Source organism: Marmota monax, unplaced genomic scaffold (genome assembly GCF_021218885.2).
Source record: "Marmota monax isolate L192 unplaced genomic scaffold, Marmota_monax_Labrador192_F-V1.1 WCK01_AAM20220418_F8-fsc00523, whole genome shotgun sequence".
NCBI lineage: Eukaryota > Metazoa > Chordata > Mammalia > Rodentia > Sciuridae > Marmota > Marmota monax.
In genome coordinates, this window is record NW_026694161.1 from 140,838 (window position 1) to 259,754 (window position 118,917).

Below are 118,917 nucleotides of genomic sequence, written 5' to 3' on the forward strand. Positions count from 1 at the left end.
TCTCCTTCTCTCCTTCCCAACTCTGAAGGACAAGTGAGAGAAGTTGCCTGGTGAGAGCCACTCACAGAACCACATAAACAAGGTGTGATCCTTGTGTTTCTACCTGAGAGGGGACAGCTGACTTACAAGAGAAGGTTCCTCCTGAGGAGGTAGGGAGGCATCAGGGGCTTAGACTTTCTCAGCAGTAAGTGAGCACCTCAGAGCCCCTAACACCTCTGTTGGGTGAAACCAGATACGCCCCCCCCTCGATGCCCAGGCAGCCTTCCCAGTGGCTCTTCTCCCACCAAACCTTTCAGGGGTGTGTGAGGCTTGAGGGGAGAACAGGCAGAACAAGGGGGTGGGGGCAGGCCTTACAGCGGTGAAGGGAACCCAGTGAAAGATCTGCAAGCAGCCCAGGGAGGACAGACTCCAGGACACACAGTCTCAGCGACTGGGAAGCAATGAGGAAGGGTGTCTCCAGGGACAATGCCAGAATCAGACCGAGGTCACCATGATCTGGAGAACTTTCCCGAAGGAACTGCAGCCCTCGGCAGCTCTGAAGGTTTCCAGATAACCATGGAGCTTTATCTGAACTCTCTGGCTCTGGAGGTTGGCTGGGCTCCCAGCCTTGGCGATCTGAGCCCCTCCTTAGGGCTCCTGGTGGCCCCAAGCTGGTCCTGCTGGCCATCTTCCAGGGGCCGTGCTTGATCTCAGACTCTTCCCTTATCTCCTGCTACCAGCATCTTCATCCACCTTCAGGACTCTTGGCCACACCCCTGCCTGTTGGAATCTGTTGTAGCTGCCAAAAAGGCACAGTTGATTATTTTTGCGAAAAGTAATAAGGGCTCTGCAGAAGCTCTGGAGCTTGGCGCTTCCTCGGGATCTCCAGGCTCTCTCTCTGATCACTACTTGGAGACATTGTCCCTGCCTGGGATTTGCCAAGAACCAGGCTGATCCCCTCAAAGTCACCAAGATGTCCCCAGGAAGCAGGGCAGCTGCATCAGAGCAAGGTGAGTGTCCTCTGTGTAAGGCCCTCCTGGAGTCTTTGCCTCCTCACTCTCTCCCCATGCTCGGGGGGGCACAGAGCCCCATGGGCTTTCCTCCAAGGCAAGAGCCAAACTTCGCAGGCCTCCCTGTTCATCCAGACATAAGAGCAGACCCCGTGAGGCTGTGTCAGAATCCGCCCAGGATGACAGAAGGCTTCCACACCCCTGCTCTCCCAGTCAGTTCAGGACAGCCAGCAACAGTGGCTGAACTCCTGTCAGGAGGGACCATGTCCTGCACCCAGCTGTGGAAGTCCTGTAGGACAACAGGCGAAGGGGCTTGGGGGTGGGGGGGCTGTTGTCATCCATCTGACCTCAGATTTGCCTGGTGGGAATTTGGGTTTTTCCACATACCTTCTGGTGATTGGTGGGTGTAAAGAGCTACTTACTGGGTGAAAACCCTCACACGAGCAGGAGAATAAGGCCTGGGATATCTCCATGGCATTCTGCAGGGGGCGCACACAAGAGGAAGGTGATCTCGAGAAGGCGACATGAGAGAAAGGGTCGTTGGCCTGCTTGCTGGCTACATGTGGACCTGATGGACCACCTCTCTCTGCCAGGGCAATTTCCCCTTCTTTCCTATGAGAAGGGGGCTTCTCTCCCTCCACGTTCAATGCACGTCCCGCCTCATGTGTCTCTGTCCCCAACAGGGATGGCAAAGACACGCTGTGGACGTGCATCTCTACTGCGCTGCACTGTTGCCTTCCTCTTCCTGCAGCTCCCACCTCCTGGAAATGGTAGGAAGTCTCCCTTGCCAGCTCTGGAGGGCACCAGGAGGGACATTCCCAGGTGGGGACGAGCTGAGGTCTCACTGAGACCCAGGGTGGAGGGACAGGCCAGCTGAGGCCTTGCTGCAGCGCAGGGTTTAGAGGACACTTGCACCCTCAAAGGCCTTGTGGGGTAGGGAGCACCATCTCCCTACACGAGGCCTGACCCCATCCTCGTGGATCTGTCTCCCTAAGGAAGAGCTGATTTCCAAGTCCAAGGGCCTCATGCCCCCGTGCTGGCCCTGGTGGGGGAAGATGCAGAGTTGTCATGTCGACTGGTCCCTAGCATCAGCACTGAAGGCATGGAGCTGAGGTGGTACAGGAACCAGTCCAGCCCAGCTGTACTCGTGCACAGGAATGGGGAGGACGTGCATCAAGAGCAGATGGTGGAGTATCAGGGAAGGACGAGCTTTGTGAGTGACCATGTAGCCAGGGGCGAGGCCACACTGAGGATACATAACGTCACTCTGTTTGACAACGGCACCTATCACTGCCTCTTCAAGGAGGGCACTTCCTCCGACCAGGCCACACTCTGGCTGACGGTGGCAGGTAAGGGCAGCATGTGGCCATCTGCCCTGCTGGGGAGCTTCCTCACACCTGGCCCCAATCCTGGCGGTGTGACCAGAGTCCTACAGCTTGAGAACCTGCTGGACACACAGTCCCAAGCAAGGCCACCCGAGGGTCTGCACATCACTGCGCTTCTCAGGGAACATAGTTCTGGAAGCACAGCTGTTTTCTGATCTTTCCCTTTACTATATTATTGCACTGATAAGAAGGAAAGACGGGGGAGCTGAGGCAGGCTGAGAAGGAGGGCATGGAGGGACAAAGGCATTTGGGGTACAGTTTTCCTGGGTGGCTCAGGGCTGTTCTTTGGAGGCAGGCCAGCAAGCTCCTTCTTGTTCCCTGCACTCACTCACCTGTGTGACACGGGAACCCCTTCTGTCTTGCTGAACTTTCCCTGCCCCACTCTGCTATTTTATCTAGGACAAAGGCGTACCTGTTAGGGATGTGCTTACTTCAGGGAGTGATGGCTTGTGAACAGTTGGTAATACACACTAAAGTCTTCAAGATGTGTTTTAATGGAGCAGCTGTGGTGGCAACGTCCCAACTGATGTTTCTCCTCCAGGGCTGGGCTCAAAGCCCAGACTGCAAGTGGTGGATGACCAGGGCACAGGTATCCAAGTGAAATGCACCTCAGCGGGCTGGTACCCAGAGCCCTTGGTGGAGTGGAGAGACCTCAGAGGACAGCCAGTGCCTGCTGTGACCAACTTCTCACTGTCGGCCACCACGGGCCTCGTGGCTGTGGTATCCAGGGTGACCGTCCAGAATGGGGCTGTGCAGGGTCTGTCCTGCTCCATTTCCAACCCCCTCCTCCCCAAGAGGAAGGGGGCTGAGAGCTGGCTACCTGGTGAGTGTCTGTTCAGCCCTGACAGCACAGTACTGAGACCTGTGCCAGGACTCCAGGGTTCCAAGTAAGATCTGGTGGGAACTGGTCCCTGTGCACAGCCTGGCAGAACTCTGGGGATGCAGATTTAAGTAATTGCTGAGGATGGGGCAGAGATGGGGTACAGGGAGAGTACCAGGGGAGCTTTGCATTTATGTGGAAACAAGAAGTTTCACCCCCATGTTGTTTTTGTAATTCTTAACTCTTTACAAAATGGGCTATTTTTAGAGCAGTTTTAGCTCACAGCAAAGGTGAGCAGAAAGTGCATAGCTCTTCCATATACCCCCAACATGTGTAGCTTTCTCAATACAAAAGTCCTGCCCCAGAGCAGATTTCATTACCACCCGGCACCCACAATTTACATCTGGGATCACTCATGGAGAGCCCCCCCCATTCTGACCTCAGCACCATGTACGCTAATACAGAACTTCTGTTCTCAGTTCCTATGTCCTCAGCTCCCCTCTCCAGGTCTCCTCTCACAGAGTGGCAACTAGCTCTGTCTCTGGCCCTCGCTGCTCTGGGATTCCTGGTCTCTGGAGTACTCTGCTGTTTAGGGAAGCAGCAAAAGAAAAGTTCCCAGACACTGCTAGAAGAAACAGCACAGAGGTCACAAGCCAGCAGTACCAAGGCTGAGCTATCCCACGGTGAGTAGGAGGCTTAGCAGGACACTCGATGCCCCTCAAGCACGGGGCCTCAACACGCAGCCCAGAGCAGAGGCTGTCTGTCCTCAAACCCAGCAGGAACAGAATGATCAGTAGGGATCCCAACTCCAGAGCTACCCATATGATCCACACAGTGGAAACCCTTATCTCTGAAGGAGTCTTCACTACATAATCCGGGCAGCCTGGTTGGTCTTCCCAAATACCCAAGGCTGGGTGATATATGAAGAAAAGAGGTTTCCTTAGCTCCCAGTTCTGGAAGCTGAAAGCTCACTCGGGGCCTGGGGAACCTGTCCCTAGCCTCAGGCTCCTGTGTTGGAAGTAGAGATTGTCCCCTTGCTGGCTGTCAAGGCTGTGTCATGACAGACTGGGGAAGGCTGAAGGGAGGCTGTGGACAGTGGTCCTTGGCAGTGAATGCCTCCCTGTCGTGTCACTAGGCACCAGGCACAGTCTCCAGCTCTCATCTCCAGTGACACTCTGAGAGGAGCCCTGTGAGGCAGACTAGAGGCTGCAGTACACAAGTTCAGCCCCATTTCATAAGCAGGGCCCCACAGTATAGGGTCTTTTTGTTTCCCTGTGGGTTAGAGAGTGTGACTTCAGGTACAGCCTCCAAACCTCATGCATTTGTAGACCAAAGATCCACCCCTGACCAGCTCCCCACAGGGAGAAGACCCAGAAGCACAGACCTGAGCCCATCTGGCAGGGATGAAAAATGACTAGTGACACCAGGAGACCCTGAAATCAGAGCTAGTCTCAAAGAAAAAGAAAAGGGTAGGATTCTTAGTAGCTTATGGGTCTTGTTTTCTGACCCTCACCCACTCTCACACGACAGAAATAAGAAATTCCAAGGGGGTGGTGAGAGAGGGACACACATGAGGACATCTCTGGCTTCTGTCTGCTTTCTGATGTTCATCCCCACATGTATACACAGACCACCATGTCTGTGCATGAGTGTATACATATATGTGTGTCCACACATGTGTGTATATGCATGTGTACAAGCATTAGTGCCTGTGTGTGCAGTTTTCATGTGTGCTTGTGTGTTTGTGCACACATATGTGCATGCAGGCGAGTGTGTTCATGTGTGATGCATGTCTTTGGTTGGTGTGTTTGCACATATGTGTTCACATTGGTACCTGCATGAGTGGGTCATGCATGTGAGTGCATGCCTTTGCAATCATGTGTGCATGCATGTGTTATGAAGGTGCACATATGTACGTGTGAATGCACGACATGTCCATGCATGTGCATCCAATTTCATCTGTGTGCCTGTGTGCACTGTCTTGATGTGTCAGTGTATATTCATGTGTGTGTACATTTGTGTGGTATGTGTATGTGTGTTGTGTATGCATGTGCATGTGTGTATGTATCTGTGAGGTGCATGCTTATGTCTGTGAATGTATTTCTGGATGTTTGTGTGTGTGTGTATGTGTGTGCATTCATGTGTCTATAAGAGATGCTTACGTCTGTTCCAGAGAGCAGAAGCACTGTGTCAACTGCTGATGCCACATCCTTATAAGTCAGACTTTAGCTGCCCCAGGAGACCTTAGTTCCTTTCTGAGCTCCTGGGAGAGGGAGGTGTGCTGACAAAGGCATCCTGCATGTGGCAGATGCTGGGAGGAGGCTGTTTTTTTAAGACTGGGCACCCAGGGGAGGCCATTACCATGACAGTGGAGAAACAGTGACCTTCCATCTCCAGGCACAATCTCCTTAGTGAGGACTGAAGAGCAGAGAGGTGGGAAGGGAGAGCCAAGGCTGCTGGGCATCAGAGAGTGATTGGAGGACTGGAGACATCTGGGAACTGAGGATGTCCCGCAGATTTCATGATGGCGTTTAATAATATTGTATCCATGTTAGTATTCAGGTTTTGGTGTATTGCATTCTCTCTCACTTCTCTGCATTGCTGTCTCTGTCTCTGCATTACCATCTCTGTCTCTCTCACTATCTCTGCATTGCCGTCTCTGTCCCTCTCACTATCTCTGCATTCCTGTCTCTCTCTCCATCTCTGTCATTCACACACAGACACTAGCCACAAAGGAAGCCCAGGGCACATGTTGGGAACTAGCAGGGCCACACTGGGTGTAGTCGTGCCCACAGCTCCCAGGAACCCTTCGGCTCTGCCTCCCAGTCTGGTGTGCTCCTCTGCCAGGGAACAGGCTGTTTGGACAGGCTTTTGGCACAGGACTGGGACAGTAGTGGGATTCTAGAGCAGGGGACACCCTGATGTAGGAAACAACCCTGGGAGCCCTGGTCTGCAAGGAACATAGGGTGCAGACCCACTGACCCTCTCCTCTTTCCACAGTGAGCCCCTCACTGGACCCTGACACAGCAAGTCCCAAACTCATGGTGTCAGAGGATCAGAAAAGTGTGAAGAGGCTGATCTTTGACCAGTACCTGCTCCCCAACTCCAAGAGATTTGACCAGGACCCCTGTGTCCTGGCCCAAGAGCGGTTCTCGGCTGGGAGATACTACTGGGAAGTTGAGGTGGGAGACAGACAGGCCTGGATTCTGGGGGTTTGCCTGGAGAACTTAGGTCGAGAAGGCTGGATTCCCAAATCCCCCCAGCATGGCCTCTGGGCAGTGGAGTTATATAAGAAGAGATTCTGGGCTCTCTCCTATCCAAGGACTCGCCTCTCTCCTTCCCAGCCCCTCCGACAGCTGGGCATCCTCCTAGACTGGGACGCAGGGGAGATTTCCTTCTACAATGCCACCAAGGGGTCCCTGGTCTACAGGTTCTCTGGACTATCTTTTTCTGCCCCCCTGCAGCCATTCTTCTGCCTCTGGACCCATGATCCTAGACCCCTGACCATCTACTCAGTGGCCAGAGAGACCCAGGAAGACACAAGCCCCCCCTGGAAGCCTGTCCTTTCCCCCAGAGGTCCCGGAGACTTCTGCTGAGGGAGAACAGCACCCATGAGCCCTGGCTTCTGCCTCCTGGTGACATCAGTCAGATTCTGTGTGCATGAGGGCAGTGTCAGGGCTGGCTTGCTGCCTTTCCCAAATCCCTATGCTTAACTCCTAAGCCCAGGACCTCAGAATGTGACTGCCCTTGCAGATGGGCCTTCAAGAGGAAATCAGTGCCTTCATGTGAGTGGCCCTGATGTCACAGATCTGATGTTCCTGTGAGAAGAGATCGGGACCCAGGCACACGCAGGGGAAAGCCTGTGAGGACTCAGACAGGCGCTCTCACAAGCCACAGATCTGGCCTCAGAAGGAACCAAGCTGCCCACACCCGGTCTCAGACCTCAGCCTCTGGAAGTGAGAGGAAAGGGCTTTCTGCTGTGTAAATCACTCCATCTGCAAACTTTGTGATGGCAGCTCTGCTGTGATAAAACCACACCATTATCAGCTCAGCATTGTCTACTTCTGCCACGTACCCGGGGGCATATGTAAAATATCCAGCTCGTGTTGGACAGGTAGTAGTCACACAGTAACTGCCAGCCTTCCCCTCCTGTCCTCCCCCTCCTCCTTCTTCATCATCTTGGCCATTCTTCTCTCCTTCTCCTCCTCTCCTCTCTTCCACCTCTCCCTCCTCACCTCTGCTCCCTACAGCAATCACTCAGACATCTGGTCTACCTCAAGTCCCTTCCTCCCTCTCTGTGAGAAGTCAGAACAAGCCAAAGATTCCTGGGCATTGGTCAGCATTCAGCCAGGACTGGAACCACATAAGCCATTTGGCAGAGAGAGTAGACTAGAAGCAAGTGTCAATGAGGCACTGAAGAACCCAGGAGATCAGAAACAAGGAAACATGGGAGGAACGAGCTGCCAACTACCATGGCTGAGGGCAGAGGGGAGAGAGAACAAAGGAAGGCACAGAGGTGCTGCTCAGGACACCCAGGCCAGTGGGAATGCAGTCTGGCCAGGTGCCATGCTGCTGGGTGGCCCTGAGAGGGACAGGCTCGACTGTGTCTAGCCATGACCCTCCTCCTGCTGCCAGTGGCAAAGCCCACCAGGCAGCAGTGGGGGGTGAGTTTTTGGAGCCCAGCCCACTGTAGGAGGCCTGCCGTGTGCCCTGGGGCTGCTGCAGAGCCAGACACGGGGCTCAAAACAGGGTCTGTTCTTCCCAGTTCTGAAGCCCAGCTTTGAAATCAAGGGTCAACAGAGCTGGTTTCCCCTGGAGGCTATGAAGAGAATCCAGGCTGGGCTCATTTGCAGCTTCTGGGGCTGCCAGTCTTCCTTGCCTCATAGAACTGCTGCCCCGAGCGCTGCCTCTTTCGTCACACCACTGACTTCTCCCTGTGTTTCAAATCCCCTGGCCTTTCTCTCAAAAGGACATGTGTTGTTGGCATTAGGACTCACCTCATGCAGGGTCATCTCTTGTTGAGGTTCCTGCCTTCATTACTTCTGCAAAGACGTTTGCAGATGAAGTCCTGTTCTCAGAAGCCAGGGGTCAGGACCTGGACATGTTTGGGGGTCCTGAGTCCACCCAGAGTTCTGGCCAGATGATTGGCACACCGTTCCACGTGTTGGCACCTCCTCAGAATGGCAGGGACGTGTAGTGAGCAAGGGCCCTGAAGGGATCTGTAGATGTTTTGAGACACAAGTTCTTCACACACAAAAAAGGAACTCCTAGTGCTCTAGGTTTGTAATCCAGAGCACAGACGTGGATTACCAGTGGAGAGGCCAGACAGTCCAGGGAAGCAGGGGTCCAGACTCAGCCTTTGGGAGAGGCCAGGATTTGTATGGACAGGAATAGGAAGGGTGACATAAAAGTCCATCTCCCTGCCCTCCTCATAGCCCTCTCACTCGACCTCAGGGTAAAGCCTTTCTTAACAATGTTCTTCTCTTATGAGTGTGATGCTTGTATGCAGTGAGTGTGCTGGTTCTAAGGGCACATGCTAGTGGATTTGGTCACAGCATACACTGATGCTATGGCACCATCAAGAGACTAGACATTTCCTCAAGTCTGGTAGAAATGGAGCCCCTCTTCCACTCCCACCCCTGCCAGTCCTGATCTGCCCTCCACAGCTCTAGTTGTCTTTTAATTATCTTTGGTCTCACTTTGGAATATCCATTACATTTAGTGACATCATTCATCCACCAGTTTTCCTGATTTTTCTGACACAGCTACGTGGTGTTCCCTTCACCCCATGCTGGAATTTCAGGGAAGCAGACCCTGCATTTGTCCATTGGACTCCCATGGAAGTCCACTGTCCCCTATCATACAAGACACCTGTGGCTGCGAGACTTGTAAATAAGAGGCTCCTGAAGCTCTCAGTGCAGAGACGGAGGTCCACACAGCATGGTGCTGGCTCTGGGGGACTCTCTGGCCTCATTCTATCTTGGTGGGTGGCATTGAGACAGAAAGAAAGACCACCCACAGGCAGCCAGGAAAAAGGTCTTGGAGAAGAAAAGGGGGAAGAGAGAATTGGGAAGTTGAGCTTCTGACTCCAGCTACTTGTAGCCTCAAGGATAGCTCCTTAGCCCCTAGACAGGACCAGCCATCAATGGTACTTTCTCCTGCAACAGAGCCTCACTCCAATTCATGTGCTGATTAAGGCTTAGAGATCACTTTTCTCCAGATTTGCTGAAGAAGGCAAAATAGAGTTGATTGCCCCCTTTCTGAATCCTCTATTCCACCAATCATCTATAAGGACAGACCAGCCCAGAAAACCAGCCCAGGTAGCCGACATCTGTGGACACCCCTCTCTTGGGACCCCTCCCCTTTTGGAGCCCTGCTTGCTTCCTATTTCCCTAATAAATCCTGTTAATTTTCTCTCACCCTTGTGTCTGTGGATTTCATTCTTTGAATTCATGAGACAAAGAACACACCTGACATCCATGTTCCATGTTACAGCATCATACCAGGAGCCATGTGAGAGGAGAGAGGCTCCTGAGACAGGAACCCTGTGGGAAGGGCAGGCTGGCCGCTCTCCAATGGCAACTTGCTCTTGTGGGGCTAGGTCAGTGCAAGCACCCATTTTCCCTTCTGAGGGCTTAGCCCAAGGACCTCAGCATCTTCCACCAGGCCCCACCTCTCCAAGGACCTCTCACCTCCTGGCTCCCACCCTGGAGCCAAGCTTCTAGCACGTGACCCCTGGAGTCACATTCAAACCCTGTCCACAACATAACAACTTCCCTCCCTCAACATAGCCCTTGAGATTCACCCATGCTGTTGCCTGTTGCAGAATAAAATCCATCACATTCATCACTGAGTAGTTTTTTGAGTTGCCATCAGCCATTGGGTATGGTAAGTAACAGCGTCACAGGTCCACATACAGGTTTCTATGCAGATTCATGCTTCACTTCTCTCAAATACTCAGGAGATGACAGTTGACATTTAATTTGACAGGAGATGGCCACGCTGTTTTCCAGCATGGGTGCAGGGCCTTACCTTTTCACTAGCAGGCACCAGAGTCCTGCGTGCTCTGATTCCTGCCTGCACTGCAGTCATGGTGGCCCGGATCTCGACCCTAACTTTACCTGAGACGCTGCATGTGTGATTTGGTCCTCAGTGGGAATGTGGTTTGTTTCCTCTATTGACATCAGGTCTGAGGGCTTGTTCCTGTGCTTATGAAGATCCATATATCCTCTCAGCAGGATGTCTGCTTCCATTATCTGCCCATGGCTTAGCACTGGGTTCTGTTTCTGCATGACCAGATTATAAGAACTCCTCATGTGTTCTGCATACGAGCCCTTCACTGAATCTGTGTTCTGTAAAATGTTCTGGCACACTGTGGCTTGTCTTTTTGTTTCCTTAATTATTCATCTAGAAAGGTGGGCTGGGGAGGGAAAGGGAAGGTGTTGGTGCAAGAGTATAAACTTTCAGTTATAAAATGCAGAAGCTCTTATCATGGTCTGGACTGGGACTGTCCCCCAAAGTCCCTGTGTGGAAGGCTGCTCCCCTGTGGCAGTGTGCAAGGTGGGCCATGAGGCCTGGGGTGGGCCTGTGCATGGCCTCCTGACAGTGGACTACTGGGAGGTGTGGCACCACAGGAGATGGCCTCGCGGATGGAGCAGATCACGGGGTGTGCCTGGAAGGCTGCCTCTTGTCCCCATGCTGCCACTCTCTCTCCGTCCTGATCCAAGCTCAGCAGTCTTGCTCCACCATGTCCTCTGGCCATGATGTGCTGCCTCACCACAAGCCACATGATGGAGCCGGTGACCATGACAAAGACCTCTGACACCATTTCAGTTGTCTATCTCAGGTATTTTGTTAAAGCAATGAAAACTGACCACTGCTCTGGTGGCCTAACATAATGCTGCACAATGACCCTGGTTAATAACAATGTATTGTGTCCTCAAAATTTGCCAAGAAAGTATATCTTAGAACTGTGTGATGTGATAGGTATGTTAATTAGTTTGTGATAATCATTTCATAATTATACATATAAATATATACATATACATCAAATCATTAGTGTGTGTGTCTTAAATATATACAATCTTTTTTATTTTTTAATTTGTTCTAATTAATTATAGATGACAGCAGAATGCATTTCAACTCATTGTACACAAATGGAGCACAACTTTTCATTTCTCTCGTTGTAGAGTCATTCCATTCGTGCAGTGATACCCATACATAGGGTAATAATGTCTGTCTCATTCCACGTCTTTCCCACCCCCATACTCTGTCCCCTCCCCTCACACCCCTTTGCCCAATCCAAAGTTCCTCCATTCTTCCCTTGATTCCCCCCATATATAATCTTTCCTTGCCAATTGTACCTAAATACATCTGGAAAAATAAAATAAAATTGTACCATATACTGAAAAAAAATGGCAAAAGCCCTTTTGTTACCAAACTCACCTTGGAGGTTCATCTCACATTAAAATCAATGTCTCAGACACTAGCATTGGAGAACAGGAAGGGCGTTAGCGGCCAGAGAGTGGAGAAGAAAGTGCTCTGCTAACCAATTAGCTGCTCAGCTGCAGGTGTGGAAGGCCACAGATGCAGGAAGGGAGGGACTGGCTAATGGCTCCAGGTGCCCAGGACCACAGGTGCAGGAATGGCAGGAAAAGGTAGGCTGATGGCTCCAGGTCTCAAGGGGCACAGGTCCAGGACAGGAATGGCAGGCAGCAGCAGGCTGGAAAAGGGAGAATTGTGTCTCTTTTCTGGAACTCTTTCTCACTCTCATGGATTGATGATTTCACTCATGGTGCTGGGGTGTCTTTAGCCTTGAAGTTTAGGGAGAGAGAGCCTGGGCAAGTCTAGGGCAGAACATTTCTGGACAACAGGTCTACATGCAGAGCAGAGCAGAGCAGAGCAGAATCTAACATAAAGGTGACCAAGCACAGGATATGAAGACAGAGAGGCCATGCCCTTTCCTCCCACCTATCAGACAGCACCATACCATGAGGGGTTAGGGTTTTAGCAAAAGAGGCCTCAGGTCCCAAGTAACCACAGCAACCATTATCATTTGAACCCACACTCCAGAGGTGTGGCCTACAGCAAAGCCAGCAGGAGGCCCATGGTGTGCTGCCCAGCAATTCCAGGTCAGCTGAGAGGAGTGACCTGAGATCGTTTGTTCAGGTTTTTCCTTGGCAATACCACCCACCCCCCTTTCTTCTGTTGAGTTACCTGCTTTTGGTGTACTCTTTAAAACTTATTTAATCTGATGTCACAAAGATTTATCCCTGTGTTTTCTTCAAGATATGTTATAGTTTGGGATCTTACATTTAGGCCTGTGGTGAAAGGAAAGTGACTATGACACTCAAAGCGACCAAGAGATCTTTATTGTGGCATTGTCTGATCGACAGGAGAAGGAAGAGAGAGAGAGAGAGAGAGAGAGAGAGAGAGAGAGAGAGCGAGCAGTGCGCTCGCAAAGTGAGTGGGGGAAGGGCCCAGCAGGAGGGAGTTTTTATAGCCAAAATCTAATGGGGTCTCTGGGTCTGCAAGCTGCCTTATGGTACAGTGATTGGATCATACAATAGTTGCTAAGGGTGTCATCTTCTGCCTTCAGCCAAACCAGGCAAAGGCCTGATGTAGGTTTCCGTTGCACCAGACAGGTGGAGGTCAAGTGTTCAGCCTTAAGTGGGGTTGAGTGTTCAGCAGCCCACCCAAGCAATAAGAAACCAGATGGGTGGAGGTCGAGTGTTCAGCCCACCCTGCAGCTAACATGTGGTTCATTGTGATTTGATTTTTCCATATACAGTGTGAGGTAAACACCAAAATACGTTTTTTAAAATACAGCTGTGTACTTCTTCTTTGTTGGAAAGATTGTGGGTTTTGCCACTGCAGCCAGAGGAGACTTTTAAAACTAAACTCTGTATTTTGAGGTAATTAAAAATTGACTTGCAGTTGTAGGAAATAATACAGAGACCCCCTGTGTCCTTTAGCATCTTGCAGAACTATACAACAATACCCCAACTGAAGGTGTCAACATTCCCACCATCATCAAGATACCTCACATTTCTCATTTCCTAAGATCTTCAGAGCAGTTTTAGGTTTGCAGCAAGGTGAGGAAAAGGTACAGAGAGCCCTATGCACCCCTTGTCCCTACGTGTGCATAGCCTCCTCCATGGTTCAGCTCCCAGCAGAGTGTCCTTCTGTCAGGGTCAGTAAGCCTGCACTGCACATGGTCCATAGTTGGCCACAGAGCTCCTTCCAAGAGCTGGGCACTCTGTGACCTTGCAGCACGCAGTGCCATGCAGCACCATGCACTCCACCCACTCATCTCTCCCACTCTGTCAGCCCCTGGCAACCACTAATCTTCCCACGACCCGCTGGCTCTTGACCAACACTGGCCCTGGCAGTTTGCAGCCTCTCCAGCAGCTTTCTCCCTTAGCCATGCCTTGGGTGCCCCACCCATCTTCTTATGCTCCAAGGCCACCACTCTGAGTGCTGAAAGAATGCTCCATTATCAGATGCACCCAGCTTTTCCATTCACCTACCAAAGGACATCCTGGTTGCTTTGGAACTTTGACATTATTAAGAAAGTTTCTGTGAACATCTGTGTGCAGGTATCCGTGTGGGTAAGTTTTCAGGTCATCTGGTAATCACCAAGGAGCATGGTGCTTGGCTCTCTAAGAAATGGCCAAATTGCCCCCCACAGTGGCTACACCATTTTGAATCCTTCCACCAGTGAATGAGAGTTCCTACTGTCCCCATCCTCCCCAGTACTGGGTGGTGTCAGAGTTCTGGATTTGGGCCATTCTAACACGGATGCAATGCTCTCCCACTGTCCTTTCAATATGCACTTCCCAGGAAGTGATGTTTGAACTTACAAATCCAGCAACGTTCTTCATCTGCCCCTGGCCACTTCTTCCTGCCCCAGGGTGCCCAGAGTCTTCTCAAGGCCTGTGTCCACCACCACACACCTGCTCCACCTCTGAGGACTCTCCTCTCCTTCCCACCTCAGGACATATCTAGGGGCTGCACATGGGGAAGGTCTGACCTCAGTCCACAGCATCCCTCCCATGTCCCTCAGGGAGCCCTCTGGGCTATGTGCTGTCCCAGTGGGCTGCTGTCTCCTTGTGTCCTGGAGTAACCCTGGTGACACTCATCTGTGCAAACACTGACAGGGATCCCCCATTGTGAGAAGATTTGCCTGTGCTGACAGAAACCTGCAGTGTCACAAAGACTTGGGAGGGGTGGGGTGCTGCTGCTATGTGAGCTACAGAATTCTCCACTGTGAGATGGATCCAAACAACGCTCCATCAAGCAGATGGTTACTCTTCCTCGTCCTTTGCCACGACTGCTCGTTCTTCTTCTGCACACCTCTCTCTTCAGTTGTGTGGGCAGGGTGGGTGTGCTGGATGCAACCAGGCCTTGCTCCTGGTAGGAAAGTGCTCTAACTCTGGACACACAGCCCTTGCTGTGTAGTGCTCCCGTGAATGTCCATACGGGGGCAGCAGCGTCCTGGAAAGCCATGGGAATGGTCCTGCTACCTGAGTCAGTCCGCCCTACCTATCACTCCAGACCCTCAGCATCAACCACATGCCCATTCTGCAGAGTTGGGTGCAACTCAGCTCTTGTTGGGACAGTCAGGCATCTGGGACCTAAGAATCAGAACACAGAAGATCTTTCTGTAGGTAGCGCCACCGCTACAAGTTAGAAACAGCTGATCACTGAGGTGGAGTTTCTGCTTCAGAGATGTGCCTAGGTTTCTTCAGCAGTCATAAATGGCTCCCAAGAGGAGAACAGTCCAATGAGGCATCTCCAGCCCCTAAGCCCAGGAGTGCCAAGGACAGCTCCCTGCCCCTGGCTACTTAGTGACCTCAGCTCAACTTCCTGGGGCCCTACCTAGAGGCCTCGTTGCCACTCCCAGCATCCCAGCCCCATGCAGTGACCCAACCCAGCTGGCTCTCCCAGACCAGGCAAAGACAGGTCCCCTGACTGGTGAGGAATCTAATCTCAGCCCTGGCTCCACATATAGCTCCCGACTGAAATGCACAATCTCTTGCACCCTTATATTTTCCAACCTGGTCATCGAACAAATCATTCAGAACAACAAGCACAAACTACCAAAATCTGCCTCTTAGAGTTCTGTGCATTCATCCCTGACAACTCACAAAATGATAAAATTTCCTATTCTTTATTCTTATTTTTATTTAAAACACTTTATTGAGACATGATTGACAGTTTATTGAGATATGGTATGACAGTTGTGTATATTTAATGCACACAGCTTGCTGTGATTGGGTGGGGATAAGTAAGCACCAATGGAATCATCCCCACCATCAGAGCCATATGCATGTCCCTCTCCTCCAGAAGTGTCCTCCAGAAGTGCCTTCTTAATCATTATTATTGGGGCTTTGTCTGGGTTTTGTTTTCTTTTTTGTAGGAACTGAATGTAAGATCTACTGTGTTCGAAATTGTAAGCTTGCAGTATAGTATATAGCTATCAGCAGTGTGCTCTACAGTGATTTCAGAACTGACTTGTCCGTACTACTGAAACAGATCCCATTGGTCATCACCTCCCCACTTCCCCAGCCCTCAGCACTGGAAGCCACCATTCTAGTCCACTCTTCTTTAGTCCATGTATAAATGAAATAAAGCATTGGTTTTTCTGTGCCTGGCTTATTCCAGGTTCGTCAGTGCTGACAGGATTCCCTTTTTTGTCTTCAGGACATGTCTGGGGCACCCTGTGCCTACTGGGAGTAACCAGGAGGAGACTTCTCCAGTGGGTAGGGGGCTCTTTCACAGGTTCCCATCCATGGGAAGGTCTTGGGACATGTGGAATCCAGTGGAGGCTACCCTTTAGCCCCACACCCTCTTCTGGGTTATGTCTTGGAGTCTCTCCTGTTTGGGTTCAAATTTCCATGGGAAGAGAGGCTGCCAACCTCTAGACACTCAGGGATGTGTGCCTGAGGCAAGACAGACCCCAATGGTCACTTTGGCATCTCCAGGTCCTGACCAACTCTGGCATAGTTGTCAGACCCCAGCCTGTCAGCAAGGCCCGCTCCATGACAGTCACTGGGCTGAACTATGCCCCCAAATTCCTATGATGAAGTCTCAACCACCCTTGAGAGCAAACAAAGCCTGAACACACACAGCAAGAATTCCTGAAATACCAGAGTGCTCAAGAAGTCTTTGAGGAAAAGCCTTCAGCACCCACTCAGAGATGAACTCAAGAATGAATAGGCACAGAAGCCTTTGGACATCACAAACTCACAATTCCCAGTGCAGAACATGCTACCTGTCCCCAAAACATACATGTGGACAGAAGAAACGAGCAACGAGCAAGAGAACCTGAAACAACCTCCCTTTCTGGCCACCAGGCCACAAGCAGCTCCACACCCCCTTCCTATAAATTCCCCAGCTACCACCTGATAGGAGAGGCAGATCAGTTGAGCTTTTTGCTCCTGGTCTCTCTGCCAGTCAATCTTGCAATGAAGTCCTTCTTTCTGCAAGAACCAGTGCCATGGTAGGAGCCTATGTGCACATTGTGCTAAGCCCTTGTTCAGTGTCACCAGTACCTGAGAGACTGGCTCTTTGGAGACAGTGCTCCTGGAGTGTCAGCATAGAAACAGAACCAGCAGGACATATATGAGGATATTTTTTTATGACAATGTGCTCAGATAGTTATGGAGGCAGATAGATCTTACCACCTGCTGGCTGCAAGCCAGAGACTAGGACAACAGGTGATACCTCTGAACCAGGAGGTCTGCTGGAGTAAGACCCCAGAGTACAAATGTAGCACAGGATATAGAACAGGAGCTTGGGTGTCCCAGGTTACCAGATGGTTAAAATATCAAGTAAAGAGAGCTTTGCCTTCCCACTGTCCTGGGTTCTATTAAGCCTTTAGCAAATTGGATGGGTGTCTGCCACATTGGTGAGGAAGGATGTCTACTCTGTTTCTGATACTTCTGTCCAAAACACTTTCACAGACACCCAGCAATAGTGCTTCACCAGCTGGCTGGGTACCTGGCCTCCAGACAAGTTGACACAAAAAGTTAACCACAGCAGGCCTGGGAGGGTAGGGGATTACATCAGTAACTGCCAGCAAGCAAGCTAGAGGGGGTCCAGAGGACCCCCCTCCCCTTTTTGCTTCTGGCAACATTTCACTTCCCTGTCTCTATGGAGCCTTTCTGGCCCCCTCCCATTCTCTCATTCTGGGTTAAAATATCCAGTGACCTCTGTACACACCTAAGTCAAGTCCAGTTCACATGCGACTCTTTACCACGGCAATAGTATGTTCCTGATGAAACTCTGTCCTGACCACTTCTGTGTGTGGCTTTATCTTCAACAGGGACATCAACCCACCACACCTTAGCAGGCACTCATTCTGAAGAGTCCTCTGATTTCTCGCCCCTCAGATGTTGAGGGTATCTTGTGTCCCCATGACTACTGCAGTCCATCTCACAGGATTCTGAAGCGGGCCATGGCACTGGGCTCTTGCAATCTTGGGAGCGAAGAGCTGTTCATGAGAGAAAGGGTGGTGCTGGTGCTAGCCTGGAAAGTGCACCTGTAAGAAATGCAGGATGGTCCAGTTGCCTGCCCAGATCCTGGTGGAGCTTTAGAAACCTCTGGGTTAATGAAAGATGTGTGTGACAGGAGGAAGAGTATCATCTACGTTAATAAAAAGAGTGAAACTACACTATGCTCACGGTTATGTCATTTTCATTCTCAAAAACAATTATCCCGGTTTTCCCCAGAAACATAAAATGGGCAGTTTGGTATTAATAACATCTGTGAGGACTTTAGAAAGTCCCCCAGGCATGGGCACAAACTCAGCAAGGGGCAGCTACCGTTGAAAACACCAGAACGTCTACCTTCAAAAAGGCTCGCCAAGTCTTCCCGCAAGCTTGCAAGAAAGGTCAGAAAAGGGACTGCAGTTCAGAAACCCTCGGAGAAGATGAGGGTCGGTGTGAACAAGCCCAGCGAGGGCCGCCGGTTTCCCAGTTTTGTTTTGTTTTGGTGTTTTGTTTTGTTTTGTTTTGTTTTGTTTTTTGTCAACGAAAAAGCGCTGCAGTGCCCGCGCCCTCCAGGGAGGGCGCTAAATACCAAGGGTGCAGTTGGGGCGGCGATCGGACCTCGAGAGGGTGGCTTTCAATCTGGTCCGCTAGTTGCTTATAAAAGGAGGTAAGCACGCCGGACTCCACCGTCATACTTTTCTGTGCATTCTTCGTGAACTGGACTTGGCTGTCTTTAACAGGCCGCAGCCGCAGCTTCCACGTGGAAATGTCCAGGGGACCTTGACGCAGCGCAGAGACTGGCCCAGAGCTTCTTGGCGCAGGACAGCACCCATCCGTGGCCTCCTAGCTGTGTCTTCCGTCCGTAGTAGTCCAGAGTTGGGACGCTAGACTTTGAGGGTTTCTATATATTCAAACTGTGGATTCTGCTATAGGACTTTGAAGTTAACATACCAAAACTATGTGGCTTGGCTTAGAGTGGTTTTTAAGCTGTGTATGCTAAGCACCAGAGTGAATTTCTCGAAGTAGGAGCTGTGGCTAGAGTAGGCGTAGGCAGTTCTCCTTCTCTGGCCATTGTCTGATCATGCGGGTTAAGCCATGGTTGGGCCTGTTTGGAGGTTTTGCAATCCAAAGGAAAAGTGTTCACTACATATGTCATGTAATCAGATGGGTGGAGACTTTTGCACTTAAGTGGAGTTGACTTCAGTCACCTGAGGCCACCCACAGGTAGAGATGATCCCTCTGGAATCATCTCACATGTAGGTCTTGAAGATTGAGTCAAAGTCAAAAGCTCTGGCTGGAGCTGGAGCTCTGGGGCAGAGTGCTTGCCTCGCATGAGGCACTGGATTCAGTCCTCTGCACCACATAAAAATGAAGGCATGATGTCCATCTACAACTACAAAAATAAATAAATACATAGATAAATAAATAAACAGTCAAAGGCTCTAAATTAGAGCTATCTGAAAGTTTTGAAATATGCATTTCAGAATCCTACAATTAACAGATTTGAAAACTTCCTGAGCCAGTAAGAGTGTTATTGGGTGTGTACCTGAAGGGGATTTGTGAAGGTGCAAGACTCAAGTGAAATCTGCATACAGTTTGACATGTAACCTTATTGTGCAAAATAAACTAGGTAACTAATGATTTTTATTCCAATAACCAGGAAATCAAGTCATTTCAGACTGGTCAATCAATGTCTGAACAAAAACCACAACTTACTGAAATGTTTATCAACCAAATGTGAACCTTACAAGGAGGTCCTGGGCTGATCTTGACTGTTAAAACAACTGTCTCTTGGTCAGGTGTATGGGAAGTCAGAACCTCGGGTGTGGGATTCACTGAGCTAAGCAGGGGGAGAAGATGTGCCTTCTCCAACTGCCAGCAAGCAGGAGGGGAGAAGCAAGCCACATGTTCTGGTTATATGTGACCTTAATCAGTCATAGAAAAGGGCACTGTGATGATATTTCTCTCTTCTGAAACACTCTTACAGTCTCTCTGAGCTGAGAACCTAGGTGTTTCCCTGATTGCACAACACCCCTAGGAAGGCTAGAATAGCAGACTTCTGGGGTCAAGAGGTAATATGTGGGGACACCATGTCTCAGTAAGAAACCAGGAAGAAATTACAATGTGGGGAAAACAGGAATGCACAGCCTGGGTGATGAATGGCAAGCACATTGTGCAGATATTTCCAGACCACCAGGAATGAGGGTGACCCAAGGATTCAGGAAATTGAGGAGACATTCACAGCTAAAATAGGGCAAATACTTGGAAACTTGCCTGTGCTGTTCTTTATAATTGGAACATCCTCTCCCCATTTCCTCTCACTGTTCTTTTTCTTCATTGAAATTTTTCCCGATATTTCTACATGAGCCAGATGCCTCTTTATATTTCTAGATGTGAGCCAGCTGGCTCTGAAGATTTTGTGCTCTGCTGGGAACCACAGAGTGGATATTAACTGATTTTAAGTTTTGCCTGTTGCTGAGTAACTGTTTGCACCCTACTCTCCCATTTGGACTGAAATTATCACAGTATAGATAATGGTTTGCTGAATGGTTTTTACCCATAGTGCTGAGCACCCTTTTGGGCATAGAGCCAAGATGCCCAATATTGATAATTCAGAATGGAGGCAGGCAGGGCTAGAGAGCACTTCTACATTTCCTGGCATCAGTGCTCCTGCCTTCTCACCCTGTGCCCATGCAAGAACCCGACAGATATCCAAGGGTCCTGACAGCAATTACCAGCTTTTAAAGACTCCAAGTCAATTCCCTTAATAATGTAGGGTTCTTGCCTTGTAGTTAGCGATAGTGCTGATTTGCGTAACTATTCCTCCCTCTAGGCAGCAAATCAAAAGATTCATCTCTTTTCTAGCTATTTAGAGTGAAGCACTGAAACAAGTACCAAAATTGATGGTATTTTTTGTTTCTAGATTCCCACCATTTCTTGATCTCTCAAACACACAGTAAAGTATGAACTGATTTTTTTGGCTCCTGTGTTGAATGGACCTATCAGGGGCTCCGCCTTTTTTGAAACTGTCTTTCTGACATTGTCTTTTGTTCTTCACTAATTATTCCAGACTTTAATTTCTTAGATGGCTTATACCCTCCTTGGCAAGAGAGATTGGAGATGAAGCTATAATCATAGTGCACATTATAATTGTATATACATGGGACAAAAGTTGTAAGGTTGAATATCAGCTTTCCTCTTAATGTGTGGTATTGCTAATTTGCTAGTATAAAAACAAAATTCCTTGGGCTGGGGATGTAACTTAGTGGTAGACTGCATGTGCCTACCATGCGTGAGGCCCCAGGTTCAATCCTCAAAAATGGGGAAAAAAAACCCACACCAATCAAAGCCTATGGAACAGAGACTGTGGTAGTGTCAAAGCAACCAGAAATATTAAAATGTTTCTTTCAGTGAGAGAGGGTATGGCATTGAGGGGTGATAGAATTGGGAAGCTAAATGTTTATAAGAGCTGCTAATTGAAAAGAGAGGCAACAGCAAATCAGATGGAGATGGCAGGGTTTCACATGGTGAATTTAAAATATGCTTGTCTTTCTCAGTTGAGAGGAAACCTAGAGCAAGTTGTTCTGAGAAGTTGAGCATGTTGGTCCTCCACCAAGAAAATAATTACACATATAAATATAAGATGAACATATTGAGTCAGTGCTCACTATCCTTGGGGGATGAGTCCCAGAACCCCATAGATACTTGGATGCTAACTCCTTCTATAAAATGGCATAGTATTCATCTCCAATCAGTGTAAGAGGTGCACCTTCCAACCTCTAATGGACCAGCCCTTGGGTATAGGGAGGGGCCAGCCCTTCATTAGGGGGGTTCTTCTTCCTTCCATATAAACCACCTAAGAAATTAAAGTCTAGAATAATTAGTGAAGGACAAAAGACAATGTCAGAAAGACAGTTTCAAAAAGGTAGAGCCCCTGATAGGTCCAGTCCACACAGGAGCTGGAGCTAGACAATTATAAAATGTGCCCCATGGTTGACTTAAGGGGGACACATCAAAGGGAGGGATAAGGTTTCAGGGGTGGAGTCTTGCTTCTTGATATCTTACAGTCAGCAGGTTGATTGGCATCTTGGCAGTTCACACCTATCTCAGAGGGGCTGTGCGGCTACAGCAGGTCACCCCATCTCCAGTGCTATGTGGGACTTTTGGCAGAGCTGAGGGGGAAGTTCACCTGCACCAGGCAGTCTATCCCTGTGGGGGTGCCATGGGACATTCCAGTGCCAGACCCATCCCCTCACTGGTTGTGATGTTGATATTCCACATATAACCCACATATGGCTCTTGACACTTAGGGTGTTGTGATACCTTGGGGGAGCCTGATATAAAGCCACCAGCTGCAAATATGCTTCACATAATTCTCTCTGCCATATGACAACCCAGTGGGATTGGTAACTTTATCCCATTTTTACTAAGGCCTGGAAATCTGGTGGAGAGGGGCTGGGGTATGATGGCCATGGGTAAAGAGAACCTAATCTTGGGCCGGGGATGTGGCTCAAGTGGTAACGTGCTGCTTGCCTGGCATGCGTGGGGCGCTGGGTTCGATCCTCAGCACCACATAAAATAAAATAAAGATGTTGTGTCCACTGAAAACTGAAAAATAAATATTAAAAAAATTCTCTCTCTCTCTCTCTTTCTCTCTTTTTAAAGAGAGAGAGAGAGAACCTAATCTTGAGTGACTGTCTTCAGGCCTTGTGCAAGACCAAAGGGTGAAGCCATCATAGGGTAGCATCCCCTGAAACATATATAGGAGTTCCCTATTTCATCATGACAGCTATGGGTTAGTCAAATGAAGTCCCAATCTTAAATTATTTGAGTGTTAAATCCCTTCGAGTTGATTTTTATACAGGGTGAAAGGTAAGGGTCAAGTTTCCATTTTCCCAGCTTATTGAAAGACTGTACTTTCTATAATACTTTTTTGGCAGCTTTGTCAAGAATCAGTTGGCTATAGATATGTGGGTTGATGACTAGGCTCTTTATTTTGTTCCCATTTGGTCTGTTTTTATTATAACACTATTCTGCTTTGCTTATTTTAGCTTTTTCATATATTTTGAAGTCAGATAGCGTAATGCTTCCTACTCTGTTCTTCTTATTCAGGATTGTTTTTGCTATTAGGTTTTTTTTTTAACAATTCCATATGAATATTAAGATTGCACAATCTCATTCATATGGAATCTAAAAAAAGTTAATCTCAGAGAAGTTGTGAATAGAATAATGGCTAACAGAGACCAGAAAGAGTAGTGGAGAGGGAGGGATAGGGCAAAGTTGATCAAAGGGTACTAAGTTACAGTTAGGTAGGAGCAGCAAGGATGCACAGTGGGTAACTATTGGTAACCACAAGTACTGTATATTTCAAAAAAAAAGCCAGAAGGATTTTCAATGCTTTTAAATCGCAAATTATGTGTTTGAGGAGATACATATACTTACCCTGACCTGAACACAATGTATACATGGATCAAAACATTACAGGATACCCCAGAAATATATACAATTTTGTCAATTAAAAATAAATAATTTTTAAAATGAGTCCTGAATTGCCCTTGAGCAAATCTTTAAGAAATTTTTCCATCTTTCTTGAGTCTTCCCTTCCTTATCTATAAACTATGAGGATTTTGTCAGTATCACCTCCAAGACCCCTGGAATTTCATTTATTCAGGCATGAATAAGCATCTTCTACATGCCAAGTGTTATTCTGGCACCAAGGATAGAGCAGAAACAAAATATGCCAAAAAAAAAAAAAAAAACAGAGTCCTGTTCTTATTCCATAGGTGGAAATGCTAATAATCAAATCAAACCTGTTTATAAAAGAAGGTGGTATTGCTTATAGCCATGCTCTGGGGAAGGACAGACTTCAAGTTGGTGGTCTAGGAAGATGGCGGATGGCACCTGGCCACCCCACTGCAGGAGATGATGGCAAAGTAAGCCAGGGCAGGAAAGACAGAAGTGAATTGGGGAGGCTTGGGATTCCATAGGATTTCGGGCCTATGGGAGCTGCCCCAAGTGCTCATGGCTAAGAAAAACATTTGTGCCTCCCACCACCTTCACCACTTATAATAAGCCTTGCCCTTCTGGAATCCATCGCAGTCTTTCTGGGCCTTCTTGCTGTCTCTGGCATATTAACACACTGTGCCCTCCTTTTCTCAGGCTCACTCAATTGCTCTCTGTTCTTAAGGTTTATGAGCTAATTCCCAGGACCAGCTAATAGGTATCTAGAGACTTCTCAGCCACTGTACCTGTTCTGAGCTCGTCAACAGGCTTCCTAGAGGAAGGGAACATTCTGGAAGACTTCAGAGATTTGCTTGGCCAGAGATCAGAGGTCAGCTACAAAGAAGGAGGTTGCCTGAACAGCAATTTCTGTGTCCTGCTAAAAACACTGACCCTTTTGTTCTCATGTGTGCACGTGAACACACCATACACACACACACACACCCTGGAAACTGGCAAATTTTCATTTTCCCTTTCTCTTCCCAGATTGTGCCCCACTCCTCATAACCAGAACAGACTGTAACAATCCTCAACTGAAATCTGAGAGCGTATCCATGACTGCTAAGACACTGGGGTCAGTTGTGCCAGACTTCACTAGGTCACAGCATTTGAAGGACTGAAAGCTCCAACTATTTAGGATTCCTAGTCATGTAGTTCACAACACATGGGGAAAGGAGGCCAGTTAATCAAAGTTTATGTTCCAGTAGGATCAGGGAACCACAGCAGAATTAAGAGGTTCCATACAGAGGCCTAAGTGAAGCAGGGGGATCCAGCCCCACAGCATCTGGCACTGAGCCCTGTTTGCCGAGTGGCTCCTTTCCCCATGTGCCTGTTTCCCTGCACAGGCTAACATACCACAGACTCTCACATGTGCCTTCCCCTGGGGATGACTTCTGCTCGGAAAAGGATTCCCTCAGCAGGGAAGTGCTGGTGGCCATCCCTGGGCTGCCAGGTCACCTGGGGAAAGGCATTCTACCTACTACATAGCACCATCCATGCCTGCGGGCACCATAAGGGAAAGGACTGGTTAAGGCACGCAGCTCACAGCTGTGGACTGTTTGGAAAAACAGTTTGGAAAACCTGCTTAGGCCAACAGAGTTTCCCATCTTGCACCTCTCAGGTGCCGACCTCCACGCAAGGACTTCAGAGGAACAATGACCCAAATGGGGTTAAGAGAAACGACATATCAGTGACCCCCCCTTGAAGAGTGTTTCTGAAAAGAGACTCTAGAGTCCGTCAAGGAGTTCAAGAGGGCGGCACGACCGCAGCGGCCCTGTGGTGGCTCTCCGTGTTCTCTCACAGCCGAGATGTCAGACAGCACAGGACGGCAACCTGCGCGATGGTCACGCGCCCTGCAGCTGGAGGCAGGGGCGACAAGATGTCTTTGCGGCCGCTGGGTCCTCGGTTGCTGGAGCGCCAGCGCCCTCACGCTTTAAGCCGCAACAGATGCTGAAGGCCCCGCAGGGAATTAAGCGTGCGCGCGAGGACCACGCCCTTCCGGTGGCGCGCTAAGACCCTAGAGCGAAGAGGCAGAAGGAAACCAGCGTAGCAGAAACTGACCAGGAGCAGCAACTGGCTGCTTACACTGTCAAAAGCGTCGCCACCCAACCGTTATACAGGGCTGTGGATGCTGTACCCACCAATGGGCTGAAGAGGCTCTGCAGCCCTAGAGTCCCATTGGCTGCTCCGTGGAGTTCTTTGTCCAATCAGACAAGACCTGGCAAGTCGCCTCTTTTGCATACAGCCCTGAAGGCCTCAGCTCGGGGCCAGCTCGGTCCGCTGGGCGCCTCCTTGCCTTGGAAGCCTGCGGCTCTTGGGATAGCTAGCTCCCAGCGCTCGAATCTCCGTGCCGCCTGTGCTGGTTGGAAGGCGGAGGAGCCGGCGTTTCGCCTCAGCGCGCTCTTTAGGTGCTACCCGCCGAGGTTGGGTAATTGGAACGGGAAGAGTCTGGGGAAAAGGTACACAGAGGCGCGTGCCAGCGTCTTACGGGGGGAAAAGTGAATGCTCCCCCTAAAAGCGAGATCTAGGCGCTTGTGTTCCATCTTAGGGGAAAGCAGAGGGGCCGACCAGGGCAGAGTAAAGAACTTTCAGGAAATGGTAAGCAGGAATAACCAGAATAGTTCCTGACACTGGAGTTAATACGGCTTCGAATTCTGGTCTCTGTGGTCTGAGTTCACCTTCGCCGAAAATCTGGAGAGGCCTACTGCTTTGATGCCAAGTTCCCCCGGGAGATATGGGGAGTTTGGGGAAAGCTTCTGCCTGCATTTGCGGTTTTCCAAGTGCCTTTTAGCTCAAAGCCGTCACCTTCCCAAGGTGGAGTATGTGGGGAGGGGCATACTGGACTACTCCTGGCTCGAACTCCAAGTTTTGTTTTTTTTGTTTTGTTTTGTTATTACCGGGAATTGAACTCAGGTGAGCTTAACCACTGAGCCACATTCCCATCCTTTTTTAAAATTTTATTTAGAGACAGGGTCTCACTGAGTTGCTGAGGCTGACTTTGAATTGCGATCCTCCTGCCTTTGCCTTTTGAGCCACTGGGATTACAGGTGTGCACCACCACACCTGCTCACACTCCCAAGTTTTATGAGGTATGTCAAGCCTCAGTTTGGCCACATCTCTTTAGGGTTACAGGTGGGTGCTGACTCTACCAGTCGCAATCCTTTGGGTGGGAGACCTGGGCCTAGGTAAGAGGTTCTAAGGGCCAGGGGCTTGAGAGGGTGCAACCGGGGAGGCCAGGCTGCTCTGGTGACTGCAAAAGGACAGCACCCTGCAGCCCACCCAGTCTAATGACCAAGGACTCCAAAGCCTAGTACAGAGAGTATCAACCTTATAATTAAGAAAAGAAAGAAATCTTTGAAAGTACCCAGAAGTTGCTTATGCACAGGGAAACATACTGGTCCTAGTCACAAGACAAATTCAGTGGCAGATCCGCATAGAATTGAACTCTTAACAAGACATGCTGTTCTGCAAACAGGAGCCATGAGGCATGTGTCTATTACTAACATGTTACGCTTCCTGACAGTGTTTTTAAAACTTGTCTACTCTTGTTTGTACCAGCAAGGGTCCTATAAAAAGTACTTCAGCATCCTCCTTTGTCCGTTGAGTTTAATTCTGACTGGCTGACTTAATCTCTTAGGCTGTGTCAGTGGCAGCATTTTTAGTTGACATTTCTTCATTTACAAATGGAATACTTATAAATTCAATACTTATTTGCCAAATAGAAGTGTCTTAATAGCACATCCCTCTTAATGAATGAAAATTTAATTATAAACTCAAAGTCCAAAAGATTATCTTTCCAGAGGCAGGGGAAGACTTCAGGGTCTTCAGTCTCCAAACTGAGTGAAAGTCTCTGAGGGAATCAGCCCCTTTACACAGGACACAGGTGCAAGGGGCACCTCCCCCTGCCCACCCCACAATTCATGGGAGCCTCACTTTCACGGTGATGGCAGCTGTCCTCTGCTTATCATGTGCCCCCCCCCCCACCTTCCCTTGAGAAAATGCTGGGCAGAGGCTAGGGCTGGTCTTTAGGCTGACTTGCTGTCAGGGCAGGGGCAGCTGACCCATCCTGGAGGCCTGACAGAGATCTTCAGAGCTCACTCGTATTTCACACACAGCCTCCAGTCTTCTGAGATGAGAAGGATGTGCTCAAGAGCACAGCCTCTTGAGAAGTTCCCAAGGGAAGCTGAGAGCAGTCCATCTGAAATCTGAATGAGGGGCACTGCCAGAAACCCACATGGGTCTTGAATGCTGAACTGGTTTCCTTGCAATGGAGTATTCCAAGTATAGTTGGTCCTCCACCTGTGGGCTCCACATTTGTGTTCAACTAAACACAGATCAAAAACACTCAGGGTGGGAGGGAGTGTACTTAGCAAACATTTTTTTTCTTGTGAGTGTGCCCTTTATAGTACAGTAGAATATTTACACAGCACTTACATTGCATTAAATATTCTGTTATCTAGAGATGATTTAAGGCACACAGGAGGATGTGTGGGATTGATAAACAAAAAGGACTTGAGTACTACCAGTGTCCACAGGTCCTGAAACCCATCCCTGTGGATACAAAAGAAATGTCATGATACAAAAGAACTGTCATATGGCCCAAAACTTTCCCAATATGTATATGATTATAATACTCCAAAAACGTCTATGGTTCTTCTCACCAATTTTGTTCCCAAGATGTGAAAGGGTGCTAGTTACAGAAACCCAAAAAGAAAGGCAGGAACTGGAGCCTGGTGTCCTCCCACACAAAGCAATGAGCATGGACATCCCTGCCCCTCCCCACCCCTTCTCGTATTGATATTCCCATCATCCCCCTCATGACCCCATCCCATTCCCCTATTCCTGTCCCATAGGCAACCAGTCCTCTGGGCTCCACTGTTTCATGTCTGAAGTGTTCTTTTAAGCCATGGGTAGCTGTTATGAGTGCATGTTTTAAGTCTGGTCCCATTTTCATGCTTTCTGCGGTATCCAGCCCCTACCCATGTGGCACACATCTGGCTTATTATTCCCAGGCTGTAGTATCCCTGTGTCCCCATCCCCACTGCACCCTCCACCCCTCCAGCAAAGGGCACTGGATGTCCACCATGCCTGGCCCAAACCAGTACAGGGACACCAAACATGTAAACCTTTGTGGGTGTGTGGCAGTGGATGCCTGTGGAATGTAACACCCAGTGGGGTGGGGACTGCTGGTCCTCAGGTCACTGTACCCTTCATCTGAGGGATGCTGCCAGACATTGGGAGTGACATGCCCTCTGCACCAGCAGCAAAAGCTGGAGGCTGGAGCTGGGCAGCCACTTCCTCATCTCCACCAGCCCCCAGGGAGGAACCATTGTGGGTGCACAATTTGTTACTCAAAAACCGACATGAGTTGAAGCATCCCTCTCCCTGGGAACCTGAGCTTTTGGGGCTTTGTGTATGGACCGTGATGCCACAAAACTTACGCCAAAATCTTCTCCACCCCATGATGGTATTAGGAGGTAAGGCCTTTGGGGGTGAAGTTATGAGACTGGAACCTCTGATGGGACCAGGGTTCTCACCAGATCAGAGGGAACTCAGGGAGCCCCTGCCACAGGAGGACACAGTGAGAAGGGGCAATTGTGCACTACAAGTAGCCCTCACCAGGTGGGAGTCTGGTCTAAAGACAAGGGAAGGAGGCCCATTCCCCACTGGTGCAGTTGAGGACAAGGCTATAAGCACAGGGAGGCTGCAGGCAGGGGCCCACTCCCCCACAGTGAAAAGGCCAAGGGCCAGATCTAGTGGGGCCTGGTGACAAGAGGGCTAGAAGGTGTGGATAGGGCCAGGGCTTCACTGGGCACAGGCACTGATGTGAACAGGACAGAAGGGAGCCTTCTTCTGAGCAGGAGATGGAGTAGAGTGGAGGTGTTCTTGTGCCAGCCACACTGTGCATTCCTCTCCTGGAGCCAGATATGGATGTCTCTCAGTGCTCAGGTTTATGTGGAGAGGCCTCAGGCCTGGCTGGCAGCGGGCAGCTGGGATGCAGGCTGGAGGCCTTCCCATTAAGCACTGCTTTTTCCAAGATCCAGTTGGCCTTGCTGGAGACGGAGGCCTGAGGATAGGGCCCTGGGAACTCCCTAGTGCTGATCACACATCTTAGGGGTCAGTCAGGGATGTTCATTAGGCTCTTTACCAAGGTCAAATGGTTTTTCTGGGCCAATATTTAGAATCAGGGTGAACCAGTCACTCTTTCCATGACACAAAAAGGCAGTGTGTTCCAGTCTGTTCAGAATTCCTTACATCTGCCACTTGTGAGGGAGGAGAGAGTTTCCACCCCACAGCTGACTTAAGAATTCTGACTTCCACATCCACCCCCCACACCATCAGACTACAGAGACCTCAAGGGGGAAGGCTGCTTTCCCATCACCTCCCACCCCTCATCCCATTCTTCTGACACCCATGAAGCTGTGGCTCCCCTCTGGGCTACAGGGAACCCCACCCTGGATACACAGCCACCCTCGCTATCTGAAGGGTTCCTCACCCCACCATCCCTAGGTGATGTCTGGTCATTGGCCTGCCTATAGCAAGAATCCTGTTAGCTGGGTCCAGCTAGAGCCACTCACCTGTGTCTGTTCCTAGTCACCTTCCAGCCCAGGACACTCCACCTTGGCCATCAGCTTCTACTCACACTCACTGTGCTTGGAGTGGAGCCCCAACTGTCCTCCCCACCAGAAGACCCTGCTGCAGTAAGCCAGTCAGCAATCTCGATGGTGCTGAGTAAAGTCTGCACTATGTTAACCAGTATCAACAAGTAACTTTTCTCCCCCAGTGGAGACTGGTCAGGGGCAAGAGAAGAGGTCACCCGGACACACAGACCAGAGGAGGAACACATAGCAAACAGGCTGGAGCAAACCCACTTTATTCGGCACCCAGAATCTGGCCCACCTGAGGCCAGGGACTTCCTCCCCAAACGGGCCCCACTCACAGCGACCCAGCTACCGACTGGGGCAAACCTAGCCGCTCTGCATCTGCACACCCTGACCTCCTGTTCTTGCTCACTTGGTCTGGGTTTTGTCACGTGGACTAATCTACACACAATGCTACGGGCAACCACGCTACTGCTACACCACATGTTCTGTCACGAGTTTTGTGAAATCCACCTATCAGAGGAGACAGGAAGCAAGAAGCCAAAGATGAGCAAGGTGGAACATGGGGTGGGCTTGAGGGCTGGCAGAGCCCCCTGTACCCTGGGGAGAATGGGCTTTCCAGGGGTGAGGGGCCAGGAAGGTTCAGGTGTCTGTCAGCACCAAGGGCCACAAGCCAGGAAGGAAGGGGACAGGAAGGGGAAGTGGAGGGCAGAGCTGCCAGGACCCCAAGGGAGGAAGGGCAATCTAGGAAGAGGGAGAATACTCCACTTACTTTCTCTTCCCCAAGAGCTGTGTCCCTGGTGCTAACCCCTCAATATGACCTTCCTGGTGTGTCCTAGGGCCCTGCCAAGGCGTCCAGCCCCCTGGAAGGGAAGGAGGTTCACAGAGCAGCCTGCCCTGGGCATGGTGCAGTGCTTGGTGCCCTTGATGCCAGATGCCCACACACCAGGCCCCAAGCCGTAGCCAGCTGGAGAACAGGACCATGGAACCACCAGGCCAGGGCTGGGACACACTGGGGAGTGTGTCCCAAGGCTGGCCTCTGATAAGAACTGGCACATCCCTGAACATACTCACGCCCTGGGGAAAATTGAAATGACACTTTGTTGAGACTTGGAACTAGATGCACACCAAAGGTATGGGCACCTACAATGCTTCACCCCACGCCCAAGCACTGTCGGTGCCAGTGGAGCTGAGGATCCATCCAGGATGGAAGGTGATGCCAGGAAGAGGAACCGAGGGGTGGGGCAGGTGGGGCTGCTGCAGGCCAGCTGTGGAAGGTAGAGCCTTCTGTTCTCACTCTGGGGACCCACCTGCTGGGCCAGTACCATCACTGCAGGGGAGGGGAGAAGGGAAGAGAGTCAGAGGAAGAGACAAGGAGACAGGAAGGAGATAGAGATACACAGAAAGACATAGAGAGACAGTGAGACACAGAGAGACAGACAGCTATTGTCCTGGGCACAACCCACCCAGAATCTTGTGACTGGGCCCCCCCCTACACCAAGCCCCAACCCTGTCTCCCCAAGGCCACAGCACTTCACCAGGTCACTGCAGCAGCTGGGCTGAGCAGGCTGAGCTCTGCTAGAGGAAAACCAAGAGTTAAGTTAAGAGCAGTTAAGAGCTTCAGGTTCCGGCACAGTAGGCCCAAGTGCAGAGGCCCAGAGGGAGTACTGGGGGTCTCAGGCTCAGTCCAGGCCTCAGGGCTAACACCAAGGGGTGTCACAGAGCCCCAGCGTGGGGCCAGCCTCTCATGTTTCCATATCGGTGATACAAACAACCCACCCTCGAAGGCTAGGGATGATGCACTGTGCGCTCCCCAGTGTCAAACTCCCTCACGCCATTGTCCTTGACCACCTCTTCATTCTTGAGGTCCAGCCCAGGAGGCCACAGCCTGGCCAGCCAGGTTATGGCTCTGGGCTTCTCTGAGCCCCCCCAGGGACCTGGGCCTCCTGCTACCCAGCCCCACTGCACATACCTGCAGCAGCATGCTGAGCCCCAGGTTGCGGTGCTTCTTCTCCAGTTCTGACACCGCCTGCAGCAAGGACTGGAACCGCTCGGCTGGGTCAGCCTGCTCATCCTCTGGGACACCCTCATCCTTCCCAGCCTCCTGCAGAAAGTGCTGCTCCTCCTCAGCAAAGAAGGCCCGCAGCTTCTTGTAGTCAGTCAGGGCCTTCTTTCTGCGGTCCATGACATGCCCCTGCAGGGTGGGCAGGTGGCAGAAGGGACCCATCTTCCATGGCCCCCATGAGAAAGTTGTCCCACCCTCCCCAATGCCAGGAGAAATCTGTGCCCTCTAAAAGGAGCTGAGAATACGACACCCCAAGATGGGCTATCCAGACATCGCGAATCAAAGGCCCAGGTGTGACAGACTGTCTGACCTCCACACTCTCAAAGCAGATGAGAATCCACGGCAAAGGTGCCCTCTGCCAGGGTCTGGGCACCTCCCCCAACATTCCGCATGGGAAGGTGGAGGTGGTGGGCCTCAGGAGCCCGCTAGGCCACTTAGGGCCCTGGCCAGGCAGGCACCCAGTGCTGGTCTCACAGAACTTCAGCGGTTCTTGCAAGAGCAAGCTGTCAGGAGGCAAGACTGACTGAGCTTTCCCAAGAGAATGCTACCCACCACCTCACCAGATTTCAAACAGGGGGTTGCTCAATCTGGGTGTCCAGCCCCCAGAAAGGTGAGCTAAGTAAGCTTCTTATCTTTAAAAAGTACTTGGGCTTGAGTATTTTCTTAAAACAAAAAAAGCAGCACACCCTCCCTTTATCAAAGTACTGATGTTCTTATCTTTGAGGATGAAGCCGAGGCTGAGAGGATTCTGTACAGACCTTGTCAAATAACTCATCCCCCTGCCTGCCGACCAATCGGCTGCTTCACAGCCTGCTGTTCTTTATCCATTTTGGTACAGGGATGTTGCGACTCTGCTTCTTGAGATCTTCACTTCCTCCCAACAGCTTCAATGACACATAAAACTCATGCCAATGAATGTGCACGCTCTTCTGTTATCTATGTTATATCATCTCAACTCTCAAGCCCAGCCTGGGACCCTAGGAGAGCAGGGAATTTTCTCCCTCAATGTCCGTTGGGGACTGGTTCCAAGATGCCCCTCAGGACACAAACTCGTGGGTCTCAAGGGTCTTTTATGAAATGGCATTGTATTTGCATATGACTGACGCTCATCCTCAGACATACTTTATAATACCTAATACAGCCTAAACACTGTGAAGTAGTTTTTCAGCTGTATTGTTCAGGAATAACGACTAGAGACCATCTGCATGCTGGGTACAGATGCACTTTTGATCTGAGCTGGGCAGCATGCAGGTTTCCAGGGGCCCAGCACTGGGCTACATCTGAAGATGAACCGATCCCAGAGCCAAGGAGCCCATGACCTGTGGGCATGTGACCCTCAATGGCCTCAGGACATACACCCACCTTCCTGGTGAGTTTCCCTGCTGCACCTCGCCTGGCACCAGGGGTGAAAGCCATGGGCCACCCTTCAGCTAGTACCTCACCTAGAAACAGGAGCAAAGAAGCTACACTGACTTTACTCAGCCTCACCCACGTCTCCAACCTGGCTCTGGACTCCCACCCTGGCCACCTGTGGTTGAAAAGGGCAAATGCTTCTATGGCTGAGAGAATACAAATGCCAGCAGGACCCTGCTGGCCGGCCAGCATGGTGAGCCACAAAGTCCTTCCTTTGAATTCAGGATTCTCTCAATGCCTCCACCACCCTCTCCTAAGTCAAGTCAGATGAAAGTTCCAGGCTGCTGAAACTTGTGGGTCAAACAAGTCCTCTGGGACGGCAGGGTCACTGAGAAGCTGGTGCTCCCAAGGGCCAGACAGCATCACAGCACTCTGCAGTTTGCACTGCTTAGAACACAAAGTGCAGACTGACCCCAGAGGGTGGTGTGCGCTGCCAGAGGTCCAGCAGGCATCATATGCTCCATCTGTCACCTCTCTGCCCACTGTCCAAGGGAGCTGAGTAAGGCTCAGAAGACGATTACCCCACAGTGCAAGCCTGGAAGCAAAGCCACTCTGACCTCCTCTCTCACACCTGTCTTCCCAAAGGCAGGGCACAGAAATAGAATTTCTTTTCCTCAATGCAGATCCTAGAAACTAGAACCCATCTTCCCCGAGGCAAGCCATAAAGCCTAAAAATAGTACCCTACTCTTCAGGTTTTTCTGTCTTGGCACTGGTCATAGAGAAATCCTCTGATCTGCCCAGCTCAAAGTAGTTCCTAAGACCCATTTCAGAAGGTCCTTCCCACACTTGGGAGGATGGACACTGCACAAACAGGCCTGCAGGGCTCCCCAGCCTATCACTACTAGCCTACTAATACTACCTGCACATCCTTTCTGTCTAGACCTATTTCTGCATTGCTGCCCCTGCTACCTCACACTTGAGCATAAAAATGGGAAGTTCACACTGGATCTCTTGAGTCTTCAAGCTCAAGGGTACCACATCAGGTGAAGCCAAGATGAAATTAACATGCCATGCTATTTGCCTGCCAGCCTGTCTTTTGATGTGAGAGTATTGGCCACAGCTCTCTATGCTAAACAGGATGGGATCACCCCTTTATCTCCACCTAGTGCTCTGTGCAGGGAGCAAGGGCTGAGCTGACCCACAGCAGTGAACACTACCCCTGGACAGGACAGGTGGCCTCTGCCTCAAGGGGCTGGTCATGTCCGAGAGCTTCAGAACCTCTGCAGTCTTCAGAAGTGCTTTGTTTCTACATGATTAAAAAAGTTGTGAAACCTAGAGAAAATGGTCATAGATTTTAATACATATGAAGAAAAGCCACCTAAGAGAGGTCAAGTTAATGTGTAGTTCTGCTGGCAACTGACTGAAAAGAACTATAGTGCTCGGTCACCTTGGGGGACAACAAGGTAAGGCCCCAGAGAGCACAGGCAAGTGCTATGGACTGAATGGTGCATTCCCCAAATTCCATGACCTTGGTCTTCTACCCTCTAGAACTGCAGCAACAAATGTCTGATTTCCAGGCCCCCCAGTTTTTAGTATCTTGTTCTAGCAGCCAGGACACTTACCAAATCACTACACATAAAATGTGGGGGAAAAGTGAATCCCTGTTTGCTTTGGCTAGACTTCACTTGGGAAACATCCTCAAGCATCTAGAAAGCCACCCTGGAGTTCCTACAGTCCACTCAAAGGTTCAGCCAACCAGGCCCAGCAGCTGCCTAGCCTATTCCTGGCACCCAAGTCCACCAAGATCCCAAGCCCACCACCTGCTCCCCACTTGCCTTCCACACAGCAGCCGCCGACTCTGCCTGGCCATGCAGATCCCGGGCATCATTCAAGTCCTTTCTCATGATTTCCACGGACCCCTTGTTCTCCTAGGAGAGAGAAGCTGGTAACTTGGGGATGGGTGGGGCACCAGCTCAGTGCAGGGACCCTCACACCTGCCAATTCCAGAAAGTCTCACTGTCCCAGAATTAATCCCCAAGAACATGGTCTCCAGCAAAAAAAAGAAAAGGGCTGCAGGCGCTAATGAGCAACAGATGCCCTGGCACTTCACCCTCTCAGAAGGAACTGGAACCAGCGAAGGCAGCTCTGGAGGTCATCCTTGAAACCCCACGTTCTTGAACAGGCCCCCCAAGCTGAACTGTGTCCATACCAACAGGCTGCCTGGCCTCTTCTGTGCTCTGCTTGGCCCTTGCTGGGGTCAGTCTGGCCAGGAAGGGGAAGCCAATGGTAAAACTGTCCAGCCACACCACAGGACAGGCCACCTACTCCACACTGGGATTGGAAGGCAGCCATCTGCCCTCATCTCCCACTGTGAATGGGCAGTGACCCTCACATCCCATGCTTGAGGTGTATAGTCCCCAAAGGGGCTGTTAGCAACACTCAGGCTATTATGCAAACACACAAAGCTGACCTGTCTCTTCTCTGCTCAGCAGGAACCAAGCAGAATTGTCTTGGTCCCCAGGGACTTGGCTATCTATTCTCTCAAAAATAGCTCCAGGGCCTCAGGACCCAGCTATGGACAGATTCTGGAGGTGGGTTCTGCTCAATCAAAGGGCCACGAGAGCAAGTGGAGAAGGTTCCAGAACCAGGTTGATAGTAGGAACCTCAAAGGTCTGCAGGATGCACAATGAAAGAAAGACCTAGTCCCCAAGACAGAAATTTTGGGCTCCATCAGCAAGGGGGTTGGATCTAGTGCACTGATGTCCCAAGGCAGTGCAATGAGGGGAGGGGTCATCCACTGGGGTGAGATGAGGCCTCTCAGAGCAGGGCCAGCGGTGGGAGTAAGGAGAGGATGCAGAGGATGGGGAAAAGGTCCTGGCCTACAGGTGGAGAATAGGAAGATGAGGCGCTGCGCTTCAAGGACCGTGGTTGGGGAGGGAAAATGGCCATCCTCCAAGGTCGTGGAGGGAGGAACAGGGAAGGGTCCAGTAATGCCAGTAAAGATTGGGGGAGGAACAGGGCTTCTCACGGACCCAGGAGGGGCACGGAGCTCTGCTGAAACCATGGGGTAGTAAAGAAGGCACAGGGCACTGCAGGGCCCCCTGGGGTGAGCACAGCGCTGGGCACGTGGGGAGCTGAGCACCGCAAGGAGCGGCAAGCCTGGAGGAGACTCTACAGTGACCCCCAGAAAAAGAAAAATCAGAGCACCGCGGGGACCCCAGAATGGGCAAGACACAAGGTCCCCCAACCCCGGTGCACCTTGCCACGCAGCGCCTTCCTCCAGCGCGGCTCCCACTCGGGTGGCTCGGGGCCGGCGGCCATGCGGCAGGCGGCACACAGCGGGTCCCCGTCGGCGCGGCACAGCAGCTGCAGGGCGGCCTCGCTGGCCGGTCCGTCGCGCGCGGGCGCCGCGGCCGCCTCCTCCAGCGCCAGCAAGCGGCGGCTGAGCGGCGGCCGGCTGGGCTCCACCGCACGCTGCCAGCAGTCGTCGGCGCACTCGGGGCACGGGAAGGGCCCGTCCTCCTCTGCCCAGAAGCGCACCACGCACGCCCGGCAGAAGCGGTGGCCGCAGTCAGCGCGCACGGGCTCCCGGGGCGCGCGCTGGCACAGGGCACAGGCGGCCTCGGCGGGGCCGGCGGGGAGCGCCAGGGCTGCGGGCGGCGGGGCCGGCGAGGGCGCTAGCGGCGAGGGCGCGGGACGGCCGGGGAGCGGCCGGAGAGGGAAAGCGACAGCAGGCCAGAGACGAGGACCTGGACCTGGACGACGCTGACGACGCCAACGCCGGGGACGCGCGTGCGGGGCGGGGTCCCCGCAGCCGCGCGCTCCTCCGTCAAGGTCCTGGCAGCGGTGCGCTCCCTCACTGGCGCCCTGGCTCCGCGTTCTCCTCCTGCAGGGTCCCGGCAGCGGTGTATTCCATGCTAAGGATCCTGACGTCGGCGCGTTCCTGAACTACACGAACGAAGATCCCGATAAGCGAAAGCCCGCAGCCCCGGTCTTGGCACAAGCGCGCCCGAGCCCGGATGCTGGCAGCGGTGCCCGTCTCCCCACAGGCTGTCCCAAGTCCTCAGAATGTGAAATCTTAATAGGACTGTCACTTTTGCATAGACGAATAGTGGGCGAAAGGGAAACAACATATTATCACTTGAAGATTCCATTTTTTAAAAAAGCCTTTTTTGTAAGCTGCTAGGACCTGGGCCACCAGCTCCCTCCCGGGGCTCCACGCCTACGTGTGGGTGGGGACGAGGCCGGAAAACGACCCTCGTGGGCCCGCCCCCAGAGCGCCGGTCCGCGAGATGTGCCCTTGGTGGACTCGCTCTGCGCGCTCCCTCCTCTAGCGCACGCGCCCCTCGCGGGCCTCTTTACAAGGCATGAGTTCTGCTCCGACCCATCCTGAGCGCATCTGCCTCCAGTGGATGTGTCTTGAGAGCACCTTTCCTGAAGGGCCTTCCTCTCCTGCACCTGTCCTGTGTGCCCCTGTCCTGCCTGCGTCGACCCGCGTGGCCATGCTCCACTTGCCCCTTCCTGCCTAGCCTTTCCTGGGCGGGCCCTCCTCGCCTGCATCGGTTCTCCGCAGACCCGTTTTTTGTGAATAGTCCCTTGTGGACTGCCCTTCGAGGACTTTGCCCGGGCCGGCACTCCTTGCTGCACAGGTCTCCGCATGTACCTGTCCCGCGTGGACATCCTTCCATCCTTCCTGGACTCTTATCCTGCATGGACACTCCTTCCATACACCTGCCCTGCTTAGGACCTTCTTGCGTGGACCAGTCCTGCATGGACGTTAGTTGTCAGTTGTCGGGGCCTCTCTTCTGGCCCTCTGGGGAGCCGATCTTGGTGTCCACTGTCTGCCAGGGGCCTGACCCCTGGCATGGAGGATCTGACCGTAAGGAAGTTTTCTGATTCAAGAAGGAAGGATGTCTTTTGTCCTTTTTCAAAACATCAACTTGAGAGAAGCAATCTATTTTTTTTAAACAAACACATTTTTGAAAAGATGTAAATTAGAACTACATACTTTTTAAGTTTTAAAAACGTTAATTTCGGGCTGGGGTTGTGGCTCAGAGGTAGAGCACTTGCCTAGCACATTCGAGGCCCTGGGTTCGATCCTCAGCACCACATAAAAAAATAAATAAAGGTATTGAAAACTACAACTAAAAAATAATTTTAAAAAAATTTCTTATTCCATACAAGTGAAAGTTATTCAGATGTATTAGTGTGTCTTTGAGGTGTGTTTTTAAATATGGTGTCCTTTTGCAAAGGCATTACATGAGTAGTTGAAAGTAGTTGAAAAGCAAACTCAAGTTAGTTTTGTGTAGAGTGGTTAGAAGGCTTCCAGTTCAGCCTGGTTTGTCTGTTGAACTGGGAAAGTCTGGAGGTAGCATGAAACCAAGCAAATGCATAAATAAATGTAGTTAAACCAGAAAACTGACAAAAGTCAAATTCCTGAATCAAAGGGACAACTATGAGAGGAATTTTATGTTGTCTGTGAAATTGCCTTTCCAAGAGGTGGAAGCCATTTGTGAATGCCTGTTTCACAGCACCTAACCACAGTGCAGGCATTGCAGTTAACCAAGCGAGAAGTGAGGAAAATCTCTGTAGAGGTCCCTAGTTTGGGGAAATATGTGGGAACGCCTTGCTAGTTCTTAACTAGCTCTTCTGGTCGGCATAATATTTAACTTAAAAGTATTAACATAAGAGCAAAGAAAAGGAACTTAGTTAAGACTTATTTAAAAAATTGAGTAAGCTGCATTAGAGAGTGTGCCAAAAAAATAATAATAATAACCAGGAATGATAATCAAACACAAACAGCAAAACTAGAAAAATCTTAGCCACAAATCTTCATAGTTCATAAATTTGGTAAGGAAGGGTGCAATGGAAAGACATCCCAAGTGGGATTCCCCAGTTCATAGGAAAACACACACACACACACACACACACACAAATGATTGAATAAATAGGAGAAAAATGTACACACAAAGAAATAGGAAAATAAAATGAGACTCCTTTTTTTACTATTAAGTACACAGACCCCACCAAAAAAGTATCTGACTTTGCAGATACTGCTTCAGGGAGCCATGTGATTGATGAGTTGAGGACATAATGCAGTCAGACTCTCACACAAAATTGTGCTGGATGCTGAGCATCTTTCTTCCCAAGATAATAATTTAAATTGATTCATGTAAAATGTTTGGGGGTTTCATTGAAAACTATAAAAAAAATCTCATAATGTGATAAAGTCTTTTTTTTTCTGCTGGGGACTGAACCCCGGAGCACTTTGCCACTGAGTTACATCCCCCTCCCCTGTCTTTTTTTTTTTTTTTTTTTTTGAGACAGGGTCTTGCTAAGTTTCTGAGACTGGTCTCTAATTTATGATCCACCATGCCCAGCTGAAGTGTTTTGTTTTGTTTTGTTTTGAGTTGTAGATGGACACAATGCCTTTATTTTATTTGTTTATTTTTATGTGGTGCTGAGGTTCAAACCCAGTGCCTCACATGTGCTAGGCAAGTGCTCTACTACTGAGCCACAACCTCAGCCCCTGAAGTGTTTTTTGTTTGTTTGGTTGGTTTGGGTTTTTAGGCAACAGAAAATAGACTATTAGAAGTAAGTTCTAACTACAGAAAGTCATGAAGCCACACCTTAGTCGAGTGATGTGTTTGTGGAGTGCATTTTCTAATGTAGAGGGTAGCCCTAGTGGAAGGTCTGCACACCACACAGGGGGCCACATTCCACAGAAGACGGTGCACTACAGTGACAGATACACCTGTGGAGACTGGACAGTACAGAGTGAAGAAAGCCAGAGGCAAATGACAGGATGTGGCACTCCTGCAAGTGGAAAACGGGCAACGTGCACACGAAACAGCACACATTTCCCAAGAATTCACCCAAAAAGCATGTCATGGTTGTTCTCCACAACCATGAAGGAAGCTCTGAATCTGCAGATTGAGATTATTTTTTTAATGTAACCTTGTTAACATGTACCATGTAGTTACCCTACAATAGCTACCTCTGTAGTGAGCATGTACAGACTTTTTCTTTTCATTATTCCCTAAACAATGCAGCAAGACAACTATTTAATAACATTTACATAGAATTAGATGTTAAGAGTCATTTAGGGATGATTCAAAGTCCACTGGGGATTGTGTAGGTCATGTGCAATTTTATGTAATACTATGCCATTTTATATAAGGGACTTGAGATCTGAGGGCTTTGGGATCCCAGGAGGTACTGGACCCATCTCCATGGGTCCATGGAGGACCCATGGGTCCTCTGTGCACAGAGTGGTTGCCAGTGGGTGGTGGGAGAGTGTTGGGAGCAAGGACAGTGGGCACAGCCATATGTTCATGCCCTCAGTATGCAGGGTTTCATCCTTATTCTCAGGGACGAAATTGTGAAATTGATCAACCACAGATGAAGACTGTTTTTTTAAAAATTGAGTGTGAACATGTACACATTTTGTTCTTACAGTTAAAGGATACAGTACAGCAACTATTTAGGTAGCATTTACATTGTAATGGATATTACAAATCATCTGGAAATTTAAAGTATATAAAAGAATACAAATTACCTGAAAATATGTGCTCTTACATGAAGACTTGAGTGTCCTGGGGTTTGGGTATCCTTAAAGGCCCTGGAACCATCCACTGCAGGTGTGTACCACAGTGCCCAACAGATACTGCAGATACTGACAATCTCTACACACACACATAAAATTTGAAATTTCTTTCTGGTTTCTTAATTTGATTTGCATTTAGGCACTCCTAAGCTTGCCTGAGTTACATGGACCACCATGGCCAGATCCAGCATAGTTCTCAAATTGTTACCAAGGGCTGAGAGTGTAGCTCAGTGATAGAGCACTTGCCTAACATGCACAAGGCCCTGGGTTTGAGCCTCAACACCAAAAAAATTAAAATGAACAAACAAACAAACAAACAAAAACCACCCTGCACCAGGCCCATTTTGCCTGCCACAGAGTGTGCCGATCACTGGAATGGCAGGTTGTGAGGCATTTATGAGACAGCCAAGTATGAAGACAGGACATCAAGTTTCCAATCAACCTTCCTTAGGATAGGACTTGAGGATATAAACAGGATAGGGAAGTAGGGTGGTCTAAGGTGTGGGGAAAGATGAGTGGAGACAAGGTCATTGGTCTGCACATATGTAGTCAACCTTTATGGTAGTTCATGGGACATGTGTTCAGAAACAGCTGTGCTAGTGTAACACAAGGTGGAGATTCCAGCTTCCTGATGTCAAAAGTTTCCCATGGGTGTAGAGTAACCTCGGCAACCCTCACTGTCATGACCCACAGGCCAGCGGTACCATCCACAGCAGTCGGTGGGAACTAACAGCGTATTGCCCAGCTGTGTGACCACCAGATTTAGTAGGGGTTTTGCTTTTATTTGGCACTGGAGATTAAACCCAGGGGCACCGAACCACATCCCCAGTCTTTTTCATGTATTAAATTGAGACTCATGAAGTTACTTACAGCCTCACTAAGTTGCTGAGGCTGGCTTCAACTTGCGATCCTCCTACCTCAGCCTCCCAAGCTGTTGGGATTACAGGTATGCGCCACAGTGCCCAGCTAGAATTAGTGATTTTTAAAGTCAGCTAAAAGCAAGAAACTACAAACAAGTGAAGCTAGAAAGTTTATTCAGGTTTTCCCATGGTTTAAAAATCCAGGATGCCACAAAAATGGGTTGATTCAATCCACTTCCAGACACATCTCTGTCATATCTGAACAAAGTGGCCCAAATAACATTTCTAGGGAATCAAATTTAAGCTTCAAGTTGATGCATCAGGACTACTGGATGCAGGTGACAGGAGCACACTGGAAACAACAGCACATGGAAAAAAGGAAGGGTTAGACTCCTGAAAGACCATCACAACCCAAGACCTTCAGGTGGAGGGAGCTGTGGGGGCCTGGTAATACCCCCACACACTGGGACATGCACCTCCTCCTCTGCCGCAGCCTGGCTGGGCACAAAATCACGAGCCACTCACAGCCTTGTAGATTCAAACAGCAACTCTTTATTCTCGAACTGTCACCGGCACTCTACACGCACGTTCTGGGAAAATTCCACACACTCCACCAGGCTCCGCAAACCAAATACTCTCTGAATCCCGCGAGAACTCAACGGGAACTCAAGGAGTGGGCACCCGAGGCAGCAGGATATGCCCTATTCCCAGCAGGATCCACCTTAAACCTGGAACCGCCCTATTCTCAGCAGGATCCACACCCTAAACCTGGAACCGCCCTAAACCCGGATCTGCCCTGGTCCTTGAGCAGGGTCACCTTTCTCAAACATTCATGCAATGTCACTGCAAATGACCTGGGTCCAAGGAAGCCCATTTCCACAATGGAGAGTCCTCCCTCTAAGCAACATTGGGTAGGCTGACAAGGAAATTGCCATGCGTCATTCCTACTTGGCTATGGCTCTCAGCACTCCTCCTTCCAATCTCCTCCCCAGGTGGTTGTCTCCCCATAGACACTGGCTATATGGACTTCCATTTACAGTCACCCCAGCCTAGCAAATAAGAGCTCCTATTTTCTAAATGTCTGGCCCCAAAAAAAGGTAGGTGTTGTGCCGTTCATAGCAGTCATCTCCTGTGACCACAGAAAGAGCTTGAGAACTCAGTGCCAGACCTCCCATCTGGGGTGGGGACTAGCACCAACAGACAAAGGGTGGATGCTGGGCATATCTCAACTATGCAGACCTACAACAGTAAACTGTTTTCTGTTGCTGTTACCGCTATTGACCGGTGACAGTCCTTGCTTCCCCAATGTTGAAGAATAACACCAGAGAAGCACGCTGAGGCAAAGTCAGAGTAGAAATTAGAAGTTTATTAAAGGACAGCAGAAAAGACTTCTCCCAGAGGAAGAAGGGGACCCAAGAGGTGGAATCTGTTGAAGGGCGAATGTGTTCCCCTTTTTATAGTTTTGCTGATGGAATGTAAGGGGGAAGGGTTGGGACACAGGTGGGCCAAACAAGTAATCTGGGCAGGAAGGACTTCATTATCACTTCTTTGGGATGGGCTATCTCCAAATCTGTTGGGGGCTGTTTCCTGGGTTCCATTAACATTTCTTTGGGGTGGACTTTGACCTAGGGCCTTTCATTAACATTCCATGAGTTGTCCTGCGTTTCCGGAATCATTATCAGCATGGCCTCCATTTTAGATTTCACTCGATATGATATTAGACCCGATTTACCTAACTACACTGACTACCTAATTTTAAACCTGGCTTCATTGCTGTTGAAACAATACCATAGACTGGAGAGTTATAAAGAAATAACAAAGGTTCATTTGAGCTCATGGTTCTGGTCCAAGGTCAAGAGACTGCATCTGGTGATGCACTTACTGACAGAATCCCAGGGCAAAAGAGGATTATCATATACAGAGAACAGGAGAAACCCCACCAAAGTGGATTTTATTGAAGACTCACTCCTAAGATGACTCATTAGTCATCTGTTTTAGTTAGCTTTTTCATCACTTTCACCAAAAGACCCTACAAGAACAACATAGAGGAGGAAACCTTTATTTGGGCTCATAGTTTCAGAGGTCTTAATCCATAGACAGCTGGTTCCACTGCTCTGGGCCCAATGTGAGGCAGAACATCGGGGTGGAAGGGTATGGAGGATGAAGGCAGCTCAGAACATGGCAATCAGGAAGCAGAGAGCTCTGTTAACCAGGGAAAAAATAAAAATCCCAAAGTCACACTCCAAGTGACCCACCTCCTTCAGCCACATCTCACCTGCCTACAAGTGCTGTTCAATTAATCTACCTCAGTGGATTAATACGCTGATAGTTTACGACTTTCATAATCAAATCATTTCACCTCTGAAAATTATTGCATTGTCTAACACACAAGTTTGGGTGGACCCCTCATGTCTAAACCATAGCAATCACTAATCTCTTAAAGAAGGACAGACAAATCCAATCAAGAGATCAGAGCCCTAATCCTTCTCAAAGGACCCAGCTTCTACTATTTGCTAATGGTGATTTCAACCTGCACTTCAGTGGGGACAGACCGTATTTAAACCCTAGCAGGAATGAAGGGCAGAGGAAAGGTTGGGAGGGACATGAGGAGAGCTAAAGAGTCTGCCAGGTCTAGGAGGCCGCACAGGCCATCCACAGGCATTATCCACATCCAGACACTCTGGAGCTCAGGCTGTCCCAAAATCACTGCCAACAAGTAAGAGAAAGTGCCCCAATCCCAAATGTCACATTGAAAAGGGAGAGAAATGAATTTTTCAAAATAAATGGCTAACTAAAAAAAGATAAATGATGAGTTGACTTTAACACCAGATATAATGAAAATTCCTGACATACTTTCAAACTTTTGACGTTAAAAAACTACATTAAAACCAATTACTAAATTTTGGCATTTTAATAAAAACACCAATTTTCAAAATATTTCAGAAGCAAAAAAAAATGCCCTTTCCATAAACCAAGAAACAAAAAATCCAAAATATACCTCTGGGGTTTCCAAACACAAAGAAATCAAAAAGACATAATTAAAGGATTGACTAGAACTACTTGGAATTTCCACAAAAAGTACAAAAGTGAAGAAATCACAATGCCTTAACCAGAAGAATTAACGACCCTTATAAAGCACTGACAGGACTCTGAGGGGAAGGAAGGTCAAAGACCCTGAGGGGAGGACTGACAGGACCCTGAGGGGAGGACTGACAGGACCCTGAGGGGAGGACTGACAGAACCCTGAGGGGAAGGAAGGTCAGGACCCTGAGGGGAAGAGTGACAGGACCCTGAGGGGAGAAGTGACAGTGAAGCCAGATTTAAAATTAGGTAGTCAGTGTAGTTAGGTAAATCGGGTCTAATATCGAGTGAAATCTAAAATGGAGGCCGTGCGGAGAATGGCTCGGGGAAAACACAGGACAACTCATGGAATGTTAATGAAGTCCCAAAAGGCCCTAGGCCAAAGTCCACCTCAAAGAAACGTTAATGAACAGCCCCCAGCAAAAAGGTGCTGACTCAGAAGTCCTTCCTGACCAGATTACTTCTTTGGCCCACCTGTGTCCCACCCCTCGGGCCTTCCAACCTACATTCCATCACCAAAACTATAAAAAAGGGAAACAACCGCACTTCCACGGATTCCACCTCTTGGGTCCCCTTCTTCCTCCGGGAGAAGTCTTTTCTGCTGTCCTTTAATAAACTTCTAATTTCTACTCTGACCTTGCCTCGGCGTGCTTCTTTGGTGTTATTCTTCAACATTGGGGAAGCAAGAACTCGTCACTGGTCAACAGCAGTAACATATTGGAGGTCCCACCGAGATTTTTCTACACCGAGGTAAGCGCCTCTCTATGCACCCCATGTCTGTTTGAGGTGCATCTTTCTCTCTCTTTCTTTCTGGAGGGTAAGGTGGGCACCCGACAGCTATTTAAATGCAATTAGTGCAGCCGCCACTCTTCAAGACTCGGGTGAGAGGTTTCCCGGCCTAGGCAGCTCTCAATCACCTGTTCAATACAGAGCAGGCATGTTGGGTTCTGCCAAAGCCGCTTCCAACTTTTCTGTCTGGGCCCGGAGAGCAATTGGCGTGAGTACACAGTGTCCCGAATCCCGATCTGCCTCGGATGCTTGGAGGTGGAGGAAGGAGTTTGGAACAACTGCGGAATTCCGGTCTGGGCTACACTCAGAGGATTCCTAAGGTTCCTTTCTCTTGAGCCCCCTTCCGACAGCCCTCAGGGGTATCTAGGGTGATCGGTAGATGAATGGCACTGAGGGAAAGCCCCAATCACATTTGCCTCCGTATGGGCCATGCAACACTCCCAACCCCGCATCCAATCCCTCCTGGATGCTCCCCTTCCTTCGTGGGTCAGAAACTATAGCAATTCAGGTTGTAGGACTGAGAGAAAGGCATGGGATAATTAGTAAGATCTGCCCAGGTTCCCTAAGGTGCACAGGTAACTTTCACTAGCCTGTTTTACCACCCAATGTTTAAAATGTGCTGCGTTCCTTAAGCTGCTAATAGAGGCATTTTTAGAGTCAACTCCTCTGGTAATATGCTAGTCTACAGAGCAAAGGCGACAAAAGTGCACGATTTTCTTTTTCTGTGGGTTTTAGTGGCCGGGAGGATAAACAGTAAGGCCCTTAAGTCTGAATCCTCCCAGGGTCTCTGGCACAGGGCAAACTGAGACCCCAGCAGTTTGCTAAAGGGGACCAGAAACCCCTTGGCAAAAGCAAGGTGAGAGACGGGTTTTCTGGACCGTTTAGGAGGCTCAAGCTTAGGGAGATCAACAGTTTTCTCCGGCGCGGGCGCCTGAGTTCTGTTTTTTTCTCTCCTTACTCAGATGGGAGCCTCACTCTCTAATACGTCAGGTACGCCACTTACCTGCGTATTGAAAAATTGGGATAAATTTGACCCTCAGACGCTCAAGAAAAAGCGCCTCATTTTCTTCTGCCGCCAGGCCTGGCCTCAATACAAACTCCCTGACGGAGAAACCTGGCCACCAGAGGGAAGTATCAATTTTAATACTATTTTACAACTTGATAAATTTTGCAAAAAGGAAGGGAAATGGTGTGAGGTGCCATATGTTCAGGTTTTCTTTGCTCTAAGGGAAAATCCTGAATTATGCAAATTATGCCAACAGTGTAAAGTAGACTTAGCCATGATATCTGCCATGAAGAGAGAAAGTCTTGGGGACTCAACTACTGAGGAAAAAGAATCAGGAGAACCCACAAAATCCACATCGGCTGTTGGTGCGCAACAACAGCCTTCCTGTCCTCCATATCCTGGCCCCCCTGTGTCTGCCCCAACAAGCAAACCAAATGTATTACCTCTCCAGGAGATGCCAGGAGGAGAATTTGGGCCAATCAAAGTACATACCCCCTTCTCCCTTCAAGACTTAAGGCAGATAAAAACTGAATTGGGGAGATTTTCAGAGGACCCAGATAGATATATTGAGGTATTTCGAAACTTATGCCAGGTATTTGACCTTGCCTGGAAAGATATTATGCTATTACTCAACCAGACCTTGACCTTCAATGAGAAAGAAGCAACTCTAAGAGCAGCTGAGGAATTTGGGGATGAACTATACCTTGCTCCTTCCCCAGCAGAACAGACTAGAAGCAAACCTCCCCAATCTCAAACATAGATGGGGACGATCTGTGTTCCGTTGGTATGATCATCTAGCTTCTTTGTTTATCCCACAAATTGGTTTAGAAGATGTAATGTGGCATGTGGAGACTTTAAACAATTATACTCAAACTGCCCTCCATGATGTTGAGGAAAGTATCTCTCTCCTTAATACTGAAATAACACTTATGAGGAAGGCCATCTTACAAAATCGAATGGCTTTAGATGTCCTCACTGCAGCCCAAGGTGGTACTTGTGCTGTTATTAAAACTGAATGTTGTGTTTATATCCCTGACAATTCTGGCAATGTGACAAATATCCTTAAAGATTTACATACTCAGATAGAAGCCATGTCCTCACCAACTTTGTCATGGGGACAATATCTTAGCTCCTGGTTCTCTGGTACTTCCTGGTGGAAAACATTGTTAGTCTCTGTCTTTGGTATCATACTTATTGGCATATTCCTGTGCTGTGGTATTTACTGCTGCATCAATATGGTTCCAATATTAATGAATTCTTGTCTCTCTTATAGACCGCCCATTGCTCAAATGGCCCTCCAGCCTATTACTTCTCAATCGGACTTCTATCATGGACCACTCGATAGACCCGATTTTTAAAGGGGGACTCCAAACTGCTTGCCCAACATCGTCCCTTTTGTCAGCCTGAAGAAGCCAGAACGGTCTTCGCCCCCATTCCTTACAGCAGTAAGGAGTTCCCCAAATTAGAGGGGGGAATGAAGCCAGATTTAAAATTAGGTAGTCAGTGTAGTTAGGTAAATCGGGTCTAATATCGAGTGAAATCTAAAATGGAGGCCGTGCGGAGAATGACTCGGGGAAAACACAGGACAACTCATGGAATGTTAATGAAGTCCCAAAAGGCCCTAGGCCAAAGTCCACCTCAAAGAAACGTTAATGAACAGCCCCCAGCAAAAAGGTGCTGACTCAGAAGTCCTTCCTGACCAGATTACTTCTTTGGCCCACCTGTGTCCCACCCCTCGGGCCTTCCAACCTACATTCCATCACCAAAACTATAAAAAAGGGAAACAACCGCACTTCCACGGATTCCACCTCTTGGGTCCCCTTCTTCCTCCGGGAGAAGTCTTTTCTGCTGTCCTTTAATAAACTTCTAATTTCTACTCTGACCTTGCCTCGGCGTGCTTCTTTGGTGTTATTCTTCAACATTGGGGAAGCAAGAACTCGTCACCGGTCAACAGCGGTAACAACAGGACCCTAATTGGAAGACTGACAGGACCTTAAGTGGAGGACTGACAGGACCCTGAGGGGAATAACTGACAAGGCCCATAGGTTTAGTTTTGACAGGATTCTGGATTTGGGTTGACAATGTCCTCAATGAAGTGCTGATTCTCTGAAAATCGGTAGCTTAAAGTGTACTGCTTGGTACTTTTTCAGTCTTTTAGATGCCATTTATTACTGTCTGACTTCTTTTTGTTTTCTTTTTCTCTATAACTTATAACATGTCTAATTGTTATCCAAGAAAATACCAGGACCCAGAATGCATTAAAGAGCTAGAATTTATTTTCTCGTAATTCTGGTAGTTCAAAATCATGGTGTTTGTAAGAAGGTGGTTCTTCCTGATGCCTCCTGCTACAAATGAGTGTCCTCCTCCTGAGTCCTATAGTCTTGCTGTGTGTGTGTGTGTGTGTGTGTGTGTGCGTGTGTGTGGCATGTGTGTCCTAATATATTCTTGAAAGGACCCCGGTACCATGAGGTTAAAGGTGCTTTTTATTTCCTTTTTAATGGTCATATCTCCAAGTACAAGCTTGTTTTCGGGTGTGGGAAGTCAGGCTAATAGTTACGAATTTCAGGGTACCACAATTCAGTCCTAGCAACCCAGTCCCCCCGGTATATGGGGCCATACTGGGGCAAGGTGGAGAACTTAGGAGGCTATTTGGGGAGCACTTTGAGAGTTTGAACCTGTAGATTCTGAGCTTTGAATGGATTACATCACAGAACTGGACCAGCCCTGGTAGACCTGAGAACATCTGGCAGATCTACTGACAAGCCCTGAAAAGTCACAGGTAGAATCAGCAGAACTCCTCACAGCTAAACCTTCTATGTATTTGGCTGGCCACTGGTGAGGAGGAAGAATACCACCAAATCTGCCACAGGTCCTAAACATTTTCCAAAATATATGGAAATCATACAACTGAGTTTCATTTATGATCCCAAGGCAAGCATGAACATCTCTAATCTTGACTGAGGAGCCAGTTAAAACAGAAACAAGAATATGGTTCTGGTTATTTATTCTCTTTTTATTATAAAAGCATGCATGATGTGAATTTAGAAAAGATGGAGGAAAATGTGAAGGGAATGAAAGCACACAGTAACCTGTCTAGTTCTGAACCAGTATTTTGATTTCCCTTATCAGACTTAGATTTATACTACTGGATCATTTGAGTGCCTATCATATGCAGGAAATAATGGAAGCTTTGAGGAATGGAGGCAGGGGTTAGAGAAACAGCTCATTTCCCAAGAGAGGTGTTGGGGGAGCAAAACCAGCTGATAGGTACTGTGGGAAAGCTGTCTTTTAAGGTAATGCAAGTGTGCCTGTCTTTGTGCTGCTGAGCAGACCAGTGTTTGCACTGGAGTCCAGTAACAAAGGAAGGCAGGGGAGGGAGTAGGAGTCCTGAGAAAGGCCTCAGCTGGAGGCCTGGAGCAGGGGCTTGGAGCAGAAAGGGGCCTTGTGGAAGCTGGAAGGGCCCCTTTCAGTTACATCCTCTAACTTACATTGTGGTAGTCCCTGGGAGAAGCATGCAATGCAGGCTTCCTTACTGCTGTGTTTCAGTTAATGAGTATTATTACCTCATCATTAAATAGTCTTTAAAATGTTCAGTAAATTCATGACATTCATTGTTAAAGTGGGCTGTGATTCAAGGTTGTTTCTATTTTTTTCTTATTATGGATGCTGTTGATGGAGCTTCCTGCCAAGCTCTGTTTCAGCCTTGTTTATTTTATTTTTTTAATATCTTTATTTTATTTATTTATTCTTATGTGGTGCTGAAGATCAAACCCAGGCCCTCACGCATGTGAGGCAAGCATTCTACCACTGAGCTACAACCCCATCCCCCCCAGCCATGTTTATTTCCTTAAGAGACTGATGCTTGACAGTGGAATTTCTGGAAGGAAGTATATAATGTAGACACATATTGGAATAGATTGCCATCTTGTTTTTTCTTTTAAGCAATGTATGAAAGAAAGTGTATGCCTGCACTGCATAGTGTATATTTTATTTTCATCATTTTAATAGGTGAAAAGTGACATCTCATTTTGTTGTTGTTGTTGTTGTTTGGTAACAGGGATTGAACCCAGGGGTGCTTAAACACTGGTATGTGGCCCAGTGGTTAAGCACCCCTGGGTTCAATAAGTTGCTTAGGGCCTGGATAAGTTGCTGAGGTTGGCCTTGAACTTGTGATCCTCCTGTCTCAGCCTCCTGAGCCACTGGTATTTCAGGAGTCCCCCTTTGCACTCAGCTATCATTTTTAATATGCATCCCTTTGATATTAGTGAAGTTAATGTTTTTCATGTTGTCTTTTCATAGTCTAGTTTACTATTCTGTAAAATGTTTTTTTTTCTTTACTAATGTTTTTTATTATATTAAGAATATTAATATTTTGTTTGTCTCCTATTGCAAATAATTTTACCCCCAGTTTTGTGTGTGGAAGGTCATATTTTAAAAATTTAAAATAATTTTAAAAATACTTTGAAAGCCTTTCCTCTAGCTGAGAACAATTAATTTTCCCCCAAGTAGTTAATACATTTTCTGACACCATTGGGCCATTTTTTTCTCCGCTGAGTTGTGATGCTATCTTTATTATATATTAAATTCTTGGGGGGTTTTGTTTGTTTGTTTGTTTTTAAGAGGAAACAATATGCTGAGAATAGGCACTGCAGCTCAGGAAGGCGAAGATCTCAGGATGCCCCTGGGGACCTCAGCAAACAGAACAACCTACGGTAGAGGGCGCTGCCAGGCTAGCAGGATTGTTCATTTCCCATGCTCTGACTGGCATCTGTCAGGTGCCACTCTGTGTTCTACCTGGAGATGAGGAGGTGATAGGCACACCTTTGCCCTGATGATCCCAGCTGAGTCGGTGTTGCAGCAGGAAAGAGAAAGGCTCAAGCTATGCGTGAATGTACTAGAGCCGGAAGAGGAGCTTGGAGGGGCGGCCCAAGCTGCTGCATGCTGGCTGGCTTCTGAGAAGGAAAGAAGAATTAAACACACTGCTTCCGGCACATTAACTCACAGCAAGCCCACTGATACCTCATTTTAAAGATGAAGAAGTGGAGGTGCGAAGAAGGTAGAGCAGCTAAATGCCCGAGGTAGAGCAGCTAAATGGCTTCAGCGCAGGACTTCTCGCTGTATATAACGCGTGCAAGGATCTTTGTAAAATGGGATCTGACTCACTCCATTTGGGGGGGGGGGGCGCCTAAGATTATGTTTTTCTAGCCAGTTGTCCAGAAGATGCTGAAATAAGTGAGAAATGGGAATGTGTAACACCTTGTTTCTCTACTGGAAGGCACTGTAGCAGGGGAGGCACCCGGGATGGGTGCCCTAAGCCTGTTACAATGTAACAGTAATCAACAGTAATCGTGCCTGCTCCTGGAGATGTTAGGACACTGGTGAAATCCCATGTCTCAAGCATATAGCAATCTGGTTGACACTTCAGAATTTTCGTGGACAATAATAACAAAACAATATGAAAACCTGACGTTTTATTCTTCTCCACGGTTAAAACTGGCTACACACTTCCGATGGAAGTTCCTAAGAGCATTCTCAATATTTCCCAAAGAAACGTTTGGATTTGCTCTTGATCTCCCCCCCCCCCCCGCAGCCTCGCTCTTGAATTCTAAAAGAAGTGCATCTCTTTGGTCTTTAGAGGGCTGCGAGAAGGAGGAAAATAAACAGTTACTGCAGTGGGAGCTGCCATTTCCTCCGTCTTGCTGGAAAAGCATCAAGCTTTCTCTCTCTAGCTGTTGCCCGCGTATTTGCTTCATAGCAGAGAAAACAGACCCGAGGTTGTCATTTTCCTTTTAGCCAAGCCCAGATACGCAGAGTACCCCAAGATCTCTTCTGGGTTTAAAACAAAGGGTTTGAACAAAGGCACACAACCTGAGCGCAGGCGCGCGGCCGATGCGCTTTTGGATTGGTTGAACTATGGTCCAATAGGAAAGAAGAATCGGCATCTCTCATTTACATAAAGTCTTCGTCGCCGCGGCCGCGGCTGCAGGCTGTCCAATCAGATGCTAGAGATTTGGAGCCTTCATTTGAATATAAAGATGACAAATAGCCCTGCTCTCCTTACATTACCATCCCAGTCCGTTCTGTCGCCACCTCGTCATGCCGGAGCCTTCTCGCTCGGCTCCGGCCCCCAAGAAGGGCTCCAAGAAAGCCATTACGGAATCACATCGGGGAGTTCATAACCAACTTGAATCTAATGTATGAAATATGATATGTCAAGAGCTTTATAATGTTTTGAACAACCAATAAAAAAAATTAAAAATAAATAAATAAATAAATAAATACAATATTTTGATATTCAAAAAAAAAAAAAGAAAGCCATTACGAAGGCACAGAAGAAGGACGGCAAGAAGCGCAAGCGCGGCCGCAAGGAGAGTTACTCCATCTACGTGTACAAAGTGCTCAAGCAGGTGCACCCCGACACGGGCATCTCGTCCAAGGCCATGGGCATCATGAACTCGTTCGTCAACGACATCTTTGAGCGCATCGCCAGCGAGGCCTCCCGCCTGGCGCACTACAACAAGCGCTCGACCATCACGTCCCGCGAGGTGCAGACGGCCGTGCGCCTGCTGCTGCCTGGGGAGCTGGCCAAGCACGCTGTGTCGGAGGGCACCAAGGCCGTCACCAAGTACACCAGCTCCAAGTGAGGCGCGTCCCTGGCGCCCTGAACCCAAAGGCTCTTTTCAGAGCCACCTCTAAGCTCAAAAAGGAGTGTGCCACCTCCTCTTGTGACCTGTGATCCAATCGGGTGCTGGGGGGAGGGTGCACTGCGCAATGGAGGACATAACTCCTAGGATTGGACCTCTTGTTCCGGACGGCACTTTTTTCTCCCCCCCCCGCCAATCCCCTTCCTTCCTTTCTTTCTATGTCTGTTTTGCTTTAAATCAATCAAGTCAGCCTCGGCCATAGGAAGCTGGAACGGTCCAGGCGATGGCACCGGAGGAAATCAGGCTGGGTGGGGAGTGTACCGAGCTCCTCTGGCCCATCCTCTGCCACCCCACACCCCACTCCGTGTCCCCTCGTGCGTGAGGCTGGAGGATGCCTTGGGTGTTTATACCGCCCTGGCTGGAGCGCTTGAAAACATCATTCTTCGCCTTCCCTCCCTCCCTCCCTAGCCTCCATTAACCACCGCGAACGTCTGTGGGAAAGCAAATTGCAGTTGTGTTTCACATAATCAGCCCTTTACGTGGCGTTTCAGTTCGGAAACACCACATCTGGTTCATGGGCACCCGCTTCACTCAACTAGGATATCCCAGCAATACCTGTGTTCTTCCATACACATATACACATGGGTTTTCCTCCCATAGCAAACGGTGAAAAATCTATTTTCTTTCATCCCCAGAAATGTGTGTGTATATATGTGTCTGAATATGAATGTATCTTACAAACATCTGTATAGAACTAAGCCTAGCAAACGGTGAAACATCCTTTTTAATAAAGGAGATTTTTAATAAGAAAAATCCAATACGTTATATGCAAAGTAAGTATGATGTCTACTTAATGGTATCAAGTAATAAGCAAGGGATGCAAGTCTAACTGGGACTGAGGTGCACTCTAAAATGGGTGAAATATCGGTGATTTCTCAACCAAGAATACCGAGGGTCTACCCACTCTGGAGACCAGTTTCCCTGAATTCGGATTTGCAGCTTGGTTCCCACCAGTGGACAATGGCCTGTCTTACTCCTCACACCACCTCCAATGACAGCCAGGCATTTGTCACTGTTTAACCTCTTAAAGTCTCCTACAGTACATTCGCTTCCTTGTGTTTGTAATTTCTTCTTAAAGAGACAGACAGTTCCTTGTCTCCCTCCAAATTCTTTGCTCTATTCCCAAATTAGCAAATTGGAATTGAAAGATCTAACTGAGGTGGGGGAAGGGCAGACTCTTCAATGCATTCCAGACTGGATGCCTGCAAAATCCCATTTTTTTCTAGAGCCCTGCTTATTTATTAAAATATTTTATAATAATTTTAAACTGTCTCAGATCCATAGAATGCTTAATTAAGTCCTAGCTCAGCCTCTGGATTTTCAAATATTTGATGTGCACTGTCTTCGTTTAACTTAACCTGATTGTTCTTTTTATCTGTTATATAATAATGTAAGTACAGACATGGGTTCCATAGACAATCTCCCAATTTTCTTGATGACAAAAATCTCAATAGCAGTTCTTTGGCACTCCCTTAACATCCCCAGGCTAGGAGAGAGGAACAAGTCCTGCCCATTCGGGCCCTGGGCCTGCCAGTGTAGCAAATAGAGGCAGTCTATTGCTTGGAGCCATTAGCCAAGTAGGTATGACAATTTCCTTGCCAGCGTACCCCATGTTGCTGACATGTTGCAGTGACATTGAATGTAAGTGACCTTGCTCAAGGACCAAGGCAGATTAGGGTGTTCCCGGTTTTAAGATAATCGTGTTTAGGGCGTTCCCGGTTTAGGTTCCAGGTTTAAGGTTTAAGATTATTCCTGCTGGGAATAGGGCGTATCCTGCTGCCTGAGTTCCCCTTGAGTTCTCACGGGATTTAGACAATATATTTTGGAGATAGAAGCCCAGTGGAAGTGGATTTGGGCAGAGAACGTGGATTTGGGAAGAGAACGTGGATTTCCCCAGAACGTGATTGTAGACGGCTGGTGTGAGTTTGGGAATAAAGAGTTGCTGTTTGAATCTACAAGCTGTGTGGTGGCTCGTGATTGTGTGCCCAGGCAGACTGCGGCATTTGTGCCCAGCCAGACATTGGCATTTGGTGGCCCGTACGGGGAACTTCTGAAGCTTGGAGGTAAGTGAAACTGCTCACCCCTGAGGAAGAGCGAAAGAATGGGTGACCAACTCAAAAAACAATGTGTTATTGTTTTGATTTATCTTGTTTTTGTTTCAAGCTGCCTATCCCTAGAAATTTCTCAGGCAAACTGGAAAAAATGGTTGACTAAAGGTTTGAAGTTTGTCGGCCCTGAGGAAGAGAAAATTGATACAACGATTTTTTATTCCGTTTTTGTTTCATTCAGTTTCGGCTTTGTTTTGTGCTATCTTATTGGGTTGCGTTATCTTTATAGTAGATTAGAAATTAGTAAAAAACAAACTGAAAAGATGTTAAGTAAATTGTTAGAGGTTCAGACCATGGAGAAAGACATTTTAGATCAAGCAAAAGAGAAGGTCTCTCGAGCTAGTCAGACAGAGGAAGAAAATTTAAAGGAAAAGGGGTTGTTAGGAAAAAGGCCACAACAGGAGGCTTTTAGTAACTCCGTTTTATCACAAGAGGGTGTAATTCAACCAACAGCCCCACCGATGGAGACAGCTGAGTGGCCCTCAAACCCCGTAGTTGATAAATGGGATCCTGAGACAGGACCTCAAAGATTAGCATGCCCTGTACTTGAACAGGCAGGAGGGCAGCGAATTCACCGTGCTTTAGATTTTAAAACAGTGAAGCAGTTAAAGGAGGCTGTAACAACCTATGGTCCCCAAGCTCCCTTCACGGTAAGCATGGTTGAGTCCATTACTAACTTGGACATGACGCCAGCAGATTGGGCTAGCATGTGTAAATCTGTACTAAATGGAGGACAATATTTGTTATGGAAGGTTGCCAATGAGGAATTTTGCGCGGAGACAGCTAGGCGAAATGCAGCAGCCGGTTACCCTCAAAGAAATCTAGATATGTTGTTAGGAAAAGGACCTTATGAGGGTCAACGGCAACAAATTGAATATGATCCTGCTATATATGCACAAATTGCTGCAGACGCAGTTAGGGCATGGAAGACTTTACAAGGACATGGAGATTTACAAGGTCAGCTATCTAAGGTAATACAGAGAGCTAATGAACCTTACGCTGACTTTGTAGATAGGCTAATTCAAACGGCTGCCAAAATTTTGGGGGATACAGAACAAGCAATGCCATTAATAAAACAACTGGCTTATGACCAAGCAAATCGTTGCTGCAGAGAGGTTATTAGACCATGGAGACATGAAGATTTAAACACATATATTAAATTATGTAGAGATATTAATGAACAAGGGCAAGTCTTGGCAGCTGCAGTACAACAGGCTTTAGATGCCAGGCCAAAAACATGCTATGATTGTGAACAAACAGGACATTTTAAAAGGAATTGCCCCATAGGAGGAGGGTTTAACAAAAGTAGGTATCAAAGGAATAGAATACCAGGTATTTGCCCACGATGCCGTAGAGGGAGACATTGGGCTAATGAATGCCGTTCTCAAACCACCATAGAAGGTACTCCCTTATCAAAAAACGGACAAAGACCAGGTATTTATCCACGATATCGTGGAGAAAGGCATCAGGCTCCATTGCCAAAAAACGGACAGGGGGGCCCAATGCTCCGGGGCCCACAACCACAAATATACGGGGCAGTGGAGGATCCCAGCAACACCATCAGGGTAGTGCCCAGGACACATTGTCCATTAAATCCCTCATCAGACAAACCCAAGGGAGCGCAGGGTTGGACATCTGTGCCTCTGCCAGAGCAGTATTAACTCCAGAGATGGGAGTTCAAATCATTCCCACAGGAGTAAAAGGACCTCTTCCCCAAGGAACAGTAGGCTTATTACTGGGACGTAGTTCATCTACATTAAAAGGACTTATGATAAGTCCTGGGGTAATTGATCCCGATTATGTAGGTGAAATAAAAATTATAGCTAGTTCTCCAAGAGGTATATCAGTAATTTCACCTGGAGATAGAATAGCACAGTTGTTAATAATACCCAGCCTACATAATAAATTTCCTAGTCATAGTGTAGAAAGAGGTTCCAGGGGATTAGGCTCCACAGGTGTAGATTGGGCTATGTTGTCTTTAAATTTAGATTCTCGCCCAATGCTAAAACTAAATATTCAAGGTCATGAGTTTAATGGGCTACTGGACACAGGAGCTGACCTTAGCATCATATCTCGTCAAGAATGGCCAAAACATTGGCCATTACAACAAGCCACTCAAACGCTTCGAGGCCTAGGAGTGGCAACTAATCCCCATAGAAGTTCTATGATATTAGATTGGAAGGATCCTGAAGGATGTGAAGGAACTATACAGCCATATGTATTGGATCATCTTCCTATAAATTTATGGGGACGAGATGTCCTAGATCAATTAGGTTTGACGTTAACAAATAACATCAATCCTAATGCGCCCACTACTAGGGCTAGACAAGGCTTTAGGAAAGAAAAAAGATTAGGAAAACAAGGGCAAGGTATAGCAGCACCAGTACAAATAGATCAAGGAACAGACAGACATGGGTTGGATTTTCAGAAAGGGCCACTGAGACAATCAAAATTACTTGGAAATCAGAAAGACCAGTGTGGGTTCCTCAGTGGCCCCTGACTAAAGAAAAGATACAAGTAGCCCATGATCTGGTCAAACAACAATTAGCGGAAGGACATATACAACCTTCCATATCTCCCCATAATACTCCCATTTTTGTCATCAAAAAGAAATCTGGTAAATGGAGATTGTTGCAAGATTTCAGAGCCATTAATAATGAGATGGTTATTATGGGACCTGCTCAATCAGGGATTCCTCAATTGTCTGCTTTGCCAAAAACCTGGCATGTTTTAGCTATAGATATTAAAGATTGTTTTTTTTCAATTCCAATTCATCCCGAGGATAGTCCACGTTTTGCATTTACTATCCCTGCATTAAATCATGAAGGTCCTGATCAGAGATATGAATGGAAAGTACTCCCTCAAGGGATGGCTAACAGTCCAACTATGTGTCAAATATATGTTAACAAAGCAATCCAGCCACTTAGAAATCAAAATCCTGAACTACAAATATTTCACTATATGGATGATGTATTATTGGCACATAAAGATAAAAACATATTGCTGGAATGTTATGCCACACTTACAAACTTATTAAAAAATTATAATCTAGAGATAGCAATAGATAAAGTACAATTAAATTTTCCAATTAATTATTTAGGAGTTCTACTATCCTCAACCATGGTCCGTCCACCAAAAATTCAAATACGAGTAGATCAACTCAAATCACTTAACGACTTTCAAAAGTTATTGGGAGACATAAATTGGATAAGGCCTTATCTAGGTATACCAACAGGAGAATTGGGACCTTTATTTGATATTCTAAAAGGTCCATCAGATCCAAATTCACCCCGCATGTTAACTCCTAAAGCAAGAAAGGCATTAAAAATTATTGAAACATATACGGAAAACATACATTTGGATAGAATTGATATAAGTTTGCCCTTATTATTTATTGTACTACCAACAAAAAATATTCCTACAGGAGTATTTTGGCAAGAAGGTCCATTATTGTGGATACATTTATCTTATTCTCCTAACACTATTCTTACTAGGTATCCTGAGGCTGTAGGACAATTAATACTCAAAGGAATAAAAGCAGCGAAGGGAGTGTTTGGAATTTCTCCCAATAAAATTATTACTCCATATACTATGGATCAAATTGATGAGTTAGCTAATGAGTTAAATACTTGGGCAATAATCATGTGTAAATCTAATGTTTCATTTGATAATCATTTACCATCTAATCCTTTGTTGTCTTTTTGGTCTAAGCATCCTGTAGTTTTTCCTAAAATGACAAGAAAAACACCTATCATGAATGCTCCAAATATATTCACTGATGGGTCAAATAATGGTACAGCAGCAGTAGTTACCCCTGATCAAACTTTTACATTTTTAGTACCCAAACAATCAGCTCAAAAGGTAGAGCTTAATGCAGTTTTACAAGCTTTTTTGATGTTTAAAGATTCTGTATTTAATTTATTTTCTGATAGTCAGTATGTAGTTAATGCTATAGTATCTCTTGAAGATGCTGGTAGGATTTCCCCTTCTTCGACTGTTTTCTCTTTGTTTTCCACTATACAAAGTCTAATCTGGGACAGAAAAGATCCATTCTTTATAGGACATATTAGGGCACATACAGGATTGCCTGGAGCCCTTAGTTTAGGCAATGATTTAGCAGATAAAACTACACATGACATACATATTTTCTCTACATTTGAAGAAGCTACAAATTTTCATAAAAGGTTTCATGTTAATGCTAATACTTTACAAAAGCGTTTTAAAATAACTAAGGAACAAGCCAGACATATAATAAAACAATGTCAAAATTGTGTGACATTTTTACCACAAGTTAATCTTGGAGTCAATCCTAGAGGCCTGATACCTAACCATATTTGGCAGATGGACGTCACACACTTGCCAGAATTTGGAAAATTAAAATATTTACACGTTACAGTCGATACTTCTTCTGGATTTTTGATGGGCTCCCTTCATGCCGGAGAAAAAACTAAAGATGTTATAGCTCATTGCTTACAAAATTTTGCCACTGTGGGCGTTCCTAAACAGTTAAAAACCGATAATGGTCCTGGCTATACCTCTACCTCTTTTAAACAATTTTGCTCATCATTTGGTATTACTCATATAACAGGAATCCCATACAATCCACAGGGACAAGGCATAGTTGAAAGAGCTCATCAAACTATTAAAACATACTTATTAAAGCAGAAAGAGGGAATTGGAAGGGGGTATATATCCCCCAAAGATAAACTTAAAATAACGCTTTTTACTCTAAACTTTTTAAATTTGGATTCATCAGGACTTAGTGCTGCGGAAAGGCATATGTATCCAAAAAATGTACATAAGCCTAAAGTACTTTGGAAAGATATTCTAACAGGACAATGGAAAGGTCCTGACCCAGTGATTGTCTGGAGTCGGGGGTCTGTTTGTGTTTTTCCACAGGGAGAACAGCAGCCCATTTGGATTCCAGAGAGATTAACTAAAACAGTTTCTACAGATCGAAAAGAAGATGATTTGACTCAAATCCATAACAGCTGATATCCAGAGCTCCAGCTTGGCCATTCTTACATCTGCGACAGTGATTAACCAGGATGCTTTTTTCAATAGCTATTTTATTATTGCATTTTTCTACATCATAAGGTTCTATTTTTATTTTTTGAGCTCATACAAACCTAGGTTAATGTTTTTCTGATCAGTTTTATTTTTTGACTGTGGAGTTTTTAAACATTGCAATGGAGATTCCACCTAGGTAAAGCTACAAGGCCTTTACTATTTTCTTATGTGTTGTACGTTTGTGTACACTCTTGTGTTTTGTGTTGTATGTCTGTATGTGCGTATGTCCATATTTCTTATATGAGGAGCGCTCATGAAAAAATGGATCCGAATTATTATTATTTTTTTTATTCACGTGATTTAAATGGTTTAATTTAAATTATGTAAACAGCTGTTAAGGATTGTTTTTAAAGGTGGTTAACAGATCTGTTTGTTTACTAATTTAAATTAGGTAAAAGGCTGTTAAGGATTGTTTTTAAAGTAGGTTAACAGATCTGTTTGTTTACTTTCACCTTTCCTTTTCATTATATTTAATAATTCTTTTCAGGATAATGTCTCTTTAGCATCATTGCCAGAATTCCTATCTCCATCCCAGTGCCGGTGAAGAACTCAACAAGTAATGCTCAATCAAAGAGTCAACTTACTTTGGGAGGAGACAGATTTTGGGGAGGAAATGGACATATTGATAGATTCCTCTGCTTTGAACTGCTTGCAGAACTTGCCTGGACTATGTAACTATCGTTTGGTGCAGTGAATTGTGGTAATGCTGGCATATCTTTGCTGATGGTGTCACTGGTGATGCAATTTTTCCTTGCCAGCGCACCCCATGTTAATTGTGGTAGTGCTGACATATCTTTGCTGATGGTGTCACCAGTGATGCAATTTTTCCCAAGGAGCCGTCAATTGGCTTGGTGTCGTGGCATTTCTGTATCCTCCCTTCTGCTAGTGATGGTCTAAAATTTGGGGGCCAATGGCTTATGCTGGACCGGTAGTCAGTGACGGGTATGATCCAATTGCAGTGGTATCAACCTAAGACAGGAGGCTGACGCCTAAAGGTCAGTTTTCCGATGACGGGTAAGAACCATATGTTGAATTGGACAACCTACCAGGCACGGTCCTTAAGCCACATTGCTTGTTGTTTAATTAATCAGAAGGGGGGAGATGCTGGGAGCCATTAGCCAAGTAGGTATGACAATTTCCTTGCCAGCGTACCCCATGTTGCTGACATGTTGCAGTGACATTGAATGTAAGTGACCTTGCTCAAGGACCAAGGCAGATTAGGGTGTTCCCGGTTTTAAGATAATCGTGTTTAGGGCGTTCCCGGTTTAGGTTCCAGGTTTAAGGTTTAAGATTATTCCTGCTGGGAATAGGGCGTATCCTGCTGCCTGAGTTCCCCTTGAGTTCTCACGGGATTTAGACAATATATTTTGGAGATAGAAGCCCAGTGGAAGTGGATTTGGGCAGAGAACGTGGATTTGGGAAGAGAACGTGGATTTCCCCAGAACGTGATTGTAGACGGCTGGTGTGAGTTTGGGAATAAAGAGTTGCTGTTTGAATCTACAAGCTGTGTGGTGGCTCGTGATTGTGTGCCCAGGCAGACTGCGGCATTTGTGCCCAGCCAGACTGCGGCAGTCTATTACTTCAGGCTTTAGTCAGAGTAGTTAGAAAACCTGAAAAATCACTCCATGTTTTGCATTATCTACCACAAAATGTATTCTTGTAGAGTTATATTTGGAAATTACGGTGCTATGTTTTGTTCATTGACTCTCTGGACTAACAATGTTGTCTACTGCTAACACAATCACTCTGCTGGAGACAAGTTTCATTTTATTAAATCTACGCATTCAGCTCTTGAAGGTAGAGAATCACATGGAACTGTGGGCCTAGTTCTAGTGACTATAAATACTCCTTTGAAACAACTCTGGGCTAGGGATGTAGCTTAGTGAAAGAACAATTGCCCAGCACTGCAAGAAATAAATTTAATTAAAAAAAATATTTTTAAAGTCTTGACTCTCAATTTAGGTTGTTAGGAGGATTAGGGTTTGGAGGTCTCAGTCATCTGGCATCTGTTTCATAGTGGAAAGGACTGAATTTAGTTGTTTTCCTCTATTGATCCATTAATATTAATATCTTGAGAGAATTAAGACTATTGACAGGTCCTGCTTACTTTCAATGATGGATCACTGTTTTAAGTTTCAGATTATTACTGAAAGTAAAGAATTGAGTAAAATATCTATGGCAGAATTTCCATTTCTACTGTGTTCATACATACACACACACACACACACACACATATATATACATACATATATTTATTTATATATATATATAAACATAAAATATCTATGGCAGAATTTCCATTCCTACTGCTTATATATGTGTGTGTGTGTGTGTGTGTGTGTGTGTGTGTGTGTATATATATATATATATATACAATTATTTTATATACATATACAAATATATAAAATGATTGAACCCAAAGGTGCTATACCTCTGAATTATACCCCCGTCCTTTTTGAGACAGGATCTCTCTAAGTTCCCCAAGTGACCTTGAGCTTGCGCTCCCCCTGCCTCCCTCAGTCTTCCAAGTAGCTTAAGATCACAGGTGAGAGCCGCCCCCTCCCCCTGCACCGGCAAAGTAGAGGGAACTGTGACCACGCACAGAGCAGGCCCAGCGGCCTGCTGAGGGGCAGAGCCGCCCCCCACCCCCCGCGCCTGCCAGGCAGGTGGAACTGTGACCACGGACAGAAAAGGCCCAGTGGCCCACGGCAGGACAGAGCTTCCAATCACTCCTGCAAGGTAGGCGGGCCTGCGACCCACCTGCAGAAGAGGAGCAGTGACCTGCTGAGAGGCAGAGCCACCCCCTCTCCCTGCGCCGGCAAGGTAGAGGGAACTGTGACCACGCACAGAGCAGGCCCAGCGGCCTGCTGAGGGGCAGAGCCGCCCCCCACCCCCCGCACCTGTCAGGTAGGTGGAACTGTGACCACGGTCAGAAAAGGCCCAGTGGCCCGCGGAGTGGCAGAGCTTCCAATCACTCCTGCAAGGTAGGCGGGCCTGCGACCGACCGGCAGAAGAGGAGCAGTGGCCTGCTGAGGGGCAGAGCCGCCACCTCCCCCCAGCACCTGCAAGGTAGACAGAACTGTGACCACCATCAGAACAGGCCAGACCTGCAACCGAGAGACAGAACAGGCCCAGTGGCCTGAGGAAGGGTAGAGCCGCCCCCCCCCCCTGCGCCTGCAAGGTAGGCGCACCTGCGACCCACTGGCAGTACAGCCCCAGAGGCCTGCAGAGGGGCAGTGCCGCTGCCTGCGCCTGCAAAGTAGACAGAACTGTGACCACCGACAGAACAAGCCTAGCGGCCCACAGAGGGACAGAGCCGCCGCCCGCGCCTGCGAGGGAGACTTTGCAACTATACAAGACCAATATAAATATATAGGGGGAAAATTCAATAGCACAACAGTTTCACCAAGTAGAAAGGAACGCGAACAGTATGAAGAGACAAGGAAAGAAAGGACCACAAGCATTGCAGGTCAACTCAACGTTAGAAGAGGTAATAGCTACAGCAGATGGAATGTCAGATAAAGAATTCAGGATATACATGCTTCAGATGATCTGGAGTCTCAAGGAAGACATCAGACAGCAAAATCAGACAATGAAAGATCACTTCAACAATGAATTACATAAACAAATCCAAGAAGCAAAAGATCAACTATACAGGGAAAAAGAGGTTATAAAAAACAAACAAACAGAAATCCTAGAAATGCAGGAAGCAATAAGCCAACTTAAAAACTCAATTGAGAATACTACCAGCAGAGTAGAACACTTAGAAGACAGAACATCAGACAATGAAGATAAAGTATTTCAACTTGAAAAGAACATAGACAGCTCAGCAAGACTGTTAAGAAACCATGAGCAGAACATCCAAGAAATATGGGATAACATCAAGAGACCAAATTTAAGAGTCATTGGGATACAGGAAGGGACAGAGTTTCAAACCAAAGGAATGAGCAATCTATTCAATGAAATAATACGAGAAAACTTCCCAGACTTGAAGAATGAGACAGAACCCCAAATCCTAGAAGCCTACAGGACGCCGAATGTGCAAAATCATAAGAGACCCACACCTAGACACATTATAATGAAGATGCCCAACATACAGAATAAGGAGAGAATTTTAAAAGCTACAAGAGAAAGGAAGCAGATCACATTTAGGGGTAAGCCAATCAGGATAACAGCTGATCTTTCAACACAGACTCTGAAAGCTAGAAGATCCTGGAATAACATATTTCAAACACTGAAAGAAAATGGGTTCCAACCAAGAATTGTGTTTCCAGCGAAATTAAGCTTCAGGATGGAAGATGAAATTAAAACCTTCCATGATAAACAAAAGTTAAAAGAATTTGCAGCTAGAAAACCATCTCTTCAAAACATCCTTGGCAAAACATTACAGGAAGAGGAAATGGAAAATAACAATGAAAGGACACTAAAGGGGGGAAAATAATCAAAGAGGAAAACAAACCATGTTTAGTAACATAAATAAACAAATATGGCTGGAAGAACAACCCATATCTCAATAATAACCCTAAATGTTAATGGCTTAAACTCACCAATCAAGAGACACAGGCTAGTAGAATGGATCACAAAACAAGACCCAACAATATGCTGCCTACAGGAGACGCATTTGATAGGAAAAGACATACATAGGCTGAAGGTGAAAGGTTGGGAAAAATCATATCACTCATATGGACTTCAGAAACAAGCAGGAGTATCCATACTCATATCAAATAAAATAGATTTCAAGCCAAAGTTAATCAAAAGGGATAAAGAGGGACACTACATACTGCTCAAGGGAACCATACACCAACAAGACATAACAATCATAAATATATATGCCCCAAACAATGGTGCAGCTATGTTCATCAAACAAACTCTTCTCAAGTTCAAGAGTCTAATAGACCACCATACAATAATCATGGGAGACTTCAACACACCTCTATCACCACTGGACAGATCTTCCAAACAAAAGTTGAATAAGGAAACTATAGAACTCAATAACACAATTAATAACCTAGACTTAATTGACATATATAGAATATACCACCCAACATCAAGCAGTTACACTTTTTTCTCAGCAGCACATGGATCCTTCTCAAAAATAGATCATATATTATGTCACAGGGAAACTCTTAGACAATATAAAGGAGTAGAGATAATACCATGCATCCTATCTGATCATAATGGAATGGAACTGAAAATCAATGATAAAAGAAAGAAGGGAAAAGAATACATCACTTGGAGAATGAACAATAGGTTACTGAACGATCAATGGGTTATAGAAGACATCAAGGAAGAAATTAAAAAATTCTTAGAGATTAATGAAAACACAGACACAACATATCGGAATCTATGGGACACATTGAAAGCAGTTCTAAGAGGAAAATTCATTGCTTGGAGTTCATTCCTTAAAAAAAGAAAAAACCAACAAATAAATGATCTCATACTTCATCTCAAAATCCTTGAAAAAGAAGAGCAAAACAACAGCAAAAGAAGTAGAAGGCAAGAAATAATTAAAATCAGAGCTGAAATTAATGAAATCGAAACAAAAGAAACAATTGAAAAAATTGACAAAACTAAAAGTTGGTTCTTTGAAAAAATAAACAAAATCAACAGACCCTTAGCCATGCTAGCGAAGAGAAGAAGAGAGAGAACTCAAATTACTAACATACGGGATGAAAGAGGCAATATCACAACAGACACTTCAGAAATACAGAAGATAATCAAAAATTATTTTGAATCCTTATACTCCAATAAATTAGAAGATAGTGAAGGCATAGATAAATTTCTTAAGTCATATGATCTGCCCAGATTGAGTCAGGAGGATATAGACAACCTAAACAGACCAATATCAATTGAGGAAATAGAAGAAACCATCAAAAGACTACCAACTAAGAAAAGCCCAGGACCGGATGGGTATACAGCAGAGTTTTACAAAACCTTTAAAGAGGAACTAATACCAATACTTTTCAAGCTACTTCGGGAAATAGAAAAAGAGGGAGAACTTCCAAATTCATTCTACGAGGCCAACATCACCCTGATACCTAAACCAGACAAAGACACTTCAAAGAAAGAAAACTACAGACCAATATCTCTAATGAACCTAGATGCAAAAATCCTCAATAAAATTCTGGCCACTCGGATACAAAAACTTATCAAAAAAATTGTGCACCATGATCAAGTAGGATTCATCCCTGGGATGCAAGGCTGGTTCAATATATGGAAATCAATAAATGTTATTCACCACATCAATAGACTTAAAAATAAGAATCATATGATCATCTCGATAGATGCGGAAAAAGCATTCGACAAAGTACAGCATCCCTTTATGTTCAAAACTCTAGAAAAACTAGGGATAACAGGAACATTCCTCAATATTGTAAAAGCAATCTATGCTAAGCCTCAGGCTAGCATCATTCTGAATGGAGAAAAATTGAAGGCATTCCGTCTAAAATCTGGAACAAGACAGGGATGCCCTCTCTCACCACTTCTGTTCAACATAGTTCTCGAAACACTGGCCAGAGCAATTAGACAGACGAAAGAAATTAAAGGCATAAAAATAGGAAAAGAAGAACTTAAATTATCACTATTTGCAGATGACATGATTCTATACCTAGCAGACCCAAAAGGGTCTACAAAGAAACTATTAGAGCTAATAAATGAATTCAGCAAAGTGGCAGGATATAAAATCAACACGCATAAATCAAAGGCATTCCTGTATATCAGCGACAAATCCTCTGAAATGGAAATGAGGACAACCACTCCATTCACAATATCTTCAAAAAAAATAAAATACTTGGGAATAAACCTAACAAAAGAGGTGAAAGACTTATACAATGAAAACTACAGAACCCTAAAGAGAGAAATAGAAGAAGATCTTAGAAGATGGAAAAATATACCCTGTTCATGGATAGGCAGAACTAACATCATCAAAATGGCGATATTACCAAAAGTTCTCTATAGGTTTAATGCAATGCCAATCAAAATCCCAACGGCATTTCTTGTAGAAATAGAGAAAGCAATCATGAAATTCATATGGAAAAACAAAAGACCCAGAATAGCAAAAACAATGCTAAGCAGGAAGTGTGAATCAGGCGGTATAGCGATACCAGACTTCAAACTATACTACAGAGCAATAGTAACAAAAACAGCATGGTACTGGTACCAAAACAGGCGGGTGGACCAATGGTACAGAATAGAGGACACAGAAACCAATCCACAAAACTACAACTATCTTATATTTGATAAAGGGGCTAAAAGCATGCAATGGAGGAAGGATAGCATCTTCAACAAATGGTGCTGGGAAAACTGGAAATCCATATGCAACAAAATGAAACTGAATCCCTTTCTCTCGCCATGCACAAAAGTTAATTCAAAATGGATCAAGGAGCTTGATATCAAATCAGAGACACGGCGTCTGATAGAAGAAAAAGTTGGCTACGATCTACATACTGTGGGGTCGGGCTCCAAATTCCTCAATAGGACACCCATAGCACAAAAGTTAATAACTAGAATCAACAAATGGGACTTACTCAAACTAAAGTTTTTTCTCAGCAAAAGATACAATAAGAGAGGTAAATAGAGAGCCTACATCCTGGGAACAAATCTTTACTCCTCACACTTCAGATAGAGCCCTAATATCCAGAGTATACAAAGAACTCCAAAAATTAGACAATAAGATAACTAACAACCCAATCAACAAATGGGCCAAGGACCTGAACAGACACTTCTCAGAGGAGGACATACAATCAATCAACAAGTACATGAAAAAATGCTCACCATCTCTAGCAGTCAGAGAAATGCAAATCAAAACCACCCTAAGATACCATCTCACTCCAGTTAGATTGGCAGCCATTATGAAGTCAAACAATAACAAGTGCTGGCGAGGATGTGGGGAAAAGGGTACACTTGTACATTGCTGGTGGGACTGCAAATTGGTGCAGCCAATTTGGAAAGCAGTATGGAGATTTCTTGGAAAGCTGGGAATGGAGCCACCATTTGACCCAGCTATTCCCCTTCTCAGTCTATTCCCTAAAGACCTAAAAAGAGCATGCTACAGGGACACTGCTACATCGATGTTCATAGCAGCACAATTCACAATAGCTAGACTGTGGAACCAACATAGATGCCCTTCAATGGATGAATGGATAAAAAAAATGTGGCATTTATACACAATGGAGTATTACTCTGCATTAAAAAATGACAAAATCATAGAATTTACAGGGAAATGGATGGCATTAGAGCAGATTATGCTAAGTGAAGCTAGCCAATCCCTAAAAAACAAATGCCAAATGTCTTCTTTGATATAAGGAGAGTAACTAAGAACAGAGTAGGGTCGAAGAGCATGAGAAGAAGATTAACATTAAACAGGGATGAGAGGTGGGAGGGAAAGGGAGAGAGAAGGGAAAATGCATGGAAATGGAAGCAGACCCTCAGAGTTATACAAAAGTACATACAAGAGGAAGTGAGGGAAAGGGGAAAAATAATATAAGGGGGACAAACGAATGTCAGTAGAGGGAGCAGAGAGAAGAGGGGAGGGGAGGGGAGGGGAGGGGAGGGGAGGGGAGGGGGGATAGTAGAGGATAGGAAAGGCAGCAGAATACAACAGACACTAGTATGGCAATATGTAAATCAATGGATGTGTAACTGATGTGATTCTGCAATCTGTATATGGGGTAAAAATGGGAGCTCATAACCCACTTGAATCAAATTGTGAAATATGATATATCAAGAACTATGTAATGTTTTGAACAGCCAACAATAAAAAATTAAAAAAAAAAAAAAAAAAAAAAAGATCACAGGTGTGTACTACAAGGCCCAGCAATTTCCTTTTTTTTTTTTTTTTTTTTGGTATGGGGGATTGAACCCAGAGTCACTGAACCACTGAGCCACATCTGGAACCCTTTTTAATATTTTGTTTAGAGACAGAGTCTTTCTGGGTTGCTTAGGGCCTTGCTGAGGCTGGTTTTGAACTTGTGATCCTCTTGCCTTGGCCTTCAGAGTTGCTCGAATTACAGGCATATGCCACTGTGTTTGGCCAATTTCCTTAAGTTTTCTTTTTTTAAGAGAGAGAGAGAGAGAGAATTTTTTAATATTTATATTTTAGTTTTCGGTGGACACAACATCTTAAATTTTTAGTGGTGCTAAGGATCATACCCGGGTCCCGCCTGTGCGAGGCGAGCGCTCTACCGCTAAGCCACAATCCCAGCCCCAATTTCCTTAAGTTTTTAAACATAGACAGAAAACAATGGAATGGAGGGGAAGCTGTACATTACTAGCACGAGACTACACAAGACCACCTATGCCGAAGGAGGCACAGGTACTTGCAGCAGAAGTCACCAAGAAAAGAACAGAGGAACTACCAGCCATCTCATTAAAGAGCCAGTTTCACTAAACTTTTCTTATTTGCTCATGATCTATCAAAATATACTTGTCTCAACGGCAGGGTAGAGCATGCCTGTAATCCCAGCTGCTCAGGATGCTGAGGCAGGAGGATTTTTGAGTTTAAAAAAAGCATGGTGCTAAGCAACTCAGTGAGACCCTGTCTCTAAAATACATACATAAAACTGTGTACTGCCCAGATATTTTTTTTGTCATATATATATATGTGTGTGTGTGTGTGTACTGCCCAGGTATTTTTTTTCTTTTTCTTTCTTTTTCTTTTTTTTTTTTTTTTTTTGGTACTGAGGATTAAACCCAGGGGCTCTTAACAACCAAGGCACATCCCCAGCTCTTTGTTTTGTATTTTATTTAGAGACAGGGTCTCACTGAGTTACTTAGGGCCTCACTAAGTTGCTAAAGCTGGTTTTGAACTCACTATCCTCCTGCCTCAGCCTCCTGAATTGCTGGGATTATAGGTGAGAGCCACCACACCAGGCCTCTGCTCAGACCAAAGAAATCTTTGGTTATCTAATGTATTCAAATCTTTTCTTGCAAAAAAAAACCAAAAAAACCTTGACTTTTTTTTTTTATTTTTGCAAGAAAATAGATAAACCATAATACCTATAATTGCTGTAGGGTAAAATCCTGAGGTAGAAGAAAAATGGAAAAATAATGGTTCAGGCAGAAATTAAGCATCTCCTGAAATATCTGGCTGATATAGAATTTGATCATGTATTTTATGAACTGATTATGGTATCAAATTGATGTTCCAATAGGTATATTTAAAATACTGATGTGGCCATTTTGCTTTTTAAAATGTCCTATGTTGGGATGTGCATCCTTGCTACTTGAATTTTTATAAAAATACAGTAGGTGACAACTTTAAAATGTGTGAAATTTCCAAAAATCCTTTTATGTGGACCCAAGCAGGAAAGAGGTGGGGTGGTGATACAGCCATTTTAGGGAGGACCTTGTTGTGGTGACATTTTCTCCCCTGACCCACCAGTCTCCCAGTTTGCATCAGTTCAGACACATGACAGGCTAGGGCCCTGTGGAGACACTTAAAAGAAAAAAGAAAAAAGAAAAGCGTGTGTTTTACTGAATTTTATTTAAAATTTTCCTTGCTGGAGACAATGGTACAAACTCTCAATACTTCTAATTCTCACAACAGCTCAAAGAATCATTATTAATCCTTTTTTTTCTTTTAATAAATAAGAAAAGTCAAAGCAAGAAAAAGATAAGCCGTGTCCCTTCCAGTATGAAAGCTTCATGCCAAAATGCTTTTCCTGAAGCACAATGGCACTCCTTAAATAAATGCCATGAATGTGAAGAAAAGAATTCAGTTACTAACACTTCACAGAAAATCATGCGGCCAAAAGGGGAGGCAGTTACATTTGCTCAAAACAAGGTAATTCCGTTCCTCTAACCTCCCCCCACCACTAAGGGTGAAAGCTGCTGGCAGCTGTGGTCACTTACTAACCCAGCTCGCGCACAAAGCGCTGCGGTGATCCGCCAGCCTCCACGTCCCTCTCGTCCAGCACACTGTCATTGCAGGATCTTTCCAGGCAAACATCCTACCGGGATGTACTTTGCTTGAGGATAAAGATGTCTGATGCGGGCAGGGATGGAAAGGTGGTATGGCGCCACCGCCAGGCCGCCTTACAACACCCAAGGCCTCCGCAAACTCGTGGTCTGGCGTACCCATGGTCTCGCCAAGGGAACACAGGGTAGAAGACCGACGCTAGAGCCTTCTGGGGGAAGTGACGCCCCTCATCTGCACGCCTGCTTTTTCGCAAGGGCACCATTTCCACCGTTCCTCTACAATGGGCTGTTACATTCCCATACTCCGCTCACTCACTGGCGGGACGCACTCAGTAACTGGGAATCGCTAAGGTGTATAGGTAAAACATAGGGTTAATAACCCATCACCGTGTTTGAAACCCTTTCTCGACTGTGTGGGTGGCTCTGAAAAGAGCCTTTGGGTTCAGGGCGCCAGGGACGCGCCTCACTTGGAGCTGGTGTACTTGGTGACGGCCTTGGTGCCCTCCGACACAGCGTGCTTGGCCAGCTCCCCGGGCAGCAGCAGGCGCACGGCCGTCTGCACCTCGCGGGACGTGATGGTCGAGCGCTTGTTGTAGTGCGCCAGGCGGGAGGCCTCGCTGGCGATGCGCTCAAAGATGTCGTTGACGAACGAGTTCATGATGCCCATGGCTTTGGACGAGATGCCCGTGTCGGGGTGCACCTGCTTGAGCACTTTGTACACGTAGATGGAGTAACTCTCCTTGCGGCCGCGCTTGCGCTTCTTGCCGTCCTTCTTCTGCGCTTTGGTCACGGCCTTCTTGGAGCCCTTCTTGGGGGCCGGAGCGGACTTGGAAGGGTCTGGCATGATGGCGGGTCTCCTCTGACAGACTCCAGAGACGACCACAACAACTCTATTTGTACGCCTTGAATTCAAATGAAGGATCAAGAACTACTCGCTTCTGGTTGGATAGAACGTCGCCCTACGTCATCTCTCGGAAAGACTTACGCAAATTAGGGGGGCGGGAAATGCTGGTGTCCTTTTCTGATTGGCTATTGATGCCATCCTATCAGACGGTGCTTTTTAGCCTACCTCCCGATCGTATATAAGGGCTCGCTGGGGCCTGTAGTCCTGATATCCCCTGTTGTATTTTTCGACTTCTTCTCTGCGTTAGAAATGTCTGGCCGCGGCAAGCAGGGTGGCAAGGCGCGCGCCAAGGCCAAGTCCCGCTCCTCGCGCGCGGGCCTACAGTTCCCTGTGGGCCGCGTGCACCGGCTGCTGCGCAAGGGCAACTACTCAGAGCGCGTGGGAGCCGGCGCACCGGTGTACCTGGCTGCCGTACTCGAGTACCTGACGGCCGAGATCCTGGAGCTGGCGGGCAACGCGGCCCGTGACAACAAGAAGACGCGAATCATCCCCCGCCACCTGCAGTTGGCCATCCGCAACGACGAGGAGCTCAACAAGCTGCTGGGCCGCGTGACCATTGCGCAGGGTGGCGTCCTGCCCAACATCCAGGCGGTGCTTCTGCCCAAGAAGACAGAGAGTCACCACAAAGCCAAGGGCAAGTGAGGCCCTGCCGCCTGTGCGCCCCCCGTGGACACCAAAGGCTCTTTTCAGAGCCACCACTGATTCTAGAAAAGAGCCGCTTTGAGCTCGCAGCCTTTTGGCCTGGGGCGGGGTCCCCTTGGATTCCTTTAAGAGCATTAGTGCGCTTTAGTCAAAGCAAAGGGCTCAAACTGGGACCATGGCCCAAGGGAGGGACACGCACGTGCGCGAGGTGGGCGATGGGCTTCTGCTAGAGGCCGGGAAAACCGCCGGACCTGTCCATTTGCTTGCGAATACAATCTCAAACTCGTGGGGCTTTCTCCTCTCCTTAAGTGTCCCCAGAATTACCAATGACAGGTACTTGGGATTCCAAAAAAGTCAAGATTGCGTTTTTTTCTCCTAGGGACAATTGGGTCAGTTCATCTGATATTAAGTGTATTACACCTTAATAAAATTTGCCATTTGGAATTCTGATAGGTGAATCTTGGGGTTTCCACTTGGAACGAGAGTGAACCAGTTAAAATAGATAAATTTTAACAAAACAAAGTCCACCAAAATCAGGATCTAATTGAACTGGGATTTCAAAAGGTTTTGGTAAAGGGTTTGTTTGCTAGACCTGTTCTCAATACTTGAAAAGAACCAAGTTGTTGGTCTTAAAGGATGTGTAAACATTTTTAAGGTTTATTCATGAATGGGTAAAAGGAATTAAGTTTTATTTTAAATCTGAGTTGGTCAAACGTTGAAGATTCACTTTTGCTTAAGTCAGAACAAAATTTGTACACTGAATTAGGTTTCTGAGTTTAGCATATTTAAATTTACATTTTAATAAACAGCAAATTAAAACTGCTAGTGACAGATAAAGTAGCACTTGTGTGGACTTTTTGGAAGATTACTTCATTATCTCCACTCTTTATTAAAAAGGAGGACTGGAAAGCTCCAAGCAAATTGGACAGAAATGGCCATTCTAATAGCACCTACCTAATAGAGGGGACTAGGTGAGCTCTGTCATGATCTATCAGGATCCCTTGAATGATGCGTGCCACAAAAATCAAAGCTCAATAAATGGTACCTTTTTTTCCTTGTTATTACCTGTACTGTTTCTGTTAATTTTATTATAACAATAAATACAAGCCAGCAATGCAATTCAGGAATATTATGTATTATACATTATATAATTTTGCACACAATATGTATTTATCCTACTAAAACTGGATCTGCTCAAACCAGGGCTCTCTAGATACCATCTGTGGAGCTACTCACAAATCTGCTTACCTTTACAAAATATCCCAGTGTGGGAAACTAGTGCATAAAAATTGATAAGGAGCTGCTCTAATAGTATGGTTTTCAGCAATAAAATATTCACAGAAAGTATGTAGTTCATGCAACATGTGTATACGCCCTACTTCAGTAAAACGGGCTGCAAAGACTGATCTTCCAGAGATTCCTCACATGTTTCTAGTGATAGCCTGCAATTCTAACTGTATGTATTCATGACTCTGTGGGTCTCAGTGGCATTTAAGTGGCATTTTTTAATGATTTTGTTTAAATGAATGACAGCGGAATGCATTACAATTCTTATTACATAGATACAGCACAATTTTTCATATCTCTGGTTAAATATAAAGTATGTTGACACCAATTCGTGTCTTCATACATGTACTTTGGATGATGATATCTATCACATTCTACCTTAAGTGGCATTTAACAAGAAACTTTCAGGGACTGGGATGTAGATATTTCAAGTATCACCATGGATTTTCACATCTACATAAAATTACTCAAATGAGTTATTAAGAGGGCAGCAATGGCAGTGGTCTACTCAGGGTAGCTTTTCATCTTTTGCCACTAAAACTGAACCATCCAGTACACAGCAACAAGCCACAGGGCTGTTTATTTTCAATTGATTAAGATTTAATGTAAATGAGTAATTTCATTTGAGCTCTAGCTTTGCATGGCCAGTGGGTACCATGTTAGAAAGCAGAGATAGAAGATGTTTCCATCATCACAAAAAGCTCTGATTGGTCAGCTCCTAAGATCTGGGGATCTATCAGATTATCAGTTTCAGAAATGTAAAGAACTACCTGTCTCTCTAAGAGAACACTTATTAGATTCTTGTAAAAGGAAGAAAGTACCACATGACCAGCAAATCATTTCTAGGAATATGCCCAAGAGAAATGAAAATATGCACCCAACAAACACTTGTACTTAAATGTTCACAGCAGCATTGTTCACACTGTCTGGAAGGCAGAAATAACTGATGAATGGGTCAACAATAGTGACCTTATCCTCACTGTAGAAAATTACTTGTCATTAAAGAGGAATGAAGCACTGATTCATGCTACAACATAGATGAACCTCATACATTGCGCCAATTAAGTCAGACACAAATACACACATATTGTATAATTCCATTTACATGAAGTGTCCAGAACAGGCAAATTCAGAGAGGCAGCAAGCAGATTAGTTGCTTGGAGCTGGAGGAAGGGGAAGAGTAACAGGGACTGCCTAATGGGTACAGGATCCTTGGTGGTGATGAGAATGTTTGGGAACCAGGATGAGATGACAGTTGCACAACACTGTGAATTTCCTGGAACTGTTCAGTTAAAAATGGTTCACCATGCGTCACATGAATTTCACCTCAATTTTAAAAAATCTGATCCTGATAACTGAATGTGTATGAAATAATAAAAAGAACAAGGAGGACCAAAGAAGAGAAAAACAGATAGAGGAGCCCTGGAAGGGCCAGGTACAAGTAGACCAGATGTCTAAAAGGAAGAGGGGTGGGAGGAATGCTTTTTAGGTAGAATGCTTTCTAGGTGGAATGAAGTAGCGCCGGTGCTGCTCCTGCCATCACCTGGAGACCACTTATAAGGCGGGACATTGAATCATTCTGGGTGGTCACAGCAGATACCTCTGGACGTGCCCATGTGCAGCTCACTTCTGCTGGGCCAGCCCACTTCTGTGTCTGTAGGAGCAAGGAGGCCTCTCCAGGCCCACTGTCCCTGCATACACGTCTTGGTCAGGATTAGCTCAGTCCCTCCACACACCTCCCTAGGGCAGGCATTTTATTAAGGAAGTTAAGAAAAAGAAGTATGAGGTTCCAGAAGAAGAATGCAGCCTGGGGCAGACTCAGAGACACCCCTAGAGACAGTTTGTGTCATGTGGGGCTCCAGCCTGGCTTTGCTGTGTCTGTACCCTCTCCAGGTGTGGGTCTGTCCCCCTCCAGCCCTAATGTTAGACTGTTCTGCTGGGTCTGTCCTTGCAGCCTCATCCACATAACCAGTAATCTCCTATCTCAAAAATGAAAAGTAAAGCCCACCATAGGAAGCAATTGCACTTCTGGGCACATATCCAATGGAGATGAAGTGTGTGTGTGTGTGTGTGTGTGTGTGTGTGTGTGTGTTCAAGAGACACCTGCACTCCTGTATTTACAGCAGCACTGTTCACAACAGCCAAGATAGACAATCCTCTGTGTGCCCACCAAGGAATGAATAACACTGAAAATGTGATGTCCAGACAGTGGAAGGAACACCATGCAGCCTTTAAAAAGGATGGAACCCTGACATCTTTGACCACATGGATGAACCTAGAGGACATTACAGTTGTCCTCAGTACTCACAGGGGACTGACTTCAGGATCCTGTAGATTCCAAACCTTAAGTATGGTCACAACCCTTATATATGATAGCATGCCATTTGTGTCTAACCTAAAATCTTTAAGTTATCTAGGATGACTTCTAGTACATAATAGAATGTAAATGCTATGTAAGTATTTGTTCTGCTGTATGGTTTAAGAAACCGTGACCAGGGCTGGGGTTGTAGCCCAGTAGTAGAACACCTGCCTAGCATGCGTGAGGCACTGGGTTTGACTCTCAGCACTGCATATAAATAACTAAAATAAAGATCCATTGACAACTAAAAAATATTAAAAAGAAATCATGACCTCCCCCCAAAAAAAGACTGTACCCCCCCCAGCTCCTGCGCACCAAAAAAAGACCACACATTTTTAGGGCAGACACAATTTTTAAAAAATGGTTTTTGATCTTAGATTGGTTGAACCTGCAGATGTGAAGGGCCAGCTGTACACAAGTGGAATACTACTCAGTCGTAGAAAAGAAGGGAATCCTCTTTTCCTGACATGGATGAACCTGGAGGACCTTATGCCAAATGAAAGAAGCCAGGCACAGAAGGACGGCTACCACATGGTCTCTCTTTTGGACTCTGCAGCTAAGCCATCCCTGATCCTCCAGCTGTGGAATGTAGAAGCCAAACTCCCAGAAGCTGAGCAGAATTGTGGCTATGGGGCTGGAGGGGATGGTGCCAGGGAGATGTTAAAATCCCCCTATGAAGAAAACACTGACCACTCACCTCCTCCCAACTTCTGGGTCCCCATGGGCTCTGACTTATAGTGTCATTTAGCTGACACCAATTCTCCAGAAAGACATCCGGCTGTGTTGAGCTTAGCATCTCCCCTTGGTGCCTCATCTGTCCTGTAGCAGTGATCCTGAGTTGCCTTGGTCCCCAGAAGCCTCTGTGTCCTGGGTATAACTCAGCAAGCCCTGGGCCACACAGCAAGGAGGCTCTCCCTGGCCCAGGAAGAGGTCCACAGCCACACTGATCATGCCTCTAGCCATGCCCCCTTCCCTACAGGTGCCTGCCATCTCACTGCCTGGCTGCAGCTACCCCTGCTCAGGTGGCTGGGATGCCAGGTCCCCCTGCTGCTCAGTCAGGCTCTGGACGTTGGAGGTGGGAGCTGCTTCTCCTGGAGGGCTGCCCTTGGGCCCCAGGCCACCTCCCTGGGGCCTGGGCTCTGGCCTCACTCTCAGCCCAGGGCAGAACTCTTCCAGTTGGTGGACAGACTAATGCTGGTTTATGGGCATTTGCTGCCCACTGGAGGAAGACAGTCAGTGATGGTCAAGTGTGGGTCAGCTGGGGGATGAGGGATGGGTCAGCTGGAAGGTCAAGGATAGGTGAAATGGGGGGTCAGGATGAATCAGTTGGGTGTTCAAGGATGTCAGCTGGCAGGTCAGGATTGGTCGGGAGGACTGGTCATGTGGAAGGTCAGGTAGAAGGTTAGGATGGGTCAACTAGGAGATCAGGGATGGGTCAGCTGAGGGATCAGGTATTGGTCAACTGGAGGATGAGGGATGAGTCAGTGGTTAGTTAGTAGTTTGGGCTCAAGGAACCCCAAGGCCCCATCTGGACTCTACACTATCCTTCACGGAACACTGGGGATCGTAATAAGTCATAGGCCAGCTGGGCTGATGTTGAGAGCCATAGGCCTGAGGTAGGACTGGCCAGCATTACTGCCACTCACCTCAGGCTCTGGTTGATCCTCCCTGATCCTCCACTTTTCTTGTGGTCTTATCTAGACCATGGCCTCTCCCCAGAGCCAGGCTTCACCTGTGCCACTCACTTCTCCCAGCACCAGAATCACTGAGTCACATCCCATCCCTGCCTTCCCCAGCCCTTAAACAGCTTCACCACCTTCCTGCTCCTCAATTAAGTAAAATAGGCCAGTAAAATATGCCTGTTTTAATCTTCTTGGGTTTCTAAAACAAAATACTATAGGCTGGGTGATTTATAGACAACAGAATTTATTCTCAAGGTTCTGGAGGGCTGAAAGTCCAAGATCAAGTTGTTGACAGACATGGTGTCTGGTGTGACTCTCCTTCAGGGATGGCGCCACCTGCTGTGCCTTCCTGATGCAGGAAGTCCACTCAAGTCTCTTTTGAAGCACTTAGTCCAATTTCTGTTGCTATAACAAAATGGCACAGAGTAACTTATAAAGAATAATTTATGTAGCTCACAATTCTGGGCCATCCATACCATGGTACTGGCATCTACTTGGCATCTGGTGAGGACTTCCTGCTGCACCTTGACCTGGGGAGGGCCTCAGGTGGTCCCCCACAGGTGTGCCAGAGATAGCACACTTTGCAAACAAAGCCACACCCACCTCGACCCACTAGTGCCCTGGTGACAGCAGGGCCTTCCTGACTCTGTCCCTCCACAGACCACCAACACATGACCTTGGGGATTGAGTTTGCAATGCAGGAGACTTGAGGGCCACCTTCAAACCAGAACCAGCCCTGATGCCATCCCGAGGCTCCATCTCCAAGGCCCTGCCTCCTAACACCATATCTGTGGGGTTAGGCTTCAACACACAAATTTGGAGGGGACACAAACTTTCAAACCACAGCAGGGTCCTTGGCTCATTTTTGCCTTACTAGCTATTGCAGAAACCACCAGAATATCCTACTGGAGTCAACTCTGGACAGTCCAGATGCATGCATGCATTCCTCTCTACTTCAGCTGCTGCTGCCCTGTCTTGAATATTAACTGCACCGGCTGAAGGACAGCCTTCCACATCCCAGTCTCCTCCCTATGGCCATATCCTTTGGAAAAAGGGTCTTTGCAAGTGTAATAAAGTTAAAGAGTTTTAAATGAGGAGATCATCCTGGATCGTGAAGCCAACCATAAGTGTCTTTATAACAATGCCCAGAACAAGAGACATAGAAGAGGAAAAGCCCCATACATGGGTTTCTTGCCATTCCCACCACAGTCCCAGCAAGGATTTTTGCAGGCATAAACAAGCTTGTTGTAAAACTTCCTTCAGAGCTAAAACAACCTTGAAGAGGACAACAGAAGAGAGAAGACTCCCTCTGTGGATGTTATGGCTACAGAAGGTGCCGTGTGTTTTATCTGTGGAGGACTCAGAGATCAGTGCAAAGGACACAACACCCAGAGGAGCTACAGTTCAGTACACACAGTGTGCACTGTGCTTGTAAAAGCAGGCAGACAGTCAGCAGGCGAAAGGCAGCCTTGTCAGCAAACGGGACCAGAGCACTGGACATCACAAAGGGGAGAGATGAACTTATACAAATATCAACTCAAAGTGGACTGTGGACTTCAATGAAAAATGAAACTGCCAAAATTGTAGATAAAGAATACAGAAGAAAACTCTCAGAAGGCAGGGCTGGACAACATACTCCTAAATGTGACACGTAGCACATGATCCATAAGAGGAAGCACTGATCATTTGGATGTAATCAAAAGGAAAAAAAATGCTCTGCAAAAAAGGCCAGGTGAAGAAAAGAGCAGGCTTCCTGTAGACCAGATGAAGACACTTGCAAGTTGGGCAGCTGGAAGCTTGGGCTCCAGGACATGTGAGGAACCTCCCCAGTTAAAAGAGTTAAAAAAACATACTTGGTTTTTGAACAGGCCAAGCCCTTTCATTTCCTCTTGCCTGACCACTCTGTTGACATGAAGATGGAAGAATTCCCTAGGGTGTGCTACACAGAGATAGGTAGAAGGGAGAGTGTGAGGGTCTCAGAGCAGAAATGGGTGAGGAGACCTAGGCACTGCATGCCCAGGAGGCAGGGAGCAGACAGGAAGCACTAAACGTGGATAAGTCAAGCATGTAGGAGGCACTTAGGCCCTGGGCATCCAGGTACACTCAAGGGAATAGCACACCTGGGGCATGCAGAGCTGCCATACAACCAGGGCAGACCGCCCCCCCCCCATGCAAGCCATTTTCCCTTTGGCATGGCCAGGGGAGCCTGCCCCCGAGTCACATCTGTGTGCCACGGGTGCAGTACCCTCCTGATCCTCATAACACACTGCCCACAGCAAAGGCTGACAGCAGACAGCAACAGCACCCAGGGACCCCTATGCTCAGTATCAGCGGCAGCACCTCCCCGGACACTTAAGTCCCTTTCCGCTTGCTTCTCATTTTGTGCTTTAAATCTGTTTAGTGACTTGTGCTATTTGGTCTTTTAAGGGGCCTGTGAGCCCTTTTGTGGCATGACCTGTGGCCTTGATGGGACTTCTACAGGTCTCTGGTACTGTGGAGTTTGGGGGCCACTCTAAGACCAGTAGAAAAGCCTGTGCAAACAATTCACACATACAAACACACATATGCCTGAGCATAGCCTGTGCAAGCAAAGCACACATATAAACACACACACCCGAGCACAGCCTGTGCAAGCAGTTCACACATATAAACATGCACATGCCTGAGCACAGCCTGTGCAGGCAATGCACACATATAAGCACACATGCCTGTGCAAACAATGAACACATATAAACACACACACGCCTGAGCACAGCCTGTGCAAGCAGTGCACACATATAAGCACACACTTGCCTGAGCACAGCCTGTGCAAGCAATGCACGCATATAAGCACACATGCCTGTGAAAACAATGCACACATATAAACACACACACACTGCCTGAGCACAGCCTGTGCAAGCAATGCACACATATAAGCACACATGCCTGAGCACAGCCTGTGCAAACAATGCACACATATAAACACACTTGCCTGAGCACAGCCTGTGCAAACAATGCACACATATAAACGCACACACATACCTGAACACAGCCTGTGCAAGCAATGCACACATATAAATGCACACATACCTGAGCATAGCCTGTGCAAACAATGCACACATATAAACACACACATGCCTGAGCACAGCCTGTGCAAGCAATGCACATATATAAGCACACACACCTGAGCACAGCCTGTGCAAGCAATGCACACATATAAATGCACACACACGCTTGAACACAGTCTGTGCAAGCAATGCACACATATAAATGCACACATGCCTGAGCACAGCCTGTGCAAGCAGTGCACACATATAAACACACTTGCCTGAGCACAGCCTGTACAAGCAATGCACACATATAAATGCACACACACGCCTGAGCACAGCCTGTGCAAGCAATGCACACATATAAACACACATACCTGAGCATACACATGTTCATGTGCTGATGTGCACATACATGTATACACACTTGTGTGTGTGAATGTGTGTGCAGTGTGTCAGCATGCATATGTGTGCAGACAAGTACACCTATGTGCACATTTGTATGCAAGGTACATCCATGTACAGGCACACAAACGTAGCCAGTGTGACCTCCAATGCACACACACACAGACAGTGTCTAATTCTTGTGCTCATCATCTGAGACAAGCTTGAAATGCCATAAGTTGCCTAGGGAAAGCCTGTCTCAGTGTTGCAGTGCAGTGAAGCAGAATGTCCCCTGGTCCAGGAGATGTGGGACCATGTCCCAGTACAAGCCACTTGGCCTTGCTGGCCACCTCCTCCATCTTCCCGTTGAGCAGTGAGAGGGCTGCTGAGCCTGGAGATGGCCTGCAGTAGTCAAGCCCAGGCCTGCCCAGAGGCCAAGGGAAGAGGCTCAAGGTGGTTGGGAGTAGGTGCTGCCTGGTTCCAGATGAGTTCCATCCTTTCTGGAACTCCAGTCCCCAGCAGCAAGATGGAAGCATAGGCCCTATGGGCTGGCTTTGGTAAGGGCAACAGCTGGGAAAACCAGGAAAGGCCACGCAGTTGGGGACAGCTGCCCTTCACACTCAGACCTCAGGCACCCACCACATGCATGGGGCTCAGATGTGCCATGTGCAGCACTCTGGTGCCCCCTCCCCTGGAGACACCCCCACATGCACGGGGTTCAGATGTGCCACATGCAGGCCTCTGGTGCCCGCTCCCCTGGAGACACTCACCACATGCATGGGGTTCAGATGTCCACATTCAGGTCTCTTGTGTCCCTCTCCCCTGGAGACACCTTTTGGACTTGAGCTCGTTTTGTGGCAAAGGCATCAACCATCCTGGCCCCATTGTGGCTGGTAGCCTACTGAATGGCCACAGGCTACTCTTCCCTTTCCCTAGGCCTCAGGGCTATGTTGGGCTACATGTTTGAGGAATTCACAGGCTTATGTCAGTATGAGGAAAAGCCTGGGCCCTCTGAGTGGGCAACAGATGCCAGCTCGTTCTCCTCCCCACAGCCCCTGTGGCGCTCAGGAGGGAGAGTGGGCTATCCTTGGGGTGCCTGCTGTCACACCCCAGCCCCTCGGGGCAGATGCTCTCACCCGTCTGGTAGCTGAGGAAACTGGACCTCCTAGCTGAGACAGGCTGCCCAGGGACACATGGCCAGTGCTCCTAAGCCCAGCAGGTGGCTGCACTGCAGTGCCATCAGGGAGTCAGCCCCAGGCACTGGCTTCTCTGTAACCCTTGCTATTCTGACTGTTTTCTTTGTAGTCACTGAGCAGGCGACTAAAGTCCCCAAGAAAACCGTCATCATGTAAGTGCAGGCGTGTTCCTAACCCGTCCTCGGACTGCAGTGCCCTGCATGCCACTAACCTTCCTGGGCCTTGCTGTGTGTCCTGGCCACTTGCAGTGGCTGCACTAACAGCCTTGCTCACTTCTGGCCACCAGTGCCTTGCAGATTTCTCACACAGCCGTGGCCTCAGGTCCCTCCACACGTCATGGCTCTCTTGCTCTGCACACATCACAATGGCTCACCAGAGTCGCACCACTAGGGTGGGGCTGGGACTGAGCCACTTCCTCAGAAGGCTAGAGACAGACTCTTATCCCTTGGTACCCCAGGTCTGGGACGGTATCATCCAACAGAACTTGCTGCAGTGGTGAGAGTATTCTCTCTACACTGTCCAGTGTGGCAGCCACTAGCCACGTGTGTCTGTTGAGCACTTGAAGTGTCTAGTGTAGCTTAAGAAATGAATTTTAGGGGCTAGAATTGTGGCTCAGTGGTAGAGCACTTGCCTGGCATGTGTGAGGCCCTGGGTTTGATCCACAGCACTGCACATAAATATAGAAATAAAATAAAAAGATCCATTTACAACTAAAAAAATTTTTTTAAATGAAGGAATTTTAGCCTAACCCAAGCCTAACCGAGGTTCAGGGAAGTGAGGAGGCTTAGGGTGGCTCCCAGAAGTCAGCTGAGAGCCCATTTCCTCAGAATCATGCCCGTGGGCTCTTTGTCCTTCAGTACCTTCATGCTGTAGAAAATCTGTGCATGTTGGTGATCTGACTTGGGGGATCAGAGCTGGGTGAACCCACAGAACATAGGCTTGCTTATGACCTGGACAGTCCTGAAGACTTGCAGAGGAGGTATGCAGGTGGAGGTGTGGGGAGCTGTAGGCAGGACTGGCTGAGGTTTTTATAGGTTACAGGCTGGGATGCTCCAGGATAGAAACCTCCATTCCCCAGGGGCTGAGCAGCCGCCAGAAGGGCCTAAAGGTGGCTGTGCTGCAGAAGAATTCTGTCATCAGAATTGATGAGGCCTTGGGTTAGCTCTTCCCTGACCTCCCTTCTCCCCGAAAGTAGTCTTCTCCTACTGTGCCACCCAACAGATGGGAACAGTTGGGTGGTAGAGTGCCATCCTGGGTACAAGCAGGTGTTCTAGGGCCTCAGACAGGTTATTGCTCCCTTCCCTCCACAGGGGGAGCATTGTAGAGATGGAGCCAGATCCCATTTGGGAAGCTTCAGAGGCGACCTGAGGGGGACTGGGGATCAGAAACATTCTGGGAAGTACCCACCTTCATCCTGCAGAGAAGGCTGTGCCCCCTCAGCTTTGGCCCTCAATAGGCCACCAGGAGCCTCAACCTCCCCTCCAGTCAGTGGAGTAGGAGATTCCCTTCCTCCTGGACAAGGGATGGGGAATGTAGGGTTCATCACTGCTGTGCACCTTGAGGGTGCCCATGTGTCTCTGGGCCCGTCCCTGGGAGCAACTCTTCCTGGAGCCCCGAAGTTAGAGCAAGAAATAAAAATAAATGCTGAGAGAGAGAGAGAGATAGGCAGTGCCTTGGTCAAAGCACCAAGTCCTGACCATGGGTAGATCCTCAGCTGAGCACCGTGGACTTGCCTCCCTCAGCCGGAGCCTGCTCCCTGCTCATGGCCCACTTTACCTCAGCTCCTGCTAGAGCCAGGATCACTGGCAGCAGAGGAGGACCTGGACTAACCAGTGCATTGCTGACCCTTGGATCTGGGCATTTTTGAGCCTTTCCCCCTGTCCATGCCTGTAAAGGGGATCAGAACCACTGAGGGCCCTTGCTGAGACAGGCCAGGGCTGCAGAGTCGCTGTCCCTCCCAGCATGCACTCCTGAGCTATTGGCCTTGAGCTCTGCCCCTCCCACCTTGGGAGATGCCAGCCAGGCGGGGGACACGGCCATCTGGAGCTCAGTGTTCAGCCAGTCTTCCCCTTGGCCTGCTGGGGCCTCACTGGCCTTAGATCCAGAGGCCAGGAGCACAGGCTGCAGGCCAGCAGCTTGTCACTTGCCAAGGACTTCACGGCATGCGGGCACTTCCTGGTAGCAGGCTGGGCACCCTGCCTGAGGTACAGAGCAGAAAGCCTGCTGAAGAGGGGGACGGGGAGACAGTGCAGTCCTGGTGTCCAGAGGCTTCAGCTTGGGTGATGTAGCACGGGCCTTCTAGGTGCCTCCACATGTCTTGAGCAGAGCAGAACTTGAGCTTAGCCATGTGAAACACTGTGCTTGGTTTCCTTGGCTTCCTGCCAGGGACTCTGCAGGTGGGGCTGAAGAGCATGTGTAGGAGTTTGCACACTCACCCTCCTCACCTGTTTGTACCTTAACTTGGTCTCTGGCATGTGCTGATGGCTTGGAGCTGGGTGAGGCTGCAGATCTCTGTGCCCATCTCTTCTTGGGCCCTCTCCCCTACCAGAGAGGAGACCATCACCACCGTGGTGAAGAGTCCCCGTGGCCCACGACGGTCCCCCAGCAAGTCCCCCTCCCGCTCGCCTTCCCGCCGCTCCACCAGCCCACAGAGGCCAGTTCTGTTGGCCCCTGACCTGCTGTTCCTGCCGGGGTCCAGGCAGCCTCACAGGCCTGAGACAGAGCCAGGCCGGAAGCCCACTGTGCCCACACTGTACGTGACGGAGGCTGAGGCCCCCTCCGGAGCCCTGCCAGGGGGCACAGGGCCCCAGCCCAAATGGCTGGAGGTTGAAGAGACTGTTGAAGTCCGAGTGAAGAAGTCGGGTCCTCAGGCTGTGTCTCCCGCCAGGGAGGTGCCCAGAGGCATGGGGGCACTGCTCTTCACACTGCCTGGTGGGACGCCAGGTGGGGACCCCAACGCCAACAACTCCAACAACAAGCAGCTGGACCAGGAGCCCCATGCCCAGGGCCCAGCTGTGGTCCGCATTGGGGAGCCCCTCGTCTTCCATGTGGATGCTGGGGGCAGTGTGGACTGGGCTGCTTCCGGAGCAGTCAGCCCTGAGCCAGAGGAGACTGGGGCTTCCCTCAGGGACAGCAGCACGGAGTGGGCAGGAGTAGAGGGTGATGGGGAGAGCCCTTTTGTGGTGGAGGAGCCCCAGGACACGGATGGCCTTTGCAGCCGTGACCCCAAGATCCTCACACACAACGGTCGTGTGCTGACCCTGGCTGACCTGGAAGATTACGTACCCCAGGCAGGGGAGACCTTTGGCTGCCGTGGCCCAGCAAGCAGCACCTCCGACGACATGCCCTGTGAGGTCTCCGTGCTCCAGAGAGAGATCAGTGAGCCCACTGTGGGGCAGCCCATCCTGCTCAACGTGGGGCGCCCACCCAGACATGTGGGTCCACCTGGCTTCTTCAGGACAGGATCCCAGGTCCACAGCCCTGAGGACCTGTCCTTCCACATGCGAGGGGCCCGAGCTGGGCCTGTGGGCAGCGCTCCTTGGACCTCCTCCTGCACCCGGGTCCAGCACTCTACAGACGGCAGGCAGAGCAGCTTCAAGACGGAGGTTTCCACCCAGATGGTCAGCTTGGGGACTGTGGGAGAGACTGTCACTCTGCATATTCGCCCAGATGGAGATGAGGCCCCTGGCCCCTCCCAGGGCTGAGGCCACATACCCTGGCAAGACAGGGAGGCCAGGGCACTCTTACTGTGCCATCCTTGCAGCATGGGGCCTGCACCCTGCTGGGCAGCAGCACCTGCTCAGGAACCCCAGCTCACCTCAGTCACCTGTGCTCAATGCGCTGCTCTTCTGAGCTCGGGGCTCAGCCTGCCATGCCCTCTGTCCTGGGCCCTTCCTACCTCACTGGACTTTGGTCCTCAACAAAGAGGACCGCAGTGCCTACAATGCTGGATGCACTGAAGTCCTTCAAGAGAGCCCTGGCCAGGGGCAGCTCAGAGACCAAGCTCTGGGTTGTCCCTTCTGGCCTGCAGGAGCCTCCAGGCTCTGGACACAGATGTGGACTTGGGCCTGTGTCCTGCTCCCACTGGGCACAGCCTTGCCTGTCCCCAGGCTAGGGATGGGACCCAGACCCCCAAAGCCACACCCAGGGCCAAGTGGCCACCAGCGGCTCTGCAGGGTGGACACAGGGTCTGTGTTGGGAAGTGCACCTGTATTCTGGCTGATAGAGCAATAAACCAGTCTGCGCCTCCTCTCTGCTCCTCTCGCTCTCGCACTCAGTACCCCGGGATCCCCTCCACCCATAGCCCTGGTTGGGCCTAGACCAACTTCCCTTGTTCCTTCACTCCGAGGTCAAGCTGGGAGCCACATGGGTGCCCTGTATTGGCTCCTGTGTGCCCAGATGGGCTGTGGCAGCACATGGGCCTGTCTTATTCCCAGGCAGGGGCTGTGGGGCTGGTCCTGTGGACACATGATATGACCAGAATCACCCATAATTGTCCCTCTGGCCCACCAGGAGCAGAGCAGGCTTTCCTCTACCTGGCAGCTGAGGCTAGTGTCAGGACAGATGTGGTGTGGGGGTGTGATATGGTGGTCCCAAGTTCTCGGCATCTAGAGGTTTACCCCTTTGTCCCCAGCTAAGGTGACCCAGGACAACCTAGCATTTGTCAGAGGGGTGGGAACCACTCTCTGCTAAGCTCCAACCCTGAGGCTTTCCAGGGATCCACTGACCTCTTGGATGGGGAAGGGGAGGGTGGGTTCCTGACCCCGCAGAGGGCATCCTGGAGCTGCCTCTCCATCTTGGGCGCCCCTCCTGGGCAGGGGCTCAGGAGGGCTGGGGAAGGCTCTGGGCAGGGACCTTCTGGGGATGGGAGTGGTCAGCATCCTCAGGCTGCAGATGGTTGGCAGGTGGGAAGGGCAGGGGCCATGCCTGGCAGGGGCCTGGGGAGTCCTTCAGGGATAGGTGGAAGGGGCCAGGGAAGGGTAGCATGGCCTGGACTAGCTGTAAGTGGAGGGTGGATGGTTACTATGCAGATGGAGTTGGGTAAGGATAGGGCAGTGGGTCTGTCCCCAGGAGGGGGGCCAATGGCTCTAGCCACCTGGACACCATCCCCATGATTCCCTGGACCTTGACATGGTATCAGGCTGCGCCCAGGTTTAGAGCTGGGGTTCAGAGTCCGCCTTGCAGGACAGCCAGCCTTGGGATGAAGTGTGTGCTGGGATTTGGGGCACATGAAGGGTGAAGAGTGGGTTCGCGGTCCCCTGGCCCAGGAGGAGGAGGAGTTCTCCATGGGGCACCTGGGTGAGGACAGGCCTGAGCTCCAGAGGAGGAAGTAGCTGTCCCCAATGTGGGTTCTGGGCTTCTCTCTCTGTGCCAAGCCTCCAGCCCTCACAGCCTCCTGAGCAGGTGGGTGAGTGAAGCAGGTGGGAGGGGCCATCTGGGGGTCAGCCCACTGGGCTGTCTCTGACAGGGACTGGTCTCTGGAGGCCCCTACCTGGGGTCAGGCCACACCAGACCCTGGGCCTTACTATCTGCTGCTGACCCACCTCTTCATAGGTGTTACCCAGGAGGGCTCCGCCCAGCCCTCTCTTGGAGCCGACCAGGAAGTCCCATCTGTGCTGCAGAGACTGCTGGGCCCTGAGGCTCCAGGCCCTTCTGCAGGGGACTTTGCCAGCCCCACCCCTGGCCCCAGGGAACCACTGGCATTTCAGGAGGCTGGCCCCCAGGCCCCAGAAGCTTCGGGCACACCTGGTAAGCCCTGCAGAGAACTGGCTGCAAGGACACATCCTGTGCTGACCCTGTCCTGGCCAAGGAATGTCCTCGGGCTCTGAATTTGCACATGGCCACCCCAGCGTCCTCAGCATGGTGTCAGTTAGGTGCAGGTCTGGCCCAGTGTCCCTCTCAGGACCAAGAGTAAGGCAGCTTCGTCTCGTCTGTCACCACCACCAGCTGTGACAGATTGGTGCCCACAGGGGATGGAAAGGCAAAGGCTAGGGATGGCATCTCTGTGGGAGGCTGCTGGATCAGAGTGGCCACAGAGTTCTGGTGTCCAGGAATGAGGTGATGGAGCAAACCCCTGGTGTTGCTTGGCCTGCCTTGGTGCTGGTGTTCACTTTCCCTGCTGCTGCTTTGGGGAGCAAGCCGAGCCCCTTCCCATCCTGGGCTCCCTTTCCCTCCACTCATTCCCTGTGTCCTGCTTGAAAATGGAGGGGTTCCCCTAAGTTCAGCCTCCATCCAGCCCTGTCCTTGGAGGCCCAGCACATTGCCCCTCCCTGCCCACCCCAGTGCTGGCTCCAGCCTGAGATGTCTCAGTTCACCTGCAGCCAGCCTCGGGGCCCTGGAGAGCCTCCCCAAGGGCACCACCACCTGGTCACCCTAAGCCCTACTTTTCTAGCCAGTCTGTTAGGCTCTCCTCTCTTCTGTCCCTGGCCACTGATAGAGTGGGCCTTGTCTGTGTGCTGTGGCCACAATACAGCTTCTAGTGCTGGGTGACGTCACCTGCAGTCTCTCCTGCCCGTAGGAAGCTGCCAGACCCTATGGCACCCATAGCGTGGGATATAGCCACTTTCCTGGGTCACTGACCTATGCTGTCAGAATGTTCCCTGGATGGCAGCCTAGCTGCTGGGCAGGGACACTGAAGTGGGTGTCCCTGGTGGGGCAGGTGCCTGCAGAATGGACCCCAGCCAGCATGCACATGCTGAGCCATGGGCTGAACCTGGGCTTTGGGGACAATCTCACCCATGGCCCCCAGGTCCCTGCAAGCAGTGGTCTTGCTGAGCATACACACACCCTGGCCTGGTGATGTGGGGGACTGTTGGGCAGTGCAGGGCCGAGGAGGGTCCCTTAAGCCCCAGCCCAGCTCTGTCTCACGAGGCTCCTCATCTCCCAGCAGCTGAGACCCCAGAGGTGCCACAACCTCTCATCCGGGAAGTCCTGGAGCAGGAGACGGTGACTGGTTCTGGGGCCCAGGGACGGACCATCCCCATCCGGTAACCTCCCCCAGCTAACTGAGTCATGAGATGGGGGCAGTCCTGCCAAGGACAGCTCATGGGTGGGCAGGTCCATCCGCTCTGGCCATGTGGCACGCAGAGGTAATGGGGTGGTCCTGTGGCCTCCTGTGCACTCCTTGACTGCCCCAGGCCAAGCCAGTAGGCAGGGAAGAAGGCCAACCTCAGGGCAGGAGGTGCAGGAAGCCCCCACAGCAAGGACCAGGGTCTTCCATCTGCACACCTCATCCCCCCGCTTGTCGGGAAAGCCTAGGACCCCATCTTGTCACCTCTAGCCAGCAGAAGCTCACCTAGCTCTGTGATTCCAGGGTGGAGGGTGCTGCCTGGCCAGGGGCAGGTGCCGGGCACATGCTCTGGGATGTCCACAGCCATGTAGTCACAGAGACCACACAAAGGACCTATGTGTACCAGCCCGTCGACACCAGTGCTACAAGTTCAAGTATGGGGGTCAGGGGTCAGGGGTCAGGGCATGATGTGAGGGTGGCCCTGCAGTGCCTGGGCTGGGGGCAGTTGCTTGGAGGGTGGAGGGGCCCTCTAGGTCCCCGCCTGCTTCAGCCCAGATTCCCCACCCCTTCTCTTAGGCCACAATGGGGTGGGGGCTGGAGCTCTCCTCCAGGAGAGGCAGGCACTACAGATCCGGTGTCTGCGGGACCCAGTCCTGGAGAGAGCCACTGGCCCCTAGCATGTTCTGCCTGCCTTGGCTTGACTGTCCTCCTGACTGCTGGGCCAGCTGAGGGCAAAGCAGGGAGACAGTGGTTGGATGGAAGGAAGAACTTCCCAGTTACCAGGGGGCCCTGTTGCCTGTTGCCCTGGGGTGTACTCAGAGCCTCACTGACCACATGTATGGTCTGTGCAGCCTGGGAATCCCTCCCCATGTCCCCCTTTCCACCTCGTCCCAGGGCCCCCAACCATGCAGGTGACCATTGAAGATGTGCAGGTCCAGGCGGGTGGTACGGCACAGTTTGAGGCTGTCATTGAGGGGCACCCACAGCCCACTGTGACATGGTACAAGGTAAGAGCTGGCCCAGGGAGGCAGGGTGGGGCCCTCAGAGGCTGGAGGCACCTGTGTGTGCATGTGTGTGCGAAAACCGCACCACACGATCCTAGCTGTGCGGCCCCTCCTGCAATCCCCAAGCCCATCATGGCTGGGCATGAGGCTGGACCTGGGGCCGACACACAGCAGGTGCCAGGGAAGGGCAGGTGGGCCTGATGCTGGGATGGGCTGATGGCGTCGTGGCCTGCTGGTGTTTCAGGACGGTGTCCAACTGGAGGACAGTGCCCGACTGAGCCAGCAGAAGGATGGCACCACTCACTGCCTGCTACTGAAGGATGTGGTCCAGCAAGATGCAGGTGTCTACACCTGTCTCGCACACAATGCTGCTGGCCAGGTGCTCTGCAAGGCGGAGCTGCTGGTCCATGGGGGTAAGCCGCAGAGCCTCCCAGGCCCAGGGCCGCTCGGTCTCCACATGGCATCCCCAGTCCCCACAGGGACCCCGGCTCAAGGTTCCCATGGGCCACAGGCCCAGGCCTAGGGAACAGCCTGCCAGCCCCACAGTACTGGGGACAAGGGCCAGGGCAGTGCCTTTGCCGTCCTAACTACCTTCTGTGCTGACCACAGGAGACAGTGAGCCAGATTCAGAAGAGCAGAGCCGTCGGAGGAAGCTGCACTCCTTCTACGAGGTCAAGGAGGAGATTGGCAGGTACACTCCAGCCCTTCTGGCCCCGGGGATGCCCAGGACCCGTGGCACAGCGTCACCATCCTGATCCCCCTCCCTCCTCCCCAGAGGCGTGTTTGGCTTTGTGAAAAGGGTACAGCACAAAGGAAATAAGGTATTCTGTGCTGCCAAGTTCATCCCCCTGCGGAGCAGAACTCGGGCCCAGGCGTACCAGGAGCGAGATATCCTGGCCACGCTCAGCCACCCGCTGGTCACTGGGCTGCTGGACCAGTTTGAGACCCGGAAGACCCTCATCCTCATTTTGGAACTGTATCCTTTCTTCTCCTGGCCCCTTGGGGTTTGAGGAGGGGTGCAGTGGCCACCAGGCTGGGGATTGGAGGAGTGAATGCTCCCTGGGGCTGGCAGGTCGTGACGGCCTCAGCCCACCTTCCTGTGGCCAATGCTGTGTGACAAGCAGCCCTGTTCCTGCCGCTCGTGATGGTGTTGGTCAGGGGGTTCTTTCTCTCTGAGGGTTGTCCATGGGGGTCACCAGGCAGGGTCAGTGGCTGAGCTGGTCCTGAGGGTCCAGATGTCCTCGGTGGAGATGGCCAGGGGTCTCCTCCCAGGGTGACCTCTCAGATGCAGGAGAGGAGTATCCTACACAGGTTACTCCAGGTCTTTGCCCACTGCCCATAGGTCCCTGACTGGGGTCTCAGTGTGGAGGGCCTTGTGGCTGGATCTGCTCCTGTGTTCTTGTCTCTCCCCTGAGGAGGGATTTGTACAGACAGGCCAGGTGCCCCCACCCTACCACTGCCCTGTGGCCTCAGTCCCCAGGCAGCCCCCCTCATCTGGGCTGGATGCCGTCTGGGGTTCCAGGGGCCCATGGCACCTCCCCTCAACCTGAGCACCAGTACCCCACCCCTGAGACCGCAGGAACCCTGTCCTGGCCACCTCCTGGTGGGTTCCAGCCTCAGCTGCTTTCCTTGACCAGGCCCCAGGTGCTCATCGGAGGAGCTGCTGGATCGCCTCTTCAAGAAGAGCGTGGTGACAGAAGCCGAGGTGACCCTGCACCTGCCTGCCACTGGCCTGAGCTGCATGCGGGTCCCAGCCCCACCCAGACACAGCTGCCCCAGATGTGGCCCAGGCCCCGCCTCTCTGGCTGCCCGGGCTCTGTGCCCAGCTGCATTGCCTGGCTTCCTGCACACCTTGCTTGTTCGTGGGGATTTCTCTGGCTTTGGCACTTAGGGCTCAGGATGCCACCTACCCTGTGGGCTTGTCCCAGGTGCTAGACTGGGGCACTCAAGCAGGATGAGTTAAGGTGGAGGGCCGGGGCCCCTCCCTGAGCACAGCCTTTGCCACAGGTCAAGGTCTACCTCCAGCAGTTGGTGGAGGGACTGCACTATCTGCACAGCCACGGGGTCCTCCACCTGGACATAAAGGTACTGTCCCTCGGGCCCCTCCAGAACCTGGGTGGGAGAGGGGAGCCCTGGGCCTGCAGGATAGGAAGGGACAGGCCTACCGTGTCCAGTTTCCTTGACAGGGCTTGCTGTCCTGCAGGGACTGGATGCACTGCTAATTGGCAGCTCATCCGTGGGCTCTGCTCTGACAGTCTGACTGGGGCTCCCCATGCCCCACATTGGCCTCATGGACCCTGAATGACTCCCTGAGGCCTGGAAACCCCAGGTAGCCCAACCCCCATAGACTCCCCCAATACTTTCTGACAGCCCCCCAATATCCTGATGGTGCATCCTGCTCGGGAAGACATTAAAATCTGCGACTTTGGCTTTGCCCAAAAAATCACCCCTTCAGAGCCACAGTACAGCAAGTACGGCTCTCCAGAGTTCGTGTCCCCCGAGATCATTGAGCAGACCCCTGTAAGCGAGGCTTCTGACATCTGGTGAGTGGTCAGGCTGAGTCAGGACTGTGACCCTCCTGGGACCATGCTGGGGAGTCATCTGGCAGCCCAGCAGCCAGCCAAAGGGTCCTCTCTGAGTCTCTGCCTCCTTCTGCACCCCTGGGATCCCCCATACCTCCTCCCACATACCCCTTGCCTGTGGCCAGTCCTGGGGTGACTCACAGTGGGTGGTTTTCTTTCTGCAGGGCCATGGGGGTCATCTCTTACCTCAGGTGAGCACAGCCTGTTCTTGGCAGCTGCCTCTTCAAAGCCAACCCTTCTGCAGAATCCTGAGGGCCACGTGTGCTGTTGGCCACACCCCAGACCAGAGACCCAAGAGCCCAGGGGCAGCTATCTTGGGAACAGGCGGTCAGCCAACCCTGATAAGAGGCTCCTGCCCACTGCTCTTCACAAACACCCCGTCATCACTAGGCAGAGCTGAGCTGACCCTGTAGGGTCTGTGGGATTTTTGTCCAGAGTCCACTCATAGTGGTCACTGCTGCCCTGAAGATACTGGTGGTACAGACTGATCCTTGACCTCTGCAGACTAAGACCTGTCCCCACCTCAGACATAGACTGGTGCCTATCTAGGCTCCCTGGACTCCTGTCCCAGTTGAGCCTGGATCCCTAGCTCAGGCTGAGGCCAAGTACCCACCCCAGGTTGAACCAGCACCCAGCCTTGGCATACATCCCTGCTTCAAGCTAGCCTGGGTCTCCTTTGTAAGTTCAGCCCTGTACCCTCCTCTGGCCATGAGAGCCTCAGGTTAAAGCAGGGCCCCCATGCAGGCTGACATTTCCTTGATCCCTGTCCCAGCCTGAGTGGGGACCCCAACCCTGGTCTGAGCCCAGACACCCTCTTAGGCTTTGCCTGGATTGGTGTTCCAAGCTGAGGCAGTATCTGGGGAACCTCAGATACTGCTGGGTGGGAGTGGTGCTAGAGTTGGTCCCCAGGGGCTTTGTTTGAGGGCAGGCTCTGCCTGTTTCCAGCCTGACCTGCTCCTCCCCGTTTGCGGGAGAGAGTGACCGTGCCACCCTGCTGAACGTGCTGGAGGGGCGGGTGTCCTGGAGCAGCCCCATGGCTGCCCACCTCAGTGAGGACGCCAAGGACTTCCTCAAGGCCACGCTGCAGAGGGCCCCAGGGTGAGTGCATGCCTCTCTTGCCTGCCCAGGGTGCAGCCAGCCCTGCCCAGGGCCAGCTGACTGCCTGGCTGACCTGGGCTCTGCTCTCCCTCCAGGGCCCGGCCCAGTGCCTCCCAGTGCCTCACCCACCCCTGGTTCCTGGTGAGTAGGCCCAGCCTGGCTCAACCCCAGGCCTGCAGGGAGGGACATCCAACCCAAGGGGGACGAGGGCCTGCCTGCATCAGCACATATGGTGGTGGCACCCAGGCCCCTGTGCCCCAGTTCAGAGGACACTTGTCCCTTCAGACAGGCTTGGGATCCTGAGACCCTCACAGGGGGTCAGGGCCTCCCCTACGACCTCTGGCCTTTGCCTTGCCCTGTCTGGGCAAAGTAAGAGGATGAGCCCATGAGACCCCAGGGCTGAGGGCAAGTCCACCTGCCCCTGCCCAGCTGGGCCTCCATCCCAGGAGGGGCCCCCATCAGGGCGCTGGGGTCTCTCCTCAATGTGGCTCCTCCCTCACACCCCAGAAATCCATGCCTGCGGAGGAGGCCCACTTCATAAACACCAAGCAGCTCAAGTTCCTCCTGGCCAGGAGCCGCTGGCAGGTGAGCTGTCCTCTGAAAGGGGGATGAGTGCGGGGGCAGAAACGCAAGCCCAAGCCCGCCTAGCACACTCCCAGGCCTGGCACCTCATCGGATCTCAGCCATGAGTGTGCCAGGTGCAGAGGAATACCGGTGGCCAGGCAGAAGCCAAGAGCCTGGTGCAGAGGTCCCCACTGCTCTGGGTCCCCTCCCTTTGGCCCACTGGGAACGTGGAGGGAGAGGGTCTGCTGGGTGCTGCGGCCCCACCCAGCGACTGCTCTGTGCTGCCCCCAGCGCTCCCTGATGAGCTACAAGTCCATCCTGGTGATGCGCTCCATCCCAGAGCTGCTGCGGGGCCCACCCGACAGCCCCTCCCTGGGAGTGGCCCGGCACCTGCGGGCAGAAGCCAGCGGCTCCTCCAGCTCCTCCTCCTCGGACAATGAGCTCGCTCCGTTTGCCAGGGCCAAGTCACTGCCATCCTCGCCCGTGACCCATTCCCCGCTGCTGCACCCACGGGGCTTCCTGCGGCCCTCTGCCAGCCTGCCGGAGGAGGCAGAGGCCCCACCAGCCTCACAGCAAAGCACAGGGCCCCTGGCAGCCCCCGGCTGCGTCCCCCGGCACAGCGTCATCAGCAGCCTGTTCTACCAGCAGGCAGGCGAGGGCCCTGAGCAAGGCGCCCTGGCCCCTGGAGGCCGCCGACACGCGGCCCGGAGGCGGCACCTGCTCAAGGGTGGGTACTTCGCCAGGGCCCTGCCTGGTCTGCGTGAGCCGCTGATGGAGCACCGCGTGCTGGAGGAGGAGGCTGCCAGGGAGGAGCAGGCCGCGCTGATAACCAAGACACCCTCCTTTGAGACGGCCCTGCGCCTGCCCAGCGCCAGTGCCCCTGAGACCCCCGGCCGTAGCCACTCGCTGGACCAAGACCCTCCAAGTGCCATCAGCCCCTTGAGTGAGGCCTGCAGTGAAGGACAGTGTCCTCCCACAGCCTCTACAGGGGAGGCTGGTGGAGAGAGAGACCAGAAGCCCCTGAAAGGGCCCAGTCTGTCTCCATCACCTGCTAGAGACTCAGGGCCTGCTCAGCAAGCGGGGTCGTCCAGGCTGGGGCAGGAGGCTCCTTATTGTCACCCTGAGCAGGGTTCTGCCCCCCAAAAGGGCTGTGGCCCAGTGTCACCACAAACTCATGGCTCTTTGCCTCCAGGGTCTGTCAAGGAGATACTTCTGGAGCCCCCCTGCCCCGCCCAAACAAGCTCCCTGCCAGGCTCTAAGAAGGAGCCTGGCAGCATCTCTCGACCTGGGGGGCCTTGGACCAGCTCCTCCAGCTCCCTGGAACCAACCTGCCCCACAGGCATGGAGTCCAGCCCTTCCCTGGACACTGGCAGCCTGTCCCAGGAGGCTGAGCATTCCCCTGACCCAACACCCCCCTTACCAAGGCCTCAGGAGCAGGCCACCACCCGGAAGTTCTCCCTGGGGTACCGTGGGGGCTATGCGGGGGTGGCGGGCTATGGTACCTTTGCCTTTGGTGGGGATGCAGGGGGCATGCTAGGACAGGGTCCCTTGTGGGCCAGGATGGCCTGGGCCGTATCCCAGTCCTCCGAGGAGCAGGACGAAGCTGGAGTGGGAAGCCCTCAACCCCAGGCCGACTTGGGGCCAGTGCCTGAGACCAGAGGGGCTACCCTGAGGGCTTCCCCAGAGCTGACCTCGTGGGAGCAAGATGGGCAGGTGTCCCTGGTGCAGATCCGGGACCTGTCAGGGGATACAGAGGCTGCCGACACTGTGTCCTTAGACATTTCAGAGGTGGATCCCGCCTACCTCAACCTCTCTGACCTGTATGACATCAAGTATCTCCCATTCGAGTTCATGATCTTCAGGAGGGTCCCCAAGCCCTGGGAGCAGCCAGAGCCGCCCTCTCCTGAGGCTGAGGCTGGGGAGGAGCTGGCAGAGTTCCCTGAAGCTGCGTGGCCCTGGCCGGGGCAGCTGGGCCTTCGAGCTGGCCTGGAGATCACAGAGGAGCCGGAGGACCTGGAGGCACTGCTGGGGGAGGCTGCGGCCAGCAGAAAGCGCAAGTGGTCCCCCTCCCGTGGCCTATTCCAGTTCCCCGGGAAGTGTCTGCCGCTGGAGGAACCCCTGGAACTTGGGCTGCGCCAGAGGGTGAAGGCTTCCATGGCTCACATCTCCCGGATCCTGAAGGGCAGGCCGGAAGGTGACCTCCTCCTCGTCCTATCCCCTGGCACATCCCTGCCCCTTAGGTTCACTCACCCTTTCATGCTCAGGGTCCTGCTGGGCCCCCTCTCTGGTGCTGCTGACCCTACCTCCCAGCTGCACCCACGGCTCTACCTGAGTCCTGGGGGCACCTCTGCTGACCTGAACCTGCCTTACTGGGCATGTGAGGCCATCCTGGAGACAGCTGCAGGGAGGGCACCTGGGGAGAGGGCAGCCAGGAACCCAGGCCTCCCCCACTGTAGACCCTCTGACCCAGGAGTATTATGGCCCACCCTCAGTGACCTCAGACCTTCTGAGCCCAGTCCTGTGGCCCCAGATCCTCCTGACTCCAGGTCTCTCCTGATCCCAGAGCAACTCGACCCTAGGCACAGCTGACCCCAGCTTCCCTGACCCCTGAGCTGCCTGGAAGTCCCAACTCCAGAGAAGCCTCTCTGACCCCGGCCCCAAGCAACCCCCTCCTGCACCGTAGGCCTTAGAGCCCCCAACAGCCCACTGCTGAGGGAGGTGGGAAGCAGGTCCACCTTGTTTTCACCACCCCAGTCCCTGAGACCTGGGCCTGCCGGGAGGACAGGCAGTGTGAGGAAGCTGGTGCTGCCCGAGGACAGACCTCCCTACTGAGACCCCCCCCTCCTCCTGCAGGCCTGGAGGAGCCCCCCAGAAAGAAGGCAGGCCTGGCTTCCTTACGGCTGTCAGGTCTGAAGGGCAGGGACCAAGGTGAGCAGGCTCCACTGTCTCAGGGTCCTTTCCCAACCGCCATGGTGCCTACACCAGAGGGGCAAGCCCCCACCCACCTATGGGGCTTAAGCCCAGAGGCAGGCTGGGCATGGGGGCTGAGCAATCTTGGAGGGCTTCCAGGAGGAGGCCGTGCTGCGTCCTGCCCACACTTTCTGGCCTGGACTTCCCTCTGAAGGCTCTTCCTGCTTCCTCCTCAGCACCAACCTTCCTGAGGGAGCTCTCAGATGAGACCGTGGTCCTGGGTCAGTCGGTGACACTGGCTTGCCAGGTGTTAGCCCAGCCAGCTGCCCAGGCCACCTGGAGTAAAGGTAAGGGGCTGGGATACAAGCAGGGCACAGGGGCCCTCACTGTCTAGGGGAAACTCCGACAGGCTCTGTGCTGTCACAGATGGGGCCCTCTTGGAGAGCAGCGGCCACCTCCTCATCTCCTCCACCCTGAAGAACTTCCAGCTGCTGACCATCTTGGTGGTGACTGCTGAGGACCTGGGCATGTATACCTGCAGTGTGAGCAACCCTCTGGGCACAGCAACCACCACGGGCGTACTCCGGAAGGCAGGTGGGTGCGCTCTGCTAGAGGTCCCTGCCAGGCCAGGGAGGCTGGGCTGGGGGTGCTGAGCCTCGTTTCATGAGCTGGACTGGGCCACTCCCTCAGCTGTGGGGCTGTGGAATTTGGGGTTCAGGAGGTGACCACAGGTGCGTCCGAGTTACCAAGCAGTCCTGTCCTGATGGGCCGGGCATTGCATGTGGCTACTGTGGGTGCCTTCTGGACTGTCCAGGGTCTTCAGGGGTTGGCAGGAGGCAGGAGACTGACAGGAGACAGATGGAAGGCAGGGGTGGGGGAGCAGCGTGCCCAAGAAGAAGGAGAGCAGTGTGGCAGTGTTCCAGCCTGCTGTGCACCCTGCTGCCAGGAGCTGGCCGGAGGCCTCCGCTGGCCAGAAGGAGGAGCTCCCTGTGGAGGGTGCCGCCCTGCCCTCCAGTGGTGCAGGAGGGAGGAGCCCCATCCTGTTTGTGTCTTCATCAGAGTCGAGTCAGGAGCTGAGTATGCAGTGCCTGGGGTGTGTGGGCAGTTGAGACGGCTGCTGGCCCAGTCTGGAACTTGCAGACTGACCCCAGGCCCTGTACTGGAGTGTTCAGCCAAGCTTAGAAACCAGGGCAAGGCCCCCTGACCAGAGCCTGGGCCACTCCCGAGGCCTGAACATACCCTGGCGAAGGGCTGGCCAGGAGGGATCCTGGTGGGGAGGGCTGGGCGGACATCTGACTGTCCACTAGGGAAGGAGGCACGCCCCTCCTCCCATTGCTTTCTAGGACCTCACCCACCCCAAACAAATGGCACTGGGAGAGGGTGGGCTTAGGAGCCTAACGTTTGCCGAAAGTAAGGGAGGGTAAGGCAGGGCCAGCTAGAAATCAGCCCTTGGGGTCAGATGCTGACCCAGACCATGGGTGGCCTCTTGCAGAGCGCCCCTCGTCTTCCCCACGCCCGGACATTGGGGAGGTTTACACAGACAGGGTGCTGCTGGTCTGGAAGCCCGTGGAGTCCTATGGCCCTGTGACATACATCGTACAGTGCTGCATAGAAGGTACTGCGTGGGCCCTTTGCCCTCTCTCCCTGGGGCCCCTGAGCTCAGCATGCCCCCAGGGTCAGCATGGAGGGCCCTTGCCCACAGCCTGCTCTGTGTCTGGGGAAGGTCTTTCCTCCTCCCTCCCCAACTGCCTCTTATTCCATCTGTGACCAGGTGGTGCCTGGACCACCCTGGCCTCTGACATCTTCGACTGCTGCTACCTCACCAACAAGCTGTCCAGGGGCGGCTTGTATACCTTCCGGACAGCATGCATCAGCAAGGCAGGAATGGGCCCCTGCAGCAGCCCCTCAGAGCAGGTCCTCCTGGGAGGACCCCGCCACCTGGGTGAGCCACTCCTGGGCAGCCAGTGGATGGGGTGGCCGGCAGATAACAGGCACCCTCCTGCCTGCGGACCCTGTGGTGGCCACTGCCTTCGAGAGAGTGCTCCTGCACTCAGCCAGCATTCAAAGCCTGCACATTCTGGGGCCCTCACCCTTCAGCTCCCTTCACTCACCCACACCCACTGGTGCCACCCCAAGAGTTGGCAGTGACTTCCTGGGTGCTGGGTCTGGGTTGGGTGGAAGAGTGGTTTGATGGATCAATAGTGTCTATTGTGGGCCTGGGAAAGGGTGGTGTGATGCCATGGTGATCCCTGGTCCATCCTGGAAAGCGCCCTGCTGCTCAGGATGCGTATCCCCAAACACACTTATGATGAGGGCTTTATTGTGTCCTGAATCCAAGTTCCCTTCTCCCCTGCAAAATGACCTGAGGGAGCAGAGGCCAGAGCGGGCACTCAGGCAGGGCCACTGTCTGGTGTCTGAGGAGGAGTGAGGGAAGAGGAGGGGAGAGCCTGCCTTGGGATCCTCCTGAACCTGTCACCTGCCCCTCCCTAACAGCCTCAGAGGAGGAGAGTGGCCAGGGGCGGCCAGCCCCGCCCCTCCCCAGCACCAGGAACTTCGCCTTCCAGATGCAGATCCGGAGGTGCAGGGGCCTCTGGGGACAGCGGGTGGTGGGATGGTTCCTCAAGCTGCCCTGCTGGCTCTTCGTGCTCCCACCCCCACATTCCCATGCTCAGCTCAGAGCCTCTTCCCTGTGTCTGGTTGCTGCCCCTGCTGAGCTTGGTCTCTGCTGCTCTGAGTGCGTGGGGGCCACTCAGGTCCTGCTGTGTCTCTCTCACAGGGGCCGCTTCAGCGTGGTCCGACAGTGCAGGGAGAAGGCCAGCGGGCGGGCCCTGGCCGCCAAGATCGTTCCCTACAGGCCTGAGGACAGGGCAGCGGTGCTTCGGGAATACGAGGCGCTCAAGAGGCTGCGCCACCCGCACCTGGCCCAGCTGCATGCTGCCTACCTCAGCCCTCGGCACCTGGTGCTCATCCTGGAGCTGTGCTCTGGGCCCGAGCTGCTCCCATGCCTGGCTGAGAGGTGGGGGCAGAGGCTGGGTGGAGGGATGGATGGACAGGCAGATGACGCAGGGTTCTGGGAGGGAACGCCAGGCCTGCCACCCTCTTCCGCATGCCTGACCCCGAGCTGTGTCAGAACCGGGTGCCTTTCCCAGTCCACTGCTCCTTCCCTGTGCACATGCCCCCTCCGGGCCTGTCCTGAGCCACCTCTGTCCCCAGGACCTCCTACTCAGAATCCGAGGTGAAGGACTACCTCTGGCAGATGCTGAGTGCCACCCGGTACCTGCATGCCCAGCATATCCTGCACCTGGACCTAAGGTCTGAAAACTTGATGGTCACCGAGTACAACCTGCTCAAGGTTGTGGACCTGGGCAATGCCCAGAGCCTCACGCAGGAGAAGGTGCTGCCCTCTGACAACTTTAAGGACTACCTGGAGACCATGGGTGCGTGTGTGGCCACTGTGAGAGGGCAGGCATGGGCGTCTGACCTGTTGAGGGGGCAGGAGGAAGCCCCCTCCCTACCCGGTCTACTCTCCCCTCAACTCCACTGCAACCCTCCAGCCTCACACCTGGGCCCACCCACCTGGCCCACCCACCTGTGCCCATCTGTGGTGCCCACCTACCTGACCTCTCACCTGTGCCCCTCCCTCTGTGCCCACCCACCCATGCCCCTCTGCAGCTCCGGAGCTCCTGGAAGGCCACGGGGCTGTTCCTCAGACAGACATCTGGGCCATTGGTGTGACAGCCTTCATCATGTGAGCCCTTCATGTGTCTGGGGAGAGGGGTGCTAGATGGGCAGGGCAGGGCCCCATCTGTCTGAGGGTGCTCTCAGAGCCCCCATGAATCTCCAAGGAGCCATCCAAATATGACCTCAGAGTCCCTATGCCCCATCATCCTTCACGGGTGACCTTGGAGTCCCTGCACCAAATCATCAAGGGTAATGGAGAGCTCCCTGCGCTTCCTGTCCTCTCAGGCTGAGCGCTGAGTACCCCGTGAGCAGCGAGGGGACACGCGACCTGCAGAAGGGCCTGCGCAAGGGACTCATCCGGCTGAGCCGCTGCTACGCAGGGCTGTCAGGTGGCGCTGTGGCCTTCCTGCGCAGTGCACTGTGCGCCCAACCCTGGTACAGAGCGCCCCGCCCCACCTCGCCCCGCCCCGCTCTCCCGCTGCTCTCTGGCCGGCTCACCGACCCTCCCTCCTCCCCAGGGGCCGGCCATGCGCCTCCAGCTGCCTGCAGTGTCCCTGGTTGACCGAGGAGGGACCCGCCGCCTCCCGGCCAGCGCCAGTGACCTTCCCCACTGCGCGGCTGCGCGCCTTCGTGCGCGAGCGCGAGAGGCGGCGTGCGCTGCTGTACAAGAGGCACAACCTGGCCCAGGTGCGCTGAGTGCCAGCCCTGCAGAAGCGCGTGTGTGGGGTCGCTCCGCTGGGCCACGCAACGCACAGACGTACCAATAAAAGTGCGAATCCGACTGAAGTGTCTTCTGCCTCACTCAGGGCCCCCTGCCGCTCAGGGTATTCCGTCTCCCCCGGGTGGCTGCCCCCCCACCCCATGGAAGGCGGGCTTGGGAACAGTTCCCTGGGAACCCGTGCACTCTCAACACTGTTGGGGTCGGGTGCGCAGCCCTCACTTGTGTGCGTTTATACTAGGGCGCCTTAGTTCTGCTTCATCACAGGACCCCACACCCTGGCCAATCGCCTTCCCCCATGCATGCAGCTCCGCCCATTGGACAGTGCATCAATGGCAGTTCTTGAACAAAACCGCACAGAGGCAGAGGGGAGTTGCAGTCTGTGGGGTTTTCACCCTGCATGTGGCAATTGTTGGCTCTCAGCCATAGTGAAAAGTAGATTGACATTCCAAAAGATGGACAGTTACTACAACAAAATACCTGAGATAATTAACTTTATACAGAGATAAAATGTCTTTGGCTCACGTGTTAGAGAATCCAGGCCATGATGGATTGGCCAGTGGTGAAGCAGCACATCACAGTGGAGAAAAACCATTGAGGTCATCAGCCAGGAAGCAAAGAGGAAGAGGAGGGAGCAGAGGTCCTACTATCCCCCGGAAGGGAACACTCCAATGATCTAATGCCCTCCCACCAGCCCAAAGTCTCCATCGCCTCCCAAGAGCAGCACCTAGAACCAAGCCTCCAATATACGCGACTCTGGGCATGTCCAACACCCTGCTCCAGCAGGAGCGCGGTGGAAACATCCCAGAACTGGCCTGGGGTCTTTTTCTCCCATGTAACCCCCTCTCTCATGCCAGCCTCGAGGTCCCTCTGAGAACCAGGCCACCTCCCACTTCTTTCTCAGAACAGTTGAAGCACACCAGCCCAAAACAGCCACTGCCGACAGGCTGTGTGGCCACCCTTGGGTGGGGTGTGGGGAGGCACCATCACAACTGCCCTCCCTCTGACAGTAGCCAAGCAAACACATACCTGCCTCCTCAATTGCTCTTTGGGATGACCCAGATGAGCCCCAGTCCCTTGGTTCTTTCCACGCCTGCTTCCTGAGCATGCTGTGGATGCTGGGGTGGAGAAGGGCAATCTTCACTGCAACCAAGGATAACCCGCAGCTGTGTTCCTGGGGGCACTGGGCTGGAAGGCATGGACAGCCTCTCGGTCTCAGACAATCCCAGGGACCCAGTGACTGCCCAGTGCCATGAGTCCAACCTGCTTCCACCTCCCTATCTCCAGGTCACTGTGCTGGAATACTGCCACCCATCCAATCTTACTGAAGCCAGGACACTTGACCTAAAACCTGAACATCTCAAAAACCAAGCTGATAGGTCCTGCCCTACTTCCCTCCTGCTTTGCATTTCTGCCAGCGTCAATGCATGGACACTGAGTCTGTCTTCCATCACTGTACCCAAGGCTGGGAAATATGTAAGGAAAAGAGGTTTCTCATCATCCTTCATGAGTGACCTTGGAGTCCCTGCACCAAATCAGGGACTTGCCTATGTTCGGGGTCCCTGGCCACATCAGAGCATACTGGATGTGACCCCATGGACTCGCCTAGGCTTGGGGTCCCTGGCCACATCAGGTCACAGCAAACAGTGTTGACTAAAGAAGACTTTGAGATGACCTCTATTGAATCACCAAGGCCAGATGATGCACAGGGGAAGCTCTAAGGGAAGTGAATCAGGTACTTGTGGTAGTTTTGATTTTGGTAAAATCACAATCTGCTATCCTGGCCGCTGGTGTTATTATCATTAATTTTCATCTTAGCCATCCCTGAGTGCACATTTGGGTATTGTAAATTACATTCAGAAATTCTATTCTGAGTCAAAAGCACAAAGCAGATTAGGAGGAAAGAAAGAACCTGCCGGAACTAGAGCAGCCCCGGGCAGGGAGAATGCGGGCATTGGGAATGCCTGTGTGTCCACCAAGTCACTGTATGAAATACACAAGGTTGGAGTCTCAGAGGCAGGTCAGGTCTTCATGTCCCTCCCATGGAACTCTCCAGTAAGGAAAAATACAACACAGCCTGGGACCAATGCACGAAAATGGCAATAGGGATTAGCCACTGAAGACAGCACCTACCCTACACAGCACTCGAGGCTTAGGTTGACCCAGAGCAAATAGCACGTGGCCAGAAGCCCTCCCACAGCATCCCTCCAGTGACACATGGTCCAGGTGTCAGATTTGGCTGGCTCTGAGAGGGAAGTATGAGGTGACCAGATGTCCTGGGGACAAGACCCGTGTCTGGGTGTGCAATGCATCTGCACCCAGTGACCTCACACCCGTGCGGGCAGACAGTGGCCTGGGCAATGCTGTCAGCACCTGCATTCTGCCTGTGTCCCTCCATCAGGCAGGAGCAGGTGCCCAATAGTAATGCCTCCCTACTTAGTGTCTAGGAAAGAGACAGGATGAAAATAAAAGGTGAAATTGACGCATCCATAACCGTATCAGGGGATTTTACCACATTGTTTAGAAATCAGTAGATCAGGTAGAGAAAAAAAATAAATGGATTTGTACAAGTATTGCAAAAATTGTTGGAAACACTTGTGTGATAGACAGATAGGTAGGACTGTGAGACCAGAAGAGGTTTGTGCTACATGCAGAACCCCAGAGAGGTCACAATCCTCCCTTGCTGAGGCCACATGTTCTGGCCACTGTGGAATGATGTCAGTGACTATCGGTGAAAGAATGACCAGCAAGCAGGGCTAGCCGTTTGGAAGTTCTAGAGAACAATCTAAATGATGCCTGTGTCGAATGGAAAAACAAACTAAAAATCAATTTTAAAGAGTATCTCACGGAGGAAGCAGGAGTCTGGCAGCCAGGTTCTCTCCCAGCTCTAGGAGTTCTTGGGTCAGTGTCAGGAGAACCTCAGATTCTAGGCATAAGCAGTTTTCTGCACTGAACTAGTAATGAGATTAGCACAAAGCATAGAGCATCAAAGACAACTCAAGGTTTGAAATGTCACTATGCAGAACATTGTCACCACATGGGCCTTAGATACAAAGAGCACTGAGAACACAGACCCTCAGCTTCTCCTGAGACCCTGTGTTCTATAACAAGGGGTCAGTGTGACATCAGCACAGATACCTCACGTCCCATGCACATATAGATGCTGGAACCTCCGTCAGCTTTTTCACTGTTGTGACTTAAAGACCTGACCAACACATCCATAGGGGAGGAAGAGTTTATTTGAGGGCTGGGCTCACAGTCCATGGAAGGCCAGCTCCATTCCTCCGAGCTGCAGGTGAGGCAGGACATCATGGGGGAGGAGTGTGGCAGAGAGAAGCAGCTCACCTCACAATGATCAGAAAGCAGAGAGAGGTCTCCACTTGTCAGATACAAATAGATACCCCAAAGCCACACCCCAATTCCCACCTCTTCCAGCCACACCCTACCATGTCAGTTAATCCCATTAGAGATCATTTCACTGATTAGTCTAAGGCCATAACCCAAACATTTCTCTTCCAATACTTCTTGCATTGTCTGACACTTGAGCTTCTGGGGGACACCACATCTAAACCATAACATGGGGCAACTGGGCTGAGAGCGGTAATAGTCGGATGACAGGTAGGTAGGTAGATTGACAGACAAAAAGATGGCAGAGTTAGACAGATGATAGATGGGTGAATGAAGACAATACCTAGATGGGTGGATACAGATGATAGGCAGATGGCAGCTGGATGGGGACGAGACCTAGATGCACAGATGTTCCACAGGATGCTTCATCTCCTAGGAGGGCACAGGGGCATGCCATGGGAGCTCATCACACTACATAGGCTGGTGTGCAGCTAAAAACTTAGGAATTTTTCACCTACTATCTTTAACCCACAGTTGACCACAAGTAACTGAAACCACAGAGAGTGAACCTGTGGATGAGAGGGGAGTACTGTAGAGGGAAACAGAGATGCATACAGAGAGATGGCAGGATGACAGGAGTGGTAAAGTAGACAGATGCAGATACAGGAGACCGAGATCAGAGACAGATGCAGGCCTAGATTCAACCAGAGACTGAGGGCTTCACATGGGTCGGCGGCTGTGGAAGACAGAGCAGGTGGATATAGACATGGATGGATGGATCGATATCTAGACTGACAGATAGTGGATGGTATGGAAGACAGACAGACACACACGCGCACTCTCTAATTTAGAAACCAAGCAGTCGCGGCTGGGGATATAGCTCAGTTGGTAGAGTGCTTGCCTTGCATGCACAAGTCCCTGGGTTCTATCCCCAGCACCGCCAAAAAAAAAAAAAAAGTTACTCTTTTGGGGCTGGGCTGGTGGCTCAGTGGTAGAGTGCTCGCCTACCATGCATGAGGCACTGGGTTCGATCCTCGGCACCACATAAAAACAACCTTATGTATCCACCTAAAACTAAAGATACATAAATAAATAAATATATATATATATATATATATAAAAAAAAGAAACCAAGCGGTTTTCAGATGCTCACCGTTACCATGTAGTTCCCAGCCACAGGGGGTTCTCAGGAGCAGAACCAAGGATGACGGCAGAAGACAGGGCAGGGCGTCTGAAAAGCAAGGGCTGCCCTGTCCTTGCCCAGCCACTGGCTGCAGAGCAGCGTCCTGGCCAACGGGCTGCAGGTGCAGGGCCTCTCCCGCCCAGTGACAGCCAGCACCTGTGTTGAGGCGATGAAGCTGCCCAACAAGGTGCCCCCGAGCCCATCAACCTGCAGACTACAGAATCACAGCTGATGGATTTTTGGAGCCACACAAATGGTTTCTGTGGTGCTGGGAGAGTCTGCTCAAGACGGACACCCATGTGCAGGAAAGTGACAGTCCTTGCAGAAGCTCGGCTGCCCTTGTGTGGGTTCGGGTCAACACAGATGGCTGAGTGGCATAGTGCTGACCACAGGACAGTGAGGGGACAAGGTGCCAAGGTTCGTGGCTGGCGGTTCTTGGGGAGAGGCAGGTGCCATGGAGGTGCAGAGGTGGCCTCGAAGCCTGGACAGTGCCAAGCAAGAGCTGGACAGCAGCCAACAAGACATCCTCAACACTAATGTTATAAAACAAGTCCCCAAGGACGTGACTCCTGGGAGGCAGTGAGCAGTATTCAGGGAGGAAGGAGAAGCTCAGCCTGAGGTGCTGGAGGGAGACTGAACAACCCAGCTACCACTGAGGGGACATTCAGGGACCATGTGAACAGCAAGCAGTGGATGGTGTGACTCATGGAAGGGACTTTGAACAGGGCCAAGCAGGAGGAGCTGGGCCAATGGTGGTGGTCTGGATCATGTTCGCTGGCAGAGGGTACAGATGGGGATCCCACAGGGCGTCCCACGCAGTGTTGCTAACAGAGCCGTGGTGAGAAGCCCTGGAATGTGGACCAGGGCAGGCGGCAGACAGGCAGGCTGTGGGGTAGGAGGGAGGGCGTGGGCGGGCAGGCAGAGGGTGCTGGCGGCAGGCTGGTGCCTGCCCTCGCAGTCAGGAATGGCATCGTGGCCACAGAGTACGCTGGTCTCTGTGGAGAAGAAGAAACAGTGTGCAAACCTGGCAGGAGGATGGAGGAGTAAAGTGTGCTCAGTTCACCCACATCATGAGCCACCAGCCCCACCCTCACCTCTGCCCTCAGCTCCAACCTCACATGAGTTTGTCAAAATGTTTTTAATGAATCACAACTTGCTCTTAGCTATACATCACATACTTCTTATGTCCTTTTCTCCCAGGGAAACTGGCTATCTCAAGCTAACAGTCCGAATGGAGCAAGGCTAGTATTTTGTGATCTTTCCTGGTTTGCTTACTTCCAAGCAGTCATTTGGGAGAGAGAACTCCAGCTCTGTTAAAGATTTTCTCAGAAGGTGATACTGTCTGCCAGAAGAAGAAGTGAGCCCCTGACCATTCGCCTCCTAATGGTCTCCCTATCTGGTCTGTTTTGTGTTGCTAAGAGCACACCTGGGAGTGGGTGACGTGGACGGAGGAGAAGGCTCCAATCGAGCTCCAGCATCAGCCAGGCTCGCTTGCTGCATCACCACATGGCAGAAGGAGGCAGGGCAAACAGGAGAGGGGCTGAACTCACCCTCTCAGGATGGCGCGGACCCTATGTTCTCAACGCCCACCTCTCTGCCGCACATGTTTGCCGGGGACAAATGTTCAAACCAGGGTACTCTCAGAACTCGAGAGTGTTCGGTCCCTTTCATGGGGGGCCTTAGGGTGTTCCTGGCTAGGACAAGCTTTTGCCCCCTTCACAAGAACCCCAACATAATCTGTGGTCATGACCAGAGTCTCCAGAGCCAGGTTTGCCGAGAGCGGGAACTCCGCACCTTTCTCATCTTGGTGACCCTGTGGAGAAAGCTCCATCACAGGCTGCCTGTGTTTGTGCTAGACTCTTGCTAAGAGGCGTGAGCAGAGGAGTACCTTGTAAGTCCTGGAGGGTTCTTTGCTCAGTGGTTGTAAGGATTCTTTGTCTTCAAGCTGCCTTTGGAATAATATCAATGCTTTCCACGTCACACCGCACCCCACATGGACCTCACAGACACTCTAGAACACTCTGTCTAACAGCTGTAGACATACAGGCTCATCAGACTGCGGTGCTTTCTCAAGGCCAGCCTACATCTTGGGCCATAAAACAGGCCTCAGTAAATTCAGAAAAATCAAAAAATCATTATTTTCTCAGACTGCAATGCAATAAAATTAGAAACTAACAAGAAAAATTGTTAGAAATCATACAGGAACGTGGAACAACATGCTCTTGAACAACAAATAGGGCAGAAATCAGAAAAGAAATTATAGAGTTTGCTGGAAACAAGTGAAGATAGAAGCACCACACACTCAGGGTCGTGGAGTGTAGCACTGTCGGTCTCAAGAGCAAGTTCCGAGCAGAGGAGCCACATCAGAAAGCACAAGGACTTCACATGAACAACCCAAGAGTGCAACTCAGGAGCAGAATGACGGGACCCATTCAGCCCAACCTAAGGTTAGGAGAAAGAAGGAAATATCAAAGATCAGGGCAGAAATCAGTGAAATAGAGACCAAGAAAACCACAAAAAGGAGCAATGAAATAAAGAGCCGTTCTTTTAAAAATAAACAAAATTGACAGATACTTAATTGAATTAACCAAAAAAGAGAGCGGACCCAAATAAACAGCATTAGACATGAAAACAGAGACGTTATAACTGATACCAAAGAAGTTCAAAGGATCATTAGAGAACATTTTGAAAAAGTACATGCTAATAAATTGGAAAACCTAAAAGAAAGGGACAAATTTCTGGACACCCAGGACCTATCAAAACTGAATCAAGAGGGCACAGGAACTTAGAGGACCAAGAACAAGCCGTGAGATTGAGTCAGCAATGACGTCTCCCGCAAGGAAAAGCCAGCACAGATGGCTCCACCTCCGATTTTACCAAACGTCCAAAGAAGTACGAAGAGTTGCTTCTCAGATCTTTCCATAAATAGAAAGGGAGGAAAGAAGCCTTCCAAGCTCACCCTACCAAGCCTCACTGTACTCTGCTACTTACATGTTTGGGGACACACACACACACACACACACACACACACACGAAAGAAGGAAAAGAAAACTACAGACCAATAAACTCAATAAACACAGAGGCAACAATCCTTAGCAAATACTTGCAAATCAAATTCAATGGCACATTAAAAAGGTCATACAACATGATCAATTTGGTTTCATTTCAAGTACACAAGGACGGTTGAACATCTGCAAACCAACAAATTTAATAAAGCACATAAATGGAACCAAGGTGAGACTCATGTGGTCATCTCAAGAGACCCAGGAAGAACATTCGATGAAATCTAACTCCCCTCCATGACAAAGTCCCTGAATAACAGGCGAGAGACAGCCCCACAGCCAACATCACACAAACAGAGAAGAATGGAAGCACTTCCCCCAAGATCAGGAGCAAGACAAGGGTGTCCACTCGCACCACTTTTGCACTAGTACATTACTAGAGGTTGCACTCAGAGCAATCAGGCAAGAGAAATAAATGAAAGGCATGCAAAGAGGAAAGGAAGAGTCAAACTATCCCTGTTTGGAGATGATATGATGCTAGACAGAAAAACCTGAAGTCTGCGCAGAGACTCTAGGAGCAGATGAGCAAATCCAGCCAAGCAGCAGAGTGCTAACCCAACATTAGAAAGTCAAGAGCCACTGTACGTACAGCCACAGTGAACTCCCTGGCAAGAAATCCGGAGGCACTCCCACTCCTAACACACACGCCTTCCGGGATACAGCCCTAGCAGAAATCCGGGAGTCCTGAAGGAGGAGTGGCGTCAGCGAAAGAAGAAGAGATAGGACAACGGGTTGCAAGCTACGAGTAGCCTCCAGAAAGATCTGCTGCCCCCAGAGGGGCCTTATTTTTATACCTTTTTTACAGGTGTTTTTTTCGGGTCATTAATGGATAGCCTCAAAGCTTTTTGAAGAGTTACAATCTTTTCTGACATATATTGATTACCTAAGATATTGAGTACATTGTTTAAAGTATTTTTCTGTAACCTTAGCTAATCATGATTAAGCTTTTATGTTTTTACCTCAATCACTAGGTGCTAGGTTATGCAACTAGACTGCATATCTCCAGACCTATTATTCATTCTAACTTTAAAGCATACCCATAACTATTTCATTAACCTTTAACTTTAAAGCATACCTATGATTATTGATAAACTTTCTTACTTCTAAACTAAAGTTCCAATAAAACACACTTAAAATAGTGGAAGTCTATTACTTAAAAGCCTACTACTCTGAAGTGTCTCTAAAATATGTCTATGTTCATTATACATTATTTTATTTTTAATTTCCAAGGTAATTTCCTTTGTTCATATGACCTATTTAACTGCTTTTTTACAGAGTTTTCTTGATCCTTGGTCAAAGCACACTAATTCTTATGTCTTTGTAATCTTTAACTAAAGGGTAGGCTTTGCACCTCAACCCATTTGCCATTTATATTAACTATGTGTTTTCCATTCTCATCATGAATTCCTGTGTAAGGCAAAAGAGGGTCTGTTGGTGGGGGAAATGTATGTTGTACAGGTTGTGGCTTTAGAATGGGGGGGCTTAGTACAAATTGTTCTTTTCTCAGGAACCTCGATTTGCAATCTTCTTCCCTTGAATTTCTTGAGGAATAACACCGTTGCTTGTATCCTGAAAGACACTGAAGCACACCTCATGGCATGTCTCCATCGTATCCTTAGTCTCATTCTGGGAATTTTCCTGCAATCTCAGGCGATACGTACTGTTATTATTGATTGACGTATGCCCTGTTATCCATATCATGAGTATCATAAACAAAACCCTCAACATTCCCCATGGTTCTGGTTTCCAGATGGCGCGGCCCTGCTGCAGCATCCCCCATGCTGTGACCCTGTCAGGCAGCGGGAGCAGGAACACCTTCACCACACGCCCAGGAATGAACCTCATAAGAACACAGAAGGCCTCTACAAGAAAACAACCAAACGCTGAGGAGGGAGATGGAAGAAGCCACCTCCTACACCTGTGGATCGGAATAATTAGCATTACTAAATGCCTGTGTTACCCAAAGCTGCCTACAGATTCAATGTGACTCCCCCAAGCCAGTGACATTCTCCACAGAGCTAGACAGAGCAATCCTAGAAGTCACAGGGGGCACAAGGACCCCAAAGAGTCCAAGCAATGCTGAGCAGAAGCAGCTGAGCTCAAGACACACCCAGCTGAACAGCCTAACAAAGCAAGCACAGACACGCTGACCCATGGTGCAACATGCAGGACCCAGAAGCAGTCCACACAGTTTCAGCCTCTGCCTTCGGACCAAGGTTCAGGAACATCCTTTGGAGGAAGAACAACCTCAGCGAATGTTGCTGGGAGCCAGGGTGTTCACACAGAGAAGACTGGAACCAGACCCTGTCGCCCACCTGCACAGCGATCCACCCAACTCCTACACCACCAGAGAAAAGCTCTGAGGAAACACTTCAAGATGCTGGCACAGAAGGCAATGCCCTGGACAGGATGGACAGTCCAGGGAAGCAAAGGGAGAACTGGCTAGTGGGGTTGTGTCAGATGAAAAGCCTTCTGCACAGCAGAGGAAACAATCTACAGAGTGAAAAGCAACCTACAGGACCATGGAAAGATGTGCCTGCTATTCATTGACGAGGATCAATATCCAGAGTTTGTAAAGAACCCGACAAACTAAATGTCAAACAAAACAAACCTACTAATCAATCCTACTAAAAACGGTAGATGGTTCAAAGCCAGCCTCAGCAACTTGGCAAGGCCCTGTCTCAAAAAATAATAAATAAAAAGGGCTGGGGATGTGGCTTAGTGGTTGAATACCTCTGGTTTCAATCCCTGGCGCCAAAAACAAACCAACCAACCAAAATCCCACAACCCCCTGCCCCCAAAAGGTAAATGATCTGAATAGACACTTTTCAAAGCGGAAATACAAATGGATCATAAACACATTAAAAAAAAAAAAAAACTCTCCAATACCTGCAGTCACCAGAAAAATGCAAATCAAAACCTCAGTGAGATTCCCTCTCACCCCAGTTAGAGTGGTCGTCACCAAATGAACAGAAAATAACAGATGTGGCAAGGGCACAGAGAAAAAAAGGGCACCATGTCCCCGCAGCTGGAGTGTGGACTAGTGCAGCCACCTGGAGAACTGTCCGCAGCTCTCAGAGGACTCAGAACACACTGCCCGTGACCCAGCTGTCCCACTCTTTGTTGCTTATCTGAAGGAGGCAAGAATCATGCAAAGTGGTGCCTCACTCCCGTGTTCACTGCTGCCGTGTTCACGTGGCCCAGCTAGGGGACCCGCCCATCCCCTCAAGGATGGCGGATGTGGAAGTGAGGCTTATCCACTCAATGAAGTGGTACTCAGCCTTTAAGAGGAGCGAGATCCCATCACGTGCAGGGAACGATGGAGCTGGAGAACGCTGTGTTCAGAGGATCTAGACTCAAAAGACAAGAACTGTTTTCTCTCCTATGTGGAAACTTAAAGAAAATGACCTGAAAGTAGACCAGGGATGGCAAAGTAGGCTGGGGAGAGGGCGGAAGGAGGGTGTGCCGTGTGGGCACCTCCCAGCAAATCCATGACTCCTGTAGCCAACATGCTGATGGCTACACACGGTCAAAACAAAAGAGCAAAGAACAGGAGACCACCAGACCCCACGCCTGCCCTCCAGGCCTCCCCACACGTCCACTCTGAGATCCCAGTTCACATCTTTCCATCTTACCTGTTTCTAACACAGTGGAGTAGTTATTATTTTGAAGTGTGTTGTTTTTGAATCTTCATACTAGATACATGAATGGTCTATGTACCACACTGACAATATTAGAGCAATCTGAATTTGTTCATATGATAAATTTAGCGATGAGTTTTATACCTTCCCATGTTTTCCTTTGGATTTTAATTTGCTTCATGTACCAATTGCACATACCTCTAGGGTTAAGTACGGTGCTTTAACACCAGTGTGACACACCAGGGAAACTCAGCTGCTCTCTGTCCACTCCTGCCCCGTGCCCTTCAGGACCCCTGGGAACCTCTCATCTACTTTCAGGTCAGCATTGTGGTTTTTGCTTCCACCTTGACATGGCGGTGTCTGGCTTGTTTTGCTACCTAACCTCCTCCACTTCCACTCATTTTCCTGCAGGTGACAGGATTTCACTTTTCTGTGGCTACATGATACCCATTATGCACACGTATCCCTTCCTCTTGACCCCTCACCAGCACATGGGCTCCTTACCTATGCACACTTCAGTACTGTGAACAGGGCAGCAGTGAGCTGAGCGTGGGGGTCTCTGGAGGAGCTCACTGCGTCCTTGCGATGCTCACTGCACTCTGATTTCTTTGAGGGGCCTCCGTGCTCCACCGACAGTGTGCCCCTCCCTCTCGTCCATGGCCTCACTAGCACTGTTACTTTGTGTTTTGGATAATAGCCATTCCAGCCGGGGTGAAAGGCTGTCTCACACTGGTTTTGATTTGCATTTTGCTGATACATAGATATTGAGCATTTTTTATATATTTATTGGACATTTGCATTTCTTCATTGAGAAGTGTCTATTCACCCATTTTTAATTGGATTATTTGTTCTTTTGTTGTTAAAATTTTTGAGTTCCTTATATATTTTTGTATTACTACTTTGCCATGTTTTCTCCTTATACAGTAACATCACTTTTACTTTGAAAAAATTTCTTTAGCATTTCTTATAAAACAGATCTGGCAGAAATACATCCTCTTGTCTTTTGTCTGGGATGTCTTTCTTGCTCCTTCATTTCTAAAGGATAGCTTTACATCTAAATATATAAAATAAATAGCTTTATATAGAGATATTTAAAATGTAAATATATAAGGAACTAAAAAAATTGAACAAAAACAAAAAATCCAATTTAAAAATGGGTGAATGATTCAAATAGATACTTCTCAACAAAGAAATGTGAATGGCCAATAAATACATGAAGCATCACTTCATTTCTGGAGCACAGTGTTCTCAGCGGGTGGTGCCTGGGCTCTGGTGCGCCCCCTGCTGCCGTCTGCTGCAGGCCAACCTGTGCTCACTTTCCTGCGCCTTGGAGAACCTTCCTGTCTTTCAGGTCTTGGGGTGGACTGGGTTCAGCTGCCTGACCCAGGACCCCGCCCTCCCGGCACCTGGGTTTGTAACCTTCTCTAGACTTGGGGAGCTTTCTGCTCTTTCTCTGAGTTGGCTCCACATTCTCATGGCTTTCTCAAGTCCTTCCTGACCCAAGTCAGCCACGTGCGCTCTCAGGACCTCCCCAAACTTCCCATCATATCCATCAATATGGCTACAGTCTGAAAAAGGAGCTTTCTTCCCTCCTCTTGTCCTTCTTTCTCCTTGGTGACTTTTTGAGAGACCTGTCTTTGAGCTCACTGCCTCTTCTGTTTGATCTATTATACAAGTGATGCCTTCTATCATGCTTTTAATTTCACTGAGTGTATTTTTCAGCTCAAGAATTTGATTTTTTGAAATTGCTTCCGTTGCATATTGATATAGATAGAGCTAGACAGAGAGACTCCTGATGGGAACATGTCAACATCCTCCTTGCCTTTGAATACCATTGTTCTGACTGTTCCAGGTGTATTACTTTTTGTTTCATGAAGCTCATGGGACAGTAGATTGTGCATCTTCTCATGTCTCAGCACAGGTGAAGGTTTGCCACGACCTTCCGCCCTCCCAGCTTCAGGAGCACTCTGCTGTCCTCCCAAAGGCAGTGTGGCCGTTTCCATCTGAGGCCTTAGAGACCCGCAGGCTTCCGGGTTCGGTCTCCAGTGCACATAGGTGGGCTTTAAGGGAGACTGGATCGTGAGAACTAAGGCCTCAGGGCGAATGAATCCATGGATGGCTAAGTGGATCACTGGGCTCAGGTCCTGGCTGGAGGATGTCGGTCACAGGGCTGCCCTCGAAGGGTTCATCCTCTCCAGGCCTCTCTCTCTCCTTCCCTGATTCCATAGCTGAGAAGCCTTCTCCGCCACACCCTTCCACCATGATGCCCTGCTTCACCTTAGGCCCAGAGCAATGACACAAACTACAGAATGAACCCCTGAACGTATGAGCTGAATCCTCCACTCCCCAGTTGTCTGTGTTAGGTGTTTTGGTCACAGTGCTGAAAAGCTAAGTCATATCCATCAATATGGCTGCAGACTGAAAAAGGAAGACAAAAAGGGTTGACTAAAGCTGAAAAGAGCCCAGACCTGGGGAACCATCAGCCAAACCAACACACGTGCAGCAAGAGTCACGGATGGTGAAGGGAGAGACACAAATCCCCTGGCTCGATCTGCATGAAGAAATGGAAATGGTCAGTGAAGGTGAGGGCTTAGGTAGATGTAGAAATATTTTCCACTTAGCTGAGTTTAAAGAAAACCACCATAAAGCTGTAAGGCTGGGATGGTAACACGTGAACGGTTAACATATGTACGATGGTGTCTGAAGCTACCCTGGAGGAAGGCACAGACACCACATAGTTACCAGGCAGTCACTTGGATCTACAGGAAGAAATAAAAGTGCTCAGAACAACACTCATGTGGATTAATATACAGGTGCCTAGGAACACGATTCTCTGCTGACTTTTTAAAAAGACCTAAGACAATTCCGAGGATAATAAGCTATCACTGTTTTATCCATGGGTTTTGCTTCTGAGGACTCCATCAACCATGTTCTAAAACATCTGAAAATGAGCAGCAACTGTACTGCATACATACATCCGTGATCTAGAGGCGACCAAAGCATCTAGGAGGAGGGACAGGACCCCAGCAGACACTGAGGGGTGAGTGTCCACACAAAGAGGAGGAAGGAAAATGGAGCATAATTTCAATATTGTACTGAAATTAAGTATTGGTCTGAGGGGGACTGATAAATTAAGATACATGTAGGGGTGCTGGGTTCATTGTCTCTGTTCAGCAAAGAATTGAAGAGCAGGACACGGTCAGCAAGCAAGCAGCAGGGTGATGCAAAAGCAGGGGACACAGACTTCTCCAAAGAGAAGGGCCCCGAGTCAGGAGTCCGTGGGGAGTTTTGGCCTGTTCTTTTTATGGTCTCTGGAATCTTCTCCTTTCCTTATCTCCTCCCCTGCCCACGCTCTCCTCACTATTATTGACTGGTGTCCCCTGTGTCCTTGTGTCTGTTTTGGTTTTTATATTGGATCCCCCACTTAGGAGCACAAGTATAGAAGTGTCTGTCTGGTTGGTCAGCCAGGAAGTTGACCTCCCTAGAAGCCCCTTTCCAGACCTCTTTGTTCTGGACCTGCCCCCGACTTCCTCCTCGCCATCTTGCCCTGGACGCCGAGGCTCTTCTACATCTCCCTCATATTGTAATCCCGAGAGCAATCACTAGCCTTGTCCCCAGCAATAGAAAAAAAAAAAAAAAAGACTAAGGTGGACCACTAGAAAACAATTACTTGATGCAAAAAAGTGGCAAAGGGACAATAAACTCAAAACATGCAATAGAGAGAAAATAGCCAAAGGTTAGAGTACGCAAACCATGCAACGTAACCCAGGCAAGAGCGCGTGGTGCTCTAGGTGAAAGTCAGACATGGCCCATGGAAATTAAATTTTTTAAATGTGATTTTTTAAAAGGCAGAGATTGGCACTGAATGGAAAAAAAAACACAGTGTTGTTTACTATAAGATACACACACTTCAGATCAAATAACACAAGCAGTTCAGAATTAAAAGCAGAAAATGATAACCCTGGAAAAGAGAACCATGAGAGAACTGACCCCGTTAGACCAACAGAATGGACTTAAAGAAAACAAAGAACGACTCTTCAGAGTAGAGCAGTGTCCCCCCAAGGGGCCTGGCGGATTGTCTCCCGTCTAGAGGCTCCAGGCTCTGGCCTGTCTGCACAGTGGCTGCCCAGTTCCCATTCTGTCCACACCACCAGCTGCAGTGCAGGCCCTGCTCAGGGAGCCAGTGCACCTGTCTTCAACAGCCTCTCAAGCTGGGGGCAGATGACAACTCACCATGGCTCTGTTTCACTTTTCCCCAGCGATTAGCTTCCCAGTGCTCAGCCATGGTAAATACTGGAGGAGACAGAAACACTAATGACCTTGATTTTATCATTGCATGTTGCACAACACATGTTAATTAAAGTCTAAATTAGAAACAAATGGATACATGGTGATAAAAGATTGATTCATCAAGAAGACATGATAAAACTGCCTCAAACTTTTCAAGGCAAAATCTGTTGAAATTAAAGAGAAAATAGACAACTCAACAGTAATAGAGATTTCAATAGCTCCCATGAACAATGTACAAAATAAGGGAAAAAAAATGTGCATTGGCAAACTGTTAGCTTTCTGTTGCTGTAATAAATATCTTCAACTTAAAGAGAGGAAAGGTTTATTTGGGCTTTAAGGTCACTTGGCCCTGTTGCTTTGGGCTGTGGCAGCACAGTACATCATGAGAGAGGGGCATGGTGGAGGGGCTCTGTTCACCAGACACTGGATGTCCCCAGGCCCTCTTTAAGGGCACACCCCCGTGACCTACCTTCCCACCCACTTCCTCTATGGTGCTGGGGACTGGTACCAAGCATCCCTAGGCCCACCTCCTGCAGGTCCCTCCGCAGCAGCACAGGCTGGTGGCCAGGCTTCCACGCAGGGACTGCAGGGTGCCTGCAGATGCAGATCTTGGCAAGCAGGCCCACACGTGTCCTGGACTCCAGTTTGGCTCTTGGCAGCCTCTCATCAGAGCCCACAGCCACCGTGGGGTTCTTCTGTGATCTCGGGCCTCTGGTGCTGTGGCTGCCCAGAGTAGGGACAGACTGCCATCCTTGTGGGGCTGGCCACTTGTTAGAGAGCAGAGGGCTTGTCCAGACCGCACATCTCACTGCAGAGGCCCAGAGCCTTCGCCCACAGCACAGGGCAGCCCTGCTTTGGTCACCCAGGGCCAGGTATAGACAATCAGGGACTGTCCCGTGCTCCAGAGGCCACTGGAGCCACTCGGCCCAGCCAGCTCTGGCCCACTGGCCCTGTCCTAGCTGCTTACCCTACAGGGATTCCAAGGAGGCCCTGGGAG

The 118,917-nt window shown here is 49.7% G+C and overlaps 7 protein-coding genes across 9 annotated transcripts in view; 5 read left to right on the plus strand and 2 right to left on the minus strand.

Annotated features, from left to right (window-relative positions):
• Positions 1 to 9,613, plus strand: part of LOC124107635 (putative butyrophilin-like protein 10) — a 9,838-nt gene extending 225 nt beyond the window's left edge. The window contains exons 1-6 of the mRNA XM_046465810.2: positions 1 to 989; positions 1,673 to 1,759; positions 1,985 to 2,338; positions 2,916 to 3,197; positions 3,674 to 3,877; positions 6,195 to 9,613. The exon at positions 1 to 989 is cut by the window's left edge and continues 225 nt beyond it. Of these exons, the coding sequence (XP_046321766.1) occupies positions 953 to 989; positions 1,673 to 1,759; positions 1,985 to 2,338; positions 2,916 to 3,197; positions 3,674 to 3,877; positions 6,195 to 6,790 (1,560 nt within the window). The 5' untranslated portion in view covers positions 1 to 952 and the 3' untranslated portion in view covers positions 6,791 to 9,613. The remainder of the gene's footprint in view (positions 990 to 1,672; positions 1,760 to 1,984; positions 2,339 to 2,915; positions 3,198 to 3,673; positions 3,878 to 6,194) is intronic.
• Positions 9,614 to 30,046: 20,433 nt separating this feature from the next.
• Rnf187 (ring finger protein 187) lies at positions 30,047 to 52,703 on the minus strand. The gene is made up of 5 exons (XM_058585973.1): positions 52,618 to 52,703; positions 36,468 to 37,152; positions 35,045 to 35,137; positions 31,763 to 31,984; positions 30,047 to 31,120 (listed from the first exon to the last, which is right to left on the minus strand). Exons 1-5 carry the CDS (start codon positions 52,701 to 52,703, stop codon positions 31,118 to 31,120), a joined length of 1,089 nt encoding a protein of 362 aa, XP_058441956.1. The 3' UTR covers positions 30,047 to 31,117.
• A 159-nt stretch (positions 52,704 to 52,862) lies between these two features.
• LOC124107619 (H2B.U histone 2-like) lies at positions 52,863 to 53,599 on the plus strand (the record flags this gene model as incomplete). The annotated part of the gene is made up of 1 exon (XM_046465783.2): positions 52,863 to 53,599. A coding segment is annotated over one exon (333 nt), but the record flags the coding sequence as incomplete, so codon positions are not given.
• Positions 53,600 to 70,897: 17,298 nt separating this feature from the next.
• LOC124107632 (histone H2B type 3-B) lies at positions 70,898 to 72,484 on the minus strand. Its single transcript, XM_046465806.2, has one exon. The coding sequence runs from the start codon at positions 72,192 to 72,194 to the stop codon at positions 71,814 to 71,816; it is 381 nt and encodes a 126-aa protein (XP_046321762.1). The 5' UTR covers positions 72,195 to 72,484; the 3' UTR covers positions 70,898 to 71,813.
• A 19-nt stretch (positions 72,485 to 72,503) lies between these two features.
• Positions 72,504 to 73,957, plus strand: LOC124107631 (histone H2A type 3). Its single transcript, XM_046465805.2, has one exon. The coding sequence runs from the start codon at positions 72,504 to 72,506 to the stop codon at positions 72,894 to 72,896; it is 393 nt and encodes a 130-aa protein (XP_046321761.1). The 3' UTR covers positions 72,897 to 73,957.
• Positions 73,958 to 80,748: 6,791 nt separating this feature from the next.
• Positions 80,749 to 87,083, plus strand: LOC124107629 (uncharacterized). The gene is made up of 2 exons (XM_046465803.2): positions 80,749 to 82,982; positions 85,379 to 87,083. The coding sequence occupies exons 1-2, from the start codon at positions 82,828 to 82,830 to the stop codon at positions 86,532 to 86,534; spliced, it is 1,311 nt and encodes a 436-aa protein (XP_046321759.1). The 5' UTR covers positions 80,749 to 82,827; the 3' UTR covers positions 86,535 to 87,083.
• Positions 87,084 to 88,362: 1,279 nt separating this feature from the next.
• LOC124107628 (obscurin-like) lies at positions 88,363 to 102,459 on the plus strand. Of its 3 annotated transcripts, none has more exons than XM_046465800.2 (26): positions 88,363 to 88,578; positions 89,717 to 89,816; positions 90,143 to 90,273; positions 90,734 to 90,846; positions 91,088 to 91,256; positions 91,453 to 91,534; positions 91,619 to 91,819; positions 92,488 to 92,548; positions 92,851 to 92,928; positions 93,214 to 93,386; positions 93,590 to 93,616; positions 94,371 to 94,523; positions 94,619 to 94,664; positions 95,031 to 95,108; positions 95,379 to 97,281; positions 97,941 to 98,015; positions 98,234 to 98,344; positions 98,424 to 98,591; positions 99,490 to 99,612; positions 99,769 to 99,939; positions 100,491 to 100,575; positions 100,774 to 101,013; positions 101,211 to 101,434; positions 101,670 to 101,745; positions 101,964 to 102,113; positions 102,197 to 102,459. In XM_046465800.2, exons 3-26 carry the CDS (start codon positions 90,183 to 90,185, stop codon positions 102,372 to 102,374), a joined length of 4,776 nt encoding a protein of 1,591 aa, XP_046321756.1. In that variant the 5' UTR covers positions 88,363 to 88,578; positions 89,717 to 89,816; positions 90,143 to 90,182; the 3' UTR covers positions 102,375 to 102,459. The 3 variants fall into 3 exon arrangements, with proteins under 3 accessions (XP_046321756.1, XP_046321754.1, XP_046321757.1); XM_046465798.2 differs by having other exon boundaries at positions 89,720 to 89,816; XM_046465801.2 differs by lacking the exon at positions 97,941 to 98,015 and having other exon boundaries at positions 89,720 to 89,816.
• The last annotated feature ends 16,458 nt before the right edge of the window (positions 102,460 to 118,917 follow it).

Bases quoted from the DNA above. Each gene is read 5' to 3' on its own strand.
- Rnf187 (XM_058585973.1), bottom strand. From the start codon at position 52,703: ATGGCTTTCTTGGAGCCCTTCTTGGGGGCCGGAGCCGAGCGAGAAGGC. The intron at 37,153-52,617 runs GTAATGTAAGGA...CGTGTAGTTCAG, and splicing joins CGACAGAACGGACTGGGATG to GAACGCGCCGACGTCAGGAT. The intron at 31,985-35,044 runs GCAAGTGGGGAG...CCCACCCTGCAG, and splicing joins CGGCGGCTGCTGTGTGGAAG to GGGCATGTCATGGACCGCAG.
- LOC124107632 (XM_046465806.2), bottom strand. From the start codon at position 72,194: ATGCCAGACCCTTCCAAGTCCGCTCCGGCCCCCAAGAAGGGCTCCAAG.
- LOC124107631 (XM_046465805.2), top strand. From the start codon at position 72,504: ATGTCTGGCCGCGGCAAGCAGGGTGGCAAGGCGCGCGCCAAGGCCAAG.
- LOC124107629 (XM_046465803.2), top strand. From the start codon at position 82,828: ATGGCCAGTGCTCCTAAGCCCAGCAGGTGGCTGCACTGCAGTGCCATC. The intron at 82,983-85,378 runs GTAAGTGCAGGC...CTCCCCTACCAG, and splicing joins CCCAAGAAAACCGTCATCAT to AGAGGAGACCATCACCACCG.
- LOC124107628 (XM_046465800.2), top strand. From the start codon at position 90,183: ATGCTCTGGGATGTCCACAGCCATGTAGTCACAGAGACCACACAAAGG. The intron at 94,524-94,618 runs GTGAGTGCATGC...CTCTCCCTCCAG, and splicing joins ACGCTGCAGAGGGCCCCAGG to GGCCCGGCCCAGTGCCTCCC. The intron at 99,613-99,768 runs GTACTGCGTGGG...ATCTGTGACCAG, and splicing joins CGTACAGTGCTGCATAGAAG to GTGGTGCCTGGACCACCCTG.